The sequence below is a fragment of the Aspergillus brunneoviolaceus genome (assembly GCF_003184695.1).
Source record: "Aspergillus brunneoviolaceus CBS 621.78 unplaced genomic scaffold BO95scaffold_31, whole genome shotgun sequence".
In the NCBI taxonomy this organism is placed as follows: Eukaryota; Fungi; Ascomycota; class Eurotiomycetes; order Eurotiales; family Aspergillaceae; genus Aspergillus; species Aspergillus brunneoviolaceus.
Window position 1 is genome coordinate 1 of NW_020290761.1, and position 123352 is coordinate 123352.

The following is a 123352-nucleotide window of genomic DNA, read 5'->3' on the forward strand; positions in this document are numbered from 1 at the left end:
CCCCCGGCAATGCCCCCGCGTCCTCTCCCCGATCCAGCAACCTACACCTCTCCGCCTCAATCCCCCATCCGCAAACCCGTCCCCGTCCCCGTGCCTGCCTCCCCCTCAACAAGAGTCGACCGCTTCCTCACCACCAACAACCCCCCCACCTCCCCAAAACCGACCACCCACCGCCCGGCCGACTACACGACGACCGCCGAGGTCGACGCCGAGAACAACCGCCGCCTCGCCGCCCAGCAGAAGACCAAGGCCGGCGGCTGGGCCTCCAAGTCCCTGCTGGAGCGCGAGATGGAGCGCGAGCGCGAGCGCCAGCGCGAGTGGGAGGAGAGCCAGAAGCAGACCCAGGAGGCCGCCGCCCGGGGACTCCGCGACGGCTCGCTGGGCTCCGGCCCCGGCCAGGGCGCCTGGGACGTCCACCAGTACGGCTACATGGGCGGCGACAACCAGAACCGCGGCGGCCCCGGACTCGGGGTCGGCGGCGCCCGGAGGCAGATTATTGGGCCGCGGCCTGCGCCTTGATCTTGTCACTTGGAGAAAACTCACTGTGCCTGTTTAGCTTTCTCGGAATGCGTCTGCGCTGGGGATGTGCTTGGAAATGTAGTTGGTAGGTAGCGGTTGGCTAAGATCTGGTGGATGTTTTGGGAGATCTAGTGATGGATCGATGGAGGGGATTTAGCTTACTGAGGATGTTCCTTATTTTATACCCGTTTTTTTTTGGCTGTCGGCATGATAGCTACTATTTGGGAATTGATGTGCATTTAGTATGCGGTTTGTTGGTTTTTGCTTTCGTTGACTGGTCCAGTTGGAAAGGAACCCTGGCTTGGTGGGGTCTGTAGTACGAAAGTTTTCTTCAGATGAATGATAAGTAAAGGGAAGAACGAGAATTAAAAATGTAATTCAGATCCTCAAATCAAGAAACATCAGCTCTGCTACAATCACAACAACAGGGTATCTATCCGACTATTCGAGAAGAAGCACTTCCTAGGTTAATTCGCCCGGAATATAAAAGACAACAACAACAACAAGAAGAGACAAACACGATCAACAAACACAGGCTAGGCACGACAAGACAAATTACAATTGCCCGACTCGCAGATGCAAACGCTTAGGACCACCACCCACAATCAGTCTTCTCACTGGGAACCAAGCCTTTCAAACCGTGGCAACCGTCATCCCATGATCCTCATTCCCCTGCGTCAGCGGAATGATCTCTTCGACCAGGAACCACAGCCTCCGCCCGCTCTCCAACAGCCACGCCCACTCGATGTCGCCCGCATGCAGGTCGGCCTCGCGCTTCTTCCTCCCATCAAGGATCGGACGCTGCTCGCGGGCCATGATCCCCTCGCCGACGGCCTCCTTCAGCGCCGGGGTCACGGTCAGCATGTCGTTGTCGGCGAGCAGGATGATCAGCGTCTCCAGGGTGATGGAGATCTTGGCGTTGTCGGCGGGAGAGTTCGTGTTCGCCCCGTAGGGCAGGAAGCAGTATTCCAGCTTCGCTTGGCTGAGGTACTCGTCCGCCGTGTCGGGGGCGGCGGACTCGCGCATGCGGAAGAGCAGGTACTCGCAGAGGGTGGTGAGGGCGGCCGGGGGGAAGTGCGGGAGGGCGGTGGGGCTGATGAAGGCCTGGTACGAGGGGAGGGGCAGGTGGCGGATGTTCTCGGCGAAGAGATGATACAGCTCTTCGAGCGGGATGAAGTGTTCGGGGATGGTTTCGGAGACGGTGGAGAGGAGGTGCAGGAGGCGCTGGCGGAGGGTGAGCGAGCGCATGCCGCCGAGGGTGCAGGGGTCGGCGTGCATGGTGGCGAGGTGGCCGGGGGGGATCTGGTCGTCCGGGACATAGCGTTGAGAGGTAGGATTGGAGTATTTGAACGTGCCTGTAGGCGTGCCGTAGTTGTCGGGCGTCAGGAAATTTGCCGGAGTGGTGAAGATGGTGGGTTCTGGGCGAGTTTCTTGCGGGCGAGTACCTCGTCGGGCTCGTTTCGATTGCCGGAGGGCAACACCACCACCACCGTCTCGTCTCGACGAGGCTGGAGTCCCTGCGCCGCCGCGACCACGACCACGACCACGACCACGGCCGCGTCCTTGTTGCGGCCGTGGCTCGGCGTCTTCGACAATAATGTCATCTGTCGTGGTGGTGTCGTCGGCGTCAACACTGTCTTCGTCCTCCTCCTCGTCGGTCAGATAGTCCCCATACTCTTCTGCGTCGATGTTGACCTGCATCCCGCGCTTCTTGCTATTGTGGCTGGACTTCTTGTGTTTGCCATGCTTGAGTTCATTCTCAAAGACCACGCGGAACTCGTTGGAGGTTGTAGCCCGGCCATCGGCGAAGATAGATTTCACGATTCGACGATTCCGGCCGTAGGTGGCGCTAGCGCCTTCGATGTAGCGCACGATGAGGCTGTCTTTGAGTATCTGATCGGCTGCATCATTCTCTTTGGCCCTGGTCTTTGACCTGCGCTTCGCAACGTTCACCTCGACGGCGTTCGTGCTGGAGTCCTTGATCTCTGTCCACTGTTTATGTCGCTCATTCCAGTCACCTTCGAGCACCTCGCACATGAACTCGAGCCAGATCCGCCAGTGTTCCCAGCGCTCGTGGTGTAGAACAGAGCAGTTGAAAGCCCAGCCGACGGCATGCCAGAAGTCCTCCGCACGGGACCAGATGGATTGTGATTCCCCCAGGTCGAGGTTTATCGGCGTCATGATATCCTCTGTCGCATCCGGCGAGGTGGGCGCGTCGTCGGCCCCGCGACGTCGGCGGCCATGGCGAGATGTTTCGAAGTGCGTGAAGGAGAACGCGAGGCCGAACTTGGCGGCTCTGGGCCCAACGAGCGCGTTTGTGAGGCGGAGGAGACGGAGGGATGCATTGGGGGCTTCTTCCTCCTCGGCTGTCTTTGCGCGAGTGGTCGTAGAGGGGTGTACAAGGAAGGTCGCGGCGACAGCCAGGTGCTGAGGAGGTGGAACGAATGCTGGCATGGAAGCAATGGTACCGGCAGTGAGGATTTCTAATAGAAAGTTAAGAGCTTGTGTATCTGGTAGAAAATGTGAGCATTCGCAAACAAAGAAGTAGATGGACTGTGTCGAGCGAGACATACATAGCTTCTCTTCGAGGAAAATGCCAGAGTGCTGGACCAGCTCGAAGGGAAGCGGCTTAGCAGGGCGATAGAGAGGCATAGATGCCTCTGCACCTTCTAGGATAGCCATCAAAATAGCTGCAGAGGATGATGTATGTGAAGATTGGAGAGGAAGAGCTGCGATGCGCGGAGAGAAAGAATCGCGCCGATAAAGGCTGATAGCCGGTCAAAGAAACGCGGCGCTTATCGATAGCCGCATCGGACGTGTTTGCTTCTGCCGCATTGCATGTAGCCAGTTGTATTTGTGTATATAAGTATGAGATAAATCAAGTTCCGAACAGCTTGTTGGACAATGGTATGACCAATTATCTTCGAATGCAATTATCTTCAAATGTCATAGAGTATGGCAGAGAAGTAAAAAGAAAGCATACCAAAAAAGAAGTGGCGCTGCCCGGAATCGAACCGGGGCTGGCACGGCCACAACGTGACGTCATACCACTAGACCACAGCACCTGTTGTTGTAATGTTGGCCTCAATTTTAGAGTCTTGTGTACAAACTTTGATGCCAGACTGTTGCATAGGTATACATAATATAGTGCACATCAGTGCCCATTAGTCGGCCTTTTGCCAATTACCATGCTCAGGTCTCTGGAAATCTGTATGTGTACAGGTGTGTGTATATTTGATTCTTGCTTCTGGTAGCCAGATGGACGGCGTGGTGGCAACCTCAACTCACAAATTAGCCTGGCGTAGTACCTTCATCCAGCCATATACATGGATGTTGAAGTACATACATGTCTATCAACCCCAAACCTTCCACCCTTCCTCAGCAGCCTCTACAGTTGATGAGCTGCTCGGTATATGTAGGTAACACTCTATACATCTGCTATCAAAGGTCCGTTTCTCTGGTCTTGGCGCATTAATCCAGTAAAGGACACCCTAAGTACAGTCAGTTTTGCATCATATATCAAAAATAAGGTCCATGAGCAACGATCGATGCGGGTCGGCATGTTTCCGGCAATGGGGGCATCAGAATGTAGAAGAGTTCAGGTCTCAGCAAGATGTTGATCGCTCACGTGATGTTCATACCGGTGAAATACTGTTGCCATCAAGACTGTAGGCAGTTTACGCCCGTGTCCATAGTGAATGATTGCTTTCTTGTTGTGAATGTGTATAGCATGTGAAGACGCGGGACACGTCCCCACTGAGCTTAGTGCAGAAAACATTCTTGAAAGAAGTTATCATTCTCATCAATATAACACCCACTCTCATGGTTATGAAGAAGTGAGATCCCACTGCCACTGTTACAAGAAGAAGCCGTTCTCACTGATTATCTACCTTACTCTAGGAGCATCAGATCACCCTGAGTACCTTCATCTCAACGCTGTTCACAAATTCTGCTAGCTGATCTTCAAAGAAGGTTGGCTTGGATTTACTGCTGTGCATCAAAAAGTGACGACATCTGCAAGACTGATCGCTATTCGGTCTTGGAACTCGTACTGGTAAGATATCTTTCAGTGAACTGAGTGTCTTGTTGAGCCGACTCCATCAAGCCTATACCCCATATCACAACAGTCTCGAACACATTTCACCAGAGCGATGGCAACAAGAAGTTCCTTCCCCAAGTTCCCAAAGCTGCCCGCTGAGCTTCGTCTCAAGATCTGGGAGGAAGCCCTACCCGAGCTCATCGACCAGCCCCTCTACTTCTACAGCCAGCGCCAGCGCCAGACTACCCACGCCTACGACACCCTCGCGGCGGTGGTGCCCCAGAGCATCGACGTCCAGCACGGCCAAGTGCGCCCTCGCACGGTCGAGCTCCCGCACTTGTTCGTCAACTGGGAGGCTCGCGGGACCGCCCTGTGCTGGGTGGGCAAGCAAAACGCGGAGACTCTCTCGTCGTGGATGAGACCGAAAAAGTCCCCGTCCCACCACCACCACCACCACCACCACATCCTCGTTCGTCCCTTCTCCCCGGAGACCGACACCCTCTACGTCCCCGCGAGCTGTGGGATGGGTTCATCCAGGAGAAACGCAAGGCGGAGAGTGTGCCCGGATACCGCGAAGTGGGTGGAGTAGTAGCACGAGAACCGACGTTCATCACCTTTCCGGCCCCCGAGCGGGCGCTGCGGTCGGTGGCGGTGCTGATGAGGCTGCTCCAGGAACATCCGGGGAGCCTGGTCGGCGCCTTTTTCCGATGGCGGGGCGTGAAAGCGGTGTACCTGGTTGTCCATGAACAGGAGGATGACGAGAGACAATTTGAGAGCGATGCGATGGAAGGGAAACAGCCGTGGAGATTCGAGGTATCGGAAGCCACGCTGAAGGGGAGGTGGGTTCCAGCGAACCGTGAAATGGAATGGGAAGCCAGCGGCAGCAGCAACAACCAAGAGAACGACCCCGACTTGGAGAAGCTGAGTACGGTCATGCTCGGAACCCAGCCTTCGTTGACTGCGCTCTTCAGGGAGTGGAACCCTTCGGTTCACAGGGATTTTAGGGTCCAGCTTATCCGTGTTGCCAGACAGCGTACGTGAGAAGCTGCTGATGCTGGGGCATGAAGTCCGTGGGCACTTGCTGTGGTTGGGGTGGTTTCATTCCTCTGCAAGGTGTATCTAGGCCGTTGACTGGTCACTGGGGTTGATGTACAGTAGTTGCGACATGCCAGTCCCTACACAAGCAAACACTGAGCATTTGGGTCCGACGTCAAAGCCAATTCTCGTCCGTAGTTGTCTTACGCCCTTCGCCTGATGCAGTCGAGCCGACGTCGTACACGGCTTGCATGCACGACGGCAATGCCGTGAAGACTAGGTAGTGACATTTGAGCATGTCGTCGGATCGTGGGAAGTTTCAGCTCCAGACCGCCAATTGAGAGCTCTGCGAAGCAAGTAAAACGCAAGTAAAACAGGTTTGTTGCATCGCGACAAACGCACACGTTTGCTTTGAGTCCGGACTTTTGTCTGCGAAGCTAGAGGACGTTGTCCATGGAAGACGTCAATGCGGAAAAGCGGCTCGGCTCGTACCTTGACATGGGCAGGTACTGCATAACTTACAGTCTTGTCACTTGTCACTTGTCACTGTTTGCCGCTGCCGAGCCGCAACGATGAATGTGACCAGGTCAGAAGCTTGCCAGCGTTGGTCAATTGGAAGACTAAATCTCCGAGTGTTACTGTAGGATCGAGAATCGCCCGTGGGAAGAAGAGCTCGGACGGTTTGCAGCATCTCACGTGGTTCAGCATCGCGCATAACCTTAATTTCTGAGGTGCAGCCATGGGTTGCACCGGTCTCATCGACTCCAATCTCGAGCCTCTAAGATGTTCTGGTTGAGGTGAACGACGATGAATGTGCTCCGGGATGAAGAAAAGGAGGGGAAATGTGCTTCCCTTTTGCTCAATGGCACAAACCGGGGGAGAATGGCGAGTGTATCAACATAAAAGCCCGGGGTTGGGCTCTTTCCCCAGGAAATGAGGGAGCACCTCAAGTTTTGAACAGCTACTTGAAGAAGCAAGCATGATCTGGAATACTTTTCTACAACTGGTCGTCCTTGTGCTAGGCACTCTTCAACCAGTCTGGGGTTTCCCCACTGTCGAAGTTGAACGCGATGAGCCCCAGGCCTCAGACCGATATGTCTTTGCCCACTTCATGGTACGTCAAAGTGTCTCGCCCCTTCCACTAGTCAAGTCCATCTCATCAAAGCTAAATCCCCATATCCACAGGTCGGGATCGTCGAGAACTACCAAGTCGAGGACTGGATCGCCGACATGCAAGCGGCGCAAGCGATCGGCATCGACGCCTTCGCGCTCAACTGCGCCAGCATCGACAAGTACACCCCAACCCAACTGGCGCTGGCCTACCAGGCGGCGCAGCAGGTCGGCTTCAAGGTCTTCATCTCCTTCGACTTCGCGTACTGGACGAACGGCGACACGGCCAAGATCACCGCCTACATGCAGCAGTACGCCAGCCACCCGGCGCAGATGCAGTACCGGGGCGGCGCGGTGGTGAGCACCTTCGTGGGCGACAGCTTCAACTGGGGCCCCGTGAAGCAGGGCACCTCGCATGCGATCCACGCGCTCCCGAACCTGCAGGATCCGGCCGAGGCGTCCAGCAACCGGGCGCGGGCCGCGGACGGCGCGTTCTCGTGGTACGCCTGGCCCACCGATGGCGGCAATAGCATCATCAGGGGTCCGATGACGACGATCTGGGATGATCGGTTCGTCAAGGACTTGGCCGGAACGACTTATATGGCGCGTGAGTCTTCAGCCGCAACTCTCTAACTTGGCTTAAAAATGTGCTTGCAAGGAGGGTTCCAGTTGGGTTAACGAAAGCGACAGCCGTCTCGCCCTGGTTCGCCACCCACTTCAACAGCAAGAATTGGGTCTTCATCTGCGAGAACCTGCCGACCCTTCGGTGGGAGCAGATGCTGAGTCTCCGGCCCAGTTTGGTCGAGATCATCTCGTGGAATGGTAAGCACATACCCCACAAGCCCGTAGCAGGACAGCCCCCCACTGTCTATATACATACCCACACTGAAAAATAGACTACGGCGAATCGCACTACATCGGGCCCTACGCCGCCAACCACAGCGACGACGGGTCCTCCAAGTGGGCCAAGGGCATGCCGCACGACGCCTGGCGGGACCTGTACCAGCCCTACATCGCGGCGTACAAGTCCGGGGCCGCCACCCCGCGGATCGAGAAGGACAGCCTGGTGTACTGGTACCGGCCCACGCCGAAGGGGGTCTCGTGCCCAGAGGACAACCTCGGACCCCCGAACGGGATCTCCATGCTTGGGGACAGTATCTTCGTGGCGACCATGCTGACCAGCCCGGCGACGCTGACGGTGACCAGTGGGTCGAATGGCCCCGTGCGCATCGAGGTGCCTGCGGGGATCGTGACGTCGAACGTCTCGATGGGGGTGGGCCCGCAGACGTTCACCGTCAGTCGCAATGGGCAGACGATTCTGAGTGGGCAGGGCGGGTTGGCGGTGCAGGGCCAGTGCAACAGGTATTACAACTTCAACGTGTATGTGGGGAAGGTTGCGGGGCTTTAATTGTGTTGTTGGCTGTATCTGTCCCTGGTCATTGAATCTAGGAGGCTAGCTAGGAATGCCGCTGAAAGGATGCCGCGATGATCGGGTTTAGTCTGACCTGCTTAAATTGAATATGAGAGTCTTTGTATGACTATATTGCATGCCACATAAGCTATCTAATTTACAATAGTAATTGCACTTGAATAACATACGCGTGTGTGCTGATAGAATACTAACTACACCAAAGCTTGAAGCCGGAGTCCGAAAAAACTAGGGCTAACCACCTTTCTCGTATACCACCACCCCTTGTATAGGGCCCCGAAGGCAAACCCTACAGAAAGCAACCTACAACAAAAAAACATATATACTCAATCCAAAGCAGACCGATGCAAAAACCAGTCTCAAACTATACATTACTGAAGAATCTTCCATCTCCAGCGACAGACATATTTTTTTGATTTTTCCAAACTTACATTAGAACTCCCCACGAAAACGAGGGAGATTAGGAAGGTAACCATCAAGACAGCCCAAGGCATCCCGAAACACGAGCTACCTAGTCACTATCCACCCATACCCAACGACCGGGATACAAGCCTCCAAAGTCTACTCTACTAGACACCTGACCTCAACAGTAAGGTAAGGAAGGGGCAAGGAGACCCAGGAAATCAAACCTCCACCCGATCCATCAACAGCCCCCACACCCCGCCCTGGGGATCATTATCCTCGAGCATCCACAACCACCCCTCGACCATGCGCACCGCCTCAGGCGTCGGGTCGCCCTGGCCCTCGCCGCAGTCCGCCATCTCCAAGCCGCGGGTGTCGGCGTCGGCGTCGGCGTCCACCTGGCCGTTCACCTGCTGGCCACCACCCCCCGGCGGCGGCGGCGGAGCTTCAAAGGAGAAGTAATCCCGCTCCAGCAGCTCTCTGTAGAACCGCATGCGGTCGTCCCAGAAGATGACGCCGCCGAAGCGCCGCGCCTCGGGGTAGGGGTAGCGGTCGCGCAGCAGGCGCATGCGGAGGAGGAGCTCGGTCCTGGCCCGCGCCCAGCCGTCCTCCGAGTGCAGCGCGGTGGTGGTCTCGCGGGCCCGCCGCACGACCAGCCGGAGGATGCTCTTGCTCGGCCAGGCGTCCAGGAACGGCCGCCATCGAAAGTAGCCGGCCATCTCCGTGTCCAGCATGGTGGCGCCAGCGCTGCTGCTGCTGGGGGTGGTGCGGGTGCTGGTGCTGGAGTAGGACATTTTGGGGGTGGGTCTGGGGGTGCAGCAGCTAAAGAGGGGGAGGGGAATTTTTGGTTAGTTCTTGGGGGAACTGGGGGATTTGGGTTAGTTTTGGAGAGTCAGGTTTCTTGGGAAAATCGAGGGATTTGGGGTTGGGGTTTGTGGATAGTGGGATGGAGCTTTAGTGTTGGCATGGTTGGCGCGGATTTATATAGTTTTGGGATGGAATTGGGGTTGTGGAGTTCTCCTGTATAATCTCGTTATCTCTGGCTTTGTGCAAAGGAAAGGGCTTGGGGATTTGGGGGTTCGTGATTGATAAAGAAGCTGAGTTGATTGTGAGCTGAGTACAACAAGTGCCGGTTAGGAGGAATAAAGAATTTCGATCGATATTCTCCGGGATGAGATTATCGAAACTGATTTTGAGTTGAAATACGAAATTCGGAGTGCATGCTGCTGCGACTTCTTCCAAGACGACACAAGCGCGTGTACCGCTTCGCTGAAGAGTTGAGATTTGCCAAATCTCGCAAAGGAAACAGAAGGACACCAACATCATTATCATCGGTCCACGGCGTCGACCCCTTTTTCTATTCCCAGATCAGTGACCCCGAGGCTACCTTATCTTCGAACCGCGGACTTGACCCTGCAGACCTACTCACAACAGAACTACCAAGACAATGCACCAGGAAGTAATAATGGATGGGATAGGTAGGTAGGTAGGTAGTGTGTAGTAGTGATGATGGTGAGGATAATCTGGAAGCCAAGGAGAATAGGAGTACAATAACCCCTCCGTTTCTCCCCTATTTTTGGGTTCTTCATCTAGTGTAGCCCGCCGTCCCCTTTCCACGCCATCGCCCAATTTTCTTCTTCAAAGATGAAACCACAATTCAATTGTCTTTCCACCCCAATTTCCAGTTGCAGAACGAGGAACCCCCCCCCCGACAGTCCTTGCCTCCCCACTTCGCATGGAAGGTACCCTGGAAAAACACACCGGTACAAATTGGACAGATGAGTGCCCCACTTGGTCTTCCCCAAATGTGGACGGAGGTCCTAGCCCGATGGCTGACAGTGTGGGGTGGGTGGAAGAAAAGGGGGACATGAAGGTGATGACAGCGAGAGACGTAGGGAAAAGACAACATAGACGCCAAGTGGAGAATATTAGCAAGAATGGAGAAAAAAGATAGGAAGGAGGACAAGTCTGGAAAATGAGAACATGTGAGTTGGATTAAGATAAGGAAATTCGATGAACCGGAGCAGAGAGCGACTACTCCTCAGGGATGTCAGAGAAGAGGCCTATTCGCAAACGGTGCGACTGGCAGAGAAAGAAAGTTAGTACTGCGATACTGCCGCCTGAGACGGTGGGTGGGGCCCAACTCACAAAGGGCAACTTCGGGATGACCACCCCCAGCGTAGCAAGGAAGTTGATGGTGAAATACGTCAGGTCGTAGTGGGTGTAATGCGTGCTGAGAAGGAAAAGGCAGATGGGCACGCAGAGCAGGAACTTCTTGGTCGGAGTGTATTGGTCGCCATTGTCAATCTGCTCCCACATGTTGAGGTTGTCGTACGCCCCGGCGTTGAACTCGAAAGGGATGCCCCGCACCCAGTGAAACATGAGGAAAGAGCCGAACATATAGCTGATGTTGGTGAGGGTCCAAGAGGTTTCTTGCGAGACACCAGGAATAATGTCGAAGAGGATCTTCAGAGCCACGATCAAGACGAAGTGAATGGTCCAGGCACCTAGATTGTCGTCGTACCAACCGTCAGCCACCTCGTTCATTCTGTGCTTGACTGCCCGCTGAGATTCGCGCCCGCCTTCATGTGTGTGTGTGCAAACTCACCCTTAGCATTGACCCAATTCGCATTCAGATTGGGGAGGGCAGCCTGGTCGCTGGTCCGCTCGATGGACTCGGGAGGCTCCTGATAAATGATACTGCTCGACCGTCTCCTCCGCCCAGCCTTGCCTGAAGACATATTTGAGTCCGGAGTCAGCCGGTGTCGGCCAGTGTCGACTTCCGGAGGGAAGGAGATGGCACGGGGAACGAGTAGAGAAGACACTTTGGCGGTATTATCGGAAGAGCAGGAGGAGGGGATAGTCGGAAAGGAGGCGGAAGAGGAGGAGGAGGGAATCTTGGCACGAGGAAAGAGAGAGTCGCAGGTTGAGGAGTAGGATTCAAAGTAGTGGGATGGATAGAAATCGAAAATAAGAGGAAAAGAAAAGAGAGGGTGAGGTAGTTTGATCGAGGCAGACAACAAAAGTAAGAAAGAGAGATAGTTAGAGAGTAAGTAGGTTAGCAAGCAGGATGGGGGATGGCCGATGTTCGACTGGACTTTCGATTAGAGGCGACGGCGAGATCTGAAGAGGATCCCCGAATGATGGATGGTTGGTCACGGGAGCACCGGTACCGTATTCCCGTTACCGCTTGTATTCTATTCTGCTAACCAGCTCAACTCTCAGCAGAATCAGAATTAAAATGTTACTGCGAGTAATCTTACAATCATGTAAAACAGATAAGGACTTGGAAAGGATTCTGAATCTAGCAAAGCAAAAGGACACCAAGTACGATATGGCTACGTCCCGAGATGCAGAAGGGGGGAAAAAAAGATGACAGATGCCCCGATCTCCGAGGAGCTCCAGGAGACAGACAGACAGAGAAGACTTAGGTTGTCAATGGAAAACCGAAACAGAAACCGAACGGAACAGAACAGACACAGACACAGACACAGACAACTAAGAATAGATAAAGCCAAACGAACCGACCGAACGGTCGGTCCGCAAAGAATCCAGACGCGGACAGAAGTCATTAGTTCCTCGGCAATCGATGCAGAGGCATGGTTCTAGACGCTCATCGATCTGCTGCAGGTCAAACTACAAGTCATATATAAGTTGAGTTAAGAGTCTGGGAAGCAAATGATGCATAGGGAAGTACGTAACCACCAAAATCGAACAAGAAAATAAGATAAGGTAATAGCAATGCTACGGGCTAATAATAAAGTGCCATCCCAATTGGGTAAGGAGAGAAACAGCGGACGGACTTCTGCAGTGGTTCTTACCGCCTTCCGTAAATTTCCCCAATCATGCTTCACAACTTGAGTCTTCGCGTTGCACAAAGCACTTTCGACTCTTCTCCAGTCATCATCCTCAAACCCAACTCTCCCCCCCCCCTCGCCACTGACGTTCCCTTCTCGCAGCATGTCTGCTCCCCCGTCCGATGACGGTGACTCCCGGACCGCCGCCGTTGGACAGTTGAATGGCTCCTCCGTTCGCTCCTCCAGACAAAGCTCCCACGACCCGAACCCGAACCCTCGCAAGCGGCAACGACGCAATGGCGCCGCGGACGATCGCAAGGTCCAGGATTTTGTGCCGCAGGGGGCGACCTTCAGCGCCAACTCGCTGGAAGTAGATCCCGACGACGAGACGTCTTCCTCCGGCTCCGACAGCGAGTCTGTGGGCACCAGTTCATCCGAAGAGGAAGGTGATGCGGCAGACAAGCCGCAGTCCGCCGCCGCCGCCGGCGCAGCAGCAGCACCACCCGTCAGTTGGAACAAGGGCAGCAAAAGTGCGATTCGGACGTCACTTCGCGGGAGTCGCAATGCGACCGAAGAGAACCAGAAGCCGGCTGCTTCGAAGTTCGACGCGGTCAATGACAAGTTCTGGCGCAGTCGGAGCGCGTCGACTTCCTCGGCCAGTGACCGCGGCCACGCCGCACCGAACAAGTCCGATCGCGACGATGAGATGGAGGAGGGCGAGGTAGACGAGGCGGAGAGCTCTGCGGAATCGAGCCACATGCAGGGATCGGTGGACTCGGATGATTCGGACTCGTTGGACTCGGAGGCGGACGACTCGATCTTGCTGAACATCGGCGAGCGGGGTCCCGGCCAGAACCTTGGTCAAACTCAGGATGGCATTCTGACCCCCGACGGCGACGATGAGTACGAGCCGGTCACAAATGGGTACAAACGTCGCGGCGCACAAGACGATCTCATCGACTCCCCGAAGATGTCGAAGGAAGATGCACACCGCCGATACTCCCAGAGGTACCCGACAGCTCCCTCCGTCCTCGCCGATCTTCACCGGGAGGACATGGACTTCCAGGCGAAGTACAGGTTCTACGACCGTGACATCAATGCCATTGATCTCCAGCTCCCGATCGCCTGTACGGAGTGTTTACAAGAGGGCCACCTGGCTGAAGTCTGTCCTTCGAAGGAGGTATGCCTGCTTTCTCCCCAAATCACAGCCACCCATCACCCCGCTCGCAGAGATAAACTAACCCGAGACAAGTGCGTCCATTGCAATGCCTGGAACGAACACCAAAGCAGCCTATGCCCCACGTGGCGCCGCTGCCAACGCTGTCGCGAGCGCGGCCACGACGACGACACCTGCCCCTCCGCCCTGAAAGGCTCCGCCTCTGAGACCCCATGCGACCTGTGCGGCTCGTCCGACCACCTCGAACTCGACTGCGACATGATGTGGAAGCTCAGCAACCAGAACGACCCAACGTCCGGCCCCGTCCTCGTCTCGATCTCCTGCGCCAAGTGCTGCAGCAACCGCCACCTCATCGGCGATTGCCCCTCTCTCAAGAAACCCCTCCTCTCATCCACCTGGACCCTCCACGGCATTGACCCGGGCATGATCACAAACACCAACTCGGTGGTTAGCAGCCGACGTGGCGGCGGCGGCGGCCCCCGAGGCGGCCAAGCGCCGGGCCCCCGCGGGATGAAGATCCGCGGTCGGGCCGACCAGCACCGCCCACCGTCCTCCGACAGCGACGACATGATGAGTCGGCTGCGTCAGCAGCCCGTCAACCGCGGTAACGACAACAACAGTAATCGCGGACATATTCGGTTCGGAGCTGGCATCGGCACGAACAACAGAAATATTGCGCCGCCGGGTGGTGGTGGTGGTGGCTATCGACAGCGGTCTCTGTCGCCGAACGGCCGTCCGGGTCGTGGTGGTCGTGGCGGCGGCGGTGGTGGTGGAAGAGGCAGAGATAGTTACCAACCCTCGTCCGGGGGTCGAAATGCGAGACCGCCACCCGCGCCCTCGCGTCCGGCCAGAGGCGGCGGCGGAGGACGCGGTGGTGGTCGGGGTGGGAAGAGAGGAGGGGGAGGGTCCGGTGGAGATGCGTACCGTCCGCCGCGGCGCTGGTAAGAAGGCCTGTGATTGATGCAGGATGTGAATGGTTGATTGAGTTGACACGACTAATACCCCCTCTACGAGTGGCTGCGGGGATAGATGCATGTTTGCGTACTTTGTAAAAAAAATACCCCGGGATGATTATCTTTCTTTTATCTGTTTGTCTTAGTATCAATTCCCCAGACGAAAAGGAGCCAGGGCAGGTCCTTTCTCGCAAAGCATTATGTACAGATGCCACAAAAAGCCATTGTCCTTCTCTTTATTGATCTAAATCATTGAGCCGATGCCGCCGCGGCCGTGGGTGCATCGGTCGCGGGAACTTTGTTCCCACCTCTGTGACCGACAAATCCACGGCCCAAAATGTCAACCAGCTCATCTAAGCGCTCAATGCAGAGATCGGTATGCTCGTGGTCTCTCAAATGAGCATTGTGGTCGTTGAGGAGGAGCACGGTCGCGGCTCCCGCCGTATGCCCGGCCGTCATATCATCGAGGCTATCTCCGACCTAACCACGGATGCAACATTAGCAAAACAATCAGTTCGTATCACTCAGCCCTGCCCTTCATACAACCCTTGCACACATCAAGGCAGAGGGCCAAGCCGAATAACGCACCATAATCAACCCCTCCCCGCCATCCTCCAACCCCCACTCCCTCGCGATATGCAGAATCCCCGCCGGATCCGGCTTGGGCATCAACCCAGGCGTCTCGCGGGTGATGATCGGCAGAAACACATGAGCCGGGAGATGATTCTGCAGGAGATTCGTCACGGGGGCCCTATTCGTTTCCATGCCACCGTAGTCAGCCTATGCCATGCCAAAGCCCCAAGACGAGAGATGGGAAAGCACAGAGCGAGCGGGAGAAAAGCAATGCATACTCAAAATTCCTCGTGCACAACGCCCGTCGAATTCCCCTCTGCTCCAGATAATCCATCAGATCCACCAGCCCCGGTTGCGGTTGCTGGTGGCGCATGGCTTCGCGTTCGATGGCCTTGATCTTGTCGGCGGCTTCGATTTGGGCGGAGGCGGTGGGGAGGCTGGCGATGTGGTGGAGGATGTCGGTTTTCTTGTCGATGTTGAGGACGGCTCTATTTGTGGAGGTTTAGGATGGGTGGAGTTGGACAAGTATGCGCCGGGGGGAGGGGTTGAGGTTACCGCATCTCGGCGAACATGTAGTTTTGGGGGAGGCTTTGCGTGGTTTGTTAGATTGATTGGGTTGGCTGAGGGAAAGGAGGGGCAGGAGGAGGAATAGAGTAAATGGTTTAGAAGAGAAAGAAGCATAGGATGAAGCAAAGATAACCTGAAAACTCACCATAATGTGCCGTCGACATCGAAGACGATGCCCCTCAGCGCGGGTGCGGAGGAATCTCGCGAGTTCTCCGCATTGAGAGGAGCGAAGCGCCGTTGACGCAGGGGAGATTGCGGGGCTGCTGCGGAGGAGAGAGTAGCCATGAAGCGATGGTAGAGACGCAATGAATTGAAGGGAGAGAGGAGCATTGAATCCGATAAGATTGTGAGTCAGTCCAGGATAGTTCAGGATGTTGGAGACGGAGAGAGTGGAGAGGGAGAGTAGGAAGAGAGGAGGGGAGAAAGTCTGACGTTTGCGGGTCCGAGTGGCTCCGCAGCCGCCGATAAGATAAAGAAAAGTCATCGTCGATGGAATGCGGAGACAATAACCATACACAACTACTATACACAAGTGCTGCATGGTGAATATTGGATTCGTGTCTCCTCTGCACTACTTCAGAATGCAGATATTCATCATCCATCTTCATCATGTCCATTGAAGAAAATCAGCATGTAAGGACCAAACCACAGGGTGGTTCCTTCCTGCAATGCCGATGCACCTCCTCCTCACTGCCACTCCCACCACCACCACCACCACCACCATTCCCAAATCCTGCCTCCCTTAAAACAAAATAACCTCGAAACCACACCATGGAAGCATTTACTATCTTTTTCATCTCACCACCCCCTCTCCCGATCGCCACATTTACAACCCCCAACCGACCTGCTCGATCGTCCATCACGAAAATGGCCTCTGCCCCGGGTGCCAGCCTCACTCGCGCCCTCCATCTCACGGCCACCATCCTGATGCTCAACCTGCTACTGTTCGTGGCATTTCTCCGTGACATCGACCCGTCGTCCGAGCTGTCCCATCGCCACGGCCTCTGCCAGTCCATCCACCGCAAAGAGCGCCGCATCATTCACCTCAGCTCCCTCATCCTGGGCCTCGAGCCCGCCGACCCCTCCCACCCCGATGACCCCGAAGCGCATCCGCGCCATTCCACCGCCGACACGCAGGCGATGCAGAGTCTAGCGACGTCCCCCACGGCCACCGAGCGAGTAAGCGGCTCCTCGCTCCGACCGAAACGGCCACTGCCTGCTGCGAGCATCCTCTCCCTGCGGCCGTCCAACCGCCCAGTGAAACGTAGTCGAGGAGACAGCGCCGTGACTAGCCACTCCGCCATTGGCAGCAAGACTGCGAATTCAGTGGTTGAGGTGCACCAGCAGCAGCAGCAGCAGAACGTCGTCTACCCGCCGCGGATGAGTGACTCGATCTACTCGGCCACCCTCAGGAGGAGTCTGTCATTGGGGTCGGATCGCCGCCAGAGTATCGTGCTGCCCCACATCCGCTATTCCGGGTTCATGACGGAGCGATTGCGGTTCAGCGTCTTGAGCCAGCCGTGGTCGATGGTCTCGGTCGTCGCGCCAGAGAGTAATGAGGTGCCCGCGCACCACCGCGCCGAGCCCGTCGTCGTCGAGGAGACGATGGACCGCTTGCAGCCGGCGTGCTCGGTGGACAGTTATCCGGGCCAGTTCCCCATCAGCGATGGGGTGGAGTTGAGCTGGTTGGCCACGGCGACGCAGCGTCCTGGTGCTGGACCCGCGGAGAATGAAGAGAACAACGCTCCCACTGTTGCTCCTGGATTGCAGACTTCTATGAGGCCGTATACCGAAGTTTAGGGTAGTGGGTGTGCCGAGTGTTGTCAGGTCAAAGATGTAAGTATCATTAACTGAACTGTACCTTAGAGTACACAGGCTTCCCGTGCTGTGTGAGAGAGCATTCATGCACCCGCCATGACAGGGACCTGGTATGATTGTACTGTACAATAACGAAGAGAGCCGCGCTCAGTGTATACCTTAGATGCTTTGTCACAAACAGAATTCCTTATGAATGGCATGATCCAGATACCCCATAGCCCGGACGAAGATCTTAGCACTCTCCAGAACGCGTTTCTTGCTATCCCCGTGCGTATGCATCCCCACGAAAGCGCCATACGTCGAATCAAAGTCGGTGTGCTTGATCGCCTTCCAGATATTCAGCACCTCATCCGGCGGCAAGGGAATCTACCGTCAGGTCCAAGTCAGCAAACCCCCCCAAGAAGGATGAAGCACCGGCAACAAAGGCGACCAACCATATTCGGATACGACCACAGGAACGTAAACGACGCCGTCCCCGGCAGTCGGTCGACATGATAGATCCCACTCGGCACCGTCCCGATCGTATCCGCAATGAGCAGCGTCCGCAATGCCCGCCACCACAGCACCGTACTGCCCGGGAAATGGCCGCCGGTCTTGATCACCTCCAGCTCACCTAAACCCTCCCCCTGACCCTCACCCCTACCCCCCTCCTCCTCTACGTCCCTCCCCAAAACCTCCCCCAAATCCAACCGCCCCCCCACCCAAAACACCTGCTCCTCCCCCCGCCGAACAACCCACTCCGCATCCTCCGCGGCCAAAAAGACCGGACACCGGAACGCGCGCGCCCACTCCAGATGCGTGGCGTAGTAGTGCGGATGCGAGATGACGATGGCCCGCAGCCCGCCCAGCGCCTCGATTTGGGCGATCGTGGCGTCGTCCAGGAACGGGATGCAGTCCCACAGGATGTTGCCGCGGCGGGTCCGGCAGAGGAAGGCGCGCTGGCCGATGGCGAGTTTGGGGACGGTGTGGATTGCGAGGAGGGAGGATGTGGTTAGGTCGGTTTTGGGGTCGGTGCTGGGCTGGAGGGGGTGGAATTCGTTGTGGTAGGGTTGGTGGGGCTCATGGGTCTGGGTCTGGGTTTGGGATTGGTTTGTGCTGGGGTTTGGATGGTGGCGGAGGGCGCGGAGGGTTGTCCAGGATTGTCTGGTTTGTTAGAACTTCTGGGTGGCTCTGGGACTCTGGGTGATGTGCTGGTGTTGGTGAATGCTGGGGAACTTGGAAGGGGAGGTAGACACTGTATACGTATACTGTACATACCCCGTTGGAGGGATGAATTGGCGGGGATCATCGCAGATCTTGCAGTTGGGTGGGGGCGAGGTGGTGGGGAATTGCGTGCCGCATGTTGAGCAGACGATGAAGTCGAGAGATGATGGGGGTGAATCTGGCATGGTGCATAGGTATGTAACTTAGTAGTTATTGAAACGAGGTTGAGGATGGGATGGAATACTTGATGAGGGGAGAGGGGAGAGGGGAGGGAAGGTCTTAAGGGTCTTATACTTCGTGTTGATTACCCCGCATACGGAACATTTCCGTGGTTCAAACACCCATCAAACACGATAGAGCTGAGAGCCATGGCAGGTCCATGGCGGTTGGAGTCTCCATGTCATCATGACTACTACTAACTACTACTAGGTAGTTGGGGAATTGACATGCAACCCCCCCTTATCCCTCTTCCCCCCCCCCCCATTCTTCTCATACTCTAACCCCAACCCCCCCCCCATGCCAGCAACCACAAACCGATAAGCTAACGGCAATCATGGATAGCTACAGTCGCCATGCATAAAGCCTGGCTGCTACTTATGACCTGACACTAACTGCAACTAACAATTATCAACTAGAGGCTAGAGCCACTCTACACTCACACTCCAGTCACCGCATCAAATCAAGTCAATATGTAGCGCATCACTACACGACAGCAAATGGATACATGGTATAACAAAATTCACAGCCACAACCTCGTCCACCCACACAAAAAGAAATCACGCTCGCACAAATGCAAGACGCTGGTCATAGCACATGGTGCAACTAGTCATGTCATTATGTCGTAAACGGTCCGCAGGCAACAAATCAAAACAATGAAAAGAAAGGGTATCAACTGAAATCAGAAACGTCTAGTCAAGCTCGGCATCAACCTGCTCCGGACTGGTCGCTCGATACTGGCTTCGCTTCCGTCGCGCCGGGCTGTACTGACTGCCCGAGTTGAGGGGGCGAGGCCCCGTCGGTTTGCGCGGGGGAGGCGTGCTGCGTGGGGATTGAACAGCAGAACTCTACAGAAATCTCGTCAGCATAGCTCGTTTCAGCCGTCCCTTCCAGGAATGCACACTGACCCGTGAAACGACACGATCCATATACGACCGCTCGTCGTCATCCTTAACCTTGGGGGGCCTCTCCGGGATCAGGGGCCCTTCGTCTTTGATCTTCGGGGGTCGCGGGGGTCCCGTCTGGCGAGAACTGGCTTCTGAATAACCTGCGTCCGAGATGGGAGATAGCCGGCCGCCACCACTGTAGCGCGGATTGGCATTTACACCCGTCAAGCTGGGATTCGATCCCCAGTGGTCGGACGGTGCAGTGTAAACCTGAGCCTGCGTTTCCAGCTGGGATTGGTACCGTCCGGTGGGTCCTTGGCGGGGTTGGGGATGGTGCAGGTCGAGGCTACCGCGGTGAGCCCGGTACTTGGGCGTTTCAGACACCTGAGATGGCACCAACGGCGACGGTGGTCGGTTCTCATGTTGCTGGTCATCTAAGGTGTAAGTGGAGCGCAGTCGATCTTCGCCCTGAGGATCATAATAATTTGTCGTTTGATATGGCCCCTGTGCGAGGTCGGACCCGGAGCGCGAAGCATCAAAAGACGCCCGCTCTTTGCGATTCGGTTGAATGCTGTTGCGGATGTTGTCACCCATCGACGAGGCGGTGGTCTTCGACCAGCGTGAGATTTTGGGAAAGAACGAGGAGCTGCTGGATTTGTGCTTCTTTGCCTTCTCGGTAGTCTTCGGGGTGGTGTCAGTGCTAAGAGCCCCCGAGGCCATCGCGTCCCGAGGGGGTGTTGAGACAGGAGCCGAACCAGCTCGGTCCTGTCGGTTGTTGAGGTTCGGCTGAGACACCAGGTGAGGGCTCAGGAATTCCCCGCGATCGTCTTCCATATCCTCATCAACCTCCTGGACCGTGCTCACACGGTTCTCGAGGCCTTTCCGGAACTGATTGGGATCCTGGGCGAGCTGTGACGACGTCGAAAGGTATTCGGAGGGATTCCCAGGAGAGGAAGTTCCCGCATGACCTTCTGGCTCATAGCCTTCCGGATCCACGCTGGCAGCCCGGTTACCATTGCGCGGAAACCCGTGATCCTGATTGTGACGGAGAGCCTCAACCTCCTCCAGCAATTGCTCCAACATATCCTCGATCTTGGTCAGATCATTCGAGTTCTTCATACTCAGGCCCTTAAGCGCACGCTTGAAGATGTTCTTGCGCTTCTGGCTCAGTTCCTCGCCATCGTCCACAGACATTTGACGAGCGCTGCGCGCACTGACCGGCAGTGGGCGCGGTCCGCCAACAGCCCGATATGTACGCTCGTGCTGTCTGTCGCTGGCCTCCATGAGCATTCCATCTTGCTGAGCGATGAACTTCTTCATTTCCTCGAACGAGTTGCGCATCTCGGCCGCGCTTCGAACCAGCGTCACCAGAATTTCCGTATCTCTGGCGTTCCGTTGCGCATCGCGTACAGTAAGCTTAGGCAGTGTCAGCAGAGTTGTCTAAGTATTGACGAAAGGGAACTGGAACTTACATGGTCCATGAGTGCGACGATGTCCTTGGACTGAATACGATCGATGCCTTTGCCAGTGGCACTGTCATATAGCGGAGATCCAACCCCATGGGAGTACCCACTCAGCTGTCGCTGATGGCCGGGTACGAAATCACCAGCTCCCATGGGACTGTCGAACATACCCATGTTGGCATCAATCCCTCCCATCCCTTTTTTCAATGGTTCAGGCGTATCAACGCTTGGAGAACGGGGATTGGCAGCCGAGACATAGCCCTCGTCTTTGGCTCCAAGAGGTGTCCCATACAATTGCCGCGAATATTGTTGGTCGTAGTAGTCATTTGCAGCATATTCGTCCTCGGGGTAATATTCCTGGTCGTATTGTGCTTGGTCGACCGACCCCAAACCCAGGCCCGCACCAGCAGCCGCACCAGAAACGGCGCCACCCTTATCGAAGAGAGGAGACGGAGCATCTTTGGAAGGCGTCTGATTGAACGACCAACTAGCTTCTTGAGCCGCCGGTCCTTGGATAATGGAAGGATTGGTATTGATTTCCGATTCAGTATCTGGAAGTGGGTCTTCCTCGGGAAGGGGGCTCTGGTCGCGGATTCCGGCGAACATGTGAGTAGGATCTGTCAAGTCTTCATAAGACTGGGTCACACTCTGCGGAGGCGAAGTGGCACCCATACGTCTCGGGAACGATGTAGCATCAGGACTTGACACATTGTGGCCTTGCTTGAGAGGACTTCCTTGGCGAGAAGCATGAGGAGAGTCATCCAATTTGTCCATCGCCTCATCCCGATCGCTCTCGGCTTGTTCGGGAATGTCGTTCATGGAGCGATTAGCAGCAGACTGACTGGACTTGGTGTCTAGAATAGTGGGATCCAAGAGCGAAGCCACTGCCGACTCTACGGCGAGGGGATGGACAAAGCGAGGATTGGCGGCGACACCTTCAGCGACAGGTTGGCCTTGCTTCGCGTGGTCCATGAAAGTAACCTCGCTGTCCTCGTTGTGTCCAGGCATTCTGTTGCGCTCAGTGCTCGCAGTCGAGTGGGCATAGTCGTCGCCGTCGTCTTCTCCATCCGAATGTTCAACCCAGCGACTGCCTCGTGGCGATGCTCTAGGCGTCTCCTCGTAGCCCAGCTCGTGCCCAGGATCATATTGGTTTCGAAGGGACTCAGTCTGACTATTGATGCTGAGTCCTTCCGGGCGGGTTGACCTTGCGAGGTTGGTGCTGGGAGCAGACGAGAGCGAATCAATGGACAAACGCGGCTCCAGCCCCTTTTCATCGTCGGAAAAGTCGTGGTGATCATAAGAAGTCGAGTTCTGCTTTACTGGAGACTGGCTGATGTTGCTCGCCACGCTTTGAATTGGGCTGAGTGTCCGTCGTCGGCTTGTGAGGTCACTATAATCGGTGTCATGGTGTCCTGCATGTACATCAAGCAAGTTGGCTGCAGCCGCCGCCGCAATAGCTCCGGCCGAAGCACCTCCGACGGACGAATGACTCGAGACGCTGCGCAGAGACAAGTTATGGCTAGATAGGTTGCTGTGCTTGAGCTTCAAATCATGCTGCGAGTCCAGAGAAGCCTGACCCGGGGATCGTGGAGTAGGGGAGATGGTTTGGTAAAACGACCCACGCGAGATGTCGTGTTCTTTAGACTCCTCGTAAGAATAGGGATCGGCAGACTGCTCTGAGAGCAGTGAAGCCCTTGTCAGATCTGACTCGATTGCACTGCGTAACGGCATGGGAGCAATGTTGTGTCTCTGGAAGACCAGCTCAGTCTCGTTGATGCCTCCTATCGGGCTCTGGGGGCCGCTGCTTCTGCGTCTACCTTCGCTACTAGCCAAGCTCGATCGCGAATCGTGATGCTGGAGAGCCGCCGCTGTTAGGGCGCTACCGACGAGGCCCGCTTTTTCTGCCTCGCGCAGCCCTTTGCTTCGCTGGCGCCGCAGCTTTTCTTGCTCAGTCAACTCTGGCCGATTGGCCCATTTGACGTAGCCAATATCTGGAGACTTCTCGCTACCCTTACTCGATCGCCGCTCGGCCCGAGAGGGGACTGAATCTCCCGAAATAGTGATCCCCTCGTCACGACTATCCTTGTTGAGAACAACTTTGGGCTTCCTAACGTCAGGCGCACTTGCGTGTTTTGACAGTCGCCTTCCGAGTCCATCCCGTGATGGTGTACTGGCGGAGGAGTGCGAGGCATTCATGTCCCGGTCAAACTTGGAAGTATTCGACATGACTTTTTGGTCTTTCTTCAGCTCTTTCAGTTCGGGCAGGATCAACCTCCGAATCGCGTCTTCGACGGTTTCAAGTAGTTTCGGGTTGTTGATGGACGATTTGGAGGTCCCGGATCGGAAGGAGTACTGGTCACCGGATCGGCGATGCGAGGAGACGGCCGAGGCGCTGAGGAGGCTGGACTCGGGACTGATCATGTCGTCGTGCCCTCGAAGCCGGGAAGACTTGAGATCGGCCTCCTCGCTGTCGTCGAACTTACTTTTCTCTGCCCGTCGACGCTGTCGGGAGCCGTCGCGAGGATCGCTGCTAAGCTTTTCTGCCACGCGATGAGCGATCCGCTCGGTGCTTAGGCTGCGACTTCTTTGTCGTCTCGGGGTCTTAAGGTAGTCCTTGGACTCGTGGCTTGGACCTCGCTCTAGGCTTTGACTGCGTTTGCGACGGAGGCCAGACGAGGGGGTATCCAGCATGCTATCTGCAGGCATGGAGGAGATATCCGAGGCGGGCAGCATGTACCGTGTGTCGCGCGACAGGCTGGAAACCTCACTACCACGATGGCGATCCATGAGCTCAATCTCAACGGGGGAATGGCCAGGAGGCTGGTTCTCATCGGTAGCTGAATTGGAGGAGCTTATACTTTGATCATCGGGGCCGGACTCGGCCAGTAACCGGTGCTTGTGGGGCGAGCTGAGGGAAATGCGGCGGGAATAAACCGGTTTACGGTTGCCGCTAGACTCGGTGATTTGAATATGGTCTCTTTGGTCCTTCAGCTTCCGCGCGGAGGAAGGGGTCACTCGGACACGGACGCTGGGCCGCGAAACCAGGGAGCCAGAACCCTTCCCGCCCTCGAAATACTCGATGAGCAGGGAGGTCTGGGAGTGTTGCGACGAGCGGGACAGCTTGGAATCGTCCCCGCGGGAACGATGGTGTTGTTTCCGACGGGTGGGGATAGTGACGGGAGTCCCGTCGTCTGGAATGGAGTAAGAGGTTTTGTCTGTGCGGCGAGAGATGTCAGTTGCCAGATCAGTGCCTGTGACGCTGCCGCCGGTGGTGTTGGTGTCGACAATGGATTCAGTGGGGGCAGGCAGGACCGGTCTGCGGCGCGTTTCGACGCCCATCATGGTCGATAAGGAAAAGAATCGAGAGAGTAAGTCTCGTTGTCTTTTCCTTTCTCAGCCGAACCGAATCATAATCGGGCTCGGGGTTTCTTTTTTTAGGACCTTGAGAGGGGGGCTGATCTCTTTTTGCTCTTAATCTGAGATCTGGAGAAGGGGGAGAAAGCGTGCAGAAAGAAAGGAGGGAAGGGATAAGAAAGGAAGAGCAAAGGGCAAGCGATGAACAGAATGGATGGATGGATGGATGGATGGGTGGATGGGTGGATGGGTGGATGGGTGGATAGGTGGATGGATAGATGGATAGATGGTAAGGCTGGATGACAGGAACTGGTTCTGGATCCCCGACTGCCAGTTAGCAGATTGGAGTCTCACCACAAGCTCGGACCGATCGGAAGGTGCAGTAAGTGGGTTGGAGACAGTGGCAGACAGTGGCAGACAACTGCAGACAACTGCAGACAAACAGATGCAAGCAAAGATGAAAGTGAGGAGGGAGTGGGGATGGAGGCAGGAAAGGTAAGGATGCGATCAATATCAGCAACAAGCAAAGGAAGAACAGCGTACCAGCACTGGAGAGAGGGAGGGTGGTGGAGAAATGGAGGGATGGATGGACGGTTGGATTAGACGTGATTGTAGCAACAGTAGGCGACTCTTCTCTCTCTCTCTCTCTTTACCACCCGCGGAAGAACTCAGGAAGATAGAATGACCTTAGTGAGAAAGTCGACTGGGAGAATAGGAAGAGAGGGAGAAAGAGAACGTGCGACAGAGCGCGAGAAGGAAAGAAGAGGCGAGTTGTTGTAGATCGCTCACTGGGAGTGGATAACTGAATCAGTCAATCAATCATCTAGCTGGTGGCCATGCGCATTCACCGCAAGAGTCCCCATGCATTGGTGGCTGTCCAGCCAGAGATCACCGAAGGAGAGAGGGGAAGGAAGCAAAGGCAAATTAGGTTGCAAAAAGAAACAAATGACAATGTTCAATAAGAATCAAAATCAAAATAAATAAATAAATAAAATAAAATAGTAATCTAGACGGAGGAGCACCTGGAGGAAAAGGAAATCCAATTATCAGCCCAAAGAGGGAGGGAGCAGAAGTGAAGGAGATGGAATCAGGTACAAGACAGGGTTTGGCGGGAATAACTCCGAAGCTAACAGAGGAAGAGAAAGAGGGGAGGGGAAAAAGTGGGCAAGCAGAAAAAAAAAGCAGAAGGCTGGTCAAAGAATATCAACACTTGATGATGGCTAGTTGGATTTAGCTGTTAAGTCAGTACTCATAAGTTAGCCACCACTAACTATCATCTTCTTGTTCTTCCTCCTCCTTCTTGTCGTCGTCCCAGCCAAACTTAAGTAAGGTACGTCGATTACAATGGATGAGCTGGCACAGAATCGATTTTCTGAGACAGAAAATAAAAATTCGAGACAGGGAAAAAGAAAAGAAAGAATTGTCACCCAACAACAACATCGAAACAATAAGAGCACCACTTTCGCCCTTACACTAAGAGCATAAGCACCACTCTCCAGCTTCGCTCTCTTTGGGTTTCCCACCTTATCTTCGGCTGAGTGAGCTTTGATCGTCCTCGCTTTGGGTGTCCATCGCTCCATTGCTCTCTTCCACGTTGGTTGGGATTGGTAGAAGTGGGCTTTCCCTTCTTACGTGTATGCGTGAGCGAGTAATGCGTGATTCCCAGCAAAGTGAGATCCATGCAAGGTGACCGAGCTTTGCGCGATGATCTGAACCTCCCCTTGGGATTGAAGTATAAATAAGTACCACTTATCCACCTCCAGAGGTGTTTTCTCGAATCGTTCGACATCAATCGCTCTCCTCTCGGGTTTTCCGGTCTTGCCACACCCAACCTGAACCGCAAGAAAGCCTCGAGTTCCGTAGGATAGGAATTTTCCGCGCCAGGGATGTTGTCAACATTTCATACCTACCTTTCATACCTACCATGAAGCGACAAACGGGTTATTGCCTCCGTGGTGCAACCCAAGATGTGATCTGTATCCTGTCCGTCTGGCATTCTGTGGCTTGGTTGGTCCTATAACCGTTGTACAGGTGTGAGAGGGGAGTAGAGCCAAAGCGAACACAAGAGCGAGTCGTCTTTCATCGTCTTCCATCCACCCATTCTGGCAAAGAAATGAGCTGGAGAAGAACAGGTTGTCGCGAATTGCGACCGGGAAATTAGCTGGGATTTATAGAGCATGAAACACGAGCAACCAGAACATTTGTTAAAGCAGCCCTCTCTGTGACCCATCATAAATTCGCCACGATCTTCACAGCTGAAACGACGCGGCGTCACTGTTGACCATCACCACTATGGGTACTACTCCAGTATCATCACCTTCATCATCATCTGCTTCATGGCGGAGAGCATCAGATTCAAACGACTAGTGTAGGTACCGCAGAGGGAGACCGATCCAGGACTCCAGGTTATCCTAGCGGTGGGCCTGTCCGACCCGCCGCGGACCCGCGGGCTCGAGAGTCTGTCTTGTTCCCCAGGCCGCAGGCAGAGCAAAGCTCCAAAGTAGTCAAGGGCCAAGGTCCCACCGACAAGGCCTGTTCGTCTTTTCTTTCTTGAACACCCGCCGACCGGACGCGGGTCTCCAGGACGACCAACGTTCCGGTCTCTTCGGACGATACCTAGAAAATCTGCCAACTCATCACATCCCGTCGAATGCGAGACTCCCTCGTTGATTGGTGACCGCCGTCACGAAGGTCATCCAGTAGGACCACAACGATCAAGGTTCAGGCTGCTTACTGCCATGTCGCATGCAACGTTGGTTTTGTTATTTTTTTTTTCTCAATGTCTGATTTCTGGTACTTAGCCATGGGATGGAGTTGAATGGGTGGATTCACGGGACGAACGACGGCAGGGGGATCCATCCATAGGTCACCCACTCACTTATCCTGCCAGCCACCGGAAGGGGAGGAGAAAAGAGAGACTCTACCCGACCAGCCACCTATGCTCCTTGCAAGTGAAAGACAAGGCTTGAAAGCAAGATGCATCTAACTGCCGACGCTGTTTTTCTCACAATTGGAAGTCTGTCCTGCGGTGAGAAACCCGATCGGAGGGGGGAAGCAAGCAATGGCAGCCGGCACTTAGGCAGGAGTCAGGACGCAGATCGGATGTGCAGCCGTTTGACGGACCGGGCAGCAAGCAAGTTCTTTTATCGCAATGGATTGTGTTTTTCTGCGAAAGAACAATTGTTCAACCACACTAGCAGTGCCCGTATGGGGTTAATTTGTACCCAACCCCATAAGGCGAATTCGAGTAGAAGGCGGAGAGGAAGAGTTCAACTTCTTTTTCTGGTCACTGAGAAGTGTAGAAATCTCTCGTCACAGCCCTTCATTCTTTCCTGCCAGATTAGGCAGGTAGATCTATCTATGATGATCAATGATATGATGAATAGAGGAGGTACTGTATGGAACCTGAGCTGGAGGCCATGCCACACCCGGTGAATGCCAACTTTATTAGTATGGTACTTATTCAACCCCAATCTATTGACTCTAAGTAGCTAAGATATCGATTTTACTGCTTCTGATGTCCATCCAATATTGCGCTGAGCTCGGATCTGTTTAGAGCTTACATCTGACAGGAAATGCATGGAATTGGCGGTTGTACCACTCATATTACCGCAGGCATTGTCAATGGCCCCATTCTTGGATGTAATGCGCATCTTTGATCATGAATCATGGGACTACATGCCAGTCTGTAGTTTCTTCTTAACGGAGAGACGGAGCATGACGGGCCCAGCGACTGTGATGCGATGTTACTCAGCCATTACTGAATTGCATTTCAGCATATGCATCAGAAAGTATTTACTATCCCTTCATAGCGATGACTTCGATGCGTCTGAATCCCGCCTCCTGCTCTGCTTGGATGCTCGGATGAAAAGAGAAACGATTAACAATTGTGAATCAACCATATGTAGTAGACAAGCCAAATATCCACAATATCGAACTCCGAGACTATATGCCAATACTCAAAAACCGCACAATGTTACAATCAATCACTTTTGCTCTGCGCTGACTCATTCATCGTCGTGCTTCCGCTTGAACTTCAGCCCCTTGTTATTGGGCTGGCTGCCGTAGTTGCGCCGTCCCTGCTGCTGCTGCTTCTTGTCGCGGCTCATGCTGGAGCCCAGTGTGATATCAATGCGGGGTGGCGTCGAGAAGCCGAAGCCCTTGGCCACCTTGACCAGGTCGAGTTTGTGCACGTCGAAAACGGAGCGGAGTGAGTGCGATGCATAGGCCTGGAGGTAGGCACGGTAGCCTTCCTTGGCGGACTGGATGACACGTTAATATCCGGGTCGGAACAACAAAGACAGTAGTCCAGCTTACCTTGTTCAAGTAGTAGTTCTGTCCGATCAGCTTCTCAAGCTGAGACTGGACATTGACGATCTTGCTGGCGGGGAAATCGAACTCCACAACGGGAACACGAGCCTCCTTCAGGTGCTTCAAGAATCCAACCTCGGAAGGCTGAAGGAACATCAGACTGCGTCCCTTACCGTTCACACCACGAGCCGTACGACCGACACGGTGAACGTAGTCTCTGGTGTCATCTGGGGGATCGAACTGGATGATCCAGTCGACGGCCGGAATCTAGAAAGGAAGAACGTCAGAAATGTGGCTCGTAATAGTGATTTATGGTAACGTACATCCAAACCTCTAGCAGCAACATCAGTACAGATCAAGGTTCCCTGTTTGGCGTTACAGAACTCGAAGAAGGTGTTGGTGCGCTTCTGCTGCTTCTGCTTGCCGTGGAGGTCGAGAACGGGAAGATCAATGTAGTTGAGCAATTCAGCATGGTACTTGACACAGTTACAGCTGGAGAAGAAGACAATGATCTTCTTCTTGAGGTTGCGCTTGAGGAAGGAGAACAGAAGCAAGAAGCGCTTGTCCGCTTCACAAATGACGTAGCCTTGCTCCAGGCCTTCGACCGTACTATGTTCTTTGCGGTGGTCAACGTTGATGTAGAGAGGGCCAGGTCGCAGCGAAATGCGAGCCAAGTCCTCGACCTTCGTGGTTTGCGTAGCGGAGAACAGCATCGTCTGTCTTTCCTCGGAGGGCAGAATCTTGACAATCTGGCGCATTTCATCCTCGAAACCGACTTCAAGAATACGGTCCGCCTCATCTGAAAGATGTTAGACCATCCAAGTTACGATAATTCAATACCGACTTACCAATAACAAGCGTCTTCAGGTTCTTGAAGACAAATCCGGGGGTGTTCTGCAGGTGATCGAGCAAACGTCCGGGGGTGGCAATAAGCAAGTTCACACCCTTGGTGAGTTTCTCGGCCTCAGCTCTTCGGTTGGCACCACCGATAACAATACCATACGTCTGGGAGTGGTGTGCCATTAATTCTCTAGCGACACCAAAGATCTGCAGGGCCAGCTCTCTGGTGGGGGAAACCACAAGAACACCAGTACCTATGACAAGCGAATTAGCACGCAACCGGATCGAACGATCGAGCTCATCGGCAACGAACCGTTACGGGGCTTGAACCGCAGAGCGCTCAACATCTCCACAGCAGGAATCAAAAACGAGAGAGTCTTTCCAGAACCAGTCTTCGCAGCACCGAGAACATCACGACCAGCGAGCAGCGGGCCGATGGTCCGTTGTTGAATTTCAGTCATGGTCTCGAAGCCCATGTCCTGAATAGCCTTCATCGTCTTCTCCGAGAGGTTCAATTCCGAGAACTTCTTAGGCTCCGAGTCCGTCGTAGGCAGACGGACAGTATCGATCGAAGGAAGGTCGGCACCGGCAGTCTTTTCATCATCGGCGCTCTCTTCACCCTCGCCCTCTTCCTCTACCTCCTCCTGGCGGATCTCCTCGTCGCTGTCATTCTCATCCTCGTCGGAGTTGTCGACTCTGCGCTTCTTGGAGGACTCCTTCTTCTTCTTATTCTTGTCGCTGTTCTTTTTGGGGGTCGTGCTAACTTCCTCCTCCACAGCATCGGCCACTTTGGTCACGGCTTCATTCTGGACTGGGGAGGTTTCCTCGTTGTCGGTCGCAGGACGGGCGCCTCCGCCGTGCTTTCTCTTGCGCTTCTTGGAGAGAGACTTGGCGGAGTCCACGGGGATCGGCATTTTCGCGGAGTTGTTTGGTGTCGACGAATCCCTCACTGCGAAAAAAAATAGATCTGATGGTGGAAGTGCAGGGCCTGGAATCGCGAGGCCGCTTTTCTCTTTTTTTTTCCTCCGTTTCTGCCAAACTCCGCGTCACGTGTCGATAGGAGAATGATAAGAGTGGGCCACAGAAGCCAGGTGCCTGAGGCATACAGAAACTATATCAAAGCACATCCCGCCGATGCGCTTCAATAGCAGGAAACTCAAAATTACGACTGGTAATCTCCTATACGTGGCGACTTGTCAGCCCGGATAATACAGAAGGACATAGATGCTATCAAGTGACAGACTACGAGCCGCATATTGTCGAATTGTGAAGGCTTGCCGCTTGTCAGGTAGGTAGACATCTTGGCATCAATCAGTCTTATAGGTACCATGCCTCTAGGACTATACCAAATCAACTAGTCGCGTAAAGCACGTCGCTTCAGCCTCTGGGCTCATTCTATTTCGATGGAATCAGGAGTAAGCCTTGACGTTCATGGAACATGTCGACGTTATCTCTGAGGGACGATTGCGAATAGACAGAAGACTGCCCCAGAAAGCAACAATTATGCTGCCTGCCACATAAGCCCTCGCTCGCATTACTGTCCTTGGTACCGCAATCTGCGGAGTTCTTGGGGCGGTCTCAGGCCGATGAAATGCTTGTTATTCCAATCAATTCGGTTGCATAGCCACGAAAGAAATCTTGAAATGATACCCAAGTGACAAAAAAGGAGAAGAGCTCTGTCAGGAGAATCCGACAACATTCAACCCTAGCCAAAACGTACGGCAGTATATGAATTTGACTGTGAAGAAGAGAACAGCAGCATTGGGCAATAATGGAATCTAACTGGCCTCACCCCATCCCACAAACATAATCATGAACGATGTGAGCCTCTTGCAAGTACGGCAAGATTCGTATACTTCTAACATTTGATTCCGTGGAAGCCTGGCGCTTTGCGCAAACCGCCAACCTACCCCTTTTCGCTAGTTTCGTCCAAGATGGCGTGAAAGGAGAAGAAGCCGCTGTGGAGCAAACTGTCAAGCTCTCTAATTGTTCGGAAAGACATGAGAACCGTGAGACAGATCTGCTGTTGTAGCTTCCATTCTGCTAGTCCAACTGGTAAGTCTGAAGACAGCCGAGCAATGGTCAAATGAAACAGGCCTGTAACTCAAGGCGAGTTCCGGTATGTATATACTATACTGTATCCTTTGCTCCATGCTCTCCTTGCGAGCTCTGTGATTGGACAACAAGAATCTCATTGGAAGCGTGTGCTGGAACATGGATGGATGCCATTGTTGTACGGCCGGCTGGGGCAGCCGAGACGCGAAGCACGTAGACACGTCATTGTAATGTGGGAACCGAAGATCCGTTCACATAACACTGAAAGCCATTGAGAGTTCTTGTTTGTCCATAAAGACTGACATACTTGCATGGGTACAGTAGGGGGGGGGGGGGTAACTAAGGATTCCCAGCCGTGTCTTGAGAAGGTTTATGCGTACACAAGATCCCCAGCCAAAGTGCTTGCGTATTAGGCAACTGAATGACTAAGGAAGTTCGCTCGGGACCTCGGGTACGTTTTACCGTGCTAGGGGCTGAGAGCCTGGACCAAGCAAACATGGACTGCACAGAGCAGAGCCTCCAGAAGCCCAAGGGGTGAAGTCACTGCAGGAAAGTGCACCTTGCATGTTTTAACAGATCATTGACAGCTAAGAGATCGGATTGAAAGGTCAAGTCGGCTGGAAGAATGCGCAACGGGAAAAAATAGGGTTGTGTTGCGGAGCAGAACGACCGCTCGAATTCATCGTAGGCTGGACTAGATTTTACAATGGATCGTGTGGCGGACAGCCACGCAAATTTTTGGTAGGTTTATTTTCGAAAAGAATTTGCAAGTTCCAATGCCAAAAATAGGACGGGGCGTGCCATGGTTCGCAGCGCCCAGCATGTTGGAGTGAGTTTGAACTTTGGACCCTTTTTCTTTTCCGATTATTAAGGTAAAAGGTACCGACCGGTCTGAGGAGGGCTGGTGCAGGTGCAGGTGCTCGTCAGCCCCTCGAGGAGAACGTTCATGGAGATATTCTTCGATCGATTGCTGCATGACTGTCTTCTCTGCTACTGATTGAGACATGATATCCCATGGTCAAATCTATGGTCAATAATGTATGGGGTTGGAGTGGATCAATGGGGAAAGACGTCATGATGCGCAGACACGGACGGCCAAGTGTACAGTCAGATACCGTTTTAAAGTGGTAAAAGATCGACTGCCCCTTCCCTTGCTGATCAGGGACGCACAGAAGATGTCGAGCACAAACAAAACACTCCATACTCCATACACTCCGGAGTAGTCAAGACTCATTTGCTTGTGAATCACGGAGTGGTGGAGAGGGCATAGTACGATTTGTCTCACAATGCCATCAGTCAGATCGTGTTGTACACTGTAAAAGAGACAACTTTGCTTGAGATTGATTAAAGGAGTTCATAGTCCCACATCTGGTGCTGTGCGGGAAGGACCTGGAGTTAATCAACTGCTGTAGAGGGAGGCTGTGCAGTAAGCCTCGGGCTGTTGGTAGTAGTCTGTAACTGGGCAAAAGGATACGAATACGTCGAGGATCAGATAGTTCAACCCGAAGTACTCAGTAGTAGTTAGCAGGTGTATGGTACGGTCAATTGACACTCCTCTGGCGTCTGTCTTTTTCAAGTTCGCAAAGACAACCTGAAGTCAAGCTTAACGCCCTACCAGATCGAACAATCTAGGCGCAGTCGACGACAAGCGATCCGATGGTTCATGAGAAGTCATCAGACACCAGAAGAGCCCTATACTCAGTACACTCAGTAACTAGGTACACCATAGTTCGCGGGCGGATTAAAAATGGTCAAAGGCACGGGGCGGGATCGATCAGCATAGTCTCCCGCTTATACTACTGGATCAATATGCGCCGACCAGTTTCAGCTTCTCGCTCGTGGGAAATAGTATGAGTGAATAGTTACTCATATGTCCGTTTAAAAATAGCAAGAATATCACTACCACCGGCGAGGTCAAGTGCAAGTGCAACAAGAAAAGTTAAAGAGCGAAGATCTGATTTGTCGCAGTCTTGCGCATCCATACCCAGTACCTACTTACCGTAGTACTGTACCAGTGACTACTGACGGGCATCAACTCGAGTATGAACACCCGTACTCGTAGTCAAAAAGATCCACTCACTCAATTAGGCTGGCTCGAGTGTCCCAGACCTCAAAGAGTCCAAACGTAACGTGGACTAAGTATGACAACGACGACGACAACGACACTACGTAGGTAGCAGCAGTCGAGTGGAACTCCAGCGTAGACTCCAAATCATAGAATCCGTGGGTACCTAGATTGGGACCATCCAGATTCGCCCAGTCGCAGTCGCTTTCCCACTTCAGCGCCCCAAGGTTTATCACTCTGGGCGGTAAGAGAAAGGCAAATCAAAGTGGGAGAGAGAGAAGCTCAGCGAGAGAACACCCGCATTCGGCCCAGACCCAACCCCCCTGAGGGACGCGCGTGCACTTACTACGAGGCACGGAGTACGCATAACTAATGGTACTCCGTACTGTAACTGAGCATTGCATGGTACCTTGTATGAGCACTCCGTACAAATGATCACACTGTAGAGGTCACCAGAGAGGTATGCTTAGCTTTCTGTCAGCACCAGCGGCAAATTTCTCATTCCTGTTTTGATTGACATTTTGGCCCTTCTTGATCAGCATAGCAGCAGTAGTAGAAGCAGAAGCAGGAGCAGCATCAGCATCAGCATCAGCATCAGCATTAGTGCATACCTGGAAGAGGGACAGGGCCCCCACGGAACAAGAAGACCCAGCCAATTTCTGTCATCTTCCTCTTCCCTTGATTTTCTTATGCCTTTCTTTATATATATTGCCCCCAAAGATCCAGGGTGGGATTGAATTTATGTAGGCCCAGAAGAAATTGAATAAAGTACTATTCTCAGTATACTGTCGAGATTATTTAGTGAATGAGGAGCGGTAATCAGAATACCGTCTCCAGTAATACTAGGTAAACTCAGGGCGCTTAGCCCGATTGAGCGGAGCCCCACCTATCCGTGACAAGGCCACCCGCGCTGTTGATTGGCCCCCGACCAACTGCCCCCCGTGCTGAGTCAGCCGGCAAGAGGGTCTCAGGTGGTTTCACAAGCATTCCCGACCGTCTCTCCTACGACCAGCTTCGGGTCTCGCTCGCTCTTTCGTTCTCTTCTCCCCTGAAGAAAACACTGAACGACGACGAAGCAGAAGCAGAGAGAGTGTGTGTGTGTGAAACTTGATAGTGAGAGAGACTATCGTCGAAAGAGAGGTCTCTTCATTCTCGTCTTTCGCTTCCCTTGTATTTTGTACTTACCTTCTTTCCCTTCGTCTCTCTCTTTCTTCTCCTCTCTCTCTCTCTCTCTCTCTTTCGTTTTGCTCGGCTTGCCCTTCACTTGACTGAAGGAGGGTGTGAACGTTGTTTCTTAAGCAGCGCACCCACTTTAAGGGAGGAGACTCAGGCACCCGAATTCGACCCGGTCTCCTGTCCCTTTCTTCCACCACCACTTCTACCACCACCACCCCTCCTCCCGACAACTCCTCCAGGGCCATACTGTGTGTGTCGCCGTCCACGCTCACTCATTATTTGAATTTCTCCAATTTTTCTTTAAGCCACACACTCGCTTTGAAAAACTACTCGACTTCCAGTCTGACACTCGCTTATATACTCGAACTACTGCGTTCTTGTCACTCCTTTGACTAAATAGAATTACTTGATCATTTACCCTGTTTCTTCTACCAACCACCGCCTTGAACCATCAATGACGTTGTGAACCGTAATTCGCAACGATACGTTCCTAGACTACCGATCCATCTCAGCCCTCGACCATTGGAAGCACCTCTTCCCTGGAACCTGATTCATTAAAACCCTCCCGCAGGACGACATTCGACTTCCCACGACTTCCGCTTTCGGCTTGCGCCAAGTTGGTGCTCTGGAGTACCACCCTTCGATTTGACCGCCTCGATTACTACGTCTTCTCCGCATTACTACATAAAATATTTGACAGATCCCCTCCGTGGCAGTTAATGATATTGTTGTCATCGGACACGGCTCGGTCAATATGCGATTATCCTCCATCCTCTTCGGGCTTTTCCTCGCCTTGCTCAACGCCCTGCAGGTGAATGCCATTAAATTGATCGAATCTAGCGCCCTGAACTTATGCCAAGCGAGCAACAACTTTACTGTCACCTACTTCAGCGTCGTATTCACTCCCGGCAATCGCTCACTCGCCTTCAGTTTCGATGGAGTTTCAGCAATTTCCGGCTACGTCACTGCGGAATTGCAGCTCACAGCCTACGGCATCAGTGTTTTGTCAGAGACCCTGGACCCATGTGAAATGGGCATCGCAGGCCTTTGTCCTATGAATACCGGTGCCATTGATGTTGCCAAAGCTACCCTGGACATCCCCGAGTCGGTGATCAAAGATATCCCAGGTGAGTAGCGCCCCATGGCAATGGCGATGCCTTGCAGCGCCTAGGCCTGCTAACCGTTCTTTCCTAGGCATCGCCTATACTGTTCCCGATCTCGACGCTAGTGTGCGTATCTACATCAATTCCACGTCAACGAACTCCAGCATTACCTGCATGGAGGCAGAGCTTTCAAACGGCCAGACGGTTTATCAAAAGGGTGTCGGCTGGGCAACTGCCGTCATCTCCGGATTAGGCCTCGCCGCCTCTGCCATCACATCGGGATTGGGGCACTCAAACACTGCAGCCCATGTCGCAGCCAATGCCCTTTCCCTGTTCAGCTTCATGCAGTCTCAGGCCATGATTGGCATGACATCGGTACATATGCCCCCGATTGTTGAAGCTTGGACCCAAAACTTCCAGTGGAGTATGGGTATCATCCATGTCGGCTTTCTGGAGGATATTTGTACTTGGTATCAGAGAGCCACCGGAGGTACCGCTGCGACGCTACTATCGAGTCTGTCGACAACTTCGGTCGCAACCTACAGACGTAGAAAGCGTGATCTCGAGCTTGAAGAACAAGGCATTTTCAGACGAGCAAGCGGCTATCTGAATTATATGCGCAAGCGCGCTTCAGGGAACAGCAAGACAGCGACTGACTCTACCGTCATTGTACGAGGTATCGAGCGTGTTGGCTTCAAGGCCAAAATCGAATCGACGAACATCTTCATGACTGGTCTCATTTTCTTTGTTGTCTTCGTTGCTCTGGTTATGATCATGGTCGGCCTTTTCAAGCTTGGCTGTGAACTATTGGCCAAGCAGGGCAGGATGAAGAGCAACAAGTTCCAGGACTTCCGGAACGGCTGGAAAGTGGTAGCCCGTGGCATTCTCTTCCGGCTGACGCTGATCGGCTTTCCCCAAATGGCTGTTTTGTGTCTATGGGAGCTCACCCAGCGGGACTCGGCTGCGGAGGTGGTTCTGGCCATCGTCATGTTCCTGTCGGTGGTCGCCGCTCTGGGTTGGGCATCTCTCAAGGTGCTCCGGCTAGCAAACCGATCAACTGTGATGCACAAAAATCCGGCCTATATCCTCTTCTCTGACCCGACCTGCCTGAACAAGTGGGGTTTCTTGTATGTGCAGTATCGTGCAACTGCATACTACTTCATTCTTCCTTTCCTCGGTTATATCTTCGTCAAGGGCATGTTTATCGGCTTGAGTCAGCCGGCTCCTGTCGTCCAGACTATTGCCTTGGTTATTATCGAAGCCTGCATGCTCATCGCCGTCAGTGTGCTGCGTCCGTGGATGGACAAGAAAACCAACATCTACAACATCGCCATCGCTGCTATCAACTTCCTTAACGTCATCTTCCTCCTCTTCTTCTCGAATGTCTTCAATCAACCCGGCATTGTTACTGGTGTCATGGGAGTCGTGTTCTTCGTGATCAACGCCATCTTCGCCCTGGTGCTCTTGATCATGGTGTTGGTCGCTTCTATCTACGCCATTGTATCCAAGAACCCGGACACACGCTATCAGCCGATGAGGGATGACCGGGGATCATTCATCAAGTCGGGCAGCCAGCTGACGACCGAACTGGACGCTTTGGGTGCGACGGCACGTGGCGACATGAAGAACTCGCCCTATAAGTCTAGCCCGTTCGAAGATGATAACGCGTCTTTCTCCAGCGGTAACGGGGCCAGTGTCAGCCGTCAGAACCTCGAGGCTCCTGAGCCCTCGCCGAACCACGCTGCGCGCTCGCCGGCCTCCCCTGTGGACCCTTCGTTGCCGCTATTCCCAAGCGACAACCGCAACGGTTCGCACGACGCCAATTTCGGACGATCACCATCGCCTGTTCCGCGTGGCTACACCTCCTCTCCCATGCAAAACCCACACGCATACCGACAACAAAACAACCCGAGTCCATGGCAAAGAGGGGCGGGATATGATCACTGAAGTTGAAAAATAATTCACCTGAATTGCTTTCTAGCCTTGCTTGTGATGAAGTTATGGCCTTGTGTGTGTGTGCGTGCGGGGAGAAGGCATGGATTGACTCCTATTCTACTCTATTCACGAGCCATTCTAGCTTTCTACTACCTATACAATTCTTCCCGCACCAGGTGCGTTGGGTTTTTCTTGCTTCTCTGATTTCCACCTTCATCCATTTTCTCTGTTATCATGTTTTTTGCCTACATCCCTTGTCGTATGCTGTGATATACCAGAGAGCCCCCTCCCGCCCCTTTTTCCTCTCTCCCCAATCAACCTGACCCATCCATCTCCTAGACTACCTACACCTACCTACCATCTATCCGCTTACCTCTTATCCGACATCCGACGCCCCCTTTCTTTTTCCAAAAGGGGGAGCCACAGGCCGGCGGGGGAGGAGCTCACTACTTCCTTCCTTACAATCAACCCATCTTTCCATATTACCTACTCCTACTGCTACTACTCTCACGTTTTACTACCGCTGGCGTTTTGAACCAACAAAGGATCCTGGATATATATCGGTTATACTCTTTGTTCTATGGGGGGTTTCTGTTTTTATCTTATATATTTATTCCTTTTTTTCCCTCTTCGTCCTATATATTTTTCTTCTCCCTTGTATCTTTCCTTGATGTATGAATAATAGAGAAAAGAGAAGGGAGGTTGGGGAGGAATTGAAGAAGAATGAAGGCTTTTTCTTTTTATGTTCGTCCCGTGTCCGAAGAGCTTCTTCCAGTCGTCTTTTTCCTGAGTTTCGTAGTTAACTCCGATCCCGTGATATGTCTATCTTGTTCGGGCGTATTGGGGGAACGGAGAATAACAGAGAGAAACAGGAAAAAAGGAGGAAGTATCTGTAGGATGATCGCTGCTGCAATGACGTAGGCGATGATACCTACTTCCATGCCGTGCCCCATATGGGGGAGGGCCGAAGAATGTAGATGTGGGCGACATGGTATTCTAGATGTCCCAGCATTCAACGGCAGAGACGCGTTCTAACCACAAGGCGCGGGTGCTTTTTTGTCTGCGAGCTAGCAACTAGCATTCTTCTTCTAATCATCTTTGTTTTTTCCATTCTCCTAATCAACTGTTTCCACTCCTCCTTTATTTCGATAAGAAGAACATAAAACATGATAACACCAGATAAGAAAGATAAACCCAAACTCACGAAAATGATATTCAGAGACCACGCCGGGATTTAGAATGATGATGAGGAACAGAAACATGACCACCCGTCTTAAGCAACAGACCAAGCGTTTCAAGGTGGAGGGAGGAGGTATAAAAGGTAATTTCGAACATGTGGGGGGAAACAAAGAGTACATGAGTTGTTTTGGGGTGGGGGAAAGATGTGGAATCATATGAAAAGCAATCAGGACAGGTTCTTCATCGTCTATCACCCAATCCCGGAGGCGGGCCGGGCAGAGACGAAGAACCCATGCCAGGAGGCGGAGCAGCATGGGCATATGCATCGGAGCCGGGCGGGCCATTGATCCCGGGAGTCGGGCTGGGACTGTACCCGGCTGGCGGAAGCTGGCCCGGGGGAGGCAGGCCGGGGAACCCAGCTGCGCCGGGAGGAGGCGTGGGAAACCCAGCTGGGAACCCGCCGGGGGGTGGGATGGGAGGGAATCCCTGGGCGCCGGGGGGCATGTTGGGGAGGGCAGGAAGACCGCCGGGGGCACCGGGGCCGCCGACGCCGGGGAACGGGGGTGGGAAGGGAAGGCCTCTTGCTCCAGGGGCTGCGAGTCTCGTTAGCTTGTTATTATATATATACAGAATTTAGAATTTGGGATTGAGGAGGGAAGAGTGCTGCGTGCGGGAAGGGGAAAAGGATGTATGCAGCTGGGAGGCACGTACGCGGAGGCATGGCTGGGGCTCCGGGAGCTGCACCAGGTGCGGGCATCCCGAAGGGAGGAGGAGGAAGTTGACCTGGGCGGCCTGGAAGCATTCAATCAGTCGTCGATCAATCTTTCGGTCTCGTTCGGAGCGTTGGTGTACACGTTGCGAAACATACCGGGAAATCCAAAGGGAGGGGGGTAGGCGCCCGGGGGCACCATCGCAGGGTTGGGTACAGCCTGGCCTTCGGCGGCGTATGATGATGTGATGGAGTCAATGACGGATTGGGCCTTTTCTTGTCCGATCTCTGTGAGCGTGTTAGATAACGGTTGCGGACTCATTGCAGGTCTGACATCGGACGAGGGACGTCGTACGTTGGTAGTACTCCACCACGTTTCTCAGATGGTTGCGTCCAGAGTTGTGCGCCTTGCGCACACTCATCGAGTCGTGCGTAAGGTAGACATCGCAGTAGTCACCTGTTGCATGAAAGTGTCCGTCAGTTCTGTTGTGGCGTGGTTGAAAGGCACCGGAATGGGATTTCGCGATGTGCGCGGAGTTCTTGATGTCGCAGGCACCAAACCACTGTAATCGCATAGTCCGATAATCGCATAAGAGAGGATAACCTACAGAAGAGTGAGGAGTTGTCAGTAGTTTCCTGATGAGCAAGTGGTCGAATACTTATATTTGGGCATCTTGATCTTGAGAGAGCGATTGCTCTTGGGAGGCGTATTAAGCTTCGCTCGGTAGCGCTCGATCGGCGCGTTGCGCTTGGGCGGGACGGTTCGTTCAAGGTGTGTGCAGCGCGTTTGTATGAGCAAAAGATGAGAGCCGGGTGTTCAAATCGTTGAGGTATGAGTTTGGCGCGTGGAATTCTTGAATACTCGGAAATTTTGACTGAGTCGGAGACGAATAACTGGCGGCGGAGTTCGAAGCGATATCAAGGCGGTATCACGGGGCAGAATACCCAGCCCAGGTGTCGAGCCTCAGGCACCCCCTATCTATAGTACAGTACCTGGATCCTGCCGACAAGCAGCTGCAGCAAGTCGGCACATTGTGTGCATGCATATGTGTGGACTTATCATCAGTCAATACTATAATTATACTGAGCTGGCGGGACAGTAGTCCCTTCACGGCTATGTCAAAGATCCAATGCTGCAATGTGGACTGTCCGTGGGGCGGTAAAATATTGCAATACCTTAGCTGGAAACTGTAGTCCTGCATGGTCCCAGAGATCTCCTTGTGCTCAGATGTGTTTGTTGAGGCAGGTAGTCTTGTGCCAATTATGCTATACTACGACTATCCTTCAACTCTTCAAGTGATTCTTCATTGTCTACGGTGAGTAGCAACTGTCCCCATCACGACCAGTAGTCTCAGGCTGTGCCGTCGTGGTATATATGTTCATACCCGCTGCGCGTTGGCTTTCCCTGTAGAAAAACGGGGTCCAGACCAGCTGGATCCCACTCGAGTATGTGAAGCCCATCTAGCGGGTTTTTTATACACCGCATAGATGATGAATTGACTTGCCGACCAGATATCAGTCTCGCAGGCTGCCAATATAGACATCAGTAATTGGTAGAGTTGACTCACAATTGGTGCCACTACCTATGTCTACAACAAGGTCGTAATTCTCGGGGTCTCAGAGAAGCGAGCCACAATAGTCACTTTGACCAAGGAAGAAAGCTCAAATGACCCTCGATTTCTTGCTCTTACAACGAGATCCTCTATTGAGATCGAGGCCCAACCGAGACTCGACTGTTAGGCACCTTGCATTGCCAGAAGACCAAATAAACGAAAAGGGATATCCAACCATGCAAAATCCCTCGAAAAGCGGTGAATGAAGGAGTCTCAATTGGCTAGGATTGTTCATGATCATCAGGGCAACAGAGGAGATAGTCCGGGGCCCCGGAGGTTGTTCCTTGGATGATTGTTGCACCTCAGCTGGGGGAAGGGCTTGACAAAGTGGCCACTGGCAGAAGGGTTGGTCCCGTGAGTCATCATGTTCTTGCCTCTCGCGTACTTGAGGACCAAAATTGGATCTCAACACGTATCACTCTGACCCCAGATTCAAGGGACGGCAAGGAGTGGTTCATGACCTTGTCCGCGGGGAGTCCGGGAATTGTAATGATCAGGTGCTGGCATTGAACCCACAAATCGGCGTAGTCGGCGTTTCCAGCACCTGGAGAAAATGTGATCCAGCATCAGCCGAGGGCTGGAGAATGACCTCGCTACGGAGTAAAGATCCGGAAGGCCAGAGGAAGGTGAAGTTTGGTTGGGGACGTCATGCTTCGCAGCGGGGAAAAGAGGGGAAGGAAAGATTATTTCCTCAGAAGAGACAGGCAAGAAAGGAAGAAATGCTGACTGATGAAACAAGCCATGCCGGCAGGAAAATCCGGGGAAGAAGCAAGTCGAACCTCCTTGGAAGATGGAACCGTTCCCGTGGCCGCCTTGCCGCCTTACCGCCTCAGGCCAGCAATGCATACGGAGCCGGTGATTTGCCGGCTGGACCGGCTCGGTTGTCATGGCCATTCAGGAACCAGAATCTCGCTGGAAATGTCTTGATGTCTTGATGCCTTGATGCAATTTACACATCCATGCACTACTATCGACAATCCGACAATCCGAGGGGTTATGCGCCCCCTTTCCCCTCCCACCTCCCCCTTAGACGGTTGGAGAGTTGGAGATGTCTCTCAGCGCCAAGTGTCACTCGCAGTAACCGCCAGTCTGGCCCAGGAAAGTGACTAAGCAGCAGCCTTGTCGTGTGGGGAAAGGGTGAAAAATTCATACCCCTGGGAGGAGAGGAAAATAGCATCAGTGGCCAGTGCACTGTGTGAATTTGCACACTGGGAACACTGGCACAGTGAGGCATTTCTGGCATTCGAGGAGAAAGGGGGGGGGGGGGGTCCCATCGTCATCCTTCGTTTGGCCCCTCTCCATCAGGGCCGGTCACCTCGTTTCAGGAAAATTTTCTGCTAATTCTGGGGAAGCTGTCCCTCTTGGGGCTAGCGGCCCATCCTTACTCAGGGTTGACTGATGACTCCAGTCGGTTTGGGTGGGATTTCCAGCTGTTCACCTGATGAGGCAGACGAAGACGACAACGACGACAACGATGGCCTCAATACTTAGCCTTGGCCAGCAAGGCTCTTCCTGTGGCTCACCAATGCCAATAGAAATGAGGCTATGAGCATGATGGGCAGAGAGTGGACTGAATCACACAATTTCATTAAGGGCGGTGAGCGAGCAAGAGGGGCAGCGGGTGGATGATCTTCGCACGATCAATCGGGGCTAACGTGACTAAACGTCGATGGTCTCGAACATCAACAACAAACCGAGTCTTCAACCACCACCACATCCGGTGATGCCTTGATTCTCCCCCTTTCCATTGACACACGGACGCTGGGACGTGGAACACACAATGGTGCAAGCTGCTGCACAATAACGTCTTCTCCAGCTGCGAGCGACGGCAGGATTAGCTTCTTCTCGTCCATTCCGCTAGTTGTGCCTGATCAGCATCATCCTGCAGTGGGATGACTACCTGAAAACTGGCATCATTCGCGCTATTTCTCTCGTAATCGCAGTACTCGAGGGGTACTCAGGTTGGCGGTCATTCCGCCCTTGTTCGGCTCGTTGTTGAGGTGACCGAGAGGAGGGGGAAGTATGGTAAGTATGGGAAGTATGGAAAGTATTCTGAATGTACAGCGATGATGCAAGTGTACAGTTCCTCCGATGGCTTTTTGCGGGGAAAAGCAGCAGCCCAGCGCCCAGCCATGAGGGTTAGCGTGGCTTGTCTGCACCTGCCCACCACACTATTTACTAATAGTAATCAATTTGAGAAAAATCAGAATAAAAATATGCTCTCAATTCCAGAACTACTCAGTATTCAATTTAGTAGGTATGAGTAGTCCGGAGTAGGGAGTAACACTCCTTGAGCCACGAGGAAGACCAAGAGAGTGAGTGCCTAATTGCCAATGTGATAGACTGTAAAACCAACCAACTGTAAGACTGAAATAGTTGCAATTGTTACCTTACTTACAATTAGTCCATCCCTGCTTACACTTCAATAGACTCTTCACCAACTTCTCGAGTACAACTGCAAAGAATGGAAAGAACCGAGCAGCAAATTGAAAAGAAATGAACTTGACGATGACGCGTGACTGACCAGCCCATTTCCATTACCCTCAGGAAACTGCACTGGGCGTTGCGTCTGCGGCTGATTGGTGCAGCGGGTAGTTTCTGTTACGTTTTAGTCCCGCGGGGAGTGGGAACGGGTTTGTCAGATGATCGCGACAATTCCCAAGGAGTAAAAGCAGCACTGGATGTTTTGGGATGTTTTGGGATGTTTTTGGCTGTGGTGGATCCCTTCCCGACCAGTCCTGCCCCTTCTGCGTAGTGCGCACACGTTCCTCAATGCTGCTGCTTTTACAGGCGCCGCCTCGGCATCCGACGTTATGCGCGCGGTTCAGCCGGCAACCTCTTTTTTCACTCGTTTTTCTCCAGCAGAAAATTTGCTGGCGCTCCACTTCCCACCGCGTGTGATCCTGGCTGGGCTGGCTTTGGCTGGCTTTGGCTGGCTCTTGCTGGCTCTTTCTTTTGCGGTGCCTGGAATGGGAAATTCAACTTCCCATTATTATTATTATTATTCCCAGAAATTCTCCAACTGAATTCACTCGGCTTGTCCCGTGGTGCAATCATGAGTCGTCCTGCCGTCACAAAGGGGGCTGCTCCCATTCTATATAACTCCGTCCCCGCCACAACCTCTGGGTCGAGGCTATAGTGGATAATTAGTCCAGTACCAGCATCACGACATCCTTGAAAGAAGGTGTGGATTTCAATCAGGGAAAAAGAAAAATTAAAAGAAAAAAAAAGAAATTTTTTTTCTTTCTCTTTTTCTTCTTTGAATCATATACTTTAACCACAGTTCCTGCTGTGTGTCTTCGTTCACTTCATACTTCACTGTTCAGCCTCTGTGGGATATTTATCCTCACCTCACCCATTCACTCCCACTACCCCACACTCTCCTCGACTCGATACCAATTCGCATATAAACCGAGTTCGAGTCCCAATTGCACGTCTTGTCTCTCATCGCATTGCATCATCGCTGCATTGAGTCATCGCCGATTAGCGCAATTGCATACATACCTCTTCATACCCGCACACCACCACAACCCACATACAACACCTCAACACAATCCACCATGCCGGGATCATATCAAGTCATTGAACCGCATCCATCGGTTCCTCACACCAGCCGTCCCGCTCTGCACACGGCTCGTGGAGGCGCCGGCAATGTCATCAACCTCAAGGGCACCAAGACCACTCCTTCGCAGACGGCCTCCGGGCCGGCTTCCATGACGCGCCTCGACTCGCGTGTGCCCAGCACCTTCAAGTCTGGCCGGGGCGGCGCCGGGAACGTCCACAGTGGCAGCGAGCGCGCCATCTTCAGCTTCGACGAGGAGTTGGAGCGTGAGCTCCGCCGCGCTGCGCCCGTCTACCACGTCGGCCGCGGCGGTGCCGGCAACATGGTCTTCAGCGACGACTCGTCCAGCAGCCTGTCGCGAAAGTTCTCCGCCAGCAGCAACGGCACCAGCAGTAGCTCTGGCTCCGCGCGCGAGCGTGCTCTCCGAGGTCTGAATAAGGGCTGGGGCAAGCTCCGGGGCATGGCCTAAGCCAGCCAGCCCGGGACGACAACCAAACCAACCACCAGCAAAGCCGTCCTTTGCGACTTTCCACTTATTCATTTTCAGCCTTTGCTTGTTCACCAAAGCGCCTGCGAACTTGTCCTTCTGGATCATGACTCACGACTTTACGACTCCCACCACAAAAAAAGTTCTTGATTTTACCGCCTTACTTTCGGCCTGGGGGATTCGACCTCTACATGCATTTGTTCTCAACACAACTACGCATCTATCTAATTTCTTTTGAACCTTCAACCAACAAGGGGTGCTACCGTTCACACTCCATGCATGAGTTTGTGTGAACTCTCACCTCAACATTTCAAACCTTCAACCTTCGAATGGCATTCACATCTCTTCAACATGATACCCCAATCGCTATGTTCGCAAGCTGATTCAGTACTGGATCAAGATCGCATGGCATCTACTTTTTTTTCTATTTTTTTTTTCTTTTGTCTTGTCTGCCATCCAAACTTCAACACAGCAATTCTGGATCCTCATCCACCGCAGCGCAGCATAATCGAAGCCAAAGCTCATGTACCTGACCATGCAACCATTCATTCTTCACATATGAACGAACAAATGAAACGAAAACTATCTCCTGTACAACCCCTTTAGATAGCTACTTTCCCCAGAGCGTGTGGAATGGAAACAAGAACAGACAAGCAAAACCTTTTCCCCCTCTTCCATTGTAGAATCATTCCTTTCCCTTATTGTAAGCATAACCACAGCCCCCCCAGAGTAGTACAGCCCCAGCAAAACCGATGCCCACATACAAAACACAGAGTGCGGGGGACAAACGAAGAGAGATTCGTACTCGCAAACAAACCCAACCCTTACGCAGAAGTGGAGACCTCGCGAGTTGTTCACCAACTCGAGTACGAAGTACGTACGAAGGACGGGAAATCCGGGAGGCGGAGACGTCAGCACCTCGGAATGGCTCCAAACCTTACTTAACCTTTACCTACAGTAAGTTACTCATGAGGACATGAAAGAAAGCCTTTCTCTTTCGCTCTGTCTTTTCTTTTCGCCCTTCCAGTAGGTGCCCGAGGTTCGAGTGCGTTTTGGGGGGGGGGGGGGGTTGTCGGGTCTAGATTCTATTCTAGAAGGTGGTCTAGAGTCTGTGCTGTGGTGTGTTGTGCTCATACTGTGACATATTGGATGGATTGGTGTCATAACATACATACAATTTGGGCGTGGGTTTTTGGCGGGGCTGGGGACGTCGTAATTGTGGGCATGATTGCCGCTCTTGATGAGCTGGGTGGTGGTGGTGGTGGTGGTCGTCGTCTTTGTGGTATCGAGATCGTCTTCACGGGGGAGCGGATAAACGAACTTTGGAGTGGATTGGGATCTTTGTCGTGGCATGTTGGAGTTGAGGTGGAGAGCCTATACGTGGGTAAGAAGCACCGACTCGACGGAGGGTACTCTAATTCTGTTTTCAAGGTTAAATCTATCTGGGTTTGCCTGATTGCCTGATTGCCTGAGGACACTGTATTGTACTTCTTGACTGGGGGTCTTTTAGTCTCGGCGATCACGGAGCTATAGTATACTGCATCTCTTCTCTTTCGATTTACACTACAGTAGCAGTAGCAGTAGCAGTAGCAGCATACCCCCGAGGTTTCGTCATGACACGAAACCAATCAATCCATTCAGGAAGGTTGTACTGCACACACCTGACACCTGATATCAGTATCTGGAGTTCATGCAAGACGAGATCCCACGCACGCAATTGGTCGGGAACATGTAGACCCAACAGCACGGCGACTTGTTTCTAGACTAGACTGTTCGGCGATTGCCCTGCATCGAGGCGTCAAGATGGTGGAACAGTATAGAATAGTACAGTATAGTATTGGGTGGGTTTGAGGACCGAGGGCTTGGTGTCACCATGCGCACCCAATCTACTCCTTCAGATTGGTTGTTGGTAGATGTACAGTCCGGTGGATTCTCTTTGCGAGCTCAATCAATGCTCATTATTGGGCTTTGGGTCGCAGGCCGCAGACGAAGAAAGGGAAGAGGTGCCATGCAGCTGTCATTCAAGAAATTGTGTCAATCGCTCATTCATATCATCTATGCCACTCAATATTTACACAAAAAGTACAGTCGAAGAGAACGGAGGTTGGAGAGACCACCTGACAAGGAGCAGAAGGAGAAGAATGTGGACTGTCATCGCTCAATTTACTCGTTCAAGTCACTCCTCAGCCTCAGCAGCAGTGAGGGTTCATTCCGAAGACCCCGAATTGCGATTGGCTTGGCGAATGATCCGTCCCAGCAGAGCCAGGTGAGGATACTTGCCAAGCCGAGAGGTGTGACAGCTGGGTGCGAATGCAACACGTCTCGGTTACGTGTACGCGTGCGCGTGCGCGTGCATAGGGGACATACTTAGAAGTGATGGGTTGTATGGTTGTCGAGAAAGATATGCACGAAACGTATCATCTGGGGTGTTTTGGAAGTGGTGGATAGTTTGTTTGGAGTGTCGAAGACAGAAATTGGAAAAGGGGCAGGGGTATCTATGAAAAGACTGCTGTTGGTTATGGTTTGGCCCCGAACTTCTTCAGGGACCTGTCTAGACAACCATCCCCTTCGTGCATACTAGTCATTCGTGCCCTCGGAAGCATCCACTGACTTCTGCGCGATGGGATTGTTGTCCGTCAATCATGTCATGTTGTCCTCAGTCGGGACGTCGTCCTGCGATGCCTCACGATTAAGCGAATTTCCGGTGAATGATCTCAGGATCTTCGTGCCACTCGTCCGCGCTCACCCACATCTGGTGGTCCTCGTTAGCCACAGCTCCAACGAAATTCAAATGCGGGATGCAATTTACCTTGCGGAATGTGCTCAAACCAGCGAGGATACCTCCGCCAATCCAGGTCGTGTATTTCCGCTCAGCAGGAGCAGAGATCCGGATCTTCATGTCCTCCACAGCCAAGCGTTTGATCTCCCGCATCAACCGATCAGGGAAGTTCTTGCATAATGTCGAGCCTCCAGAGAGGACAATGTTGAGGTACAAGGACTTGCGCAGGTCGAGATCCGTCCGGGTGATCGCATCTTGGACAATCTGATGCACTCCCGGATACTCCAAACCGATGAGTTCCGGGTCGAAGAGGATCTCCGGCGCGCGGTAGCGTTCTTGCCCGATCTATGCGTAGCTATTAGAGAAAAAACATGCCCCGCCCACTCATCACAAACTCGTACCTTGATCTTGTGCCCGTCCGGCAAAGCATAGTCCACCGACTTGGTCTCCGACTTGTGATAATTGTTCATCCAGTCCTTCTCCTCCCGCTTGGGGTCCAACGACACGTAGCACACCTTCTCCTTGATCATGCGCACCACCTCCTTCTCCGCGCTGGTATGCAGCACATGGCCGTTCTTGCGGAGCAGCAGCTGCAGCTGCTCCGTCACATCCCGTCCGGCCACATCGATCCGCCGGATGCTGTTGGGGATGGCGAAGCCCTCGAACACCGGCACCGCGTGGGACACTCCATCCCCTGAATCGAGGACCACGCCCGTCGTCCGGCCGGACGCGTATAGCGACAGGACAGCCTGGATGGAGGTGTACAGCGCGGGGACGTTGAAGGTCTCGAACATGATCTGGGCGGCGGCATCGCGGTTCTTGCGCGGGTTGAGCGGCGGCTCCGTCAAGAGCACGGGGTGTTCCTCCGGCAGCGTCTTCAGTTCGTTCTCGTACACATAGTGCCAGATCTTCTCCATGTCATCCCAGTCCGTGACGATGCCGTGCTCCAGGGGGTACCGGATCTTGAGCAGGCCGCGCAGTTCCTGAGCGCGGGAGCCGATGAAGACGTCGCCCTCCAGGCCACCGGCCATCACCCGCGGGTGTTTGGGCCGACCGACGAACGAGGGGAAGAAGCACGAGGGGATCTCCTCCCCCGCGAAACCGGCGCGGATGGTTCCGCTGCCATTGTCAATGACTATCGGGGCGTTATGAAGGGTGGCTTCTGCCATTGTGGGGAGGAAGCTGGAAAGGGGAAACGGAGCGCTGGTTGAGGTTCGGAGCGGGTGTTTTGGGCCGTCGATTGTTTATATGCAGTGGAAGGCCCCCGCGGCCGATTTTAATGGCTAGTGAGATAAAAGAATCGGTCGGAATACGTTTGATTTTGTGAGATATAGTGTTCCAAGGACATAGATGGTAGAAGAACAATGCGTGGGAGGGAGAAAGAGCAAGGAGAAGAAAAGGACAAGAAAGTCGGTGCTGGTTCTTTTTGCGCGTTTCGGGGAAGGGGAAAGAAAGTACGGAGTACTCATAAGTCCAATCAGTCGGTTTAGTTGGATCTGCCCGCGCGGAGAAGCTTGGGCCACTCCACCACCAATCCTCGACTTCCTCCTACTAGGTATCCTTTTTCCATACTACGTACCTCGGGTTCAAATTTGAGAGGATGAATAAATGATGAACGTGTTCATCATTAGCGGAGCGAAATAACAAGTCCTCAACTATGGATGCTAATGCGCCATTGGTGATTGCAACCGTCCAAAGCCATCTCATTCCTCTTCTATACTAAAGCACCCACGCCCCGTAACGCCATGGCAATTCGTTCCTCAACAACAGTTCATTTGCGATGAGGAGTAAGAGATACTGGGCTGTGAAAAACAATCAATCCAAGAAACCCAATTCGTCAGACATGACCTGATCCAGGCTCGGCGGAGGGATTTCCTGGGCCTTGGAGACCGGCGGCCACTTGGCCATCTGAACTCGCAGGCGTTCAGCCCTATCGACTGCTATCGCAACATCCCTAATCGGAGTTCAATTCGACGTCCACCACGCAAGAAAGCAGAGACTGAAGAACTTACTGATAGTGACTCGCAATGAGATAACCCTGCTCCTGGAGGATATCGGCCAGCTCCTGCTGGTGGTTGTCTTTGAGGGTCGGATTCGGGACCACCGCAAGAGGCACGCCCAGTCTCAATGCATCCATAATGCTGCCAGAGCCTAGGATTCATGGCGGTCAGCTCGCGCATTGTGAAGTCCATCGGCAAGGCTGCAACCATACCGGCATGACTGATAATCAACCCACCAACTCGGCCTTCCGAGGGCCGTGCCTTGGCAAGACGCATTTCATTGTCCAGTCCGTCGGGGTTGAAGTCAAATCCGTCGATCAGCAGACCGTGCTGGCCCTCACTACCCGGGGGAAATTGGCGCAGGAATTCATCGAAGAGGGTGTTGCCGTCTTTGCCGTACTGGACCAGCAGGTTGGTGTAACCGTGTGCACGCAGCTCACGTAGAAAGGTTTGCTCCAGAACCGACTGAATGAGGAGGTTGAAAGAAGCGGTAGCTCCCACAGTCACGAAGCAGAACTTCAGGGGCTGGTCTTGCATCGCCATGGTAGACGTACTCAGCATGATTTGTATATGGTAGGATAGGTGGATCGATGCAACGGAAGTGGGAACCAGGAAGTTGATGATCAGCGATTATCAGCACTGTGACTAGGCACCAGCCAGCTAGACAAAGTCATGCATGCCTGATTTAGGCTTGATGTGAATGGAATTGACCAACAGTCAGTTAGTTAATAGTGGTAACTCATGACATATCTTTGCAAGTGTCAGTTAATTATGTTTGTTACGTACTCATAGAAAATGATGAGATGCGAAGCGGACTTACTACTTACTCGCATAGAGTCAAGAATGTCCGGCAGTTTGGATGGCGGTGAAAGGGCCGCCTTCCCCAAAGGGGATAGTGGATTGCGGGCCCGGGAAAGAAAGAAGTTCCCAATCCAATCCCATCCAATCCCATCTCCATCAAAAAAAACATCCAACCTTGAAACCCTCTAATCCTCCGCCTACAACTCCCCCTCCATTCCATTCCCCCTCCCCTCACAATGGCCTCAGTAGCCAGGTCTCTGGGCCGCTCGGCCTTCTCCCTGGCCCGAAGAGGTCCCATCGCCAACCCCTCCTACCGCTCCTTCTCCGCCACGCCGCTCTCCTGCATGCCCGAAGACCCGGTCATCCCTGAGGTTCGCCCACGGCGCCTGGAGGATTACCCCAATCTCCCGGAGTACTCGCCCGAGAACTTGACTCCGGAGCAGCGGTCCCTGTACGATATGATGTCCCCGGAAGACCGCGCGGCCTTCGACAAGGCGAACACGAGCATGATCGCTGAATTCAACGACCCGGAAAAACGCAAGGCCCGGATGGCCCAGATCGACCAGAGAATCGCCGCGATTGACAAGCAAGTACAGCCCTGGCGCTTTGCGGAAGCAGCATACACGCACGGATTCTGGTCGGAGGAGGAGCCCGACGAGTTCGGTCTGGTGCAGGATATGGACGACGAATTCAACGACGACGACATGACGACCATGGCCTATGCCGAGCTGGAAGAACACCGTGAGATCAGAGAATACGCGCGGATCGCCGCCTGGGATATGCCGTCATTGAGCAGTATGACTTAACTCTTCTTCCCTTTTGTCTTTCGTTGACTCCTGGGAGGAGGCGGGGGGGGGGGCTGCCATTCTTCTACTTCAACTTTGATCCCCCACCTCCCAGCTTGAGAAACGAAGCACCCCCCACAAGAAAAAGCGCTAACCCCAGATCCCCCTTCGCAGAACTCGCCAAACCCTTCACCCTGCCCCCCGAAACCCACATCCTCCGCTTCCGGTACACGACCTACATGGGCGAAGAGCACCCGGCCCAGCACAAGGTCGTGGTCGAGCTGGCCTCCAAGGATCTGACCCCCAAGCACCTGACCGAGGCCCAGCGCCAGACCTTCCTCAAGCTGGTCGGCGTGCGCTACAACCCGGACACCGACATCGTGCGCATGTCGTGCGAGAAGTTCCAGCACCGCGCCCAGAACAAGCGCTACCTGGGCGACCTGATCCAGTCCCTGCTCAAGGAGGCCAAGGAAGGCGACAGCTTCGCCGACGTCCCGCTCGACCTCCGCCACCACAAGCCCAAGACCCGTCTCCGCTTCCCCGACGAGTGGGCCATCACCCCCGAGCGCCGCCGCGAGCTCGACGCCAGGCGCGCCGCCCAGAAGGCCCGCAAGCAGCTGGAGCAACTCCCCGACACCGTCGTCGACGGGAACCAGATCATCTCCGAGGCCATCAAGTCCCTGCCCGCGCTGACCTCCGCCATGCCCAGGCTCTCGGGCAAGGAGGACCAGAAGGGCGCGAAGGTCGGTGTGAGGGTCGGTGCTAGACCTCCGCAGCGTAGAATGCGCTGAGGAGGAGGTGGTGATAGTGGCGGTGGTGGACGTGCTCAGGGAATCAATCCCCCCGGCGTACACATAAGATTCTGATGATTAATGCGCGCACGCGCGCCTGCGGGTGTGAGGATCAGGAATCATTTGCGGGGTGTATATGTGTGTATGATGTGTCTTGTCATGGAGCTCTTTTCTTCTTCTGGTTTCCTTTCTTTCTTCCGGTCCTGTCTTCTTGTCTTAATTTCCCGGAACTTCTCTGTAAGCTCAGATCAAAACAGGGTGGCGCAATTTGCTCTTTTCTGCACGGTTGTACTAGATTCATCATATCAATGTATTATACTTCATTCCATCTTCACAGATATAGCACAGGAGGGTTCATTCAAACTCCACAGGTATGGCACAGAGAGCGGGGCTTGGTTGTGTTTCCGTCGAGCGACCTCGCGAATTACAAGAGTACAAAGGTGTGTGTGCTTACGGCATCTCCAAAGAGTTATTATGTTCGAGATCTTCCATGAGTGATGTGCATCTGCAAAGCTCAAGGGCTGTTTCATTGCATCAGGGCATGCCTGTGCTCCATATTTCACATGTTCGAAATCCATCGCCTCCGCCCAACTCCCATCCAAATATAGACATGACCTCTGCTATATTACATTTCGCACACGAGACCGTGTCTTCTCCGAACAAGAGAGGGGGGTAGAGGCAACGAAAATGAAAACTGGAAAAGAGGAAACTTGGAAATCAGAAAATGAGAAAAACAAAGCCAACATAGTATTGACAGCATACATATGATGTGCGAACGGCGCCGGGATAGAAGCACTGTGTGTGTTCAGATACAAGTTTCGCCTTCAAGGCTAGATTAGTAGTAGTAGTAGTAGGCGAACAGAACCTCCATTTTCTCTCATTCCAACGTCAACGTCAAGTCAAGTGGGGGAGTCCTCCGTTCCTTTTGAGACAGAAAAGGTATATTTATTTCGCAAAGGAGATCCCGTGTAGCATATCATAGTAATTCGCATCGTAGCACCTGGAAAAGCCGCAAAGTCGCATATTTATGTGTGATGGGGGAACAACAAACAGCTGGTTTCCGATCAAGTAGAAGAAAGCCTCAGACCATAGACGTGTGGGCACCTTCCGGTCTCACCTAGTAGAGTCTCTATTTACTTCTCCTCTTCCATGGACAATCCGCCGAAAAATTCATCTTCGGAAGATCCGACAGAGCGCTGGCGATAAATCTTCTGACCAATGGTCCCGGAATTGGGCTTGTGGCTCTTGCCTTTGACGCGATTGCGACGCTTTCCAGGGCTGGACTCCGACGACGCAGTACTGGAGTGTGTAGAAGGGGAGGCATCTCGAGTAGGCGGCTCGGATGCGGCACATCCATGCATGAGACTCGGGTTAGCATGCGTCTGGAGAGATCCGAAAGTCCCAAATGTGACCTTCGAGGCAGGCGATGCACAATTTGACGGAAGAGTGGCCTGGCTAGAATAGCTCGCCCCAGCGACTCGCTCCTCCATTTCAGAGTTTGGATCATCCGATGGGAATTGTGATCGAGGCTGATACAAACGACGGGACCTATGGGTCTTCTTGGAACGTCCCTGAGGTACAGCATCCCGTAAGATACTTGAACCCTGGCACGGATTCATACCAAGAGAGGCAGGTAGGAAAGGTGGGATACGGCCAAAACTTCCACGCGAATCTCTGCAAGTGCCTTCAAAAGGATCGGTAACAACGTTCTTGTAAGCAGTACTCTCATGCGGGCGTGAATAGTCACAAGCAGGCGAGTTGTTTCCGTTGGCAGGCCTCAAGGATGAATATTCCTTGAATTCCGGGAGCGGATCAAAAGACAGAAGATCGAGCTTCCTAAGAGCCACACTCTTGGAACTGGGAGTGTGCTTTTGCTCTATCCTCTGAGTCTTAGAAGCTTTCGCTGCGTCCGTAGCCGGCAAAGCGAGTCGCGAGGCACCAGGAAATCCCAATGAAGATTGCTGGATGGAGAGCTGGTTTGCAGCAAATTCCTGTTCAGGCTCCTTTTTTATCTCAGGCGCGTCAAGCACTTCATTCATACCCATGCGCGGGTGATAGGGAAGCGATCTGCTGTAGGAACCAGCATCGGGTGCAGGGAGTGTATGGCTTAGGGGGGTACGAGGATGTCCATGCCCATTGGGAAGTAGGCTGGGAATATTGAACTTATCGCGGTACCAGCGAGGGATGTCGCGCAGACCAAGCTTCTCTAGCATGGACAAATCGTGAGGCATTTCATGCTTATAGAGGCATCCTATGGCGAGTGTTAGATTTATGCTGACCAAATGTAACATGAGCCCCTCACCTTGTTGCTGATAGTCGCATTCGCCATGACGGATCCAATAGGAGCAGTACTCTTTCTTCGAGTTGTAGTGGGGGCTCTGCAAGAGGGTTAATCAAACTCGTTACCTTGGAACTCGGCTTCTTTCCAGTGCATCGCATGTAGAGTAACACGTACCTGTCTAGCAATACCGTTTCCTTGGGGATTCACATTGCTGCTTGGGACCAGCCAGCCGCTGGACGAGGAAGGTGTCGCAAACCAGTTCTGAGATACACCATGTTGCAGTAGCGTACTGATAGCAACTCTCTGGCTAACAGGTATATTTTCATCGGAAGCAAGATTCATAAGCGTCGCCTGCACGTCATTGTCGCGGGAACGATGTCCAGGTGCGGTACCGGGCGACGCGCGAGTTGTGTGTGGGAGAGCGCCCTCGAGGACATAGAATTGCAATCTAGAGCTCACAGTACCCAGACTAGTCATGCCTTGAGTTTCGCTTGGCGAGAGGGTACGGGGAGCACCGCGGATTGAGATATGTGAGGGCAGCTCGTCGACAGCAACCAGGGGAGTGAGGGTGCCATTTGGGCGAGTACAGAAAAACTGAGGGCGAATCGGCGAAGACATGGCTGCTTGGCAGCGCCAACTTGCAACTCAGTCTTCGGCAGGGATAGACGGATGAGAAGCTGAGCGTCAGGAAGCGATATAACCTATGCTAGAAGATGAAGTATATCGCCATGAGAGATGGGAAAGGAAAGAGTGTAAGGATGAATGGTGGAGAGCTAGAAGTAGAGGGATGGAAGTAAAGAGAACACAACCACAGCGAAGAGATTAAGAAAGAAAAGAAGAGAGCAGAGGATCCAAAGAAATAAACAGAAAGGAAGACCGTGTTAAAGATCGGTGAATCACTGGCCAGCAAAAAATGAGTTAACATTCACTGAGACAGGCGTTGGTAACAGGGGTTGATAACACCACACAGAGAACGATACACCATTCACTCCAGGAACAAGAGCAACCTAGGCGTGTGAGCTTGCAGAGATTGGTGTCATCCACTAACAGCCCTGCAGAAACAGTCACGCAAAAAAGAAGCGACAGGAACAGGAGTATAAAAAGCCAGTCTGAGAACACATCTAATGTTCGCCGCCCAGAGAATCCAATGCAAATCAAAAGATTCTCAACCGGCCGAATATTGGCAAAAGACCAGAAAAAAGAAAAAGAAATACCAGCGCGAAGATTCCGCAGAGGATAAGAGCAGTCGCAGGGTCCAGATCCAGCCATGACTAAATGCCGTCAGTGTTTGTCCGATGATGCTCGCCAGTACAACCGTCCCGGATGGCTGCAGCCTCCTCGCTGGTCGCATGTTATGGGGGGTTTGGTCCGCTCTTGTGGAAAAGGTGCAATTGCTGTCTCTTCGATAAATTCAGCCTCTGGGTGATATCTCGTACCGGACTGATTCCCTCCATCCTCATACCTCTTGACTTAAACCATGCTTTCTCTCTGCATCAATTGAATCCGGAACGAATTCAATGGTCAATGGTCAAGGATCAATGTTGATACACAGGCATTCTTTGCTTGCCCGTGCTGTCCCTGACAGAGTGTCACCTAATAGGAGCGACCCATACTTCGTTTCCAGTCCTGAGATTGACACAATGTGTCTGATAAGCCTCGATGCGGTCTGCTGGCAACGTGGAGGGAGTAAGTAACGATTATATCGGCGGGTGACGTTGGTGACACGAACGATCCAACGAATGAGCAAATCAGCATTATCCACAAACGGTATTGCGAAAAATCTCTGCAAATGCGCAGTACGCGATGCGCGGAAAAAGGAGGAGGATGCAACAAACGGAATGAAGTCTACTTCGAGTTCCGTCCTGAATTTGATATCCACAAACGAGATGCAGTCAGCGGGATGTTCTGGTTTGAACCAACCGGAGCCAAACAGGAAGGAACATGTGACCCCCGATTTGTCTGCCTCAGGTCCATTCCAGTTGCTTTCTCTAAACAAAATGTAATTACATAGCTTTTTCATGCAACTCCTGCCAATGCTATGATATCACGAACTCCGAGACCCCGGAGGCAACTAACGCTGAATCAATCCCTATGGAAAGAGAACAAAATCACAAAACCACCACCGCCATGTGCTGCTTCCTGCTGCTTCCTGCTGCATCCTGACCCTCTCGATGAACTGTTAAATTTACACCCCGTTGGTAGGATGGTGTTGAGATGCATGAGTAGATGAAGGGAAAGAATGTCCGGGATTCATCAATGCTTGACCAGCTGGCCCCATGCGATTTTCAGTAGTGAGGTTAACGACGGGGGAGCTGGTTGCAACAGGGGTGGAGGCAGGAAGACTCGCACCGCCTGCTGCAGCCTTACTGGCCTCTTTTCTCTTGCGCAGTGCAAGGTTGCCACGAATACCAGTCAGATACTTTTTCGCTAGGAGAACGAGCTCCCTGTCCTCAGTACTATGCTTTATAGCATCCAGCATCCTGGCGACTTGTGCGTCAGACTTCAGATGAGGACATGTGCGCGAATAACCATAGTGGGCAAGACCACAGAGGGGACAATGCTCAACACCAGCCAACCTCAAGCGACAGGAACCAACTGGGTGAGCCTGCTTGCATGCAATACAAGTGGGTTGCTGAGTTTGGTTAGGTTCCGCACTGCCATCCATGGCGAGCGGCAAGTTGATGGGAGCAATTCTTTCGAATTCTCGAGCTGTGGCTTGCATTAGCGAAATGCGAATAACCCCAATTGAAGGAGAATCGGGCACTTACTTTTAGTCTTTTTGGGGATGATGGCCAGTTCATCACGGTCTAGCTCAGGGGCCAAGTCAGACTCGGAGTCAACGGCGTCTTCGACCTGGTACTCTCCGTCGCTGTCTGCTAGTCGCATTATATGATCATCGACGGGGGACGATTCCCTGGCAGTTTTGCCGTAATCAACATTGGTACGCTTCCTCTTTCCACGACCAAATGTCTCCGCTTTTCGCCTGGCTTCCTCGGCTGCAGCTTGTTCTCGCTCGCGCAGAATGTTGTCCCAGATGTCAGCATTGGGTACAGTCTGCTCAGTCTGCTCAGTCATCTCCTGGAGGCGATCCTCCAGATTCTGGTTATCGTTTGCCCACACCCGAGCAAAGCTGAATTGGGACTCCGGGTCACCTTCAACGGGCGCCTTAGCTTGTTCGGCTTGACTGCGATCAAGGAGCTTATCGACAGACTCAGAGTCATATCGTACATCGCCAGAGTCATCGTCATCAAACAAGGCTTGAGCTCCATGACGGAGCACAGACTCAAGATCTTGCCCGTCATCTTCTTCCGCCACCATGCGGTCAATAAGAACGTGGTCTAGGACCATCTTCTTCTTGCCTATTTGCATGATCTTCTCTTCGGCACTGCTCCGGGTCATAAGCTGGAAGACAAGAACCTTGTTCGTTTGCCCTATCCGATGAGCACGCGACAACGCCTGCATGTCTTGATGGGGGTTGAAATCCGGGTCCATAATGATCACAGTATCTGCAGTAGCCAGGTTGATCCCCACTCCACCAGACCGAGTCGAGAGAAGAAAGGCGAAGTAGGGCGAATCTTGTGCGTTGTAATCGTCGATCGTCTTCTGCTTCTCGAGCGAAGTCATTCTACCATCGAGGCGAAGATGTGGTAAACCCATTCCGTCGAGGAAATCCTCGATTATGTCGAGGTTTTCGAGGAACTGACTAAAAATGAGGACCCTATGGCCACGATCCTTGAGTTTCGGGAGCATCAATTCCAACAATTGAAGTTTACCAGCTGCATCCACCAAGTGCCGATGAGATTTCATCCTATCAGCAGTTCTCTCCTCGATGGCTCTGCTATAGACGAATGGATGACACAGACATTTGCGCAATTGCATGAGAATATTGTTCAGGTTATGTCTTTCGGCCTGCTTCAAAGCCTTTGCCCCATTGCGCTGAAAGATAGCCTTGATCAATTGAGGGTTTTTGGCAAGGATAGATTTGTATAGTTTCTTCTGTACCACAGACATCGAGACCGGAACAATAATCTGGGCAACTGGGGGAAGAAACGTGAGCACTTGCGCTTTTGTCCGTCGCAGGAAAAAAGGCCGTAGCATTTCATGCAGCTTTGTAATATTCTCCTGTGAAAGCGTGCCGTACTCTTGTTCGAGGTCAAAGGCCTTCTTTGACGGGTCGCAAAACTGAAGCAAGTTGAATAGTTCTCGGATGTTATTCTGGAGCGGAGTTCCGGTCAAAAGCAACTTGAACGGAAATCTGATTTGCGACAGTGCTTCATAAAGCTGGCTCTTGTCATTCTTGAGCCGTTGGCCTTCGTCAACAATCAAGCCGGCCCAGGGAATCTTTGCCAGGAATCTGCGGGATGCATCATCAACCATCGTCTCATACGAAGTCACGACGACGTGGCACCGGAGAGTAGGATCGTCATCAGCATACATCTCATACTCTTTGGCAAGATTGCGAGAAAATGCAGACCCGTAGTATGTCACCACCCGCATTGAAGGAACCCATGACTTGATTTCCTTGCGCCAGTTGGGACAGGTGGAATTAGGCACCACCACTAGGAAAGGCCAGCATCTATGGTACTGAATCAGGGTAGCCATGAAGCCAATGACTTGTATTGTCTTTCCAAGACCCATCTCGTCGGCAAGAATAGCGTTTTGCTGTTTGAACCACATGTAGTAGAGCCAATTGACACCATCATGTTGGTAGTCCATCATCTCACCACCCGTCATAATGGTGGGCTGATGGTCTTTGACCAGATCAATTTGGAAGTTCTTCTTTCTCTTCTTGGCCAGATGTCTCCTTAAAGTTTCTTGGTTCGGCTGACGGACATATTCCCGTTTGACCCAGTCCGCAAAAGCAGCTTTGAAGTCCTCCCATCTCTCTGCATCACTCCGATCAGGAGGCGTATCCCAGACTACATCCTCATACGGAAGGCCTTTGAATTTGACATATACCTGAGACACATTGTCAATTCGCTCCAGGTCTGTTTCATAGGACCGCTGCTTGCTTTCTCCAGGCGGCGATGAGCTAGAATAACGGACGTCGAAGATGATATCGATGCGCAAGTAGTCCTCCGGGACAGCTTCTTCAATAGTCCTTTGCGGTGCGAGGTTCCTCTTAAGAAAGGCCCGACGCATGATATGGTTCACAAAGCCCCAGACCCAACTTCCAGGCATCCAGGTCGCGTTGCCGTAGGACTGATTCTTCCATTTGATAAGATACTCCCGCTCCGCTTCTTTCGCGGTTTTCGCCTTTGGATCGACTGGTCGCCAGGCAACTATAGCACCGACTTCTCCCGGTACTGAAGCACAGTCCTGGCAATGCCACGTAAGATGAGCGACGTCAGATAGATGCTCGAAGTGGAAGGCTCTATGACAAGTAGTGCAACGGAATAGTAGATTAGCCACATTATTGACCCGCGACATATCGATGAAAGTTATAGGATCCTTCCCACCGTTCTGCTGCCGAGACTGTTGCTCCTGCTTCGGCGTTAGACGATCCCGCAGTGGCCTTGACATGTTCCCTTCGCGATTGCAGATAGCACAATAGCCCTGATGAGGAACAATTGGGTCTTTCGAATGAGCGACTCCCAGGCAATTGCGGCATTGAAGGACAAACAAGTCTTCGGTGACTTTAGTAACAAGATGGTCTCGGGCAGCCCGAGGACCCAAGCATGAATGGTGGAAACTGCTGGTACATCCCTGGCAGAATACGAGAGGCCCTTTCGCATAATCATCTCCAATGACATGGCAACTCTTGCACGCGCCGCGATGTCTTTCTCGGAAAGGATCATTTTCCGGCATCTTCTGAAACTTTTCTTTGGCACCGAAGTACTTTTCATGATGTTTCGGTGTGCCCTCATTCTCGGAAATTTCGTCCTCATTCCGTTCACGCAGATTCTTCCGTAAAACCTTTCGAGTCCTTGTCGACTGACGCGTGCCTACTGGGGTACTACGGCGGCTGTCTTCTTCGTCCGATAGCAGGATCTCCGAGCGCGACTTACTCTTTCGAGCTCGTAACATGCGACGCCCCCTTGTTCTTGTACCAGATGATGCGATAATATTTTCACTGGAAGAATAACTTCCTCGTCGTGGGTGACCTATCTCTTCATCGCTACTCAAATCTCCGAAGAATGCTGTGAACCCAGTATTTCTAGCCCGGGTGGATCGCTGAATACTTCTCCTGGTCCGCTTTCTTGCGTCGGACAAGTCCGAGTCTTCTTCCGATGTTTCGTGGAATTGAGATGAGGCTGATTCATTGGGGCCGTATTGGAAGAAATTCGATAGGGCTTGCCGTCCATTTTTGAGAGTTTCAAGCTGCTCGGATGAGGCCTGAGAGATCGGACGGTTAGTTACACGATACGCGGGCAAAAAGGTTGCAAGTGCAACATACCTTTTGGATCTCGCCACTTTTCAGCCTAACACGATACAGAAGCCCGCCCTCTGTCTCAGAAACCTCCTCACTGATGATGTAGAGAGCTTCAAAGTGTCCAGGTAGGAAGTCGCAGTCCTCGATAACACTGCTGGGGGCAAGTGGAACCTCAACGACAGGCCGCGGTAGCTGAAGCTCTGAAGGACTTTCTTGGATCAAATCGCGTTCTGGTGAATCTTGCTGAGGTGGGAAATCATCTTCAGATGCCTTGATCTCTGGCATTCCAGACTCTTTCAAGGCTCTTCCATCTTGAGGCGCTTCCGAAGTGCGAGCAGCAGGGCCGCTCTTGAACTTGGCAAGAAGCTCCCCAACAAGGCCGCCTTCGCTATCAGAGTTGTCCGACATATGCTGGTTTGGTCTTTGGTTCTGAATTCCCGTTCCGTCAAGGATATGATATTTCAGGATTGAAGCATGAGCTGACAATGGCAACGGAAGTCCTATGTGGGCCTGTATAATCGGAAGAAGAGAGGTAGGTCGTGGTATTCGTTGAAATCAAATATTGAAGATGAGTTGACACCGGGGTAAGGTGACGCTGAGGTTGAAGGCTCTAGAAAGCGAGTCGAGACGGTTGACTTTTGTGCACAAAGAAAGAAAGAGAAATGTGCCGCTTCATCGTCGAGAAACTGTATAGCAGCTGCGTCTCTTCCTGAGACGGTGATATTAATTAATTCATGCGGACGCGTTCTATCGACGCGATTTGGAAAGGAATAAAGATAATGCGCCTATCTTATCAGGGACTTGGTTTTGGTCACGGTAAGTGGCGGGCGGTGAGTTTGATTGCTTTCTGCGGTACGGAGTAAACGGCTGGGACTCTCTCCTGTGGGGCTCTATCTACTGCTGCTCGTCTTGGATGATGATCAGTTTTAAGTGAATGATAAATAAGGGAAGAAGACTGCAGGGGATTGAAGAATCCACACTGACCCCCGCCTTGATCCACATGCCACAGACTCGAGGTGGGAAGTATGGAAAAGTAACATTATAGACTACAGTGGCATCTATTTGCCAACGCCCAACCCAGCATATATGAAACATGATGAACCAACAAATCCCACCCCCATCCACTGTCAAGACTTCCCAAACAGTCTACAGAAAAGTCATAAAAACCTTAGTCATTTGAGACCGAGACCGCGCACAAGCTAAGAGACATCACTTCTTCCGGCTCTTCGATTTCGAGGCGGCGTTGGACGAAACACTAGCAGCTCGCGACGTGGAGGCTGAGTTTGCTTTGCTGCCACCCTTGACAGCCTTCACCTGCTTGTTCTGCGAGGGGCGTCAGTAAGAACTATGCAGAAGCTATCAATAAGAGGTTATGACTTACAACTGCACCACCCTTGGTTTTCTTCTTTGCAGGGGCCTCTTCTTCATTCTCAACCTCCTCTTCGTCCCGATCACGGCCGCGACCTTTGCCACCTTCACCATTCGCCTTTCCATCTTCAGTAGTCTCGAACTCCTTAGCGACAGTATTCAATAGTGTGGTGCACCGACGCCCGATTTCAACAGGTGTCCGGCTGAGAAAGAACCAGTCGAAGCGGAAGAGGGGAGACTCGCGAATCTCGTCGCGGATTTTCTCATAAAGACCTTCGCCATCAACCCCATACTTGTCCAGCATGACCAGCAAGAATCGATCTTCTTCTTCCGTGTAGACCTTCTTATTAGTAGTCGACACCGTGTAGTTGATTTTGAGCTGCTGAAGGGGCACGCGGTACATCTCCATCTTCTTGCGCAACATCTTGCGCTGATGGTTCATCTTGCGAAGCTTTTCCTCCCCTTGATCGATGACGCGAAGATACTTAGGATAGTCTTGGATTTCGGTGTATCGTTCCCAGAATACTTGAGCGTACTCCTCGATTTCGTCCGGCTCCTTGCTATCCACCTCGGTGGCGATGCCGGCATAATCAGTGCGACCGAATTTAGCTGAGCCATTGACAAACTGCTGGAAATCACGGCGGTTCCAGGTAGAGAAGCCCTCTTCGGACATCTTTGCCTTTTGTGCCTGCTCCTCTTCCGTCAACGGCACGGCGTTGTCTATCTCTTGTTGCTCCAGATCACGCTCGGCTTCACGCTCACTGAGCTCTTCATCAGGACCGTCCGCTAGAGGAACCTTATAGCCAATCTCTTTGTGGAAGTACGCCGTTTCCTTCTCCTGAAGCTCTTGAAGCCCCGGGGGGAAGAATTGCCAATCATGGACGGCGATTTGCTTGGGTGCGCGCGGAACCTTCGGTTTAGGATCAGCTGTTCTGCCACCGGTGGCCAAAGCCTGACGATAGTACTTGTCGATAGAGTAGAACTGCTCCTTTCGCTCGCGCTTGGCTGGGTTGATCCAGTTAATTCCAATGTCTTTCTTGCGATCGGCGAAATCTTGACCATTCCACTCGTATGCACTTTCCGAACTAAACTTCTGGAGGTCATCGATTCCAAGCTTTTCGTACTTCTTGTTGAGCTCCGCGGTTCTTTCTTCACCCTTGCGCAGGATAGCATCGATGTCATCTTCCGACAATTTGTTCTCCGTAGACAAAGACCCCGTTGCGCCTTTCTGGGTGAAGACGTTGGCAGCTCCATGCTGAATCATGCCAAGGAGCTCGTCTTTCGATGCAGCATTCTTGGTTTGCTGCTGGGCACGCCCTTGTTGAATGACGAGTTGATCCAACCGCAATTTCTGCGCAGCACGCTCTAGAACCTTTTCCTCAATGGCATTTTCTGTAATGAATCGGAATACAACAACCTGCTTGGTCTGACCGATACGATGAGCACGATCCATGGCCTGCAGATCCGCCTGGGGATTCCAATCACTGTCGTACAGAACCACAATGTCGGCGGTCGTCAGGTTGATTCCCAATCCACCTGCTCTGGTTGTAAGAAGGAAGATGAATTTGTCAGAGTCAGGCTTGTTGTACTCATCGATGGCGGCAATTCGATCCTCATGAGCGGTCGTACCGTCAATGCGGCAATACTTGTACTCTCGGAACACGCAGTAATCTTCCAGAATGTCGAGAACACGACTCATCTGGGAGAAAATGAGCACGCGACTGCCCTGCTTCTTCATGCGCGCCAGAACCTTATCAAGGATTACCATCTTTCCCGCATTGTCCACAAGATGCTCATCCGTTGTGTATGGAGGACCTGGCTCAGCGCCTTCGAAAAGGTATGGATGATTGCAACACTTGCGCAATTGCATGACAATATTTAGCAAACGGGTCTTCGATTCGCGCTTGCCGGCAGCACCATTGACCGCGTCGATGTCCTTCTCTAAGATTTTCTGGTACCATTTGACTTGCATCTCTGACATGGGTACGTATAGGTTAATTTCCTTCTTAGGAAGCAGGCTCTTCTCCACGTCGTTCTTGACACGGCGCAGCAGGAAAGGCCGCAAAACGCGGTGAAGTTGTTGCACCACAGTGTCCTGGTCAGCATCCTGACTGGAGAACCATTGATCAAAAGCCTCCGAATCACCAAAGACATCCGGTAGCAAGAAGTTCAAGAGAGCCCAGAGTTCGTGCAGGTTGTTCTGCAGAGGAGTACCAGTGATCAACAGACGATTCCTTGAATGGAAGACACGAATGATCTGTGCCAGTGATGACTCTTCGTTCTTGATACGATGAGCCTCATCGATGATGATGTACTCCCAAGCAAACTTCTTCAAGTGACTCTTCTCGCGCAGAACCATTTCATAACTGGTGATACAAACGTCGAAGTTCTCATCCAGAAGGCGCTCGTTGATCAAGCGATGCCGCTCTTCCTTGTCACCCTGCAATACCAGGACATTCACCTCAGGAGTCCACTTTTCAAACTCTCGCCTCCAATTGTCAAGTGTTGATTTCGGGACTGCGACAAGGTGTGGTCCAGTGATTCCGCAAACGTGTCGGAGGTAGCCAAGGAAAGAAATAGTCTGCAACGTTTTGCCCAAACCCATCTCATCCGCCAGAATACCAGAGATACCGTTTTCATGGAGGGAAACAAGCCAGTTCAGGCCGGCAATCTGATAGTCGCGCATCTCTCCCTTGATGAAGGGCGGGGATTCCCGGAAAACGGTGCCCGTTTCGCCGCCACTCCTTTCGTCTTTGAGAAGCTCGGCATCTTCTTCTTGTTCTGTTCTGCGGCGTCTGTCGGCACTCGCACCACCAGAGCGAGCCGATCCCTTTTTCTTAGCTTTTGCTTCCTCCTCTTCATTTTGCCGGTCGATCTCCGCCATGATCTCTTTAATTCGCGGGTTGGGATTTGTTTCGATGAAATGACGGAATAGATCGGTGAGGCCGAGGAGGTAGCGAAAACGACGGATGGAATCATCTTCCTACAGTAACACACAATGAGTGGCCGCTAGCGCATGGATATGTAGCATATCCACCTACCATTGACTCGTCCAAGCGACCGTGCTTTTTACCCAGGATACTTTTTCTCATGTGAAAAGCTTCGGATCGTCGTCTGCGCCCATCCAGAGGCGGTGCGTCGCCTGCAACACTGCTCGCCGTGGTGTTGGGGTTCGTATCAGTATCCTATTGCGCGCCCGTTAGCCCATCTATGCGTGATAGCAGTGATCAACATCGGAGCATTAGTACCGTGTAGTCGGGAGTGTCCTAAAAGTTCGAAAACGCCCTGATGGTTAGCGAAAGCATCCTTAGAGGATAAATGACATGATTTAACAGGTATTATTCATGGCATGAATGCGCGCGCTTACCGTCATTTGCGCGTCTGGTCTATCAACTGGCACCGACGTGATGGGCTCTGCAGTTGCATCTGACATTGGGGTGTCTGCCTGTGACGGCGGGTCGGAAGTCGGAATGTGTGAAGGAGCCATGACTTTCCAAAGCGCACCTTGCGCAGGCAAGTTCAACTATATCGGGAGAAACGCGATTTGATAGTATACAATCGGACCAGTATGGAGCGAGTGAGAAAGACTGATGAGAGAAGATTGACACTCCTCTGAGTGTGATATGATTGAGGACAAGCCTGGTCACACGATTCTCTTCGAGATGGAGGACAAAGGTAGGGTGAAAAACAATAGTAGTGACGGAGGATGATCAAAGGACGAACCTTGGAAAGAAGTACCGCCTCGCAGTCGCGCCGGGATGGCGAATGGAAATTCGCCGGCGAAGCGCGGCCCCTTGACGCGCTGATTGGCCGGGGAGACGCGCAAGCTTAAGGTGAGTAATAAATGAGTCAGCAGGGGAGGAAAAGAGGGGAAAACTCGGGACTCGGGAGGAGGAGGAGGTCCCTCCGTAGCCCGTACTGCAGGGCACGCTGGCAGTAACTTACTGTACACTCAGGATAAGGCGCTTGCCCAGAAGAGCAGAGCGGAAAACAAGTTTCCCCGCTGTGGGTCACGTTACCCGGTCAGAAGCAAAGAAGGATCAGCTGCGCCAACATTCTCCCGATCGAATCATCCTTGAGTCAACATCGTGTGTCTACTTCACTCTCCCACTCCCTTTCTTTCCCCCTTATCTACATCGTCCTCACTTGTACTGTCACCCTTTGTGAACCATATCTCTGGAATATCTTGATATTGCCCGCGCCTCCTGACCCTTTCGAGTAATTGTCCGCTCCCCTGTTGGCAGCCAACGCACGGTTCCAAGTCACCCCTCCTAGTGGCGGTTGTGACGACGTCGCCGTCTCTAAGACTTTGTCTCAAGTTTCCTGCAACGCTACTTCTTCTGCTGCAGTCCACTTCATTATGGACTCGATGAGATCTTTGAACACTTCGTTGCCGAAATCGACACCCCGCCCGCAGCCCCCTGAGCAGCTTCTTCAATCGTTCAAGGCGGCTGCCCTCTCAGTCACCAACCTCTACAAGAATGCCGTTTACGAACAAGCCCAGGCCAAGCAAGCAGGCTATCAAGAAGCAATTGAGGACCTATTGCACTTTCTAGATCGGGAAAACCTCGGGTTGGGTGATGGAGAGGGCTGGAAGGTTCGACAGTGGGCCACGGAACGGAGCGACGGCATCGGTGCCCATAGCGACGACGACGAGGTTGAGAAACAAACCAGAGGCACAACTTCTGCTGCAACTCGCAAGGCACAGCCCGAATCCGAATCGACACGACAAGCATCCAAGTCAGCATCTCCAGCGGTCGACGAGCCGAGCGCCCCGCCACCCCAGGCTTCATCACCCCCGTCCTCCCCACCGTCGTCCGAACCTAGCACCTTCGACAGACCTACAATCTTTACTTTCACTGCCGGACCAGCCTTCCCACCAGAGCAAGATATGGACATGCAAGCCTCGGATAGTTCAACACCCTTGTCTCAAGACGGCGCGCCCGTCAGCGTCTCAGTACTGCCTCGAAATGCCCGGCAGCAAACCCGTCATAACAACTTCTCACGACCTAACCCTCGATCATCCACTCGCGAGTCCTCCGTCGGACTTGGCTCGAAACGCAAGCTCGCAGTACCGGATTTCTTCGACTTGTCCGGCCTTGGGAATCGAGACCTGTTTGGCGGCGGCAAGCGAGGCCGCTTCACCTGAAAGAATATTGTATCGACGATTAGACGAAGTTCATATTCCTATGGTTACGCAGCGGTTATTAGTACATTGATCCATTTTTTTTTTGTTTATCCTGGTGCATTTGTGGGAGTATTGCATGCGGTCTTCAGGCCACGGTCATTTATCTTTCTTTCCGTTTTCACGCTCATCCTATCCTCACTGTGTTTCCTTTCTTCACATCCACTTTTATCCACCTCTCATTTCTCTTCCTTTTTGATTCATAATCATCCAATCTATAGAGGTTAACAGGCTTTGGCGATACCCGGCGAGGCAGCTCGTGTCAATGCTAATCGTATAAACATTTCATGCACTCATTCCCAAGTGACCCTTCTCAATCATGGAGTAGTTTCGATCATTCGAGCTAATATACACAACGCCCTGAGTAGAATACAAATCACAAACAAACTTCAAATTTGAGTATTAGTTGAAGGCCCTCCAGATGCCCATGCCGACCAGGGTTGCGGAAATAGTCGCAATGCCGAGACGTCGAGATCCCATCTTGTACTTGGTGGCGCTTTGCATAATTGTCTTCTCTTGCTTCCTCAGGTTGCTCATGCCCGTCCAGTAGCTGTAGACACCGAGGCCGATAAATGCGGCAGATCCTGTGTTCCTTGAGGCTTAACCACCGGGGCTTTCAAGCGAGTTGGGGCAGACGGAGAGAAAACTAAAACCAACCTGTAATGCGGCAGGATAGACAGTCATCGTAGGATTCTTCGGCGAGCATGCGCTTTGCATCCTTGGGCTGAACATCCCAGCGCTCAGTCTCATTCGAGGAGGAAGGCATGTTGAGCGAGGGCGGGGAGGGAAGTATGAAGTCCGGAAGAAATTGGGAATAAATAGAGGAAAATAGATAACTTGAACTGCTGTATACAAGCTCAATCCATCGAGCATGGAAATCCCCGAGACCGAGACGGGTAACTTATCAATCGGATTCATCCGATCGATAAGGCGGAGGTAGACGGCAGAACGCGGGCGATTTGGAGGCGGATGGCCTCATTTCCCTTCCCCGACCTTCACGCCCGGACGGACCATGACCGCACACTCCCATTCCTCAGCCCCGTCGAGTTAGGTCGCCATCATGAGCGGCCAAGTCGATGCGCTTTATATTTACGATGAGCACACGTCTGTTTCTCTCCACTTCTTCTCCCCCATCTACTGACGTCTGTCCTCCAGCAATCCGATCGTCGAACAGGTCTACCGCTCCCGTCCGCCCTCCGCACCAGTAATTCGCTCTCTCTTTCTCGCCCATGCGGCCCCTCGCCCCTCAGTGCTGTACTTGCCCGGTGCGGTTCCACCGGTGACCGTCTTCTCCATCGTCCAGTCGAATCTCACCTTCCTCGCAGTCTCCGAGGTTGACTCGGAAGCGCTGCTGGTGCTAGAGTTTCTACATCGAGTCGTCGATGTCCTCGAGGAGTTTGTTGGGGCGCCATTGCTCTCAACCAAGCTACAGGCCAACTACGATGTGGTCGCACAGCTACTTTACGAGATGTGCGATGGCGGCATCGTGTGCAACACCGAGCCCAATATGTTGCAGGAGGTGGTGGAAATGCCAGGATGGATGGGGAAACTCTTGGGCGGGGTTGGGTTGGCTGGGTGAGTAACTATACCTTGTCGATGACCCCGCCACTTACGCATACGGGGCAGCTCTGAGTCAATTATACTAACTTCTGTGGTCCTGTCAAAACAGTTCATCCACGCCAATCCTCGGCCAGCCCAACGCATTGAAGCAATCTTTGTCGTCCGCCGCCGCAGCACAAGGTCCCGCGATACCTTGGCGGAAATCCGGTGTTCGTCATACCTCGAACGAGATATATGTTGACATAATCGAATCCTTGTCGGTCACTATCGCCCCGTCCGGTCGTTTGCTATCAGCTTTGGCCTCCGGCACCATCGCCTTTACTGCGAAGGTCTCCGGTGTCCCAGATCTCCTTCTCTCCCTAACGGCGCCCGGCGGCCAGAAAGCCTTGGGGCAGAAGCTGGAGCTTCCTGTTTTCCACCCCTGTGTGCGATTAGCGCGATGGCGGGAACGGCCGGGGGAGCTCAGTTTTGTTCCACCGGACGGACGTTTCATTCTCGCCGGGTATGAGGTAGATCTCCTACCGCTTGACCCCAACCTCGACCAACCTCCCACCCACATGGAGAAGCTTTTCCTGCCGGCTATCGTGGATGTTTGCAAGTCTCTCGGTCCAACAGGCGCCGAGTTCGAAGTGCGCCTGATCCTGAACACCAACTTTCCGGGCTACACATCCGCCAACCGGCCCGGAGTTGGGCGCAGTGGGTCGGGGTCATCGACCCCTTCGTTCCTGGGAGGTGGCGGGAACTCCACGGCGCCTGCCTTGGAAGAGGTCGTCGTTACAGTCCCCATTCCCAAGTCAGTCCGGAATATCACAGAGATGCAAGCCAGCCGCGGAGAGGCCTTGTACTCTCCGGGGAGCGAGGTGCTCGAATGGCGAGTCCCGACCAAAGACGCCGGTACGGTTTCCGGCACCGCAACCCTGCGGTGTAGCGTGGTTGGTCATTACGATGAGGACGATGCCGAAGACGAGCTGGAAGATGCGGACGCCAACCTTCTCCAAGGCTACTATGACCCAACCACGGCATACCAGGACCCGCAAACGGGCACCACAAAACGGAAGACCAAGAAAAAGAAGAAGAAGAAGGTCGTCAAGAAATCCTCTCGCGCAGCCGCGGCGGCTGCAGCAGACGCCGAAGCATCGGCTTCTCCTGCCGCCGACCCCAACAACCTCCTGGATGCCGAACAACCCCAACCCTACCCCCCCTCCGACCCCTCCCAGCCGTCAACTCCAGCCCCTCCAGCTCCCTCACTACCATCAACACTCCTCCCCGAAGCCGAAGGCGAAACACAACATACAACCCCAGAAACGGGCGCCGAACCCGAACCCGAACCCCACAACGTCCGTCCAGAAAAGCCCCGCCACAACTCCTCCCCCAAACCCTCCAAAGACCGCCAGCCAGCCAACATATTCCACACCGCCCCCCGCAAGACCAAAACCCAACTCAATACCATCCTCATGCCCACCTCCGCCTCGGTCTCCTTCTCCGTGCGCGGCTGGCTCCCCTCCGGTCTCAAAGTCGACAGTCTCAACATCGACCCGCGGAAAAGCCGCGGGCTCGGCGAAGGCGTCAAACCATACAAGGGGGTGAAGTACCTCTGCGTGAGCCAAAAGGGCGTGGAGAGGAGGTGTTAGCGGGTCTCAGGCTTCGGGGTTTAGTGAAGACCCGGAGCCAGACATCATCCCCCTTCCTCCCTCGTCTCCCCCTGGATGCACATTACACATCACGCACCTTCAAGGCATCTCCCAACATAACCTTCTCTATATCTCAAAACATATCTAGCCTGTGACAACCATGTTACTGTATATGGTCGGGTTGCTCATCTATCCCCTCACAATCTTCTTTTTGCTTAACCCTGTCACATCTCAAGTCTTTTCCGACATCTCTTTCCAATTTCTGGCTCATAGACCATCTGCCTCAATACCTAGGTTTTATTTGTGCAACTCTACGGGTTTTTGCTTCTCTTGACGACCACCACTACTGACTATCTTGACACGAGAAGGGAGATGTGACGTGACATGCATGCAATGATGATAAATAGACATTCAAGTCCACTGAAACCAAACACGCCGGAATTTGGCCCTTATTCTTCAGTAGATGCGTGACTCATAAGAAAATGATTCATAGAGTAGACGCCTACATTCTGAACAAGACGCCGGGAATAATCATGATCATACTTCCAATTTGTCTCACCGGCTAGCTAGCCTGCTAGCTACATAGGTAGGTAACCCCCACCACCGACTTAAATGGTATATATCCCCTTCTCCCTTCAGCAAGTAACACAGCCCCCAGCCCCCCAAAATGCCGTCGGGTACAAATTATAATATACATAATCATAAACATAGGACCCCCCACCCTTTAAAAGCACAAACCAAAGCACAGACGCGCCAGATGGAAAATCCAGAGAAATTCGAATATCAGAAAAGAGTCATCCGAGAAATCAATGCACCGAACCAAGACTTATTCAGTAAATCAAACATCTAATTGTTACTTTGCCAATCATCGGAGGGATTTATTCATAGCTTGGAACCTCGGCGGTCGAGGAGCTGGAGTGCGAGGTATGCCACTGGAGATAGTATATGGTAAGTATGTATGGCTTGGTGGATTTTCTGTGTTTTCTTTTGTGGTTCAAGAGTGTCCAGAGTTGTGGATAAAGGATTAAAAATTAAACAATAGATGTCACGAGGGGGTTAAGGCAGGCATCAGATCATGTGACACCGGTTAAGAAGGGCATGCGGAAAACCACCAGGGCGAGAGGGTTAGGATCGAACATGCCAGGTCAATGTACGCAGGCCGATAGTAGCGGTTCGGTTCCGATGCAAACTCGGGAGTTTACGAGTCGACCCTTATTCTGCCGATGGAGATGCGGACAGTAAGAAGCCTGCGTGCGAACCGGGATGGTGCATGGGGCAACAAATCCAAAATGACAACACTGACAAGTGGGGAAGAAAAGTAAGGAGAATATCACTCACCCGCAGCGACAATGGTGGCACGAGTAACGCCGGACTTGACAGATCCACCGCCGAGAGTGAAGAGATAGCGGAGCCAGCCGAGTCGGAGCTTCTGTCCGTTGCGATCAAAATCCGGCGTCAGGCTACCAGCCTTTATGAAGAATTCCTGCTTCTTGCCGAAGGGTGGGTAGCGGACGGCCAGCGCGGATTCGATCCAGCCCGGGCTGGTGGTGATGGTGCGGCGGTGTACGAAGACGTCGAAGCTGGCCTTGCCACGGTAGGAGCCGCTGCCACTCTCGCCCACACCGCCGAATTCGAGAGTGGGGATGTGCAGCGCGGCGTCGTTGATGGAGACACCTCCGGAGCGGGTCTGGGAGAGAACTATTCGAAAGAGAGGTTAACTTGTGTGACTGGGTAATCACCGGGAAAGAAAGGAAGAAGATCACATACTCTTCTCGGCTTCGGCCTTGGTGCCGAATGGGTAGAGAGCCAAAGGCGTAGACTGCACGCCGTTGGCGATCTCGATCGCCTCGTCGATGCTATCGACGGGGAGAATGGTCAACAGGGGACCGAAGCTCTCCTCGGCGACCAGGGAGTCATCGACCGAGTCGATCTGAATGAGCGTGGGCTCGATGAAGCGCTCTTTCTCATCCATCGTTCCTCCAAGAAGGATCTTGCCCTTGGTGTTATCGATCATCCTCTTGATTCGCTGGAACGAAGCATCATCGATGATGCGACTGAGGTCGGGGGAGGTCTTGGCTCCATGCGGGAAGAACTCGCTGTACGCCTTCTTAAACTCATCCACCACCGCGGGCAGGATGGGTTTCTCCACGAGCATATAATTCTGCGACGTACAGATCTGTCCGGCATTTGTGACCTTCCCCCACAGCATGCGACGCGCCACCAGCTTGGGATCAGCATTCTTAGAAATGATCGCGGGGTTGCGACCGCCCAGCTCCAGCACGACGGGGGTCATATGGGGCGCAGCTGCCTTGCAGATGATTCGGCCGACATTCGCACTCCCGGTGAAGAAGATCTTATCCCACCGCTCCGCAAGGAGCGCCTGAGTCTCCGGGACTCCTCCCTGCACCACGGTGTAAGCCTCCGGATCGAGCGCCGCCTCGATGATCCGCTGGATCACCGATGCGCTGTGGGAGGACTTTTCACTAGGCTTGACCACCACTGTGCAACCGGCGGCGATAGCACCAATCACCGGACCCAGAGTCAACTGGAACGGGTAGTTGAACGGACTATAATCCTCCACAATTAGCTTATTCCGAACTTCCTCTCCCCCAGCAAACCAAGATAGTGAGCGGCAGCAGGCAAGGCTAGGCAAAGCAGGCCCACATACCCAATAACCAAAACACAGCCCAGAGGATCCTTCCGAATCTTCGGGCTCACGAACTTGAACGTGATATCGATATTCTCCGCCTTCTCATCCTTGACCCATTTCTGCAGATTGCGACACACGAAAACGATGTCGTTCAGGACCCAGTTAGTGTCGCCGAGCTCGGTCTCGAAATCCGGTCGGTTGAGGTCCCGTCGGAGCGCCTCGCGCATTTCCTCGAGATGATCTTTCACACTATTGCCAACGGGCAAGGATTAGCATTATGGCTTCCATAGTCCATACCTCTTTTGCTTCTGCTCCGGGGAAAATGAAGGGAATAAAACTCACGCCCAGTATAGCTTGCGGAGTTGGACCAGCCGGTACTCCACATCGCGGGTCTTGTGTGCATTGAAAGTCTGGCGCACCGTCGAGACACGGGACTGAATCTCCTCGATCGGAGTATTCTCGAAAGGAGGGATCTCTATTGCGCCCATTGTTGCGATTGTTGAATGGTTAAACCAAGGAAAGCTTGGGAGGAGGAGAGGAGGGACGGGGAGAGGGATGGAGGGGACGGAGGGGTAGAAAAGGCCGGCGGAGGTGAACCAAGTAGAAGTAGAAGTAGGGGGGGTAAGATGAGCGACAAAGCCAGGCAATCATCCCGGGCTTAAATTACGAGTAGGAGGAGTGAAAATGATCGTCATGGTGTGGCAGACCATGGAAGAGACCGGATGGAGGAATTGCGCCGACTAGAGAGCCCGGGACTCACCAGATCCATAGAACAGGAAAGGATGGATGGAGTGTTGATGAAAGCACATGCGGGTCCAAAACCAAGCCGGGTTCGGGGCATTTTCCCTCCAGCTCCTCCTCTCCCTCTCTTTCCTTCCACTCCATCCACTCCCCCGCTTCTGAACAGACCGCGGCTGGTCGGCAGCCCGTCTCTAATCATGTTCCCTTGTGAAATGAACACCTCGGTGGATTCTGTCAACTGCTTAGCTTCGGCCAAAAGTCGAACAAAGTAACAGTCTACCACAGTCTAACTACACTAATGTTTAGGCTAATGTTTAGCCTACTTTTCAGTGTTCACAGTGCACTGATTGAGACCACGCTTCATCCCCTCCTGATTTTTTTCCTGCACAGCTTCAGCAATGGCCATTGGCGGGTTGCATCGGCCTGGTTCCTGCATGGACTATTAGAGAAGTTATAAAAAGACACGTCCGGAAATGAAGAGATACACTGATACGAAAGTCAGAACTTTAAAGGGAAAAAGAGGAGCCCTACTCTCTGTTGCACGGACCTGACAACCACAGCCATGGCCCACTTGTTACTCCCTCCCCCCCCCTTTCATCGCTCGCAGACATTAAACAGAAAAACGCTGGCTTGAATTCAACTCATCCCTCATCATCGTACTCAGTACGACTGGCTATCAACTCCGACATTCAAACAACCAAGAAAAGAGCACCAAGCAAACCCTCAAGGTCCTCCACCAAATCTGAACAAGCTCCCTTCTGCTGCGTCCTATGACCGCACAACTACCCAAGAAACAACGACTATTTAAAGAACTATAGCAGACCAATTGTACTCTATCCCCACCGCTTTTCAAGTCCATCTAAAAAGTCTTCAAGGTCCAAAAAGCCGAGACCGCAGAACGAAAGGACGTTTCCAAAGTTCGACCCCAAAATCGTCGGGAAATATAAAAGAATTTCAAAATCTCGTAACGAGGCAGTGACAAATCACCCAAGACATGTCAAGTGAATGCGCTTACAGGATTTCATCCTGCACGCTGACAGCCTTGTTGTACGTCTCGTAAGGGGTGATGGCTCCAAGAGCACGTCGTTGATGGGCGTTGAGGATCTCCAATCCGTAAACGTAGCTGGCGTTCACCCAACCAAATCTAATGCAAATAAGTTAGTGACCGGCGCGCAAGGGGAAAAATAGCTTCGTGCCATGCAACTCGGGAATTCTTACCCTTCACGGGGAGCCCCCTTGAAATCCACGCCTTGGTTGCCGTACTCGGCATCCACCCGATGTGGGTCAATGGGTCGAGTGACATCGTATTTCTCGACCACCACCCCGTTGAAATCCACAAAGGCCTTGGTGATCATATACAGCCACTTGTAGGTCAGCCGTTCGGCTTCATCTTGGTAACCGTACCGGATCAGTCCGGTCCAAGCAAGCATCTGCTGAGGCGCCCAGCCATAGGGGTAGTCCCACTGCCGGTTGGGACGATCCAAACCGACGACGCCCCGCGACTCCTCGGTTCCTGACACCAGGCCACCATACGCTTCGAATCGGTGGAGAGCCTTGACCATTTGAGACGCTTGCTGCGGCGTCGCGAGACCGGCCCACATCGCCCAGTAGGTGGTGGCACTCTCGTAGTTCGTTCGTTCTTGCTTGGCAGTGTCATAATCGAAGTACATGCCTTTCTCCTCGTCCCAAAGATAGGTGTCCATGCGCATCTTTCTGCGTCGGGCGCGACGGTCCCACACAGACGAGGATTCAAAGGCGATGTCCTTGGTGGCCTCCGTCCGGAACTCAGGAGGGATCTCCAGCTTATCTTTGAAGTAGGTGCGAATTACCCGCGCAATATCCACTTCATATTTGTACAAGAGCGAGTTAAGATCAACCGTGGCTAGGTTAGCGCAGACCTTCTCCAAACGGTAGCTGGTATCATGTCCAGACTCCCGCACGGCTCGATCATGCAAGAAATACTCGTCAAGCTCGGGCTCCAGGACTTTGCGCTCGTTGTAGGCCTGGACAAACTCGTCGAAAGACATCCCGTGCTTTTCAGCATACGGAGTAAGGATATGATAGAAGTGAGTCGGCTCCGTCTCCGGAGGGACACCACTGCCTTGAGGACGATACCTCGAAAGACCCGACACCGGGTCAAACCGCGGCTCCGCAGTCCAGACGCTGTAATACTCCTTGATGGCAGCAAGTGTCGCATTTCGAAGGAAGTCCATAGCGTCGGGCTCCAACTTGATCCGCTCGTACACACGCAGTGCCATATCAGTCAAGAATGGCGGCTGAGAGCGCATCAAGTAGTAGGAGCGGTTAGCATTCAGAATCTTGGCGTAGTGCTTGATGCAGAAACAGAAGTTGATCACCATGGCCTTGGCCAAGTCAACTCTGTCGCTGACCAGTAAACCGAGCGAGATCATGTAACTATCCCAGCCGTACAGTTCGTTGAATCTTCCTCCCGGCACTACGAACGGAACTCCGGTGTATTCGGTCTTCTGGGTAGCCTCGTCAACCGTCTTGTCCATCGCCAAGGCCAGCATTCCAGGTTTGCTGTTGAGGTCCTTCACGTAATCGGGTGTGATGTTGGCGTCCAACATCTGGACATCCAGGCGAAGCTCGGGGTAATCTTCTGCGATCTTCTTGTAGTACTCATACTGCTCAGGAGCCCCCACAGGAACGTAGATCCGAGGCCTAGGGTCATCGGTCCAATCCTTGGGGTCCTTACCCGCTTCGGCGATGTTCGAGCCGTCAATTCGCCGAGTCAAGGCGGTCCAGAATGAGTTCTTGATAAGGCGGGAAAGGCGGGAGACCGGGTTCTCGCTCAGACGAGCCTCGTCCAGAACAATAGTCTTCCGACCGTAGTCCTTGGCGATTGTGAGTTCCTGGAGAAGATTGGATAGCATGTAGGTGCCTCGCAAGTCGAATCTGTTGTATCCCGATGATGCAGCTGTTCCTACGGAGAAGACCTTCGTCCATGTCAGCTTTCGTTCGAACGTAGCCCACAACGAATCCGCTCCTACCTTTGGGCCGACGTCTTCGATGGTGATCTGCATGTTCTGATCCGTGTCTTCCCGTTTCAGGAGATCGTGCAGTGTTTTGTCGACATCGATAAGGAATTTGCGGTCGTTTGACGGGGTCTCATCTGTGGCAAGGATGCGTCAGTCAAAAGTACCTTGGTGCAGCCAAGAAATGCTTCTTTCTCGAACGTACCGTGACTGGCTCTCCTCGCTGGAAAACCGCCTCCCAGGAACTCTTGAATGTCTTCCCGGTTGAAGGACTTCAAAGTCTGTGATTGAAAAAATCGAGAAATGGTCAGCCACGCTTGTTGTGGGATTATCTGACTCAGTCCGTTGTACATACCGATGAGAATGCTCGTTTGCGATCCCTGATGCGCGCTTTGCCATCGTCGCCTCCGTAGTAGACGTCGGGATCTGAAAAAGGGTCAAGCGACTGGTTCCGGCGGTGTTGGGCGCTTGAAGAGCTCATCATCGAAGGGGGGGGGATGTAAGATGGAGGGGAGAAAAAGTTGCTCAGTGACAGGTGAGGCGAAAGAAAATACTAGGGCAAAAGAGGATCGGAGCAGGGGTTGTTGTTGGTTTGCCGGCTAAAGGGGGTAGCACAAGGATGCCAATAATTGAGAACGCTAGGCTCGTTCGTGGCGTTGCAAACGACAGCTGGTTCGTATTGAAAGATACCAGCTGGGATCACGATCAGAAGGAATGATTCCTATAAGTGGAAAGTAGAAGCAGGGCCAAAGGTAGATGTACTTCCAGGGTCTGCTGAAGTGCAGCTAAACAAAGAGGATGTCCCCGGGAGAAGAGGAATAATATTTTTGGCCACGAGTCGAAGTTTTGGCGTCCGCGGAATCTCGGGGTACGTCACACTCGGGGGTGGGTTCTTTCAGAGTAATTGAGGGTTATCGCGTGGGGGAAAAAAGGAGCGGTGTGCACTCGAACAACAAAGCTCAAACAGAATGTTGTTGTGAAAAATAAAAGTAGAAAAAAGGGGGAGGGGTACAAAAGACTTTCTCGGGCTGATTTGAATTCGTATCTTCTTTTTTAAACAACAGGGTTCAATGAGATGTCCCAAGAAAGAAGTGTGACGGGCGATGTGTGAAAAGGCGAGAATGAGGTTCCCTTGGAGACTATGACGCCACGAACCGATGATGTCGCCTGCTCCACTCAATAGCCATTTCTTGTTGGTATTTCGCCCGCTGACTTCGGTTCCAATGATGATAAGCCAGCTCTGTACCGACCGGTGCGAAATCTCCCGAAGCCTCGAGATTGAAATGGTTCAGTTACTATCTGGACGCTGTGCCTGCTCATGCTTTCTCTCTGCGTCCTTGACGTGGCGTTGGATAGCGGTGCGATAAGAGAGCAATGGGCGGCGGGGAACCACAAATGTGTCTCTGATAATCGAGGCACAGTACAGTAAGGTGAGGTGGACGCGTTTCACCCACCACCTGTACACAAAAAGAGAGCCATAAAAGAGCACATGACAGAGCCACAGAGAAGCAAGGAAGCCCAAAAGAAGTAATTGAATCAAGCTTGAAGACCAATTCTACCGTTTGGGTACGATGCTTGCTTGTTATCTTGTCTTTTCCCCCCTCCTGCATCATGTACTGTATTGGTTTTATCGATTTGGTCCATGCACATTGCTGCGGTCGTACCAGATCCGACTTAGCATTGGATTTAGCGTTTCTCAATCGAATTGATCACGGGGGAAGTAAGATCGACATGATCGAGATGCTAAGACAATCCATGGTTTGGTAGCACGGTCGAATCATCATCACTCCGTTTTGTTACACACGGAGGTTGAGTCCTGCTGTCCTCGAACTGCGGGGGGAGCGTCGTTGGGTAGCTCAAACATTGTTGTTAAGCAAGTGGCTGGCAACCCTTGATGAATACCTAACGCAATTCCGAAAGCCATGCACGATGCAGTGACAATTGTTAAGGATCATTGGATGCCATGGCAGGGCTTCGGTCCCGGCATAAGGTTGAGAAAGACTGCGCGGTCTCGGCAACGCCCAAAAGTATTCGCAATGCCGGCGTGCAGAGTCACAATCTGCCAAGGACACAAATTATTGTATCACTTGCCGAAGTTGAGCTGTTCTGGCCCGGGTTTCCAACCCAATATTCATGGTAGTAACTCTGTTGCAGAGTCTCGGGTCGTTAGTGTCTAGACTATCGTGCTCGGCGCGCTTACTATCAGCTGTCGATGACTTTATGTACTGGCCACGGACCGACCTGCCTCTTACCCAGGACTTTTTCAAGCTGGGTGAAGGTTGGACGAAGACGTTATCCTTTGTCAGGATTCTGTAATCCGTGAGGTTCTGTTCTCAGGGATCAGACAACTCAATGTCATCGTGGAGACATTCGCTCATTGCTGTTTATGGAAGGATGAAGCCAGAGCTGAGCGGAGTGAGATCGTCCCTTCCGGCCGTAAGTCGCGATAAACCCCTAGAATCATTCTCGAAACATTGTGCGCATGTACGGAGTACATCTGACTGTAAACATTCCGACCGATGACAGGCAATATGATATGTTGCCGATGAGTAACATGCTTTGCCTTACGACCAAGTACCGGTAGATTACATGCATACAGAAGATCAAGATAATCAATGTGATACGTATGGCTCCAAGTTCTGCAGTGACATATCAGTAACTTTGGTCAGCTGATGTTGAGTGTGTTATTAGCCTCAACAATGTGGCGCCTCAACACACACACTATTGCCTACAATGCTCAAAAATGACACATCTCCCCGTACTGGTATGGGTCATGTTAGTTCATCAGGTGGTACAGGCTCGCAATCTACGAACTCAGAGTGAGTCCCACCGGTAAGTCGGAGCCTTGATTAACCTTCATGTTAAATTATCTCTGAAATGACCATAGGCTAATGTCTCGAATGCTTCGAATCGCTGACAGCTCTGATTATAGCCTAGCAGCAACAGAGCTACCACCGTCAACAGTGATAGTCGCTCCGTTCACGTATGCACCAGCCCGGCTCCCCAGGAACAGACAAGCCCCTGCCACATCTTCCGGACTTCCGATACGACCCAATGGGATATTTCCCTCGATGGTCTCACGATGCGCCTCCAAGGTGGCGGCCATCATTTTACTCTGGAAAGGACCACAAGCCAGGGTATTCGACCTGCCAGAAAAGACGGCCATATTAGCTCAACTCTCATCGACAACCAGACAGCGAGGGTCACAACATACGTGATATTCCTCCTTCCAAGATGATTAGCCAAGACTCGGCTCAGATGATGCAAACCAGCTTTACTAGCGCTGTAAGCAAAGGTCTCCAGCGTCGGGACCCTCAACCCGTCGATACTGCCAATGTTGATGACCCGAGCCGGGTCGCCCGGCGCAGCAGCCTTCTCGAGCAAGGGCGTGAGAAGCTTGGTGAGGTCGAACACCCTGTGGAGATTGAGAGTGAGGACCCGTGTCCAGGCGGAAGATGGGTATTCATCATATGGGGCACCCCAGTTCGATCCCGAGTTGTTGACGAGAATGTGAAGCTCTGGTAACAATCAGGTAAGCGCTTCATGACTCTTGCCACCCACTTCAACTGCCAGCCCTCTCGTGAGGGGGACCGAATGAAAAGACGCAGCACTCACTACTCTCGCGCTTGGTCAGCTCTTCTGCCAATTTCTTGAGATCTTCCTCTTGGTAAAAATTGGCGGGAATAGCATAGGCCTTGCCCTTGCCGAGCGCATTGAGCTCGCTGGCGGCCTTCTCGCAGGCCTTCGCATCGCGCGAGGAGATATAGACGGTGGCACCGTTCGCTACATATCCCTCGGAGATCATGCGGCCAATGCCTTTGGCTCCGCCAGTGACCAGCACTACTTTGCCCTGATAGCTTGCTTAGCGTTCATGATACTCAACCGGAAAAAGGGGGTGTGTGCCGCTAGATTTTGCGCAACAATGCGACTAACCTTCACATCGAAGAGTTTCTGGACGTCCATGATGGGCTCACTTCCGAGTCTTCAGGGTCTCTATTTATAGATGATAGAGCTATAGATGTAGTGTACCTGCTGAAGAAATGGTTCACGTTAAAGCGTCAAACTCGCGAGCGGTGCCAGATGAAGCTCCTTATACAATGCGGAGAGAAGATGTCGGGGTAAACTAACCGACGGCCGAGCGATTACTGAGCGGCTTGGCACAAGATGCCGAGGCAATCCGAACTAAGAAAGAACAAGGGCACAGTTGGAAGGGTGAAGCACTGTTTCTTTGGTTTCTGGTTACATCCTAATATCTCGAGGAAGTATACCGACTTCTCAAAGGATCATTTTAAGAATCCGTGGTAGTCTTTGTACCTACAGTGATGCCTGGTACCTGAGGTTGTAAGTTCCGGTCTAGAGATATACATGCCTGAGGCGTCGATCTCTAGACCGGAAGGACGGAGGACCGCAAAAAGTGAGCACTGCAGTGGCGGGGCAATTCCACCCTGCGTGTTTGTTATCCAGCAAAAGTCCAGCAGCCCACCTTTGGGACCTATACCCTCCATTTATCCACGTTCTTCTTGCATATTTTCCTTGGAGTATCTGAACCAATACGTATCTAATTGGGGTTTTTTTTTCATCCTTATATCTCCTTGTATACCACAGCAACCAATACAGCCAACCCTGCAGCCATGGAGGAGCTGCAAGCCCGACACCGCAAGGAACAGAAAGACCTGCAAGCGAAAATCACCCAGAAGAAAAAGTCCGCCACCAAGAAAACGCGCAAAGGGATCAACGATGAATGCGATCGACTGCAGCGGGAGCTCACGGAGCGACAACAGGCACAGATTGCGGAGTTGAGCGGCGAGCCCGTGGACGGTGGTCTCGAGGACCTCAGCCTCAACGACAGCAAGTCCGACGATCATGGTGACGAAGTGACGAGCAAAGACGACGTCAACAATTCTGCAGATGATCCCTCGGCCTCTACAACCACAACGACGACGACGTCGACGCCCCCAAGCAGCAACAGCAGTAGCACCACCGCCACCACCACGGCGGACACCCCGCAGCCCTCCGGCGGCCCGCGCCCCAAGAAACCAAACCGTCAAAAGGCCCGTCTCGCGCGTCGTGCCGCGGAGCAAGCGGCCCAGTCGGCGATCGCAGCGGAGGAGGCTGCGAACCAGACCGACCACCGGGGCAACGAGAAGGAGGTGATGGATGCCGTGTTCAAGCGCTTGCAGCTGAAGGAGATCGAGATCAACCCGGACGGACATTGTCTGTACTCCGCGATTGCGAGTCAATTGGACGAGATGGGTCTGGGGCTCAGACCGGATCCCAAGAGGATGGTTCTCCAGGCTCCCACCCAGTCGCGGGTGGAAACGGTCACTTTCCCGAAGCACGATGGATACCGGGCGATCCGGGCGGTGGCCGCGGACTTCATTGCGGAACATAAGGATGACTTCGAGGCGTTCATGGAGGAGCCGCTGGATCAGTACACCAGGAAGATCAAGCTGACTGCCGAGTGGGGTGGACAGCTCGAACTGCAGGCGCTGGCGAGGGCATACGGCGTCGAGATCAATGTTATACAAGGCGACGGGAGGATCGAGAAGATAGAGCCGCGTGATGTTGACGGACTTGATGACGAAGCGAGAAGTAAACGGGTCATCTGGCTGGCATACTACAGGCATACATATGGGCTTGGGGAGCACTACAATGCACTATCAAAGCAGTCCTAGAGAGAGAGAGAGAAAAGCAGCAGAAGCGAGAGTCAATTTGAGCGAATCAGACCGGTGGATCCATCAGGGGATTGACTGATTCATGATTATGTGTATCCGTCTCCAGTTCCAGCCACAAGCGCACTACCGATGGCGCCATATGGAGACTCGATCTTGAACCACCCCGTTGCTGTCCTTGCCACCCTCATGTGTCTGGGCTGGCTGAAAGTACGCCACGCGCTCGAGACCATGCTCGCTTGGCTCGCGAAGAGGATCCATCTTGCATCGACCCTGAGCGTCATACGGGATCTGTTCACCCGGGTGACTCAAATGCTCCATGTAGGCCTCCGATGAGACTCCCCAAGGGGGTCCCTGCTGCGTCGGGTCCTTGTGCCTTGGAAACTCTAAGCAGATTAGGTTGCCGCGCGGCGAAGGCGCCAGAAGCTGGGTGTGTCGCAAAGCCCAATTTGGTCGCATCGTTGGATTTAGTGCGCAGAAGAACTGTAGATACGTGTAAGCCCAGATTCTGGCTATCATGGGCGAAGACACGAGAAACGTAAAACAGGGATCAAGCTGAGTGGCCTTACCGTATAATCGTATATCAAGTCAAAGCAGTTAAGCGGTAGTTGTAGACTCTCCAACCAGTCATTCTTGAAAAAGTCGCCTTGCACGAAAGCGATTTTTCCTCGACCTATTCCAGCATCTCGGACAGGGTACTTGTCTCCATTCTGAGCCGCCTCGCTCTCACAAATATTGACTGCAGCATCGCTATACTCCAGTCCATAGGCATCGTAGCCAAAGCTCGCAAGAAGAAGCACATCCACTCCTCTGCCACAGCCGGGAACCAATGCTTTCTTTCTGTAGGTTGCTCCCTGTGCATCCGTGGCAATTGGGCCTCCGACGGTCGCGCGCTGCTGAATGAGGGTATCTTCCAATGCGGGATTAGGAACACCCTTGTCCCAAGGCAAATTTTCGTTCTTATCCCAGAGCTCAGCCCAGCCGTCAACATAGTTATCCCCTTGATACTTGGCTAACGTGTCCCTGACTTTCTGTTGCATGGTGGCCTTGTCTGAATCCATCATCTTGCTTGTGATTTCGCAGACTGTACGAAGACAAAAAGGGCGTTTCAAGAATTGGAGGTGGTAGATTCAATGGCACACTTCGAGATTTATGACGATATCAGCCCGTTGCGTGTATGCGTGCTCCAAAGCATAGGCAGGCAGGATGTTCGATCAAGCATCGGTTCGAACTGCTGGTGGGCGTGGGGCAACTTGGACCGGCGGACCCGAGTCACAGTATCCACAAGAGTCAACCCGGCTGAATGCAGTCTGAACAATCGGCATACTCACCCCAGACGTTTTTGTCAATGACTTTAAGCTTAAATGTCTTGCAAGCGTGGTGGAGTCAAGCTCAGACTCCAGAGGCTGACCAATGCACCACTGTTATTGCTCGAGAGCTTGCTCTCGTCATCGGAGAAGCAACTCCTATGATATTTCTACTATAGTGAGCTGCACCTAGATTCAAGTGAGTACAGTTGAGAGTCTCATGGCGTTCGTCGTATGCTCAATGATGAGGAGAAGGAATGAATCTCTTCTGGCGACGCGGCGACCATGACCTGGAGCAGCAATGATGACCACTCACGAGACTGGCAACTGGTTAGGTATGTATTGCACAGTTCTACCGAGAGACCCGGATAAGAAACCAGCTCCCCACTCTCCAAGTCAAGTGAGCATTGACCTCGGCAAGTTTCTTGTTTGGATGGAGGGCGGCAATGCCCGCTCATCAAGCCTTCCGACTGGAGCCCTCGGATGGAACGGCATCGGCCCTTGGCTTGCCTGGCCCTACTAGATTAGGACTTGATTTGCGGAATGGGATGGTTAGCTCACTGTTGCTACATACTCGTACTGTAGACTTTGTTGGACTCATTCGGAATCCCAGTGATGAATACACAATCGGCAAATCGATAACGATGGATCCCTTGGAAAGAAGAAAGGAAAGTAAAGTGGGGGGAAGAGGGAGGGTCCACGCGGGCGACGACGGCGAAGGCCATCGCCTGCCTGTTTGGGACCCATGCGAGATATGGAGTGCACAACAATTGGAAGAGACTAACCGACCAACACCTCCTCCTCCTCCTCCTCCTCCTCTAAAGTCTTTCAGGTTTTTCCCCGTTGTTCCCAAAACTATTTCTGTACAATATTCCTTTTGCTTCTTCTCGTCTTCCCTTATCGGCCATGCATATTTAATACAAAGATCTACTCTTACGCAGCTCGACAATGGCCAGCGAGCTTCAACATATCAGCCAGGCATCATTTCAACTCAAGTTCTAGTCACACTATCCCCACTGAAGGCCGCATGCGTGATTCTCTTCGCTTGCTCGGCCTTTTCGTCTCTGTTATCTTCCATCCTGGCATTAGAACATAATTCTCGCCCTGCCTTTCATTAAGATCCAGGGAAGAATCAGACAAGCCAGTATAAATAGCTTCGCTGCTCGCTAAGCCGTACATCGCTACTCGCATCTCTGAGAGGTTGTGCTCGGATGTCAATAAACCACCCATTTCCGCTCTAAATGTCTCTATGGGTAATGGCGGCAGACAAGAGCATTCACAAAGACGAGGTCGAAAGCCCTGCGGTTACCAGCGAGACTCACCGCGACGTCGTATCGTCCAAAAATATCATCGAGACACACATTGACGATAAGCCTGCGCCTCAGAAAGCCGACAGCTCTCCGGTGATAGAAGGTAAAGATGAGGAAGACCGTGCTTCTTCGACTCACACTTCTGACGAAGAGCAAGAGGAGCCAGTTGTGGTACCCCGACTGGAGCGTAGGGGGCTCTTTGGGCAGCTTACGCTGCTGGCGGAGGTGGTAGACCCCAAAGTCTATCCTCGAAAGACGAAATGGTTCATCACATTCATAGTTGCAGTGGCCGGGGCTGCAGCTCCCATGGGCAGCTCGATCTTCTTCCGTGAGTCTATTCAAGTCCCCTGACACCAAGCACATCCTAACCTGTGCCTCCACTGGGCAAAGCCTCCTTGTCTCAGGTGTCAAAAGAACTAGGTACCTCGACTACCGTCACGAACCTGTCAATCTCATTATACATGCTTAGCATGTCTATCTTTCCACTGTGGTGGTCTTCGTTTAGCGAAAGGCTTGGACGACGAACAATATATCTTGTCTCTTTCACTCTTTTCGTCATATTCAACTCATTGTGTGCCATCTCTAGCTCAATCGCTATGCTAATTGTCTTGCGACTTCTGAGTGGAGGTGCTTCTGCCTCGGTTCAGGCAGTCGGCGCGGGAACTATTGCCGATCTTTGGGAGCCAAGGGAAAGAGGGCGTGCCATGAACATCTTCTATCTGGGGCCACTGTGCGGGCCATTGATAGCTCCCATTGTTGGTGGGGCTCTAGCTGAGCGATGGGGGTGGAGAAGTACTTTGTGGTTTTTGGCAGTTTGGGGAGCTATCACTGACATCCTCATCTTTCTTGCACTTCCTGAAACCCTGGCCGTCTCTGGTCAGGTAAGACAACTCAAGGAAGAACAAAAGGAACCGATAGATCGTCAATTGAGTCGTGTCTCATCTCGGCAAGTCATTCACGTTACAACCAAATGGCTCAAGTATCTCAAGATGGTACTCTTGGATCCTCTGAAGATTATTCTCTATCTGCGGTATCCCCCGGTTCTGCTCACGGTCTACTATGCCAGCATCACGTTCGGCTCTCTATATGTACTCAACGTTAGCGTTGAACACACGTTCGGAGGTAGCCCGTACAATTTCACTACAATCATCGTCGGCTTGCTATATATTCCAAACTCACTGGGTTACGTCGTGGCCAGTACCTTCGGGGGCCGTTGGATGGACAGCATCATGCAACGGGAGGCCAAGAAAGCCAAACGGTACGACGAAAATGGCAAGCTGATATACCATCCTGAAGACCGCATGCGCGAGAACGCCTGGCTTGGGGCTTTTCTTTACCCTGCCGGGCTGATATGGTATGGCTGGTGTGCGGATCGGGGCGTGTTTTGGCCGGCACCGGTACGTTCCAAGCCCTCAAAGCTGTCAACTACCATCGAAGAATTCTTGTTGTCCCTGTATTTACACATTCTGAAGCCTCACTAACTGTACCGGGCAGATGATTGCGAACTTTTTCTTCGGTGTCGGCTCCATGCTGATCTTCGGTATGGCAACGACGATGTTGACCGAGTTCATGCCCAAGAAGTCATCTGCAGGAGTTGCACTCAACAATTTCATGCGCAACATCTTCTCGTGTGTGGGCTCTGTGGTCACTGCGCCGATCATAGATGCCATCGGCAATGGGTGGCTTTTCACCATCCTTGGACTAGTCGCTTTTGCGAGCAGTTCTGTCCTCTTTGTGATGAGGATCTACGGACCCCGATGGAGGAAATCCATGGACGCGCTCAGAAAATGAAATCTTATATTCGAAGGCTGTGAGCATCTTTTATACTCGACCGAGGGCTGTGGCGTCGCTTTGGGTATCCAAGTCAAGATCTCGGTTTTCTGTCGGCGCACTCTGTCACACACTGACATGAGAATCTGACGTCGAGAGGAGGCTTTCCCAGGTAAATATCACAATGCATGCATTCGATTCTCGGTTTGAATCCCTGCGTGAAGCTGAGTCTAGGCCCAAACCTCGGCGCCACAGAAAAGGTATCAGTCTGGCCGAGCACCACAGCATATTCCAGGAAGCTTGCACAGCTTCATGATACCCGACGCATGGTTATGTTATTTTTAGAGTTAGTGATGACGGCATACAGATGACTCAAATACATATACTGTCAGACTGTAAGTATACTGTATTATCTGCTTGTCAATAAAGTAGTCGATGTCATCGGTGTCAAGCATGCAGCTGAACCCGATTGTGATGCCAGTGGCTGCTAGAGGTAGGCGGTGATCATCAACAGCCTCATGTACAGTGCAGTGCATGTTTCATGTGAGCAGCCTAATAGCCTTTCCGAGCTCAGCGACCAAAAGATACCTTATTTTAACACTTCTTGCTTGAACGACCGGTAGAGATGTAAGCGCAGTCAGACATTGCCCAGTACTCCTATCGTCTCGGAAACTATTTTTACCATCAACATACTGTAGTTAATGGTAGGGACATTTATCGGTCTGCCCTAGCCGCTCTGCGTTGCTCCTTGCGAGCCTAAAATAAAAAAAATAAAAGCTCAGGTAGGACAGCAGCAAGTATGAAGACAAAGCAGCGGCGGAAAATCCGAGGTTGAAATAATGATTTGTCGACAAGAAGCTTGAGAGAAAAAGAGAAGTAGATGTAAACTGAAGCCTTTTGGAAGCATGAACTGATTTTTCATCATTTGTTCGGGTCCCAAGCGGCAACTTGCATAAGGTGCCCAGTGGAAAAAAAAAAGCCATCTTACTCATAATTCCAGATGATAATCGGCAAGGATTAAATCTCGTGACGATAACCCTGGCCACGCTGAGTACAGTACGTACAGTGTAGTAATTACCGGGGATTTACTACACAGTAACTATGGAAAGAGGCAAAACCCGGGCTCCTCGGCCCGCTGCATTTGACCTCCCTCCCTCTTGCTTTGTCTTTGTTTGCCTTCCTTGGTGGTGGTGGTGGTGGTGGGATGACCACTGTGCGGCTCAATGGATAGGCTGGCTTACTGGACAATCATACACTTTGTTTGTAAGGGACGGAGAGGGCAATATACATACTACGTTTCCTGCAACACGATTTGGTGCAGCGACTCCCTCGTTTGACCACCCCACTCCCTCCCACCCGCCGATTCTCCTCATTAGATCTGGAAGACACTTGCCTTTCACAATGAGTGGTATAGTGTGACAGCAGGGAGTCTTTTGGGCCGTGGGTTGGGTGACGCACGCGCAACTGCAGCAGAAGAAGGGGGAATGAATTGGAAGAAATCTGGTTGGCGACTGGAGGAGAGGGAATTGTTTTTTGTTGGCCGTTCTCGCTTGCTGGCAAGCAGAATGAGATCGTGACTTCCTTTACCTCCTCCGATGAGATGCATAGAAAGATCTAGATAGTAGGGGGGGGGAAGGGGGGCGCTTCCTCGTTGCTTCTGAGACTTTGTCCATCATCGCCCATCGGGAGGCCCGATAGTCTTGTCTGATTGGAATTGATATACGTGGAGGACGTGTCAAGAGGGGGAGTGGGAGATTGTTGTGGTATGCACTATGATACTCCTCTCTTTTCTGCTTCGTCCAAGCGCCCTAAGCAGGGACTTGTGTGCAGAAGCTGTCAAATTGGTGATGGAGAGGACGAAATGCTCAGTACTCAGTACTCAGTGCTCAACGCAAGGTGGGCAGCGAAGTCTGCAGCGATACTCTGTAGTCCCCACAGATTTACGTACGGGGAAAATTTGGTTTCGTTTCGGACTTTTCGAGAGCGAACTTGGATTGAGGCTAGCTTAGTTAGCGAGTTTTCTCTTTTCTCCATCTTCAGCATAGATAATCAATCTTTGAGGTTGTCTGTCTCCTCAATAATTCCAATGGGTCCCCGAGGGGGAGAGGGGGAAGATTAGTGGTGGTGGTGGATGCTATGGCGGCCACTCACAGGCTGCCAAAACAGCAGACCGGCGCGCCTCACTTCGCTGCGGGTGCGACGACGGTCTGGCAGTCCTAGAGCATTATTTTTCTGTTCCTGCTCGTGAGATGGATATTTCTCAGATCAATGGGTGCCAGAATGCTGCAGAATTCGGAGAATAATTGTCAGCTGGAAAAAGAAAAGGGAATATCGAACCCCTGGTCCGTGTCATTTGATGCGGTGCCCTGGTGGTGTGGTTGTGTAGCAAGAACTTAAGGATGGAAAGATGGAAAGATGCAGTGGAAACAGCCTGAGGCCGAGGCCAGGCACTGAGCCTAAACAGGCAAGCCCGCTATTCCTGGTCAGGCAGTCCAGTGATCTGCGGGCGGGTGCAGTAACTACTCGTAAGTAGGTACTCCGTACCTAGGTACAGTAGGTACAGTACTGCTGACTTGGCCGGTGGGGATTCGCATTCAGACGGATCTTCCTCTTCTCTCCCCTTCTCTCACAGCTGCCACAACAATCGCCTCCCCTGAGGTGTTGGCCGTGCCTCTATCAGGTACCAGAGCACAGTGCAATGTGGCCTTCACTCATTGTCTCCCAACAGATCCCTCACAGCTGAATTCTCGATGATGATCTCAGATGATGACAGTGATGTGTTCTGCTCATGATCGATCGCCCTCTTCAGATGGCCCAAGTATACCGGGAGATACTCTGTGTACAGTACTCCGTACAGAGTGCCCTGATCAGGGAATGGGCCTGGCCATGAGTTATCGCATGCACCCACTTCACCACCCCCAGTTACAGTACACACAAATTCCCTATCCCATGTCGCCTCGAATTGACATGGGGCCCAGTCTCTAAAGACCCCCTCTCCATACAAAGAAATGCATCCAATCTATTGCCCCGTCCACGCAGTTGTTGGGCAGGAATTCACAACTGCTTCCACAGGCACTAATGCTAATGCCAGTACGAAGGTCGATATTGGCAGTGGTCGCAGTCAATCAATTTCCGAGTAACCGGAGTCATTCACGTCTTCTGCTATTCTTCGCCCTCGATTGCTTGCCTGCAACGACTTTATGTCGCCTTCATTGGCTGGTCATATCACTTAACCTGGCATCGATCCGTGTTCACCCTGCATCCTGAACTAAAGCTGCCGGGTTGACCCTATGCTTTGTTTTTCCCTTCTCCGCACGGAGAAACTCCCTTCCAACTGCATCAACTTGCAGTTCTGCTTTGATGATCGACCTCAAATGATCATCAACTAAGCGGGTGAGAGAGCAAAGACAAGGCAAAAAGAATCAAGGAAAACGAAAAGGTAAAGAGTTAACCAGGCTCGGGAACAACAACAATCAGAGGGTCCCGATGGAGCTGTGGCACCACCCCCACCACGCTAAGGACTCAACGAAGCACCACCCATCTCCCATCTCCCGACTGTCCAGCTTGCATTCTATCCGGACTGCACGGCGCACCCACTCCCCGCCACCACTACTGCGACTTTTGCAGATGGCAGCCCTCCGGCTTCCCCCCCTGCCCCAGTGATGGTTCCGGAAAAAGACCCTCTGTCGATGTCCCCGTCCGCCAGGGCCATTGGGCCCGTGAGACGTGGTCCAATCAGAAGAGATGCCGTTGGGCAGTTCGTTCATGACGTCCCCAGCCCCAAGCCCGAAAAGTATTGCTCAACAATGTTCTATACCACCGGGAAGTGGATTCGCTACGATACGTTGCCTCGCATTGAATCCAGAATGAAGCCCTCATCTCGTTGGCGTATCGGTACATTCGGGCCTTTGTCGCTTTGGTTACTCAACTCGCCCTTTCCAGGCCCTCTAACCTAATTCAACAGGGTTTGCTTTTGAGCCTTTGACCTGACATTTTACATAGTCCCCCCCTCCGTTTCACATCCTGTGCTTCTTGCATTGCCCCTATTTTTGGTGCTTCGTTCATTCGTCTCTTCCCCCCTTGTCCATTTTCGCCCTATCTAGAACCCGACGGGAGTATGTCATAGTTCTTCAATGAAAATTTATACCCCCCTCTCCCTCCCTCACAAAGTCAGCTGGAGTCTAACATAGCTCAGTAACACTCGCCACTGATCCGATGCAATGGGTAAGAAGAAGAATACCAACAACAAAAAGAAGAACAACAACAACAACAACAACAACAACAACAACAACAACAACAACAACAAGAACCGACTACCGATAAACGACAATCCAAATTCCAACGAGCAAGCTTCTTCCCTAGCTGAACCCGCCCCGGAGACGGTGGCCGAAGTGATTGGGAATGGAGCAACCATCGATCCAGTATGCTGAGCTTCCCAAGTTTGAGTACCATCAGACACTCGAGCGTCATTACCAGACCTTCGACCGTCAAACCATGCAATTTCATTATTATTCTGTTGCTGCTACCTCGTCCGATGATGGTCTGACCCCGGCTAAGGACCAGGAGAACAACAAACCCGTCGATGGCCAACCTTCCGACAGTGCTGCCCAGGAAGAAGGATCTGATAGCACCTCAACTGATGGTTCATCGTCGCCCGATTCTGGAGGTATGTATTGGCCTACCTTTGCCTCACCCTCTCTATCATGTCCCATCAATTGCTTTCTTGTTTTACTAAGTATCCATACAGAAACGTCTGAGACAAGCACACCACCTTCCGAGCCCGCCGAAATCGCTGCTGATGCTGTCGACGACACCGATGCGGCACCCAAAGAGGACAGTAAGACACCTGCTCCCGCGCCAGATGCACCCGCAACGGACGCGGACGATAGCACACCAGCAGGTGAAGACGCCACACCAGCCGATGACGCACCCAAAGAGGACGCACCCGAAGACGTAGAGCCAGAGCCCGCCGCCCCCGACGCAGCCGACAGTCCACCGGCACCAGCGGAGGAGACTACTGAGCCTCCCCCAAGCACTGGTATGCCTACAAAGAAGATCAGTTCACTAAGTCAGCTAACATTACACCTAGAGGAAGACTTTCCGGCCTGCGACCCCTCCGCCGAAGAAGACAAAGTCGAAGCCGAAAAGCAGGCGGTTGAAGCTACCACAGCGGAAGAAGAGACACCAGCAGTCGGTACAGAACACCTCATAGATCTGAACATTGACATTGTTGACTTCGACGCGACAACTGACCCCTATATAGACGGCCCATCGACAGAAGAGGTCCCGCCCGATACGAATGCTGATATTCCCGGTGACGACAATGCAGGTGCGAATGACAATAGTGATGCAATTAATGACACCTCAGCTACAGAAGCCAAACCGGAGGAGGAACCGAAGGTGGCCGAGGCTCAGTCAGAAGCTCCTGCTGACGGTGCCGAGCCTTCAACCACTGAGGCCGTTGTAGGGGAGGCTGCGGAGGAGGCAAAGGCCGAGCCCGTCAAGGAAGAAGCGCTAGAGGCCGCAGAGCAGGCAGGGGAGGGAGCGCCAGCAGAGACAAAAGAGGAGGTCACAGCAGATGCAGCTGCCGCCGAACCTGAGGGGGACGCTACAAAGGCAGAAGAATCTGCACCAGTTGAAGCGCCCGAAGAAGCAGGTCCCACTCCAGAAGAGACTGAGTCACCTGCAGCAACCCAAGAACCCGTGGCAGAGGCAGAGGCAGAGGCAGACCCCAGCCCCCCAGCTCCCACTGATGCGCCCGAAGAAGCTACTTCAGGAGAAGTTGTTGAGGAAAAGGGTACAGGCGAAGACATTGCCGAGGCCGAGGCACCTGCCGCAGAGACCGCGGCCGATGAACCTGCTGCTGATGCAACAAAAGATGCTCAGGATGAAGCACCAGCTACGCCAGAAGAGTCTACAGAAGTGACGGAAGCGGCAGTCGAAGAATCCACGGACGAAAAGCCGGCCGAGGAAACACCCGCGGAGGCAGAGGCGGCGGCCGAAGCTGCACCTGCGGAAGACCCTGCAGGTGAAGCTGCGTCGAAAGAGGAGCCTGCTGTTGAGGAGCCTGCAACAGCCGATGACGTGGCTGCCGAAGAAACGGCGCCTGCCGAAGATAAGGCTATTGTAGAAGAATCTGCTCCAGCTGAAGAGCCCGCTGCTGAGACTCCTGCTGCTGAAGAAGCTCCCACTGCTGAGGAACCGGCTGCGGCTGAAGAACCGACTGCTGCTCCAGAAGAAACTCCTGCCGAAGAAGCTGTTGCTAAGGAGGTTGTCGCTGAAGAACCAGCCGCCGAGAAAGCCCTTGCTGCTGAGGAAGCCCCTGCTGCTGAGGAAGCCCCTGCTGCTGAGGAAGCCCCTGCTGCTGAGGAAGCCCCTGCTGCTGAGGAAGCCCCCGCTGCTGAGGAAGCCCCCGCTGCTGAGGAAGCCCCCGCTGCTGAGGAAGCCCCCGCTGCTGAGGAAGCCCCCGCTGCTGAGGAAGCCCCCGCTGCTGAGGAAGCCCCCGCTGCTGAGGAAGCTCCCGCCGCTGAGGAACCAGCTGCTGCTGAAGCTGTCGCTAAGGAGATTGTCGCTGAGGAAGCTCCCGCCGTTGAAGAAGCCCCCGCCGCCGAAGAAACCCCTGCTGCCGAGGAGCCCGCACCGGAAGAACCTGCATCTGCGGATGAACCGATCGTCGTTGAGGAAGCTGTCGCTGAAGAAGTCGAGGCTGAAGAGGTCGAGGCTGAAGAGGTCGAAGCTGAAGAGGTCGAGGCTGAAGAGGTCGTGGTTGAGGAAGTTGTCGAGGAGGCCGTTATCGAGGAAGCTGCTGAAGAGCCTGCAGCAGAAACCGTCACTGAGGAACCTGCGGCTAGTGAAGAGCCCGCTCTAGAGAGATCTATTCCCGCCGACGAGCCCGCCACTCCCGAGGAGCCTGCTCTCGAAGATGCTACTCCCGTTGAAGAGCATGTCGAAGAGCCTACCGCCGTAGAGGAGCCCGCACCTGTTGAGGAGCCTGTCATTGTCGAGGTCAGTCCTGCAGAACATGTATCTGAGGAGCCAGCGCCTACAGAAGATTCTGCTCCTGAGGAACCTGCTGCTGAGGAACCTGCTGCTGAGGAACCTGCTCCTGCCGAAGAGCCGGCGGCGGAAGAAGTTGCGCCTGTCGAAGAGCCTGCACTTGCGCCCGCTGAAGAATCTGCATTTATCGAAGAACGTGCTCCTGCGGAACCCGATTTGGTCGAACGTTCTCCCTCTGAGCCTGAGCTTCTTGAGCGTTCTCCAGCCGAAGTACCTACTCCTGCTGAGGAGCCTGCTGCATATGAGCCTACCCCAGAAGAGCCAAGTGTCGACAGAGGGGTCCCCGAAGAGGCCCTGGCTACGGATGTGTCGGAGGATATTGACTCTGCCGACCACGATGGCGAAGCCTTGGCTGCAGCCGGTGCGGCAGCGGCAGGGGCAGGGTTAGCAGCAGCGGCCGCCCACAGTTCACGAAGGAAGAAGAAGAGGTCTCCCGACTTGGAGCGGGATCGAGACCGAGACCGCTCCAAGAGCTCATCCGAAGGACATCGATCAATGCAGCGGCAGAACAGTCAACGCGGTAGCGGTCTTACTGGTCGATGGGCGGAATCCATGAAGGAAGCCCGACGACAGCATGAAGAAAAGGCCAAACAGAAGGCAGCCTTGGCCGAGAGGGCCGAGAGGGCCGAAAAAGAGCGCCGTGCCCATGAACGCGAGCGTGCAAGACGCGCTGAACGAGAACGGGCTGAACGGCCTGAGAGATCTGAGCGCGTTGAACGACATGAACGACATGAGCGGACTTTACGTACTGAGCAGCCTGAGCGAGCTGAAAGGCGCGAGAGAGCGGAACGAGCACAGCGACAGGAGCAAGCGGAGCGCGAACGGGCTTTGAGGGCTGAGAGAGTCGAGCGTCACGAGCGGTCTGAGCGATCGGAAAGAATGGAGCGTCGTATAAGCGAGCAAGACAGCAGCTCAAGCCGACCGCGACACCGCAGCTCAAACCACTCTGAGAGCTACGAGGGCGATCGCAAGAGCAGCTCCTCCTCCTCTCGCGTCATCCCAGAATCCACGACCACGAAGCCTCGCTTCTTCCTCAAATACATGGCCGATGGCTCCGACAACCGACCGCCTCTGATGGTCAACGCTGCCAAAGCGACCGCCAATGTTTACGACCGCTCGCGACGCCCCTCAACCACTCATTCCCACAGTCATCGATCCTCGCAGGAAGGCAAGAGCACGAGTGAGCGCTCCACCGAGTCCTCCCGCCGCGAAGACGAAGAGGATCGTGCTCGCCGCGAGGCTCGCCGGGCTCGCAAGCTGGCCGAACAGACCGAGGCGGCGGCGGCGGCGGCGGCACCGCCAGCGAAAGAAGAAACCGAGCGGCGTCATCATCGCGGCGAGCAGCGCGATAGCACCGAGTCGTCTCGCCATCGCCATCACAGACACCGCCGGGACCCCACGCCTCCTCCGAGCGGGGCTTCGAAGATGAAAGGCTTCTTCAAAGCCGCCATCGCTGCACACTGAGTGCATTGCTCTCTTCCCCTTCCCCCTCCCTCCTCCCCTTCCTCCATCGAGTTCATATTCCACGATGATCACCGACCGTCTCATATGTTCAACCCATGCATCTATACATTACTTTCTTGTAACTTTCCCCCCCATCTTTGATTGTTTTCTTTTGGGATTCATATATTTTGAGCCTGCATTTATAGGTACAGCATTTGGGAACGGGGCATCGTGACTTTTTGTGGTTAATTGTTTTTCATCTTCATGTCTCTTGTATGAGCGAGCTCCCCCCTTTTCGGGTTTCATCCACTCCGATTGTATCTCGATACTTCTACTTTCTACTTTCAGTTCCTCGTCTTTTTGTTAAGACACGTTACCTTGTAAATGTGTTTTCTTTTTTCTACCAAAAAAGCAACATTTATCCTTTGAGATCGTTTCAATTTACACTGAGGTTGAGACTCGTAACGGACTGTAGTTATAGATGTACAGTGATACACATTGAAGCCCCTGGTTGTACATACGCGACTACAAGATCGGAATCGCCAGCCCATCTCCCCTGAGATCACTTCCACCACTGTAGATCAGCTTTCCTTCATCATAGTGGCACCGGATGATCTGGCCCCGACCAAACATGCCCCTCTTCCAGCCGGCCAAGACCTTCACCTCGTGGCCCAGACACCTCAGGCCCTCGATCGCCGCCTCGGAGATGCCCTCCTCCACGTAGACCGCGCGGTCGACGCTCTTTCCGGGAATGTGCTCGCCCGCCGCGATACAGATGCGCGGGGAATCCAGCGCCGCCTGGGGGTGATAGCCGAAGGCGAGCATGTTGAGCAGCACCTGCACGTGGCCCTGCGGTTGCATAAACCCGCCCATCACGCCGTACACGGAATGCAGCGATCCGTCCGAGACGTTCGTGACCATGGCCGGGATGATGGTGTGGTAGGACCGCTTGCGCGGGGCCAGGACGTTCGGGTGGTCGGGGTTGAGCGAGAAGTTGGCCCCGCGGTTCTGGAGCGTGAACCCGCAGCCCTGGGGGATGATGCAGGTGCCGAAGCCGCCGTAGTTGCTGTTGATGAAGGAGATGCCGTTGCCCTCGCTGTCGGTGACGGAGAAGTAGACCGTGTCGCAGTGGTTGTGGGCCGGGCTGCCGTGGTCGATGATGTCGGAGGCCCGGTCCGGATTGAACAATTTGGCCCGCTCGGCGAGATAGGCCTTGGAGATGAGGTCCTGCGAGGGGATCTTGTTGGTGTCCGGGTCGGTGACCCACCAGGAGGCGTCGGCAAAGGCGATCCGGAGGGATTCGATGAGCGCATGAAGGTACTCGGCCGAGTTGTGTTGGGCTTCACTGAAGATGGGGATCTTGCCGGTACGTTCGAGCTCCTCGAGGATGCCCAGGGCCATGAGAGCGACTATGCCCTGGCCGTTCGGTGGGTGCTCCCAGATCTCGACGCCCTCATTGGTTTCGTCGGTGGTGCCGTCAGTCTGCTTGGAGACGATACCCTGTCCCGTGAATTTGAGGGAGATGGCCTCCGTCTCTTGGCTTCCAACCTCGGCGTGGTACTTCAGGTCGTCTAGTGTCATGTAGCCTCCCAGGTCCTGGACGACTTTGACGATCTCTGCGGCAATGCGACCCTCGTAGAAGCCCTTCTTGCCGTGAGCAGCTAGGGAGCGGAATGTTTGTGCGAGGGTTGGGTTGCGCAAGATCTCACCGGGCAGAGGGCTACGGCAGCCGTCTTTAGCCGTGGGGTCGGATTTGAGCATCTCTCTAAAGTTGGGAGAGGCAGCGCGAATTAAGTGCTCGCTTTCATGCCACTATTTAAAACGGTTAGTCCCATCGGTGCTAGACCAGACAGCGGGTTGAGCGTATCTCAGAACGTCTCTCGAAGCCGAAATTGCCAAATATGGAGTGACTTACGAAATAAGAGGCCAATTCAGACACAGGGAATCCCTCTTCGCCCAGTTCAATTGCGGGACGCAAAACATCCTCCAAAGTCAACTTCCCACTCCCGAACTTCTCGAATGTGTCCACCCACCCTGCAGCAGCTCCAGGGGTTGTGGCTGCAAGGACACTATCCATGGGAATTTTCCCCGACTCGCCGGGACCTAATTTGAGATCCTCCCGCACCTTTTCCAACGTCGCGCTGCCAGGGTATCTGCCGGAGCCGTTGATAGAATGGACCTTCTTTGTCTTGGCATCGTAGTAGAGGCAGAACATGTCCCCTCCAATGCCCGTGGAAGAGGGTTCAGTTATGTTCAATGCAGCGGCTGTGACCAGTTGACTATGTTAGTATTCGCTTGAGAACGAAGTCGTCGACATTCAATGACTGACCTACGGCAATTGCGGCGTCCTGTCTAGAGGATTAGCAGGGGCATGTCTGTTAGAGTTTGCGATGACGAGGACATACAGCAGCGTTGCCGCCATTGCTGAGGATTTTCTGACCTGCAGCTGCAGCTAGAGGTTGCGTGCAAGTCACAATGCCTTTGGTACTATGTACAGTACTTCGTCGACTGGCAAAAGGGGCAAAGTCGGCGTTGAGACGAGAATAGATGGCTTTAGAATTGAGTGGCATTGTGGAGGCGGGGGATCGTTGATTCAATTGAGAGAGCGGGGTGAGGAAGGGCGGCAGTCGGCTTTGGAGAGGCAGGCGAGGAAAACAAGCGAAGTTATACGGAGGAAAGGAAGAATGGAGAAGCTAGCGGAAGCGATATGACTCCAATATTGGTTGAAGGGCTATTGGTAGATAGGCCCGGCCGAGGATAAGAAGAAAGCGCGACGACGACGATAACTAAAGTTACCCCACTACTGAGTGAGGGGGAATCTCCAACTGTTGCCGGAGGGCGATGGCGTTATCTTATCGGAGGACATCCTGCTGGTTAGAGTTGGAGTTGGAGTGTAACTTAGCTGGGAGTGTGGTGAGTGGCTTGCAACAGCCATGACTCTTTAATACTCCGACAGTTTGTAGTACAGATGCAGTGGTGCAGTGGTGCAGTGGTGCAAAGGTGGAGTTATCATGGATGAGCATCACAGAGAGATTATTTGTCTTGTCTGCAAACAACTGTAGTCTCACGTGATGCCGCATGACCTTCCCGAATGGGTTGTCAGTCGGTCGGGGAGGCAGCGATGATAAGATGGAAAGCGCGAGGAGGATCTGATATGATCGCATCCAATTTCATCTCCGTTGCTCTACCCTGACCCTCTTCTCTCCTCTTTCTTTTCCTTAGACGTTTCATAAAAACACTCACTCTCTTTGCGGTTGGCATCCCCATCAGACCCAGGAAAAAAGAAAAGAAAAGAACCGCCACGGCTTCTGGATCGCCGAGACGAACCACTTCTACTATTCAACTATTGCCCAGCTCGTGCTGGCCCCGCGCCGAAGAACGGAGCTGGATCTTTCCCAGCCGTGTCATTCCACTCCCAACATTTATGGATCTCAGAAAATCCCTTTTTAGCTATAACTAGATCGCTCTATCTTTGCCAGAAGCAAAGAGTCTACGTATACTTAGCTAACCGGCTGCTCACTGTGCGAATTCTTGTCCGGTGAATAATAGAGCTTGAGCCGTGTGGATCCCCCGCCTCCTTAACCATCCGTTCCTCTGCCGTCATTGTCACAATGGTGGTCTTCGTTGACTACGATCACGACGCGTTCAACAGGCATACTTTCCCTGGCGTCCCCGATACACTCCTGCATCCTTCCTTAGAACCTCAAAAGCCCACCTTGTCCAAGTTGCTGGCAGTCGGTCCGGATCCATCGACGAACGTGCCTGCGGCTCATGATCAGTCCGCCGCTCCGTCACAGTATCATACAGTCAACCATGAAGATCAACAGCATGCTCTCAACCGGAACGCTTTTTCGGCCGCTCTTAGCTGCTATCCGTATGGAATACTCTTGGGCCAGGCTACTGAAGTGTCTGGTTCCTGATGTTGTGCTGACTCACCATCCAGGATCATAAAGGAAATTGCTCGAGCAGTCGACCTGAACACCTTGCATGCCCTCTCCCAGACCTGCCGCCAGTTCCACGCAAATCTGGCCCCATACCGCTCGCTGTTGATCAAACAGACTTTACGCTGCGAGAATGAGTACATCGAGACCGTATCGGACATGCTCGACAGCGGAGCAGCAATTCCCGATAGCGTCAAGTCTGTGCTGCAAATATTGAGTCAGAACGCAAGAGCATCGGGCCGAATAACCACTGGCAAGGTTGCCAAATGCGCTCGAGATATGGTTGCTGAGTGTCGTCGATGCTCTAAAGTGGTGTGCCGGGTATGCTCAGGCCTTCCCGTCTCCAAGTTGAACATTGACGGACTAACGTTAGCTCGCTGCAGAATTGCACCATTAAGCCTCCCTCGAGCAGCATGTATAAGAACCGCATTCGCCGTCTCTGCACAACCTGCCAGACAGCCCCGTTAACTGACTTGATTGATCCATTGTCTCCTTCGTCTCAGTCTGCCATGGCTCACGAATCATCAGCACTAAACCCAACGCCAACGTCCATTGCGTTTCAACGGACTCCATGCAATTGTTATGAAGCGATCTGGCTCTGCCATCAATGTGGTCACCGTGTCCGCAGCAATGACACCACCTACCGTCGCGTCTGGACCTGGCGTACACGTTACAGCACCTATCTTGGTGGTCTAGGCACAGGGATCGGCGAGGGCTGTCAGGGTGTCAAGTGCGGCCGAGGGGAACAATGCCTTGCAGCCAAAGAGATTGAGCTCGAGGTTGAATGCGAAGCGGACGAGGCGTCCGGGGGTAGCTCGCCGGATTACAGTCATTACTATGAGCATCGGAATCATGCGCATAGTCCTCCCAGACACACCACCATCGAAAGCTGGGACCACCGCGAGGGGGACGAACCCGGGTATTTCCGGCAGGAGATTATCGGGATCGGAGGGAGGGTGAAGCAGAAGGCGAAGAAGAGAATTATAGTAGGAGCTTGTGTGGCGGAGCATGAAGATGAGAGGGAAACAGGAGAGTATCTCACTAGGGAGGAGAAGGGAGAACATCGTAGTTGGTGCGGCTGGTGTTGGAGAGTCATCCTTGCGAAAGGGGAGATTCATTAGTCCTAAGATCTGGAGTAGCTGAGGGGGGGGGGGGGGAATTGTTGGCACAAGTATATCAGTAGGTAGATCGAGTTGGAATTCCACTTCCCAGATGTAGCACACACGTGTCTGCCGCTTAGCCTTCATTCGGTGAGCAGAGCCCGAACCACGTTTTGCTACATGCTTCATGCAAAGCTACCGCGTCCTCGTTTTACAAGTCTAGATCTCCCCCCACTGAATCTCTACACCAATGAAGCCTGAGTCAAAGATAGACTGAGGAATGGTTCTTAATCGCCATATCTTAGAGAAATCCACTACTTTACGAACAAGAATATGGTGACTATTCTACTAAGCCTGCACAGCCAAGCACACCGTCTGCTGCAAGTTTGAGCCCAGCCAGGACATATCGCTACAGTCACAAACCCCCTCCCCAGAAGTGACCATACAGTCTATCAGCTTACTCGCATCGACGAACAGTGATCAAACTCGGCAAACACTGCTTACCAAGAATCTCGATTATACTCTAAGCAAAGCAATGTGAAGAAAAGCAATGAGAGATATATGTACGATTCCAGATAGGAAAGTCTATAGCTAGATATACAGAGTATTTGTACAGACCGGAGAGAAACAGTTGTCGATGAACAACAGCGAAGCAGAATCAAAGCAGACAAAACAATGCATGTACCAAAAAAAAGAAATGCCTGGTCAGGCCCCTAGACCAGAGAGACCCAAACAAATTTCCGAGAGAGAAGAACATCGAACACCGCCGCGCATGTAGACTTGATATAGCATAACTCAATAAGGCGTCAGAGAAAAACATTGATCGACATAGGAAATAGATCGGGAAACAGATTGCGGGTCACAAAGTAAAAAATCAAGTTCCTTGCACAAAAATGGGTATATAGAGAAGTGGTAAATAAGAAGAAGAGAAAAAAAAACCATGCATGAGAAAATGGAAATTGAGACAAAGGAGATGCTGTGCAGTAACTTTATAAGCCGACGCGAGTCTAATAAAGGCAGCTCTGATGGTAGGTGGGTGGAGAAGGAGACAGGGTAGCTCCTTCCCGAGTTCGGAGGGTGGGGTGTAGTATTTTGTGTAATCCTCTCTCCGACGAAAGAAACTTTTGGAAGCCTTTGCAGGATGGATGTTTCGAAATTGATGGGGTGGATGTTGCTTTTTCCTGTTCCCTCTTTATTTTGAGGTGGTTTTCTGTTTTGCGCGTTCTGTTTTCCCAATTCGAATTGTAAGATTAGCCGCGTCCGCTGCGTCGATTGCGTATTAGACATTTCGATTATAAGCTGAATCGATCTTCCCCTCCAAAGCATGGCTGATAAGCCCCTACTTATTGAGGATCCGGCGAGGATGAGGTCTAATGGATCGTGGTCGTTACTTCGTGCTTCTCGTGCGCGCTTTCACATCGTCCATGACTTCCAGCCCATGTTGGCGGGAAAGGCGGCGGGTGGTAGCACATGCTCGTCATAACCCAGGCTATGTGTTGACCAGCTCGGCGAGGAGTAGGCGCATTGAAGGGACTGTCAGGCCGGTGTTAGTCGGAAAGGTTTCGAAGTAAAGCTTGATACAACGTACTGGTTGAAGAAGACCTTCGGTGAGGGGCATGGGCATCATGCTCATGGATGGCAGGCTGATGTCCTGCTGGTCCCAGCAGCCCATCCGCGATTGCATGGAAATAGGCGATGATGTCAAGTCGTGCTCAATAATGCTCTCGGGGTAGGGTTCGACTGTGGTCATAGGCGTGGACACCACGGAAGATCGAGCGTAAGAGTGAACTGAGAGCGAGCCATCCGAGACGGGAGAGGGGCATGTGTCCGGGGTAGCGTAGAAGCGACTGTCCTCGATCGACTCGTGAATGTGAGGGCCCTGGTACAACGGGGTGTGGGGTGCCGACTGCAAATCAACTCCATTCCACATCAAGTTGCAATCGCTGGCGAAATTGGGGTGGATAGCCGGCCCGACGAGCGATCCTACGGACATGGCATTCTGGGGCTGGGAGACGGTGAGATAGGGAGTCGGGTGGGCGTTGACGGGTGCACACTTGGGCACATAGGCCTCGGGCATTACAGAGGTGCGGTTCTGACGCTGCCATTGTGCGGTGTGGTCCATCTGGGCCTCGAGCTCACTGGGGGTTTTGCATTAGCGGCCAGGCAGTGACATTTAGCATGGAAGGTCACTCACTGTCTTTCCATGTGGCGGGAAAGCAAGTCGGGACGGTGGAATGCTTTCTTGCAGTTGAGGTGGGCGCATCGAAACAGTGCCTCGGGGTTGTGGTTCAACTCATGCCGTCTACACAAAGCAAATTAGCACGTGAAAGAGTCGAACCGGGTACATTGCCATCAAGTACCTTCTATGCTCTGCTCTGGTGAAAACCTTGAATTTGAATGTTAGTCGAGAATTCTATATTGACTGAAAATTCATGTCTACTGACTTTGTTGCACCCTGGATACTCGCAGGCGTGAACGCGTTTGCCCTTCTTCGCTTTGCTAATGCGATGCGTCGTTGGGGTGTATGTGATGGGGAGAGGAATCTCCGATTGGGCAGTGCTTCGGCGCATGGTGACTGTATGTTGCTGGCCAGCAATTGATGTTGTAGTATGAGTGATAGAAGAAGAGTTGGTAGGAAGTGGTTGTTCCTGTTGCTGTTGGTGTTTGAGATGTGTAGGAGTAATTGACTTTATAGAGTCGTGTGGAGAGGTGAGGATAGACAGGAAATCTGCCGGCGACTGGGTCGAAGATATAGTTCTGGTTCCTGAAGGAGATGATCCCCTGGTCATTCTGTAACAGACCCAGACTTGTCAGGAACGGGAGGTGAGCTATGGGTGTGGAGATTGGGGGTCGTGAGCAAGGTGGGCTGTGATGCAGCTATACTAGCAAAATTGGGGAACGGGCCAGAAGCATGGGTGAGTGAGATCAGGAGCTGATTGATTTGATGTAGATGATTATGATGATGATGATGATGACGGGAAAATGCCTCGCATCTGCAAATCAAGAGGGAGGCAGTGAGATGCGGAATTAGAAAAAGAAAAGTGAAGATCTGAAACGAACTGGTATGGAGAACGAGGAGAAGGAAGGCTTAGAAGAGGGCCGGGAGAAGGGTAGTGAGAATAGTTACATGCAGAGAGATGATGGAGATATAGAAGATTCTCCCAATGCGGCTAAGTCTACCTCTCACCTACCACATACGGTACCGAAAGATCGCCGGGTAACTTGGGGGAGAGGGGAGGGAAAGACAGTTCGGAAAATAAAAGAATAATTCAAATTTAGAAAAAAAAAAAAAAAAATAAGATATTTGATGGGAATAAAAAAAGAATCAGAATTAATAAAAAAAATCAAAGTAATATGTGTATACATCCCAAAAATCCAGACCCAAAACGATCGAGAATAATACGAAAATGCGGATTTTCACGAGAATATTTGACCAATGTAACCAGCATCAATGGCTAGTCCCGAGTAGTCAGAGGTAAGCGAGCAGAAAAGCAGTTCTTGATGATCATTCTCTGCAGGGTGATCATACTGGGTTAGCCACCATGGCTATGTTGGCTTGCTGGGGACAGCACGAGTGGGTAACCACTTTCGGCGGGATCGACCCATCCTCATTTTCCAAAGTCAAAAGGATCAGATCAATTCCCTAATTTCAATCGAAATACACATGATTAACGGTGCGGGAGACGGGGAAGGAAGGATTGAAACGGGCGACGGGCGATAAGAAAGTGGACTCGATACGACAAGTAGTACATAAATTGAAATGGAGATATCAACTCCAAGAGAAAAGGAGAGACAGAATAATGGGACTGGGGGAGAAAGGCAATGTACTGGACAATACGGAGAATAATCAACATCACTGCAGAGAGTTAAGAAAAAAAAAAAAGGAACTACTGAATAGTTGACAAATAATATGTATTGTCTCATCTGCCGTTAGTTAGTCATGACAACAACAGCAGCAAATTGCAGCCGGTAACAGACCAACACCTTCCAAGTCTGCGGCTGAGGCGCACTGCAGGGATTGGGAGAGAAGAGAAGACGAGGATAGGGAGGAAAAAAGGAAAGGGGGAACAAATAGACCATGCCATCATGAGATAGATTACGATGCCGGTATGCAGCTCGTACCACACACCCACCACCGCCCGGTTCACAGCGCTTCAGTCAATCAATCACTTGGTGGAAGTTGCACCTGTTGGCTCGTCCCCATCTCCCTCCATTGTCATCACCATCCTCATCGTCTCCCGCCGCCACGAGGCGACGGGGAGGAGAGAGGGGAGGGGGGAAAGTGGGGGGGAGGTGAGGATCCAGGGAAAAACAGACCTTCCGATCGAGAATTGTCTGGATGGATCATGGATGGATGGGCCAATCTATCTCCCGGAAGAGGAAGGATATAGTTCACAGAATAATATTCCTACTCGCAGAATGCGGGCAATAGGATAATAAAAGACATATTAAACATCAATCAATATGAACTTCAAGCCATCTATCCACCCACCCCTCATGCCATACAGGACTTCGGATTGATTAACCGGGCCTCATGTCTTTGCTGCCAACCCACGCGGCTCTGCGCCTGTGTGTCTACCTCTAGATCGAAAGGTACAATACAGTAAGTACTAAGTACAGTACTAATTCTATGCAGAGAACTGCAATGCTGAATAATGGGTGGTTTAGGGCTTACGACCATGTGAATGTCTCGCGCGTGACAGGGGTTTTCAGCGGATCAAACTGATCTTAGCGGCTAGGAGAGGTCAGGATATCGACGATAAGGAGCAAAATTCTTGCAAGATCAATGGAGGAGGAGGGGGGGGAGGGGCGTTAGGTGGTGGTTGTTAGGAGAGTGGGAGTTGAAGAAGAGACAGTCACAGAAATCGAATCAACAGTTAGGAAGAATGTTGGGGATTTGAGTCTTCTCATTGGTGTGCTCGCGTGAACTAGTGTTAAGCGCCTCTTAGGTACAGTACTTTTACTGTCATGGCTGAGGTTGGGGAGGGGGTGAGAAGAGATATCTCCACTTTTACCCCCCCTCTGCTTAGCGTGCTGAATGGGAAACGACTCATGGAGGCTCTCGCTCATTGTCCGGCCCTCCCCGTAGCAATCAGGTTCAGGCTTTCCGTCCAAGCCTCAGGGGCTCCACCATGAAGACTGGAGAATGGAGATTGCTATCCGCCCTAGGCTAAATGACTGAGGGTGCCAGGATGGTCGATTAGACTAGACGACTCCATAGTAGAGCTAAGGTCAAGACTCAAAAGGCCTAGAAACGTAGGTAAACAGAAGCTCCACGGACCACTCCAGCCAAGATGGATCCCCCCATCCCGAGCCAACTGGAACCAATTGAACCAAGTGGAGCCACTACCTGAATATCCACTCACCTCTTTTGGGAGTTTATATCCAGTCACTGCAATTAAGCGGCTCTAGCATTCGCCCACTGGCCTGCTTTCCATTCAGACTGCGATTGGCCGAGAAGGCCTGGGTAAAGGGCTTGCATGGCTACATGAATCAACTACGCACTGTAGAATACTCTGGTTCTTTCAAGCAATCCCATTGCTGACCATAGAAATTGCGGCATCGTGTTAAAGAAACAGGTTGACCATGGTTATTTACAGTACCAGAAGAGCCTCCAGACTGCCAGTGGCGGCCTGCGGGTCCCTCTTGATTGCTTCTTACTGGCGTAGGGTCGGATTAGCCCGCTAGTCGTCCAAGCAAAACTCAGGGTTTACCGCTGTCATAGCATAGGCGGTCGTTGGCTTGAGTCAAGATGTCCTCTTCTGGGTTAATGAGGTTAATGGATTTGTCCGCCATAAGACCATATCAAGTAAAAGAAAAATCCTTGACGACACTTGGCACCGTTGAATGTGTCATGATTGCAAGGGCTGCGAAGGAGCGATGGAGAACCACCCGTTCGGGCATATAGAAACATTCATTATAGAGGGATCAGGCAAGGGAGAAAGACCAGCTGAGGTCACACAACCACGTGTAGGACGATCGGCGTGTTTCTGTCGGTTACCTTATATTGCTGCCCGTTATGAAAGTATTATCTGCCAAGCAAGATTTCCTGGTCTCTGTTAAGGGGGAGGGGGGCACGACCACACACGCCTTCGTCACGTCCTGTGATTTGATGAAACCTGTGGTCAGAGCCCTTATCGGGGCCTGCAGACAACGGGAGGAAGACTTAGCAACTGGAGTCTGAAGAATCATTGTTACGGCGGCGATAATTACCATACAAGCTGGACGCCTGACGAAGAATAGAGTTCCTTAGACTGCTCCCTGAAAATAAATAGGATATTCGGTCTGGAAGTACTGCAAATCGACCAAGGTGGTCTGTGTGAACTGATTCAGTTTCAATATCATCACGCAGCAGAGACCCTGGGTGGTAATGACTCGATACAGGAAATCGTATAAAAGTCAGCAGCCCCATCTTAGTCTGATTCTGTTTCTAGGGGGTCAGGGTATGTGAGAATTCGGAATGTCAATCGTTCGACGCTTCGATACTTGGAGACTACCACGGCAAGCACTTCATAACAATGTGGCAGGCACATTCATGCACAGTTACACCGGAGGTAGGTGGCTTAGTAGCGTCGAAGTATACAATGACATCTAGCGTGGCGACAAGGGCGTCCAGCCCTGTAGCCAGTGGGGCATGCTTGTAGGCTCATCACCATCCCTTTCCTTTTCCCCTCAAGGAAATGATGCGCTCAACGTGAGCATAGACAGCAACCCCTGCCACCCTCTGGTCTTTGTGAATCCAACTGACCTTCTAGCTTGTTTCATAGTGAAAATCGACTGCACGCACCTCGTACCGCCCGATTGAGCCTTGTGCTTCCAGAACAATGTGCTTACTCTTGGTTGCTGTACGCCTCAGGCTAAATGATTAGTCGACGACAAGGTGCATTTTCTTCCCTGACCAACGACAATCCGGGTCAGATAACAAGCACAAAGCACCACGAACGAATGATTGAAACAATGATTATCAGCGGTGACACCAGAGATTCGGTACTAGACCTGAAACGACGGGGATCGATCTTCCGGGAAGCGGGGAAGGCATGAGAATCACTAAGGAATTATCGAAAAATACGGATCCCTATGTTCCTGGCGACCGTGTTGGTAAGGACCCGTCAATGGTACGATAGTACTCCGTCGTTGCTATGCGGCTGCCACACTACATTGCTCCATAGTAAGCACCAGTCGGCCAACCAACTTACCAAGTTATCCATAATTGGCGGCGGGAATGTCATGTCCCAGCAAAGACGGGATTCAATGGTGGTGGTGCTGCTGCTGCTGCTGCTGCTGCTCAATGAGAGCCGCTGTTGTTTCCGAGATTGACTCGATCTTACAGTAGACTGCATTAGTTCGGAATTGGGAAGAAAAATCACCCTGGGTAGAGAGAGTACTCGGTACGTGGTTGACAAATACGTCGCATGAAAACGGAGAATGTAGCTAACCGATCAAGGAAGCGGCTTAGCTACCTAGCACCTAGTAGAAACCTGATTCAATGGGAGAGTGCCTCAGGCCCCGGAAATTGGGGGAACCGAGTGCATGGGTATGACACCATCATCCAGCCATTTCATCACTGCTCCAAGAGATAATAGGTAATCTTTCTGTCCGCGCTAGAAAGTCTTCTTCACGTGGCGGGGACCCCATGCCGGGATCACGATCCTTCAAGGCGTGGCAATGGGGCCCAGGAGAGGGGAATTACACCAGTGAGGAGGAGTTAAAAGACGCTAGGTATTATTGTGTCTGTCTGGATGTAGTCATAGGTATGCCCTCCTTTTCTACTTCTCTTCTTGTCGCCTTCTCCCGGGTTTCCAACTAATGCATCCCGTGTTTAGAAGTCTGACTTTGGGGCTGCGCAGCCCGGGTTCCTACACCACAGCTGCAAAGTAAGATGGTTGACGGTAGAGTATGTCTTGTGCTGTCCATGCAGCGAAGGTGCCAAGAAGTCGAAGCAGGCTTGACACTAATTATAACCATAGGCATAGGGCATCGTGCTCACTGGGCGGCACATCCCGGTCCTGTGCGGCACAAAAAGGTAGCGGTGGTCAGCAACAACGTGGCCTTCCTGTGGGGAAACAAGGAGGGACAAGAACGACTGGCCTAGGTGTAGAGGAGGGTTGCATCGGAATTCAAAGGTAATCAAAGTATGATTAAAAGGTCTCAGAACCCACCTAATTAACTTGACTGCAGAGGGTCAGTATTACGGCCGAGTTTCTCCTAGCCTTTAATGCTTCATTCCTCAATAAAGACCTGCCTCGTAATTTGGCGATACATCGTTTGCTAATTTCATGGATTGGATTGATTGATTAGCTTACTCCGTAGGTGGTAAGAATAATGGTGCAGACGGGTACGTATTATTGACTCGGAGGCCACGGCCGAGCTGGACGTCAGTGGGTGTTACCGGACTAACCACATTCTGTCCTTAGAACTCCACGTACTAAGCGGTAATCTCCTTCCCCCCTTCCACCGATTGATCGAGGCCCTGTCATGGGCGGGCAGTCATGGCACTGTCATGTGCCTTTCTGTTGACTACACTCAACCAGGCAATAGATTGGTTGCTCACGGCCCTAGTCCCAGGCTAAACCGGCCCGGAACGTTGTGGTGTAATCCAAACGCCGCGGGCAACACCTCACTTTGTTCACTAACACCAACACTGACAGTCTAACCCCCTTTCGCGAGTCATTCCTTTTGCAGAAGTCCTAGCGAGAACATTGACTGGCCAATCGTTGCAGACACTGAAACCGTGAGACTGTAAGACAACTGGAACTCCCTTGCACACGTGCAACCTGCAAGCCATTGTTGGACTAACTTACAACTTACTACTCAGGGCATCTCGATATATTTCTGCCTAATCAGGAACACTTCTCGAGCACCTTGGACCGTGGACCGTGGACCTGCAGTGGTGGACTTGAGTTGCTCAGTTAGTTACTAGCTACTAAGTTAGTTAGTAGCTACAGCCTGGAGCCTACTGGGGCCTGGAGAATAAGGAAAATAGGAAAATGGATCGGAGGCTCGGCAGGGCAGTGGGCTCCGTCAGCGGCGGGGGTCCTCGTACCGCCGGAGCCAGAAACTGCCCCGGTATCCGCCATGCCCGTGGCCTTGTTGTCTGTTAACTTTCTTAGCATCGCCATGTTGTTCAGACGACAGAGTCCATGGAAGTCCACAAAAAGATGGGACTGTCTAAGGAGGCTCCTGGAGGATTTACAGTTTGGAGCCCTTAGCCGACTGCAAAATGATCCTGTTCCATTGTTGACCTACTTCTTCAGGTACGGCTGGATCCGCAGGAGGGAAGGATTTTGAAACTGTATATACAGTACATGTGTACCTGCCTCGAAGGATCTAAACGGGGATTCAGTGTCAAAAGGAACTCTTCTTTGGAAATATGGTTATTGACGTAGGGTGAGAACAAAAACGTGGTGATCAGCAGCAATCTCGGGGGCTGATCCTGCAGGTGCCTGACCTTCAGGTGGCATGACAAGCGAACGGACGAACGACCTGGGCCTTTTCTCTCTTCAGTTCTGACCTCATGTCACCCTTCGAGGGCAATCTGCAATCCTGAAACACACCCTTGGGGGTCATCGACTCTGGTTCCGGGAGATCGCAAAAAGGCTTATCGGACAGACCAGACAGATCAAGCGAGTCTGCCTTGCCTCAGGCTGTCTCTTGTCTTCTTAGGTAATCCTAACCCCCCCAGCCCCTTAGGTTCCTGTTTGTTTGTTTGTTTGCTTCTCTGTCTACTCCGTACAGTCTGTCTCTCTGTCGTCATAGAGCGTCAGACCCCATGTATTCTTTTTACTCTTCACTCTTACCGTACATCTCTTCACTTAGCTTCATGCAAGAGAAACACGGATTACTCGGGCTACCTTGTCGGCTAATTAGCAAAGGTGGCTTTCTTCATTACGCCGCAATACAGTTCTCGAGGTTTTCCAACTTGGATGGCGGCGGAAAAAGAGGCTCAGAATCCCAGAGCCCCCCCCTAAGAGACGGTCCGATCGAGAGTGAGCATCGTCGATCTCTATCCCCGTTGATTTCTTGTCTTCATTCACATTTCTTCTTCGTCTATCTACAGTGGGGGGGTTCTAAGGCGTGAGCATGCCGAGTCTTGCTGCTGCCCTTTGGGAATGTGGATCCCCACCGCCAATGCCGCACTGTCTGGACATGAGGACGGAATTGACCCGCTAGGCATGCTATTGCGAAGTGAGTTCGACACACCCACTAAGGACCAGGGCTGCAGCTAACACTCTAAGTCACTCACACTAGTGACTAGGTCGATGGAACACCAAGCGTATGCTGAGGGTAGCTAAGCGCTACTGCCGAATAGCAATTTCGGGACGGGGAGGCAGTCCTAAACTCCCCCTACCTTCAGCTAACTTACGTGCTAGTCAAGTTCAGACCTCACTGTCAGGCCCCCTCGACTGCATGGTAGTCTAATAAGCGACAGTTGGTACCAACCTCCTCAAGTCCTAGCAATTTAGACTACCCCACTGCCAAGCCATCCAGTTGAGTTCGTCCAGTTTGGCCTGCATGATTGACCGTCCCGCGGGTCCGCAACTTTGACGAGCCTCTTACGTCTGAACGAAACCCATACTACAGAGTAGTGAGGGTCCACTCGACTGATTGTTGGATAAGAATAGCTAGGTAGCCATGTCAACGTTATACGAGCAGACAAATCATGCTTTGGCATTGCGATGGTAAGAAAGGTCGACTACGAACCAGGCACGGTAATAGTCGGTCACACCCGAGCCCGTCTGTGATCGACACCTCGAATGTCCAGGCGCTCGCTCAGACACATCTTCTTCCACTTTCAGGCCGCTCTGCACGGTAGACCTACCCCATTTTGACGGGCGGTCTTCCCCGCTGGCGGTTGTATCTACTCCAGTGACAAGCTTAACACCATTAAGCTGGTATACTTCGTGAGTAAATCATCTTCTCGTATAGGGCTCGGTTTCCTTAGGGGCCGGCCGTACATCGTCTTTTCATGGCTTTCTGTGTCCTCAGTATAGTATATCTCGCCAAATCACGTTGTGCTTTGTCCACCACTAATTCTGTAGGAACGATCTCTCGAGGCTTACTATGAGCCCCAATTCGGAAAATGTTCCTGCCCCTGTCAGCAACCCTCTTCCAACACGAGGGGGATATTTTGTGATAACATTGCCCGGTTGCCGGGATAAGACGATCGGCTGGACGAGCTTGGTTCTTGTTCGTGTCATTGGTCAGGGAATGAGATTCCATACTGCTTCGAACATTCTACAAGCAAATCTGCATATTACACGGGGCACTGCTCGGCACCAAGTACGTCCTCCTGCAGCTGGTAGCTTATGAGCTACTGCACCGCTCGCATCTACTATGTACTATACATATCAAATGCCTTAGGCCCACGAGGCCTACTATTTTCGCCCCCATGGCAGGGGTGCCATGCGCTTCAGCACGGCCACATGGCCTTGACTCTTGCTGCGGTCTCTGTTTCTGACAACAATCGGTATCGGTCCGGTCCCACCTTGGTCGTTTGTTCTTAACCGGCTGGTGCTCTGACATCAACGGCGTGTTCAACGATCGGTTTGCACTAAGCATGTCGTCTGGTTCTCCATTAAGCTGTCTCCAAGCCACGCTGCTAGCAGGCAGTGGCCCCGTCGGATGAGGAACCATCCCGCTTCTGCCATACTTCTGCACCGCCATGATTGCAATTATTGCTTGCTACCAGGGACAATTCCGCCCCTCTGACGGTTACATTGGTCCTAGCATGATTGTCCCGGTCAAAAGCCCTAAAGTCGAACTACTACCAATTATAGAATAAGCTGGAGGCTGGCGAGCTGATTCGCCGACCCTCCCTCTCGTACCTTGCCGTCCGCATGCTGCCGGGAGTATGAAGAGAGTTTCATCCTGCCCGCGCGTGTACAGGGCACTTCTCGGATTCTGGGGGCGATCCTACAATGCTTCTAAACTCTGAGATGTGGATACCTCAGCCATGACGGCTGCGGAGCTCTGCCACCACCAGGCTTTCTCGTTCTCATCTACACAGCTCAGAGATATTCGCGAGGTAACATGCCACACGGTTTAGATCGAATATTTACACGAGATTGTCAGCGAAGTTGCTCCTAGCGCCAGTAAGGCCAACCATGCCACTGTCTAATATGAGACATCTTCTAACTCAGGCATAGTGATATCAGAAATGTTTCCAATCAGAAATGCATATAAGGCAAGCGACAATAAGACGATAGCCACCAACGCGGACTTCCGCAAACCAACGTGTTGGTGCGGCATTCGCCGCTCAACTGTGCGGACCTGCTACGAGCGCAATTTCAGGCACGACTATACCAAGAGAGGTATTGTTCTAGACGTTTCGCGCATCCTGCTTAAGCGTATGAGGTGCTTGAATTGTGATAGTGCCTCTCACCTGCATGATTCCTGCGATCTGCTGACCAGCCACAGGTGGCTCCCACTGTTGGGTCCGGGAACGCGCCTTCACCCTGGCTGCAGAAGGATATCTGAGACAGGTACCATGATCAAACAATGGGCGGATGAAACCTAGTGTTTCTGACAGACTTAATCCTGAAACTCCTCCCATTTGATCATCCTATCCCTCAAGTCGAGCTCCTCACCATCCACCACAAACCTCCCGTCCCCACGATGGTGCACCATCCTCATCTGCCTCTTCCCGCCACCAACAGCACCGCTGGGCTCCTCTAGTTGCTGATTGCTCTGCCCATAGTTCAAGTCGAGGTCTCTGTTCACCCATGCGCGGACAACCCGCAGTATCCACAAGTTGTACGTTGCCACCAACGCTCGATCATGAACCACACATTGGATGTTGGCCATGATATCCTTCCCACCAACCAGTGGCGCACGGGCAGTCCTTTCCAGCTCCATGTAACTCTGCCCCTTTTCTTCTCCATCTTCTAGTTCTGGATCGGTCTCTGGCGGTAACGGCGATTCCGGTGGCTCCACAGGGATCATTTCGAATGCATCCCACTTATCCACCGTTTCGCCACTGCAATTGCCAATATCAACCACTTGCTCCAGCAGCTCCGCAGCCGGTACTGCAAGCACGCATTGGCCGGTTCTTTTCAGGTTGTCAAAGCTTTTGTCCCACGGTCCAATACATGCGCCGACCAGTGTTGGTTCCTCGTGTTGGATCATCATGTGAAAGCCCATTGTCATGATATTGTGCGTCCGATCGGCTAGAGACCCGGTGGTAACGAGTACCACAGGCCCAGGCTCGAGGAGGCGATTGACTTTATGCGTGGGATAGGAGAGGAATCGGCACCGATCATTGAAATGATCCTTTGCCTGCTCCTGCTCCTGTGCCTGATCCTGAATCTCCCGGCTCTTCTGCTTCTGATGCCATCGAGGCCTCTTGCTGGAACGGCGTGGGCTCAGACCTAGTGGTCTGGTTGGCTCCCTTTTCCCTGCACTTCGTTTGTCGTCTGATACTCGCTTGGGAGGCATTTAGGCCAAGGTGTTGGAAAGGGTGTAGATGTAACTTTTGTAAGCTTGTAGACCTAGACTTCAGTCGAGAATTGCTGCCTAGGAGAGCATATGTGCATGACAAGGAGGGGTGACCTGACTTGAATCGCGTGCAGGAAATGGGAGTTGTGGACGCGTCACTGCGAAAGAACAAAGAACGGCATTTCTGGAGTGACGTCTTCCCCGCATACTCGCCGGGGTCCCGTGACCTCCATTTCTTTTCGCCATAATTCTACGAGTGTGCATACAAAGAGAATATTTCTGTCTTGTGCAGACAGCTGCTAAATGTATAGACAAGCACGACAAAGTGTGGTTTTGAAGTGCTCGAAGGGAACACTGTATCCCCTTCCCTTCAGCATAATCTTCCATGTATACAGAAAGATGTTGAACTGTAAACAATGACCAATTGCTCAATGACGATCTTCAGCGTGACATTCCTTAGGACTGTGTATATCCCAAAGTCCAGGTCACTCTTTGTGTATCAGATCGCCTGAGTACTGTACATCTCTAGCTGAAGAAAGATTCATTCGGTTGTATGTTATTCATCCTTCCGCGCGATTCTCCAACATTGTCCCCTATCCCATCTACCTCAACATATGCAACGCAGATACCAGTCCAGCTCAGTACTTCATTCTCTTCCTGTATGTGGTATATGTCCTCCTTGTTCTCTTTCGGTCGAAGTCAAAAATGAAGAGACCCTGAAGTGACCCGCACATGAACCCATTGTATATATATACATATAGCCCTAAGACGTCCATCACAAGCACAATTGAGCCAACTGAACTAGCTTCGTAGTGAAATGCTGTACTCCAACTTGACTCCAAGCATGTTTCCCTTACAAAATACTATAATATTGGAATGTAAACCCTCAGAAGGGCCTGTATCACCGGCAAGGAGGGAGGTCCGAAGTGTCGAGTATAGTCTTCACTCTCTTTCTCTCTATCTTTCTTTGCGTTTGCGTATGTGTAGTAGTATCTTCCAAGGTTTCTCAGTGGGTACCCCCTCTAGATCCACACGATTGGCAAAGCTACCAGTGTATCAGGGAAGAGAGTCAGGGCTGCGAACCTCGCGGGGCAAGAAACTACTATGACAGGTCTTTCCGCCATCTGGCAATGGAGTTCACATCCATACTGTGTATCATGTACAACCAGGACCTACCTTAGACAGTTTGCCCCCGCCTTCCAGCATATTGGTACCAGAAACCTCACCGAAAAAATATATGGAGTCTATACCTTCGACTTTTCTGTGTATGTAGTACAGTACATGCGGGTGCTGGGAACGACCCTAATAAGAGGTGTGTTTAGTTCGAGCCTATGCTTTTACTGCAGTGGTTATGGGCTGGTCCACAGCCCCAGAAGACTATTCGAGACTTTATTTTGAGGTAGACAGTACGATCCTTTGCAACCAGCTTACCAACCCGGGGGCTCTTTTCCACTATCACGATATACATACCTTGCTTAGATTTGATCAGGACTTTGTCGAATGGTTATATGTACAGTACACACATACCCGCAAGGTAAAGCCCGGCACGGCAAAGCCCGGCACGGCACGGCACGGCGAAGGCGGACTTGGAAGAACAGGAACAGGAACCCCGTATTCAATGTATACTAGGTACTGGTACTCAGATTCCCCTCTCAAGCTCCAAGATGTCGAGGGGGTAGGCAGGACAGGTGGGGAGATATCCTCCTGTAGGAAGATATATATCCAGATCTCGAGGCAAGCGCGCGTGGCAGCGACACCTCCCACGAAGAAACTATCTTCGGCCGTGGAAAGTCCTGTAGTGTACCACCCCGCGATGCAATGATGATCCGCGAGAGAGACAAAGGGTGAGATCGGGGAGGAGTTAGACTACGGCAACCCCATTTCGGATCTACAACAAAAAACAAAAATATGCATGCCGCTGATTTCTGCTTGGAGGGGGGAGTGGGTGCGAGATGTATGGGATACGGTTGGTGAATCCTGATTGTACATATAGTCGTCTAGTTTCTGGCGCTTGTTCTTGTTCTAAGCTCCGCAGTAGTAAGGCTGCTTTTGTGTACGGGTGGATTCAAGGTGTGTTCGTCGATGAGCTCCGGTTATGCATGCACATGATGGTGGGAGGTGGTGGATTTGGGGTAGGTACTGTTGACCTATTGACGCTGGGTCGAGTAATGGTCCGCGGTCAGTGGACGCCTTGGGCGAGTCTTGCTTGAACGCAGATGGAGTCGGGTTGTCAGCAGTATCGGCTAGAGTGGTGAGTGGGACTGAGAGATCTGACTGGCGCTCACGGTGCTGTACATAACCCATCCGTCAAACTGACCAAAGACTACGTCCCTATACTTATCAACGAGTGCATGATATCCATTCATCCTCACATTAGTTACAGAGACCTAGCCTGTCCTGTCCTGTCCTGTCCGTTTCTTAACGAAACAGGAGCTACCGTTAATTATATCAACGATAACGCATTGCAAAAGCATCGCAGCAGTTTTCAAGCATCACAAAAACAGAAGCTCGATGTCTCAAGAGATGAAAAGAGAAAGCGGGAACTCAAGATCCGCCCAGAAAGAGAGATGACTAACGTAAGATACAATCCATGCCAAACGCCCTGGTTAAAAGCAAGAACACAACAAGTAACCTTGATGGGCATGTCGGATGTGTCAACCCAAGGGAGCGTTGAACTTGGGTGACTGAGCCCATTCCCTTCCAAGAATACATCACAGCGGTGATTCGGGAGTAGAGGCCTTTGTCTCGACCATGAGACAACGCTCTGAGTGCTGAAGCGCACTCGGATCGATGCTGTGTCACCACCGACGACGTAGCTAATGGGATCATCGTGGTCGAGGCTTGATGAAGATGTGGGATTCTGTCCGATAACATACTCTGATATTGAGATCGCAAGGTCGCTAAATAGCCCGGCAAGAAAGGGGAATATCGAGAAGAATAGGGTCTTTCATAGAAGAGGCAATATCAAAGGCGAGAGGACTGTCGGGTTGCAGGAGGAAAGAAAGAACGTGACTCGGATGGCGCAAGTACGCGACGACTTGCCAGGATGATTGGAGACTCTCAGCGACGGTCGGGGTTGGTTACCTGAGAACTAATTGAGCCTCAAATCAAATATGATGGGAAGGGTAAAACCTACCTGCAGAATGCGACGGGAGAAGTCTTGATCGTCGTCGATACTGCCGTTGCTTTGCCGTTTTTGAGCCATGAAATCACCATCGAATCGGGAGTCACTGCCCTGTGCCATGGGCTGTCCGTAACCGTCCACGCCAACACTGCGACGATATTGCGCTTCCACCGACTTACGGTTCTTGAAACGCCAGAGAAAGAACCCAGCACCGATGAGCGCACAGAGGCCGACCACTCCGATGACCACACCTGCCGCAATCGCAGCAGTGTTGGCACTTGAGCTTTTTGACTTCTCGGTTGGGGTAGCGCTTGCATCGGCGGCGTGGGTGGCAGGAGCTTCGGTAACATAGACTGTCTGCCCGCCGCTCGTGACGGCATGAACTGTGGGTGTCTGTGTTGTCGAAGTCGACGTCCCTTCGGTGCTTTTGCTGGAAGTACTGCTCGAGGAAGAGTAGTTATCCACGTCATCCTCAATGCCTGTTAGATAGACCGAGTATGTGTTTGCACCGCCACCTAGACAATCGGTCAGCATTGGATACACATAGAAACTTCACCTAGGTGAAGGCAACATACACATGACCGAGGGCCAGCCAGCACACGACAGATTGCATTCGTCATCCGATACTTTGTCCGAAGACGCCGGTAGTTCATTTCCGCAGAGACAGTCTTGTTTGTTGTGGAGCGCAAAGACGGCGTAGTTGTCCTTCAAGCATAACTTCTGGCAGTATCCGTTACTTTGGTATGTGTACGATCCTTGATCTTCCAAGGGCGTTGAGCTCGAGTAGCATCCGTTGTAAACTTCGTCATAGGCAGCGGTCGTGGGAACATGGGCAGCCAAAAAGAGGACCGAGGCCACAAGAGCCGACCGCATGGTCAAGAGTTTCGTGAAGGAAGACATGATGAATGGAATAACGATGGCGCGGCCGATAGAGGTGACTGGACACCTGCTCCAGACACAACAGTCAAGGTGCTTGTTGATGCAAACGAAGGGAAAGGGACGACCTGCGTAACCCTTTTGCGGAGCGCTGGGGTGGATGTTTCGAAGGTCGGGGGAGTCTCGGCTTCCCGTCTTGCGCAAGATCTTGGGTACTTGTCACTGCGATCTGCGGCGGAAGAGTACAATGTGAGATGCTTTCGAACTGTCGAGAGTTGAACCCCGATGGGCGCAGAAAGAAGGGCTAGAGTGATGCAAGCGATGGAAAGAGTGTGTGATGTTCGCCTTGGCGGGGAAGAAAAGGGCCTTGAGGAGCGGGTTGTTTCAAGCACCCCTTTCTGTCGGACAGAGTTTAGTGGGCGACTGAACGGGTAGCTTAGGCAGGGGAATCAGTCAGGGTCGAAAGTGCCCCAAATCAATAAATGAACGGATTGGTCCTTGATAGTATTGAGGGGTGGGCAATTCGGGGGGGGGGCGGAGATTTTGGGGAAACGGAAATTGGCGGAATAACGGCTATACGAAGGCGTCGAGGTCTGAGTTGCTCTAGGGAAGCAACGCGTGACAGGCAGCCGGTGGAGAAAATAGAGAGAAGTGTGAAAAGTAGAAGAGAGAGACAAGTGAATGGGATGAAATGGTAATGATAGTAGTGGAGGCCCAAAAGAGCAAACGAGTGTCTAGGGTCAATAGCAGCAGAAGGGGATGAAGGAAAGTGACGAGGCAGTTCAAGGACTCCTCTCGAGGAAGGAAACGAGTGTGATTGACCGGACTAGTCTAATAATTAGTGAGATTAGGTGGATAGGAATAGAATTGCTGCTTGCTTGCTGGGCGGCAAGATGGAAATGGGGGTGTGGTTAGACTAGGGAAAGAGGGTCGGTCGAGGGTGGAAAAGGCCCTTAAGCGACGCACTGACAGGCTAGTAAGAGGATCCTCTAGGGGGGAGGGAAACAAACAACAAAACATGCGAGTTACAGATACAATGAGTTGGTACTTGGTACTTGGTACTTGGTACCAGGTACGGTAAGGCTCTGGGAACGGGAGGGAGACCAACCCTGGATCAAAGGATGTGCAGCCGTGCAGCCGTGCAGCCGTGCTCCTACAATACATACAGTACATAGAAAAGGGCACCACGGCAGGGTGGTAATCTATTTCACTACTGAGTCAATACCGGATAGCTTACCAGATACAGTACCAGGCAGGTACCAGGTACGGAGCACATTGGAAATGATCCCGCGGGTGTGACGAATGATCGAAGGGAGGGTCCAGGGGCAACTCCCACTTTTTCCTCCTTTGGGTCTAACACGGGCGGAGACTGGCATGTGCGAATCCACTCCAGGCTTGCAGTTTGGTCATGAGCTGCTCTGAAACGGGATGAACATCCCTCCCATGGTACACCAAATAACTTAACTGACTTAACCATTGATGATGATGTTCTTCCATCTCACTCTTCTAAAGTTTCGCACGACTGACTGAATGTGTGAACTGTAGTCAGTTTGTCCATGATGCACAGTATCCGATAATCTACACTACTCTACACCATTCAACTACAGAGGCATCTACAAAGAACAAACACACACCTCTCTCAGACCCGGTGTATTGTAATGACTCCGCCCATGTCTTACTCCGATTATCGTCCAACCTCGACCACTACCCTCGAGGATATTTATAGTACGTCGTGAGGAGAAAAAAATTCGGGCACAGTTATACGTCGATCCGTCATACTTTGAGTGGCCTGCTACCTCTACTGCTGCTGCTGCTGCTGCTGCTGCTGCTGCTCGAATCCGTCCACTTGACAGTCGTTCGTGACGAAGAATCGATGATTTCCCGCTGTCTTCCTTGCTTGTGGCCAAATTATGCCGAGTACGTGGTGGCCGTTTTTGCGAGACACTTTCTCCCGCTCGCCTCGAACTCCCGGGGCAATCCAAAGCAGCAAGCAAGCAATCAATCACCTTTCTCTCGAATGCTATTCCCACCACATTCCCTGTCAAATACTGTGTAAGTCGAAGTCTGCCTGCCTGACAGTTCCATTCTTCTCAGCCACGCCCGACATTCCACTCCGTGCTCCCGAGGAATGATGTTCAGATCGTGCCAGTGAGTCGGATGCGAGAACGAAGGGCGAGGCCACCACCGGCAAGGGGAGAACAACACCACTGGCCGAAGAAAAAAAAACTGCTCAGGGACTCACGAACTAAGGTAGACTAGAATCCGTAAACAGTTCTCTCACTTGGCCTCTTTGATCCTAGATGCCTGTGAGCCACCAATGGAATGACGGGCTGAGGTAAAATAGTCCCTGACTCCTAAAGGCCCTTGAGTCCTTCCGGCTAAGTGCAGGAAAGGAGGGGAGAGAGTGGACGAAGTGGAGAATTCTCTTCTAGCCCCAAAACCCCCAACCCTAGATGTTCGCCGCTCCGAAATTTTGCCATCGTCAGGCTGTCAAGTGTCAACCAAAACCCGCAACACGCCTTTCCAAATTGAAAGCATTGTTCTTGCAAAGTGCCAAAAGATTAGAAGTAAGATTGGAGACAAGAGATGTGAGGTCTGGGCCCTCTGCGTTCAGTGAGATCAAGATTGTTCTCCACTACCGCAATAGCCCGTAAGTTACATGCTATGCCATCTTTCATAGGAATATTGGTCGAGCAACAAATCTGACCCCGGCGCGTTGAAATGAACCCCCTGTATCCGGCTTGTCCGGTGTGCGTATTGACAGTGTAAATTGCACGAAAGAACTCTCTCTTTGCGGGCGGTTCAAGCCACGCACGTCGTGGGCTGAATTTGGACCAGACAGTTTCTCAATGGTATGACGCGTGTCCGGATTGCGGAGTTGGCATGTAACATGCGATATACGCCGTGAAGCAAACACCTTCGAGGGCTTCTGTGATCTGCTCACTGCATTGAACCTGTCAGTTTGAGTAGCCCTGCGATGAGAAACTGAAGCCAGACCAGCTTCCTAATCTAACTCGACTTTCCTCGCACGTCTACACCAGCACGAACCTGGGGAGTTTCTATGCCGGCATGAACACCCGTGGCCCGAGGTAGTGGATCACGGTTAGCATTGTTTATCTTTAGCAAACAAAGCCCCCCCGCCCAGGCAAGAAGATTGACTTTGCAGGGCAACTCCGGGCGGGAACGACGAACGATATGTCCTCAATGTAGTATCTAAGTCGCTTGATTGACTGATGATTGTTCATCACTTGCTGAGAAATCAACCTTGCTCGTTTGGATTGACATCAGCAGGCGACTTGGCACATGACCCGGACAGACGACGGTCGGGCGGGCTTGTGACGGTCTGCAACGGCTGAATAGAACTTGCGATTCTCGAATGACGGGGGCGGAGCGTTCATGTCTCAGTAACATGGGTCAGCTAAATTGGAGTGTAGAAGCGGACTAGGTAGGAGAGATCCATTGTGTATTTGTGCGCAGTTTGGAACAAAGATAAGACCTACTTCAGGCCTCGTCTCGACCTCAAGAATCACCGGCATTGATCATAAGAATAAAGTCGCGTGAGTCGTGCTATGGTCGCAAGGGATAATCGAAACCATAGAACATCCCCCCACATAATGATAGTCCCTCGTGCGAAGAAAAAAAAAAGCAACATCGACGACGGCCAGAGTGAAACAGGCCGTGGACCATTCTAGACTGTGGGACCAGAGAAGGCTTCCCATCTACCTTAGCGATGATGCGAGGCAGTTACCGCTAACTTAGACAGGCAATCACAGAACCTGCCAGCATTCTAGCTATCGGCAGCACTGAGGGTAAAATTTAGGTGTAATTATCTGCCTGGTGATCTCATGTGTCCTTGCGGCGGTTGGATCTATTGGGTTATCGTGTCAATATGTCTTACTTGGTGAAGAGAGAGAAAAAATATGAATGATGCTTTGGTGGTAGTGTGAATTTGTACCGGCGGGCTATTTTATGTTGCCGGTACATGGTCGGGCGGAGATATATAAGCGACGAGCGGGCCGCATATTCTTGAAGTATCTACAGGGGGAAACATGATAGGATATTGCTGGATCATTGTCCGCGGGGAGCCAGCGGTGGATTATTTTTTTCAGAAACTGCAATCAAAGGTGTGTCCAGCAGAGGAGATGGAACAGTTGCTGGCCTTGGTAGTATGTTCATTCGCGGATCCCGCATTAGCAGGGGCGATAGAGAACTTGGTATACCTTGGCCCCATTCTACTGTAATTTCAGTATCAGGCAGAGGCAGTCTGAGCCCAAGAAAGAAAAGAAGGTTATGGCTGCACTAGGCCTCGAATCTGATTTTACTATCAACAACACCAGACAAATGCGAAATGCGACAGTAGAATGTGACTTGTCTCAACAACAACGGTATCTCCAAAAATACTTCGATGTCCACTTTTGACGTAGGTTTTCCCTCAGTATATATGCTCATTTAAGACATCTCTATCAAGAAATGGAAACCTCGGCTCAGACAGATTGGACGCGCGTCTGTTGAGCCTTTCATTTTCATAAGTCGAATCTCCTCTAAGGCTTGGGGATGTGCAGCGTCTTGCTGACCATTAGACAGCCATGTAGCACAAAAAGAAGCACAAGGGGGTGGAACTCGAACGCGGTTCCTTCGCCCGCGAGGCCCAATGGTAGATTGTCCTGGACCCAGTCCTGAGAGACACAGTAGGCCATAAATGCTGCGATGGATAGGGTGGTTGGGATGGGCGTGCCCTCGAAATACTTGGACTTGCCGGTCTTGTCCTTGGGAAGAACAGCAACGGTCACGTTGAAACGCG

At 52.4% G+C, this 123352-nt stretch overlaps 44 protein-coding genes and 1 non-coding gene across 45 annotated transcripts in view; 15 read left to right on the plus strand and 30 right to left on the minus strand.

Moving 5' to 3' along the window:
* Positions 1 to 800, plus strand: BO95DRAFT_442363 (uncharacterized protein). Its single transcript, XM_025586405.1, has one exon. It carries the CDS (start codon positions 10 to 12, stop codon positions 517 to 519), a length of 510 nt encoding a protein of 169 aa, XP_025442510.1. The 5' UTR covers positions 1 to 9; the 3' UTR covers positions 520 to 800.
* A 104-nt stretch (positions 801 to 904) lies between these two features.
* On the minus strand, positions 905 to 3233 carry BO95DRAFT_514108 (uncharacterized protein). Its single transcript, XM_025591654.1, has 2 exons — positions 3093 to 3233; positions 905 to 3029 (listed from the first exon to the last, which is right to left on the minus strand). Exons 1-2 carry the CDS (start codon positions 3199 to 3201, stop codon positions 1153 to 1155), a joined length of 1986 nt encoding a protein of 661 aa, XP_025442511.1. The 5' UTR covers positions 3202 to 3233; the 3' UTR covers positions 905 to 1152.
* Positions 3234 to 3513: 280 nt separating this feature from the next.
* Positions 3514 to 3584, minus strand: BO95DRAFT_t135. Its single transcript has one exon. It is a non-coding gene; the product is annotated as a tRNA-His (tRNA).
* A 1086-nt stretch (positions 3585 to 4670) lies between these two features.
* BO95DRAFT_514109 (2EXR domain-containing protein) lies at positions 4671 to 5840 on the plus strand (the record flags this gene model as incomplete). Its single annotated transcript, XM_025591655.1, has 2 exons — positions 4671 to 5027; positions 5096 to 5840. The coding sequence occupies 2 exons, from the start codon at positions 4671 to 4673 to the stop codon at positions 5597 to 5599; spliced, it is 861 nt and encodes a 286-aa protein (XP_025442512.1). The 3' UTR covers positions 5600 to 5840.
* A 732-nt stretch (positions 5841 to 6572) lies between these two features.
* On the plus strand, positions 6573 to 8162 carry BO95DRAFT_412744 (glycoside hydrolase family 71 protein; the record flags this gene model as incomplete). Its single annotated transcript, XM_025584259.1, has 4 exons — positions 6573 to 6707; positions 6779 to 7310; positions 7394 to 7525; positions 7600 to 8162. 4 exons carry the CDS (start codon positions 6573 to 6575, stop codon positions 8109 to 8111), a joined length of 1311 nt encoding a protein of 436 aa, XP_025442513.1. The 3' UTR covers positions 8112 to 8162.
* Positions 8163 to 8307: 145 nt separating this feature from the next.
* On the minus strand, positions 8308 to 9440 carry BO95DRAFT_120790 (uncharacterized protein). Its single transcript, XM_025580442.1, has one exon. The coding sequence runs from the start codon at positions 9326 to 9328 to the stop codon at positions 8756 to 8758; it is 573 nt and encodes a 190-aa protein (XP_025442514.1). The 5' UTR covers positions 9329 to 9440; the 3' UTR covers positions 8308 to 8755.
* Positions 9441 to 10568: 1128 nt separating this feature from the next.
* BO95DRAFT_362134 (ORMDL family protein) lies at positions 10569 to 11275 on the minus strand (the record flags this gene model as incomplete). The annotated part of the gene is made up of 3 exons (XM_025582564.1): positions 10569 to 10616; positions 10683 to 11041; positions 11143 to 11275. 3 exons carry the CDS (start codon positions 11273 to 11275, stop codon positions 10569 to 10571), a joined length of 540 nt encoding a protein of 179 aa, XP_025442515.1.
* Positions 11276 to 12466: 1191 nt separating this feature from the next.
* Positions 12467 to 14670, plus strand: BO95DRAFT_442365 (zinc knuckle domain protein). Its single transcript, XM_025586406.1, has 2 exons — positions 12467 to 13511; positions 13584 to 14670. The coding sequence occupies exons 1-2, from the start codon at positions 12495 to 12497 to the stop codon at positions 14451 to 14453; spliced, it is 1887 nt and encodes a 628-aa protein (XP_025442516.1). The 5' UTR covers positions 12467 to 12494; the 3' UTR covers positions 14454 to 14670.
* A 40-nt stretch (positions 14671 to 14710) lies between these two features.
* On the minus strand, positions 14711 to 15886 carry BO95DRAFT_463350 (putative haloacid dehalogenase-like hydrolase; the record flags this gene model as incomplete). The annotated part of the gene is made up of 5 exons (XM_025588988.1): positions 14711 to 14941; positions 15050 to 15212; positions 15313 to 15522; positions 15590 to 15622; positions 15747 to 15886. 5 exons carry the CDS (start codon positions 15884 to 15886, stop codon positions 14711 to 14713), a joined length of 777 nt encoding a protein of 258 aa, XP_025442517.1.
* A 582-nt stretch (positions 15887 to 16468) lies between these two features.
* Positions 16469 to 17401, plus strand: BO95DRAFT_431550 (uncharacterized protein; the record flags this gene model as incomplete). Its single annotated transcript, XM_025585016.1, has 1 exon — positions 16469 to 17401. The coding sequence occupies one exon, from the start codon at positions 16469 to 16471 to the stop codon at positions 17399 to 17401; it is 933 nt and encodes a 310-aa protein (XP_025442518.1).
* A 189-nt stretch (positions 17402 to 17590) lies between these two features.
* On the minus strand, positions 17591 to 18807 carry BO95DRAFT_362138 (putative metallo-beta-lactamase domain protein; the record flags this gene model as incomplete). The annotated part of the gene is made up of 4 exons (XM_025582565.1): positions 17591 to 17785; positions 17854 to 18039; positions 18094 to 18514; positions 18677 to 18807. The coding sequence occupies 4 exons, from the start codon at positions 18805 to 18807 to the stop codon at positions 17591 to 17593; spliced, it is 933 nt and encodes a 310-aa protein (XP_025442519.1).
* Positions 18808 to 19530: 723 nt separating this feature from the next.
* On the minus strand, positions 19531 to 24527 carry BO95DRAFT_362267 (uncharacterized protein; the record flags this gene model as incomplete). Its single annotated transcript, XM_025582574.1, has 4 exons — positions 19531 to 19686; positions 19747 to 21141; positions 21198 to 23620; positions 23672 to 24527. 4 exons carry the CDS (start codon positions 24525 to 24527, stop codon positions 19531 to 19533), a joined length of 4830 nt encoding a protein of 1609 aa, XP_025442520.1.
* Positions 24528 to 28246: 3719 nt separating this feature from the next.
* has1 (ATP-dependent RNA helicase HAS1) lies at positions 28247 to 30665 on the minus strand. Its single transcript, XM_025590226.1, has 5 exons — positions 30007 to 30665; positions 29702 to 29947; positions 29177 to 29652; positions 28860 to 29120; positions 28247 to 28804 (listed from the first exon to the last, which is right to left on the minus strand). The coding sequence occupies exons 1-5, from the start codon at positions 30605 to 30607 to the stop codon at positions 28550 to 28552; spliced, it is 1839 nt and encodes a 612-aa protein (XP_025442521.1). The 5' UTR covers positions 30608 to 30665; the 3' UTR covers positions 28247 to 28549.
* Positions 30666 to 32670: 2005 nt separating this feature from the next.
* BO95DRAFT_442371 (uncharacterized protein) lies at positions 32671 to 33080 on the minus strand. Its single transcript, XM_025586407.1, has one exon. It carries the CDS (start codon positions 32980 to 32982, stop codon positions 32821 to 32823), a length of 162 nt encoding a protein of 53 aa, XP_025442522.1. The 5' UTR covers positions 32983 to 33080; the 3' UTR covers positions 32671 to 32820.
* Positions 33081 to 35489: 2409 nt separating this feature from the next.
* BO95DRAFT_121023 (transient receptor potential ion channel family protein) lies at positions 35490 to 38403 on the plus strand. The gene is made up of 2 exons (XM_025580443.1): positions 35490 to 36116; positions 36184 to 38403. The coding sequence occupies exons 1-2, from the start codon at positions 35744 to 35746 to the stop codon at positions 38037 to 38039; spliced, it is 2229 nt and encodes a 742-aa protein (XP_025442523.1). The 5' UTR covers positions 35490 to 35743; the 3' UTR covers positions 38040 to 38403.
* A 1585-nt stretch (positions 38404 to 39988) lies between these two features.
* On the minus strand, positions 39989 to 40523 carry BO95DRAFT_442375 (putative U1 snRNP complex component Yhc1). Its single transcript, XM_025586408.1, has 2 exons — positions 40271 to 40523; positions 39989 to 40203 (listed from the first exon to the last, which is right to left on the minus strand). Exons 1-2 carry the CDS (start codon positions 40488 to 40490, stop codon positions 40013 to 40015), a joined length of 411 nt encoding a protein of 136 aa, XP_025442524.1. The 5' UTR covers positions 40491 to 40523; the 3' UTR covers positions 39989 to 40012.
* A 1069-nt stretch (positions 40524 to 41592) lies between these two features.
* BO95DRAFT_121116 (uncharacterized protein) lies at positions 41593 to 42528 on the minus strand. The gene is made up of 2 exons (XM_025580444.1): positions 41709 to 42528; positions 41593 to 41643 (listed from the first exon to the last, which is right to left on the minus strand). Exon 1 carries the CDS (start codon positions 42420 to 42422, stop codon positions 41961 to 41963), a length of 462 nt encoding a protein of 153 aa, XP_025442525.1. The 5' UTR covers positions 42423 to 42528; the 3' UTR covers positions 41593 to 41643; positions 41709 to 41960.
* A 2560-nt stretch (positions 42529 to 45088) lies between these two features.
* On the plus strand, positions 45089 to 45559 carry BO95DRAFT_452879 (DUF3602 domain-containing protein; the record flags this gene model as incomplete). Its single annotated transcript, XM_025588180.1, has 1 exon — positions 45089 to 45559. The coding sequence occupies one exon, from the start codon at positions 45089 to 45091 to the stop codon at positions 45557 to 45559; it is 471 nt and encodes a 156-aa protein (XP_025442526.1).
* Positions 45560 to 45922: 363 nt separating this feature from the next.
* Positions 45923 to 47077, minus strand: BO95DRAFT_121140 (uncharacterized protein). Its single transcript, XM_025580445.1, has 2 exons — positions 46749 to 47077; positions 45923 to 46523 (listed from the first exon to the last, which is right to left on the minus strand). Exons 1-2 carry the CDS (start codon positions 46928 to 46930, stop codon positions 46160 to 46162), a joined length of 546 nt encoding a protein of 181 aa, XP_025442527.1. The 5' UTR covers positions 46931 to 47077; the 3' UTR covers positions 45923 to 46159.
* A 979-nt stretch (positions 47078 to 48056) lies between these two features.
* BO95DRAFT_121145 (actin-related protein ArpA) lies at positions 48057 to 49615 on the minus strand. Its single transcript, XM_025580446.1, has 3 exons — positions 48758 to 49615; positions 48387 to 48701; positions 48057 to 48329 (listed from the first exon to the last, which is right to left on the minus strand). Exons 1-3 carry the CDS (start codon positions 49523 to 49525, stop codon positions 48267 to 48269), a joined length of 1146 nt encoding a protein of 381 aa, XP_025442528.1. The 5' UTR covers positions 49526 to 49615; the 3' UTR covers positions 48057 to 48266.
* Positions 49616 to 49973: 358 nt separating this feature from the next.
* Positions 49974 to 51153, minus strand: alg13 (N-acetylglucosaminyldiphosphodolichol N-acetylglucosaminyltransferase catalytic subunit ALG13). Its single transcript, XM_025586409.1, has 3 exons — positions 50569 to 51153; positions 50369 to 50507; positions 49974 to 50310 (listed from the first exon to the last, which is right to left on the minus strand). Exons 1-3 carry the CDS (start codon positions 50897 to 50899, stop codon positions 50172 to 50174), a joined length of 609 nt encoding a protein of 202 aa, XP_025442529.1. The 5' UTR covers positions 50900 to 51153; the 3' UTR covers positions 49974 to 50171.
* Positions 51154 to 51324: 171 nt separating this feature from the next.
* Positions 51325 to 53030, plus strand: BO95DRAFT_442384 (mitochondrial 37S ribosomal protein mS35). The gene is made up of 2 exons (XM_025586410.1): positions 51325 to 51952; positions 52117 to 53030. Exons 1-2 carry the CDS (start codon positions 51394 to 51396, stop codon positions 52731 to 52733), a joined length of 1176 nt encoding a protein of 391 aa, XP_025442530.1. The 5' UTR covers positions 51325 to 51393; the 3' UTR covers positions 52734 to 53030.
* Positions 53031 to 53637: 607 nt separating this feature from the next.
* Positions 53638 to 56004, minus strand: BO95DRAFT_121175 (uncharacterized protein). Its single transcript, XM_025580447.1, has 3 exons — positions 55189 to 56004; positions 55036 to 55111; positions 53638 to 54984 (listed from the first exon to the last, which is right to left on the minus strand). The coding sequence occupies exons 1-3, from the start codon at positions 55630 to 55632 to the stop codon at positions 53867 to 53869; spliced, it is 1638 nt and encodes a 545-aa protein (XP_025442531.1). The 5' UTR covers positions 55633 to 56004; the 3' UTR covers positions 53638 to 53866.
* On the minus strand, positions 55783 to 56413 carry BO95DRAFT_121219 (uncharacterized protein). Its single transcript, XM_025580449.1, has one exon. The coding sequence runs from the start codon at positions 56281 to 56283 to the stop codon at positions 55933 to 55935; it is 351 nt and encodes a 116-aa protein (XP_025442532.1). The 5' UTR covers positions 56284 to 56413; the 3' UTR covers positions 55783 to 55932.
* Positions 56413 to 57162, minus strand: BO95DRAFT_121182 (uncharacterized protein). The gene has a single exon (XM_025580448.1). It carries the CDS (start codon positions 57032 to 57034, stop codon positions 56543 to 56545), a length of 492 nt encoding a protein of 163 aa, XP_025442533.1. The 5' UTR covers positions 57035 to 57162; the 3' UTR covers positions 56413 to 56542.
* BO95DRAFT_473250 (putative chromatin remodeling complex subunit (Chd3)) lies at positions 56996 to 62140 on the minus strand. Its single transcript, XM_025589713.1, has 3 exons — positions 61412 to 62140; positions 57783 to 61350; positions 56996 to 57723 (listed from the first exon to the last, which is right to left on the minus strand). The coding sequence occupies exons 1-3, from the start codon at positions 61793 to 61795 to the stop codon at positions 57200 to 57202; spliced, it is 4476 nt and encodes a 1491-aa protein (XP_025442534.1). The 5' UTR covers positions 61796 to 62140; the 3' UTR covers positions 56996 to 57199.
* Positions 62141 to 62391: 251 nt separating this feature from the next.
* Positions 62392 to 66460, minus strand: BO95DRAFT_442387 (putative SNF2 family helicase/ATPase). The gene is made up of 5 exons (XM_025586411.1): positions 66123 to 66460; positions 66004 to 66021; positions 65797 to 65940; positions 62769 to 65738; positions 62392 to 62710 (listed from the first exon to the last, which is right to left on the minus strand). The coding sequence occupies exons 1-5, from the start codon at positions 66240 to 66242 to the stop codon at positions 62597 to 62599; spliced, it is 3366 nt and encodes a 1121-aa protein (XP_025442535.1). The 5' UTR covers positions 66243 to 66460; the 3' UTR covers positions 62392 to 62596.
* A 240-nt stretch (positions 66461 to 66700) lies between these two features.
* On the plus strand, positions 66701 to 68258 carry BO95DRAFT_442388 (uncharacterized protein). Its single transcript, XM_025586412.1, has one exon. The coding sequence runs from the start codon at positions 67116 to 67118 to the stop codon at positions 67902 to 67904; it is 789 nt and encodes a 262-aa protein (XP_025442536.1). The 5' UTR covers positions 66701 to 67115; the 3' UTR covers positions 67905 to 68258.
* An 84-nt stretch (positions 68259 to 68342) lies between these two features.
* BO95DRAFT_463366 (uncharacterized protein) lies at positions 68343 to 68706 on the minus strand (the record flags this gene model as incomplete). Its single annotated transcript, XM_025588989.1, has 2 exons — positions 68343 to 68524; positions 68598 to 68706. The coding sequence occupies 2 exons, from the start codon at positions 68704 to 68706 to the stop codon at positions 68343 to 68345; spliced, it is 291 nt and encodes a 96-aa protein (XP_025442537.1).
* Positions 68707 to 68946: 240 nt separating this feature from the next.
* BO95DRAFT_514129 (putative AP-3 adaptor complex subunit mu) lies at positions 68947 to 71578 on the plus strand. Its single transcript, XM_025591656.1, has 3 exons — positions 68947 to 69044; positions 69096 to 69515; positions 69610 to 71578. Exons 1-3 carry the CDS (start codon positions 69001 to 69003, stop codon positions 71129 to 71131), a joined length of 1986 nt encoding a protein of 661 aa, XP_025442538.1. The 5' UTR covers positions 68947 to 69000; the 3' UTR covers positions 71132 to 71578.
* Positions 71212 to 71523, plus strand: BO95DRAFT_121256 (uncharacterized protein). Its single transcript, XM_025580450.1, has one exon. The coding sequence runs from the start codon at positions 71292 to 71294 to the stop codon at positions 71463 to 71465; it is 174 nt and encodes a 57-aa protein (XP_025442539.1). The 5' UTR covers positions 71212 to 71291; the 3' UTR covers positions 71466 to 71523.
* Positions 71579 to 72310: 732 nt separating the features above from the next.
* BO95DRAFT_121280 (hexadecenal dehydrogenase) lies at positions 72311 to 74544 on the minus strand. Its single transcript, XM_025580451.1, has 4 exons — positions 74124 to 74544; positions 73800 to 74030; positions 72899 to 73698; positions 72311 to 72829 (listed from the first exon to the last, which is right to left on the minus strand). The coding sequence occupies exons 1-4, from the start codon at positions 74267 to 74269 to the stop codon at positions 72462 to 72464; spliced, it is 1545 nt and encodes a 514-aa protein (XP_025442540.1). The 5' UTR covers positions 74270 to 74544; the 3' UTR covers positions 72311 to 72461.
* Positions 74545 to 75414: 870 nt separating this feature from the next.
* On the minus strand, positions 75415 to 78452 carry BO95DRAFT_121325 (alpha,alpha-trehalase). The gene is made up of 6 exons (XM_025580452.1): positions 78281 to 78452; positions 77874 to 78211; positions 77724 to 77799; positions 77534 to 77655; positions 75741 to 77479; positions 75415 to 75666 (listed from the first exon to the last, which is right to left on the minus strand). The coding sequence occupies exons 2-6, from the start codon at positions 78000 to 78002 to the stop codon at positions 75534 to 75536; spliced, it is 2199 nt and encodes a 732-aa protein (XP_025442541.1). The 5' UTR covers positions 78003 to 78211; positions 78281 to 78452; the 3' UTR covers positions 75415 to 75533.
* Positions 78453 to 80389: 1937 nt separating this feature from the next.
* BO95DRAFT_442392 (short chain dehydrogenase/reductase family) lies at positions 80390 to 81604 on the minus strand. Its single transcript, XM_025586413.1, has 4 exons — positions 81452 to 81604; positions 81134 to 81368; positions 80733 to 81036; positions 80390 to 80664 (listed from the first exon to the last, which is right to left on the minus strand). The coding sequence occupies exons 1-4, from the start codon at positions 81479 to 81481 to the stop codon at positions 80445 to 80447; spliced, it is 789 nt and encodes a 262-aa protein (XP_025442542.1). The 5' UTR covers positions 81482 to 81604; the 3' UTR covers positions 80390 to 80444.
* Positions 81605 to 82149: 545 nt separating this feature from the next.
* BO95DRAFT_431568 (deubiquitinase OTU2) lies at positions 82150 to 83193 on the plus strand (the record flags this gene model as incomplete). Its single annotated transcript, XM_025585017.1, has 1 exon — positions 82150 to 83193. The coding sequence occupies one exon, from the start codon at positions 82150 to 82152 to the stop codon at positions 83191 to 83193; it is 1044 nt and encodes a 347-aa protein (XP_025442543.1).
* Positions 83194 to 83316: 123 nt separating this feature from the next.
* BO95DRAFT_452893 (putative thiol methyltransferase) lies at positions 83317 to 84230 on the minus strand (the record flags this gene model as incomplete). The annotated part of the gene is made up of 2 exons (XM_025588181.1): positions 83317 to 83673; positions 83760 to 84230. The coding sequence occupies 2 exons, from the start codon at positions 84228 to 84230 to the stop codon at positions 83317 to 83319; spliced, it is 828 nt and encodes a 275-aa protein (XP_025442544.1).
* Positions 84231 to 85753: 1523 nt separating this feature from the next.
* Positions 85754 to 87598, plus strand: BO95DRAFT_362347 (MFS transporter; the record flags this gene model as incomplete). Its single annotated transcript, XM_025582576.1, has 3 exons — positions 85754 to 86135; positions 86198 to 87204; positions 87302 to 87598. The coding sequence occupies 3 exons, from the start codon at positions 85754 to 85756 to the stop codon at positions 87596 to 87598; spliced, it is 1686 nt and encodes a 561-aa protein (XP_025442545.1).
* A 4199-nt stretch (positions 87599 to 91797) lies between these two features.
* On the plus strand, positions 91798 to 96491 carry BO95DRAFT_495817 (PE repeat family protein; the record flags this gene model as incomplete). The annotated part of the gene is made up of 3 exons (XM_025590847.1): positions 91798 to 91998; positions 92054 to 92243; positions 92325 to 96491. 3 exons carry the CDS (start codon positions 91798 to 91800, stop codon positions 96095 to 96097), a joined length of 4164 nt encoding a protein of 1387 aa, XP_025442546.1. The 3' UTR covers positions 96098 to 96491.
* Positions 96492 to 96601: 110 nt separating this feature from the next.
* Positions 96602 to 98646, minus strand: BO95DRAFT_362234 (gamma-glutamyltransferase family protein; the record flags this gene model as incomplete). The annotated part of the gene is made up of 4 exons (XM_025582572.1): positions 96602 to 97888; positions 97992 to 98341; positions 98406 to 98424; positions 98482 to 98646. 4 exons carry the CDS (start codon positions 98644 to 98646, stop codon positions 96602 to 96604), a joined length of 1821 nt encoding a protein of 606 aa, XP_025442547.1.
* A 1041-nt stretch (positions 98647 to 99687) lies between these two features.
* On the plus strand, positions 99688 to 101166 carry BO95DRAFT_388407 (uncharacterized protein; the record flags this gene model as incomplete). Its single annotated transcript, XM_025583557.1, has 3 exons — positions 99688 to 99950; positions 100020 to 100338; positions 100401 to 101166. 3 exons carry the CDS (start codon positions 99688 to 99690, stop codon positions 101136 to 101138), a joined length of 1320 nt encoding a protein of 439 aa, XP_025442548.1. The 3' UTR covers positions 101139 to 101166.
* Positions 101167 to 102093: 927 nt separating this feature from the next.
* On the minus strand, positions 102094 to 103687 carry BO95DRAFT_514139 (C2H2 finger domain protein; the record flags this gene model as incomplete). Its single annotated transcript, XM_025591657.1, has 5 exons — positions 102094 to 102650; positions 102706 to 103255; positions 103312 to 103419; positions 103478 to 103503; positions 103562 to 103687. 5 exons carry the CDS (start codon positions 103685 to 103687, stop codon positions 102531 to 102533), a joined length of 930 nt encoding a protein of 309 aa, XP_025442549.1. The 3' UTR covers positions 102094 to 102530.
* A 928-nt stretch (positions 103688 to 104615) lies between these two features.
* On the minus strand, positions 104616 to 105358 carry BO95DRAFT_121852 (uncharacterized protein). Its single transcript, XM_025580453.1, has 2 exons — positions 105096 to 105358; positions 104616 to 105041 (listed from the first exon to the last, which is right to left on the minus strand). Exons 1-2 carry the CDS (start codon positions 105195 to 105197, stop codon positions 104748 to 104750), a joined length of 396 nt encoding a protein of 131 aa, XP_025442550.1. The 5' UTR covers positions 105198 to 105358; the 3' UTR covers positions 104616 to 104747.
* Positions 105359 to 113384: 8026 nt separating this feature from the next.
* Positions 113385 to 114784, minus strand: BO95DRAFT_473261 (flavin reductase family protein; the record flags this gene model as incomplete). Its single annotated transcript, XM_025589714.1, has 2 exons — positions 113385 to 114404; positions 114761 to 114784. 2 exons carry the CDS (start codon positions 114782 to 114784, stop codon positions 113649 to 113651), a joined length of 780 nt encoding a protein of 259 aa, XP_025442551.1. The 3' UTR covers positions 113385 to 113648.
* A 2737-nt stretch (positions 114785 to 117521) lies between these two features.
* On the minus strand, positions 117522 to 118804 carry BO95DRAFT_121979 (putative WSC domain protein). The gene is made up of 3 exons (XM_025580454.1): positions 118251 to 118804; positions 117688 to 118190; positions 117522 to 117635 (listed from the first exon to the last, which is right to left on the minus strand). The coding sequence occupies exons 1-3, from the start codon at positions 118573 to 118575 to the stop codon at positions 117612 to 117614; spliced, it is 852 nt and encodes a 283-aa protein (XP_025442552.1). The 5' UTR covers positions 118576 to 118804; the 3' UTR covers positions 117522 to 117611.
* Positions 118805 to 122942: 4138 nt separating this feature from the next.
* Positions 122943 to 123352, minus strand: part of BO95DRAFT_122077 (CDP-diacylglycerol-serine O-phosphatidyltransferase) — a 1352-nt gene continuing 942 nt past the window's right edge. Inside the window, exon 6 of the mRNA XM_025580455.1 lies at positions 122943 to 123352. This exon is cut by the window's right edge and continues 109 nt beyond it. Within this exon, the coding sequence (XP_025442553.1) occupies positions 123093 to 123352 (260 nt within the window). The 3' untranslated portion in view covers positions 122943 to 123092.

Bases quoted from the DNA above. Each gene is read 5' to 3' on its own strand.
- BO95DRAFT_121219 (XM_025580449.1), bottom strand. From the start codon at position 56,283: ATGGCTGGATCTGGACCCTGCGACTGCTCTTATCCTCTGCGGAATCTT.
- BO95DRAFT_121280 (XM_025580451.1), bottom strand. From the start codon at position 74,269: ATGGGCGCAATAGAGATCCCTCCTTTCGAGAATACTCCGATCGAGGAG. The intron at 73,699-73,799 runs GTATGTGGGCCT...GGAGGATTATAG, and splicing joins GGCTGTGTTTTGGTTATTGG to TCCGTTCAACTACCCGTTCC. The intron at 72,830-72,898 runs GTATGTGATCTT...TCTTTCGAATAG, and splicing joins CAAGGCCGAAGCCGAGAAGA to TTCTCTCCCAGACCCGCTCC.
- BO95DRAFT_120790 (XM_025580442.1), bottom strand. From the start codon at position 9,328: ATGTCCTACTCCAGCACCAGCACCCGCACCACCCCCAGCAGCAGCAGC.
- BO95DRAFT_473250 (XM_025589713.1), bottom strand. From the start codon at position 61,795: ATGTCGGACAACTCTGATAGCGAAGGCGGCCTTGTTGGGGAGCTTCTT. The intron at 61,351-61,411 runs GTATGTTGCACT...CCGATCTCTCAG, and splicing joins AAAGTGGCGAGATCCAAAAG to GCCTCATCCGAGCAGCTTGA. The intron at 57,724-57,782 runs GTAAGTGCCCGA...TGCAAGCCACAG, and splicing joins CATCCCCAAAAAGACTAAAA to CTCGAGAATTCGAAAGAATT.
- BO95DRAFT_442363 (XM_025586405.1), top strand. From the start codon at position 10: ATGCCCCCGCGTCCTCTCCCCGATCCAGCAACCTACACCTCTCCGCCT.
- BO95DRAFT_121140 (XM_025580445.1), bottom strand. From the start codon at position 46,930: ATGCCACGACAAAGATCCCAATCCACTCCAAAGTTCGTTTATCCGCTC. The intron at 46,524-46,748 runs GTATGTTATGAC...CTGTAGGTAAAG, and splicing joins AACCCACGCCCAAATTGTAT to GTTAAGTAAGGTTTGGAGCC.
- BO95DRAFT_121116 (XM_025580444.1), bottom strand. From the start codon at position 42,422: ATGGCCATGACAACCGAGCCGGTCCAGCCGGCAAATCACCGGCTCCGT.
- BO95DRAFT_121023 (XM_025580443.1), top strand. From the start codon at position 35,744: ATGCGATTATCCTCCATCCTCTTCGGGCTTTTCCTCGCCTTGCTCAAC. The intron at 36,117-36,183 runs GTGAGTAGCGCC...GTTCTTTCCTAG, and splicing joins GGTGATCAAAGATATCCCAG to GCATCGCCTATACTGTTCCC.
- BO95DRAFT_442371 (XM_025586407.1), bottom strand. From the start codon at position 32,982: ATGAGTCTTGACTACTCCGGAGTGTATGGAGTATGGAGTGTTTTGTTT.
- BO95DRAFT_121325 (XM_025580452.1), bottom strand. From the start codon at position 78,002: ATGATGAGCTCTTCAAGCGCCCAACACCGCCGGAACCAGTCGCTTGAC. The intron at 77,800-77,873 runs GTATGTACAACG...TTTCAATCACAG, and splicing joins GCAAACGAGCATTCTCATCG to ACTTTGAAGTCCTTCAACCG. The intron at 77,480-77,533 runs GTAGGAGCGGAT...ACATGGACGAAG, and splicing joins TCGAAGACGTCGGCCCAAAG to GTCTTCTCCGTAGGAACAGC.
- BO95DRAFT_514108 (XM_025591654.1), bottom strand. From the start codon at position 3,201: ATGGCTATCCTAGAAGGTGCAGAGGCATCTATGCCTCTCTATCGCCCT. The intron at 3,030-3,092 runs GTATGTCTCGCT...ATTTTCTACCAG, and splicing joins TTTCCTCGAAGAGAAGCTAT to ATACACAAGCTCTTAACTTT.
- BO95DRAFT_442375 (XM_025586408.1), bottom strand. From the start codon at position 40,490: ATGCGATTACAGTGGTTTGGTGCCTGCGACATCAAGAACTCCGCGCAC. The intron at 40,204-40,270 runs GTACGACGTCCC...ACACGCTCACAG, and splicing joins CGTGGTGGAGTACTACCAAC to AGATCGGACAAGAAAAGGCC.
- BO95DRAFT_442384 (XM_025586410.1), top strand. From the start codon at position 51,394: ATGGCCTCAGTAGCCAGGTCTCTGGGCCGCTCGGCCTTCTCCCTGGCC. The intron at 51,953-52,116 runs GTATGACTTAAC...CCCCCTTCGCAG, and splicing joins GGATATGCCGTCATTGAGCA to AACTCGCCAAACCCTTCACC.
- BO95DRAFT_121145 (XM_025580446.1), bottom strand. From the start codon at position 49,525: ATGGCAGAAGCCACCCTTCATAACGCCCCGATAGTCATTGACAATGGC. The intron at 48,702-48,757 runs GTACGAGTTTGT...AGCTACGCATAG, and splicing joins CGGACGGGCACAAGATCAAG to ATCGGGCAAGAACGCTACCG. The intron at 48,330-48,386 runs GTAAATTGCATC...GAGGACCACCAG, and splicing joins GTTTGAGCACATTCCGCAAG to ATGTGGGTGAGCGCGGACGA.
- BO95DRAFT_514129 (XM_025591656.1), top strand. From the start codon at position 69,001: ATGAGCGGCCAAGTCGATGCGCTTTATATTTACGATGAGCACAC. The intron at 69,045-69,095 runs GTCTGTTTCTCT...TCTGTCCTCCAG, and splicing joins TATATTTACGATGAGCACAC to CAATCCGATCGTCGAACAGG. The intron at 69,516-69,609 runs GTGAGTAACTAT...CTGTCAAAACAG, and splicing joins GGCGGGGTTGGGTTGGCTGG to TTCATCCACGCCAATCCTCG.
- BO95DRAFT_121182 (XM_025580448.1), bottom strand. From the start codon at position 57,034: ATGAAAAAGCTATGTAATTACATTTTGTTTAGAGAAAGCAACTGGAAT.
- alg13 (XM_025586409.1), bottom strand. From the start codon at position 50,899: ATGGCGATGCAAGACCAGCCCCTGAAGTTCTGCTTCGTGACTGTGGGA. The intron at 50,508-50,568 runs GTATGGTTGCAG...CATGAATCCTAG, and splicing joins GTTGATTATCAGTCATGCCG to GCTCTGGCAGCATTATGGAT. The intron at 50,311-50,368 runs GTAAGTTCTTCA...AACTCCGATTAG, and splicing joins CTCATTGCGAGTCACTATCA to GGATGTTGCGATAGCAGTCG.
- BO95DRAFT_442388 (XM_025586412.1), top strand. From the start codon at position 67,116: ATGGACTCGATGAGATCTTTGAACACTTCGTTGCCGAAATCGACACCC.
- BO95DRAFT_121979 (XM_025580454.1), bottom strand. From the start codon at position 118,575: ATGTCTTCCTTCACGAAACTCTTGACCATGCGGTCGGCTCTTGTGGCC. The intron at 118,191-118,250 runs GTATGTTGCCTT...CCGATTGTCTAG, and splicing joins TGGCTGGCCCTCGGTCATGT to GTGGCGGTGCAAACACATAC. The intron at 117,636-117,687 runs GTAGGTTTTACC...ATTAGTTCTCAG, and splicing joins TCTCCCGTCGCATTCTGCAG to GTAACCAACCCCGACCGTCG.
- has1 (XM_025590226.1), bottom strand. From the start codon at position 30,607: ATGCCGATCCCCGTGGACTCCGCCAAGTCTCTCTCCAAGAAGCGCAAG. The intron at 29,121-29,176 runs GTACGTTACCAT...CTTCCTTTCTAG, and splicing joins TTGCTGCTAGAGGTTTGGAT to ATTCCGGCCGTCGACTGGAT. The intron at 28,805-28,859 runs GTAAGCTGGACT...CGTGTCATCCAG, and splicing joins AGAACTACTACTTGAACAAG to TCCGCCAAGGAAGGCTACCG.
- BO95DRAFT_442387 (XM_025586411.1), bottom strand. From the start codon at position 66,242: ATGGCTCCTTCACACATTCCGACTTCCGACCCGCCGTCACAGGCAGAC. The intron at 65,739-65,796 runs GTAGGTGGATAT...GTGTTACTGTAG, and splicing joins GTCGCTTGGACGAGTCAATG to GAAGATGATTCCATCCGTCG. The intron at 62,711-62,768 runs GTAAGTCATAAC...CGCCCCTCGCAG, and splicing joins AAACCAAGGGTGGTGCAGTT to AACAAGCAGGTGAAGGCTGT.
- BO95DRAFT_442365 (XM_025586406.1), top strand. From the start codon at position 12,495: ATGTCTGCTCCCCCGTCCGATGACGGTGACTCCCGGACCGCCGCCGTT. The intron at 13,512-13,583 runs GTATGCCTGCTT...ACCCGAGACAAG, and splicing joins AAGTCTGTCCTTCGAAGGAG to TGCGTCCATTGCAATGCCTG.
- BO95DRAFT_442392 (XM_025586413.1), bottom strand. From the start codon at position 81,481: ATGGACGTCCAGAAACTCTTCGATGTGAAG. The intron at 81,369-81,451 runs GTTAGTCGCATT...GCAAGCTATCAG, and splicing joins AGAAACTCTTCGATGTGAAG to GGCAAAGTAGTGCTGGTCAC. The intron at 81,037-81,133 runs GTGAGTGCTGCG...GATTGTTACCAG, and splicing joins GCTGACCAAGCGCGAGAGTA to AGCTTCACATTCTCGTCAAC.
- BO95DRAFT_121256 (XM_025580450.1), top strand. From the start codon at position 71,292: ATGTTACTGTATATGGTCGGGTTGCTCATCTATCCCCTCACAATCTTC.
- BO95DRAFT_121852 (XM_025580453.1), bottom strand. From the start codon at position 105,197: ATGGTCTATTTGTTCCCCCTTTCCTTTTTTCCTCCCTATCCTCGTCTT. The intron at 105,042-105,095 runs GTCTGTTACCGG...AACTAACGGCAG, and splicing joins CGCAGACTTGGAAGGTGTTG to ATGAGACAATACATATTATT.
- BO95DRAFT_121175 (XM_025580447.1), bottom strand. From the start codon at position 55,632: ATGTCTTCGCCGATTCGCCCTCAGTTTTTCTGTACTCGCCCAAATGGC. The intron at 55,112-55,188 runs GTACGTGTTACT...ACCCTCTTGCAG, and splicing joins GAAACGGTATTGCTAGACAG to AGCCCCCACTACAACTCGAA. The intron at 54,985-55,035 runs GTGAGGGGCTCA...CACTCGCCATAG, and splicing joins ATGCGACTATCAGCAACAAG to GATGCCTCTATAAGCATGAA.